Source organism: Xyrauchen texanus, chromosome 43 (assembly GCF_025860055.1).
Source record: "Xyrauchen texanus isolate HMW12.3.18 chromosome 43, RBS_HiC_50CHRs, whole genome shotgun sequence".
In the NCBI taxonomy this organism is placed as follows: Eukaryota; Metazoa; Chordata; class Actinopteri; order Cypriniformes; family Catostomidae; genus Xyrauchen; species Xyrauchen texanus.
The window spans coordinates 4,474,992-4,617,261 of NC_068318.1; the positions used below are offsets into that span (position 1 = coordinate 4,474,992).

The window sequence follows — 142,270 nt, forward strand, 5'->3', positions numbered from 1 at the left end:
ACACACACACATATACACACATACACACACACACACACACATGTTGGTGCGTCTATTCTTGTGAGGACTCCCCATAGACATAATGGTTTTTATACTGTACAAACTATAAATTCTATCCCCTAAACCTAACCCTACCCCTAAACCTAACCCTCACAGAAAACTTCCTGCATTTTTACATTTTCAAACAAATATTGTTTAGTATGTTTTTTAAGTGATTTGAATAATGGGGTCACTAGAAATGTCATTATAAAACACATTTATAGCATAATATCCTTGTAATTACCAGTTTGTAACCTAAAAAATTTATTCGTAAACCACATAAACCTGCCCACACACACACCACACACAAACCACACGCAAACCACACGCAAACCACACACAAACACACACCACACACAAACATGCACCACAGAAACACAAACCACACACACATACACACATACACACCACACACACACACAGAAACACACGCACCACACAAACAGACACACACACACACACAAACACACACATACATACACACAATAGGTAAAGTGAATGGTAACTGAGGCTTTCAGTTTTCTGCCCAGCACCTCATGCAGTGTTCCATATTTGAAAGAAAGTCATATGTGTTTGAAACTACATGAGCGTGAGTAAATAATTTAAACATTTTCACTTTTTGGTGAACTACCCCTCAATTGATTTTTATTTATTTATAATTTTCTCCCCTTTTAGGAATGCCCAATTCCCAATGCACTCTACGTGTTCATGTTGTATTTCTGCTTCTGTATAATCAAACACAATGTAATAATGCAATTTTAACAAAACACCATATATTTTCAGAAAAGTTTCAGATGCTTACAGTATATTTTACACTTGGATAAGATCATTCTCCTTTTCACTCAAATAAGAGACCAAGCAATGATGACATCATCTCATCTGGTCAGTTCTTTTATCTGGTTTCTGAATGGACAAAAGTGTGAAACTGATGAGATACAGTATCACATAACTATACTGAAAGCGATTAGACAGCATTTTCTGAAAATGCCTGCTGTATGGCATTGTGTTCTTCAAAGTCTGTCCTTCTTCGGTGTGTTCTCCAGTCAGCCAGTGAACAGTGGATGTGGTCAAATCAGCCTTTGTTCACTTTGAAATGCACTGGTGCCTCCAAATCAAACAACAACATTTTCCAAGACAATAAAGTAGACCTCTCTCATAATTTAGTTCAGTGGTTCCCAACCTTTTTAGGGTACTGTACCCCCAAAACATTTTATCCTGCCTGAAGTACCCCCACAAGCGCATGTGATCGGTGTGATTTTTAGATTTGGTGTAAATTTTAGGTGATACCTGAATTTACCTGTAAATAATGATATTTTTACTTCCTATAATACTTGTCTTTGTTCAATATTTGTATGACTTTTTCACATCTTCACATGTCCAGACCAATTATACAAAAACAAAGATCACATTTTATATAATAATAATAATAATAATAAATGTATTTTATATAGCGCCTTTAAAAGTTGCTTTTTCAAAAGCTTTACAGGCAAACATAACAACAGAGAAAAATACACACTTTAAATACAAAAATAAACTAATAAAATTAATAATCAAGTAAAAGCAATCCTAAAATAAAATGTTTTGAGAAAAGATTTAAAAATCACTAATGTATTTGAATTCCAAAGCATAGGAAGAAAATGCTTTATCACAGAACGAAACTGTGTCTTGGGAACAACCAAGAGACCAATCTAAGAGGAACGCAGATTACGACATGTAGAAAACTTGTACGTAGTAGCAGCCTACTCAAAATAAGTTTAGACCTGTGTATGACACAAAAGGACTCACCAATCAATGAGAAACTTGACCCTGTCTCTCACTCATAAGCTTGGTCAGTCTTGGGGGCAGTGTGGCAACAGCAGCTATCAGGCTTTTCTCCAAGTTCAGTCTGTTCCTGTGCTTGGACTTAATTACGGCCATGGATGAAAATGTCACTTCACATAAATATGTAGATCCAAATGGCAGGAGTTCATTCAGTGCATGTTTCCCCAAATCAGGATATTCCTTCTCCACATCACACCAGAACTGTGACAGGTTTGTTTCTGAGTACCTCATCTTCAGTCCACGGTCTGAGGACACATCCAGCAGATTTTCCTGTAGTCTGGTAGGAATGTTGTTATCCGTACTTTCAGTCATGAAAGGATTACGGTCCCAGTCAAGTTTGGCAGACTTGCTTTCAATATCAGGGAAGTAGGAGTTGAACTCACTGTTGAGTTTGGATAAATGTGTGCTTACTAATTGCACTATAGAAGCTCTGTCAACATCACCTGCAGAAAGAAACTTGTGTCCCCATCTTCACATTTACTCTCCCACAGTTTGATCTTCTTCATGAATCCACACACTTTGTCATACATGTTTAGGATGTGTGTGTCTTTACCCTGTAAAGTTAAATTCAGGTTGTTCAGTTTGCTAAAAAAATCAGCAAGATATGCAAGGCGGGCTACCCAGTCTGTGTTCTCTAACATAACAACAAGGGGATGTGAGTGTTCTGCCAGAAAAGCGCTTACTTCGTTGCGCAGCTCCAAAAGCCTCTGTAGTGCTTTCCCTTTCGAAAGCCAACGTACATCGGTGTGAAGCAGTAGTCGTTGGTGCTCAGCGCCACTGTTATGACAGAGCCTTTCAAACAGTCTGTGATTCAGAGGCCGCGATTCAACAAAGTTTATCACTTTCACTGCGTCATTCAAAACTTCATGTAACTCAGGACTCATTCTCTTACTGGCCAGTGCCTCTCTGTGGATGATACAGTGATTCCACTGAACGTCGGAGTTTACGTTCTTACAGTTTTTCTCAATCGATTTGGTACATTTCTCCAAACTCGGGTAACTGCTCTCAAAACATTTAACACAGTGATCTGTACACTTCGTAATTGTCCTAAACAGATAATAAATTCTCCTTCATTTCATACAAATTACAAATCAAAAGCATAATTTTCTCAAAACACTGTGCACAAAATTCCCTAATGTTATCACAGCAGTTCATACAGCCAACCAAATCTTTAATATACCAGGAAAAACTTTTGCAGCTTTTTCATTGGTCTTCACAAAGATCACAAGCATTTTTGTACCATTTTCAAAACACAACAAACAAAACTCTATGAATTGTAAAATAGTCAGTTGCACACCTTATGTCCTCAATTAACCCCAAATTGATATCTGATGAGTTAATAATCCACTCAACACAGAAAAAGCCAATTTCCTAATTGTTCACACAGCTGTCTTAATTACAACAACTACAAAAGGGGAAGAGAAGAAGAACAAAGATGAATGAGGAGAAAAGACAATAAAAAGAATGAGCAGTGGAAAAGGAAGAGGTGTAAGAGTGAGAGGTGGTGGACAGGGTAGAGGGAAAAGAAGAGGAGATGGAGAAGGAGCAAGAAGAGCTGAATATGTAGGAGAAAGAAGAGCTGAGGATGTAGGAAGAGGAGAAGAGAGAGGAGTAGAGGGAGAAGAGATGGATAGATTGGAGGGCAATAGTATAGTGGAAAGAGAAAGAGTAGAACATATAAGAAGAGATGGACAGAGAGGAAGAGGAGGGCGAGGTGTAAGGCAAGGTGTAAGAGGAGGGCAAGGTGTAAGAGGAGGGAGGAGAGGTAGAAGGATAGGGTACACGTGTGTTTCAAATGAAATCAGAGCCACACTGATTGACCATGTCATAAATCATGGTCTCTCACTGAGAGAAGCTGGGCAGAGAGTTCAGCCCAATATAAACAGATCCACAGTGGCTTCAATTATCCGCACATTTCAGACGGAAAACCGGTAAGTAACTACATCATTCTACTTCTACAATGATAGTCCATGTAGTCTTGTTTGACATAGGTCTAGATTTCTACAGTAAATGTTCCTGCTTGTCCAAAAAATTTTCAGAATTGAAGTTCGAGAACATTCAGGTGGACGAACAAGACTTCTTTCAATTGAACAAGAGCATGCCATTGTTGACATGACAGAAATTCAATCCGAATGAAGCAAGTATACAAAGTGCCCTTTGAGAGGAACTCCGTTAGAGTGAAGGAGTTGCGATTCAAGTATGTGCAACCCAATTACTGCACTTTTATTGTCAAAACAAAGATATATTTTTTCTGAATTTTAAGTATGTGTCAAACTATTCCATGCTACTGTAAGTGAAAAGATTTAGTCATATCTATGTATACTGCTGCGTCAAAGTGTGAACTCAAACTTCAGCAACAGTTTCACAGTAGTATTGACTGCAATCAATGCCATTACTGTAAAACACTAACTTACTGTATTGTACCTTGTGTTCTTTTTACTCTAGAGAATCTTGGAGTTGGATAGCAGTGCAACTCATTATGAGTACCTGTATATTGATGAAGCAGGCTTCAATCTTCACAAAAAAAGGAGAAGAGGGAGAAATGTGATCGGCCGTCGTGCTACAGTCAATGTCCCTGGACAACGAGGAGGCAACATCACTCTCTGTGCCACAATTTCTACAACTGGTGTTGTGGCACACAATGCTGTCTTGGGACCATACAACACAGCAAGGCTCCTACATTTTTTAAATCTCCTCAATTTAAATCCTCTTTCCGCAGGGTGATCAGGAGCAAATGGTGCGGAATTTTGTAGTTGTTTGGGACAATGTCCAATTCCACCATTCAGCACTAGTGCGAGAGTGGTTTGAGAATCACCCACGTTTCAGGATGGTGTTCCTTCCACCATATTCCCCTTTCCTGAATCCAATTGAGGAATTCTTCTCCTCTTGGAGATGGAAAGTACATGACCGCAACCCTTACAACCAAGTAAGTCTTCTTCAAGCGATGGAAGAGGCCTGTGGAGATATTGGGGCACAAGCATGTCAAGGATGGATACAGCATTCAAGGCGTTTTTTCCCACGATGCATGACTCGTGAAAACATTTGCTGTGATGTTGATGAAATTCTCTGGCCAGATGTAATTGAGAGGCATGATCAATAAATTAATTGATTCAATGAATGCAGTTTTTTTTTTTTAAAACCTATGTACTTATTTGCATTTTTTTTTTTTTTTTTGTGGGGTGACAGCTCATTGTAATACACCTGGACTCATCATTAAAGAACTTAATGAAAAACATGTATTTGCATTTATTTCTTTGTGTATCTTCAGCTGAATTTGTTATCAAATCAACAGAGAACACACTTTTAGTTTTGGTGTTAATATTGAATTTTAATAAATGCATTACTAGAATAAAATGCTGTGTTTCATTGTGCAGTGAATACTTAACTGTTTCGCCAACATAAGAGTGTTTAGTTTGCTGTGTTAACTGTTTTGAGAGCAGTTACCTGAGTTTGGAGAAATGTACCAAATCGATTGAGAAAAACTGTAATCTGCGCGATTAACCCTTTCACCCTCCCAGTCATTGATGCTGCACCATCCGTGCACATAAATACAGGACTTCCAATCCAGATTGTGCTCTGAGAAAAAGGTGTCGATAACGTGAAACACATCTTTACCGGTAGTGCTCCCTGTTAGCTTCTTGCAGAACAGAATGTGCTCGTTAATTTCAGAAATGGCTCTGTATCGCACAAACGCAATCAGCTGCGCTAACCCACTAACATCTGTTGACTCGTCCAACTGCAGCGCGAATGGACCAGAAAGTTTTAACTTTTCCACTACTTGATCGACAATATCACCGGCCATGTCATCAATCCTACGGCACACTGTGTTATTGGACAATGGTACCGTTTTCAGTGCATCAGCTGCTTTCTTATCAATCAGTGAAACCGAAAACGACATACTGTTCATGAAATTGCCGGTACTTTGACTTATCAGCTTTTTTTTTGCTTTTTTCCATGGGTTCACTTGAGCTGCCACTAGCACTGCTGCTGCTTGGAACGGCGGGTTTTTTTAGCCATTGATCCATATCTAGCTAGTGTTCTACTCAAAGCTAGCCTCTCTGCCTGTTGCTATGGTCACTCTACTGCGCGGCCACACAGCGCGCGTCCACGGACAAGCACATTTGGCGGGAAGGACATGGTGACCATATTATAACATGATTATAATGTTATATAATATATATATATATATATATATATATATATATATATATATATATATATATATATATATATATATATATATATATATATATATATATATATATATATTATATAATGTTTTGAGAATAGTCAATGGCTAAAAAAATTGTTTTTGTCTTTTGCGAATCATCCCACGTACCCCCTGGGGACTGCTCACGTACCCCCGGTTGGGAAACACTGATTTAGTTTGTTAAACCCAATACTTTTCACAATGCTGACCCATTATTTCATAAATAAATAATATGTAATATTTAGAATTATCAGATTAATTTCTTAAATAAAATGTACCCTACCTCTGAGAAATGCTTCTCTTCTCCTCGAATGTGTTAATTTAATCAAAAACATGAATAATTAGTAATACTGTAAAAAATATATATATATTTACAGTAATTTAAAATTACATTTCCCCTGTCATGTCAAAGCCAGTGGCAGAGCTAAAGGTTGGCCAAGGGTGGCCGTGGCCACCATGGACCAAAGTCTTTAGTCATTTCTTTGGTAATTCTTTGGCACAATTTAGTTATTTAGATGTGAAATCATCTGTACAAACTTAACGTGTGCACACCTTAACATCGCTGCACCTCTCCCTCATCACCTCTCTGTCATTGTATCCACTCAACCCCCCCACCACAGTCCGATGATATAAAAATGCTGCCCAGGCATTTCTGTGCCACCACAGATTGATCTCTTGCCCCTGCCTGGCCACCCCTTTGAAAAACTCCTTGAAAAACTCCTGGCTCCACCCCTGGCCAAAGCCCTGTTTTCAGCAGTCACGTAACCCTTAAGAAATATATTCTAAGGATTTGCTACTTGAGAAACATTTCTGCTTGTTAGAACAGATGAAACACTACTTCATGAAGTGTGAACATCACAATACAGGGTCTTTTTTCAGTTGCTGAAGTATTGAGTGCACATGCATTTCTAGTTTTGGTTTTGAAAAATGGCCGAAACGTTTCAGTCTATTGTTGTTTTGAGAGGTGAAGTCGATTCCAGGCACTGCCATCTTGACAGAAGAAATCAAACCGGGACAGAGAGGGAAATGGACGGTCAAGAAGCACAACAACAAGAACACAAGCAAATCAGAGTCTCTAGTTTGAGAAACAGACCACTCTCACATGTCTTAAACTGACAGAGTCAATGAGCAGAACATGCAAACAGCGGTTTCACCTGAAACAGTGAAGAGACTCGGAGACACTCGCAAATAAAACAAAGACAATAAAACGTTCAAAAGAACTTGAGTGCTAAACGATCAGAAAATAGTATTATAGATGGATGAATCAAAGTTTGTTTGAAAAGATACGTGAGAAGTGTCTTAAAAATCTGTGACATCTTTTGACAAGCGTTACCGAGAGCGTGGGATGAAACTTGAAGGCGCAGTCCACCCCTTTACATAGTATAATTGTCTTAGTTTTATATAGACAAACATATTAACTATCTAAACATCCTTAAGCAATTGCATAATTAGGCATATTTTCCTCGAATATGTCTGGAATTATCGTTGTTTCTTAGCCCATTGGCCATTTATTTAATACAGTGCTTTAAACATAATTATAGCAAAAGTACTAGTGGTTTTAATCCCTGGGTTCGAGGTTGAGATTCCAGTGACTCCCTGTGCTTCCTGCCATTGATGTGGGTATGTGTGTGTTTGTCCAAGTGTAATGAATAGTTGCTGGAGTGAAGCGGTCATCCGCATGCGCAGTCGTGTTTGAGGGCATATCGATATAGAGGAAAGATTCCAGCAGCTCAACAGACGTTTTCATCAGTTATACAATCATGATGAACTGGGCCATCAGCACCGTCGCTGTCGGGATTGTCACGCTGCTTGTCATTCAGAGGAGGTTTTACCCCTACTTTTGGTACGACTTGATGTATTACGCGAAACTTCGTCGGGTCGGTCGTGCGATGATGGCGCGGATGAAGAGCGGCGTGATCACTTATCTGCAGTGCTTTGAGCTTCAGGCCAGAAGAATCCCGCACAAACCGTTCCTTGTGTGTGAAGAGCAAGTCCTGGCGTACAGAGACGTGGATGTGCGGGCTAACAGATTCGCAAACGTGTTTAAATCTCACTGTGGACTGAAACATGGAGATGTGGTGGCTCTGTTGATGAGCAATGAAGCGGATTTCATCTGTGTTTGGTTCGGACTCTGTAAACTGGGTTGTGAAGTCGCGTTTCTCAACTTTAACATCAAATCTCAGTCACTGCTGCACTGTCTGCAGACCTGTGGTGCCACAGCGCTCGTTATTGCTTCAGGTAAATGATCTATGAGCTAACACATCTACACTGCGAGCGACGCGACGCGACGCGACGCGACACACACGCAACGCTCTGATTATAAAGCGAAATTCTGCACGAGTTTGTTTAATAGAATGGTTCATATCAGTTTTGTACACACTTGACAGAGTTTCTTAGTATCTCATGAAACCCCTTTTTAATGCTTTAACGCTTGATATTAGTTTTGTGGGTAATAATACCTAGTCTGTTGTTTAATCTGTTTATAAGGTGATGTATTATTATTATTATTATTATCATGAAGGAAAAGCACATCCAGCACCGCTTCAGTCCTCAGGATGTTGTGTCTCATGAAGTTGCTTGAGAGAGAATTATCAGAGAGTACAGCTGAAATCTACACACACGAGCTCAAATAGAGCAATGCTTTCATAAAGTTACCATGTTTTGGTCAGTACATAGTTTAGTTATAAAATCTACACATTCAATAATAATAATAATAATAAAAAAACAACAATAATTATAATTCATAATAGGCTAATTCCCATTCTTCCATTTGTGTTATTTAAAGGGGATAGTTCACCCAAAAATTACTCACCCTCATGTCATCCCAGATGTGTATGACTTTCTTTATTCTGCAGAACACAAATTATGATTTTTTTAGAAGAATATTTCAGCTCTGTTGGTCCATACAATGCAAGTGAATGGTGTCCAGAACTCAGAAGGTCCAAAAAGGACATAAAGGAGAAATAAAAGTAATCCATACGACTCCAGTGGTTTAATCCATGTCTTCTGAAGCAATATTATAGGCTTGGGTGAGAAACAGGTCAATATCAATATTTAAATGTAAATCTACACTTTCACATTCAGCCACCTACTGGTTGGGGCTGGTCAAATGTACAGGTTGATAGTAAAAAACATCACTTCTGAATACATGGATTAAACCACTGGAGTCGTGTGGATTACTTTTATTTCTCCTTTATGTCATTTTTGGACCTTCAGAGTTCTGGTCACCATTCACTTGCATTGTATGGTCCAACAGAGCTGAAATATTCTTCTAAAAATCTTCATTTGTGTTCTGCAGAAGAAAGAAAGTCATACACATCTGGGATGGCATGAGAGTGAGTAAATTATGAGAGAATTAACATTTTTGAGTGAACTATCCCTATAATAGTTTAGATGGTTTTACTATGAATTTAAAATGCAGAAAGGTGTAATATTGAGTAATTGTGTTTGAACTAGTCACTGGTACTGTAGTTATTTGTGTCTCTCTAACACTGCTGTCCACACATGCACTCATTTTACTGGCCTACTTCCCATCAAATAACTCTTGAACACACATAAACATGTTTCATCTTGTGAGGACGTCACCCGCCTGTGCCGAGAGACAGAACGCTTTACTCCAGCTCTCCATATTAACGAGACAAGTTTCAGGCAGATTATTGCATGTTACTCTGTTCAAGGATTTTTAAATTTTAAACAGGGAGTTTAGTAAGTGCTTAAAGGGTTAGTTCACCCAAAAATGAAAATTCTCTCATCATTTGCGCACCCTCATGACAACCCAGATGCGTATTACTTTCTTACTTCTGCAGAACACAAATGAAGATTTTTTAGAAGAATATTTCAGGGTGCAAACATTTTGAAGCTCCATAAATCACATAATCAACATAATATTATAGGTGTGGGTGAGAAACAGATCAATATTTAAGTCTCTGTGTGTTTTTGGTGATTTGCATTCTTCGTGCATATCGCCCCCTACAGGGCAGTGAGAAGAATTTATGGTAAAAACAAACTTAAGTATTGATCTGTTTCTCTCCCACACCGATAATATCTTTTGAAAACATGGATTAAAACTCTGGAGTCATATAGAGTAATTTTTGATGATGATTTATGTGAATTTTGGAGCTTCAACATCTTGGCACCTATTCACTTGAATTGTATGGACCTAAAGTGCTTAGATATTCTTCTAAAAAGCTTCTGCAGAAGAAAGAAAGTCATACACATCTGGGATGGCTTGAGAGTGAGTAAATGATGACAGAATTTTCATTTTTGGGTAAACTATCCTTTAAATGATTTGTAAAGGTACATTATTTGTGGTTTGTTCTTATGAAGCACAATCGTTTAACAAGTGGTGCATTATAAGTGTTGAAAATTCTTTGAATGTTGGCTTGACAAGAATGATGTCTGAAAGGAAAACAAATCTTTCAAGTTTAAATGTTATTTAGGCAGTAGGTCATTTGAATGCTTGGACAGGTTGAGGAAATATTTTTATTGGGAAAGCTTGTTACAAATGTGTTGTGGATGGTATCTAGGGCATGGTTAAGGTGTTGTGTGTTGTTAGGGTGTTCTTCTTAGAGGTCGCTTGTGCATTGCTAACCCTTACAAAAATTCTAGAGTTCTTGCAAATTTGCTGAAAACTTGCCACAAATTCACCTCTCATTATTTTCACATGCAAATGAGCTTGGTATGTTTGCCAGAAGTTTGCAGCTCTTCACCGGTAGTGGTGTACCTGCAGCAAACCTGACAATTAAGAATTTGCCGCAACGCTCATTCGCATTTGAAAATAATGAGTGCATGTTTGCGGCAACTCTAGATTTTTTGTAAGGGAAGGTGTTTTGCGTTGTCTAGGTGGTTTCGAAAGCATTTACTCCAGCGCTCTGTGTTTTGGGGTGATCTGGGAGGTTGCTAGGGCATTGTTGGTGTGTCCTGGGATGTTGCCAGGGCATTGTCTGGGGGATTTCTAGGGTATTTCCAAGGTGTTCTGTGTTTTTAGGGCATTGTTAAGGTATTTTATGATGTTAGGCTGTTCTAAAAGGTTGCTAGGGCATTGCTAGGCTATTCTGCATGTGGTTACTAGAGAGCTGGACAAAATTCACGAGTTCACAAACATTCAGAGACAGACTCTGAGTTTTGGTAGAATGTTTTTTTATGTCCACTACAGGGAAGACATAAGTCTGATATAGCAAAAATAAATGATCAATTATCAGTTTATTTAGTTTAGTTTATTCTGCAACAGCAATGCATCTTTTGAAAGAATATAATTTGTATTGGTAGCTGGCCCGAAATTCATTTAAATGTAGGAGTTTTGAAAAAAATTAATGTGAAGCTCTTAAGAATATATTACTATATTATCATTATGATGACAGAAAAAAGTACATATTGTTTTGATAAAGTACATTTGACATTATTTCTGTTGTACATATGAACATAATGTGTATTTTTTGTTTACATATACATTTAAATACACTTTTAATCCTGATGCTACCCAATGACATGAAGTTCCTCCATGTTTGTAGACTTGGTTTCACATGTGGATGACGTTGTACAGACGCTGACAGATAGCGGGGTAGATGTTTGGGTGACGGCAGAGAACTCTTCACTGCAGAACATCAGGACGCTGTTGGATAAGCTGGAATCGGCTTCTGCAGAGAAGCCTGTGATTGATGCTCCTCAGCCAAACCTCATGTCCAACTTCCTGTTCATCTTCACATCTGGCACTACAGGTACATCACACACACTCCATCAGAACAGAGAGAATTAGATATAGACCAATATAGATTTTCTTACAACCAATACTAATGCCAATGTTTGTTATGCTGTATGTCTTATAACAGGTATGCAGAATCGAAGTTTAAAGCTTTTTTTGTTTAAGTTGTTTATTTTTTATCGATGCTTATTTCTGAATTTTTGCACAATGGTAACAAAAATTATTTGACTACAACAATAAACGTTATAGCATTAGCATTAGCATTAGCCTACGAATATTTTAATAATTGTAATATACACTCACCTAAAGGATTATTAGGAACACCTGTTCAATTTCTCATTAATGCAATTATCTAATCAACCAATCACATGGCAGTTGCTTCAATGCATTTAGGGGTGTGGTCCTGGTCAAGACAATCTCCTGAACTCCAAACTGAATGTCAGAATGGGAAAGAAAGGTGATTTAAGCAATTTTGAGCGTGGCATGGTTGTTGGTGCCAGGCGGGCGGTCTGAGTATTTCACAATCTGCTCAGTTACTGGGATTTTCACGCACAACCATTTCTAGGGTTTACAAAGAATGGTGTGAAAGCGGAAAAACATCCAGTATCGCGGCAGTCCTGTGGGCGAAAATGCCTTGTTGATGCTAGAGGTCAGAGGAGAATGGGCCGACTGATTCAAGCTGATAGAAGAGCAACTTTGCCTGAAATAACCACTCGTTACAACCGAGGTATGCAGCAAAGCATTTGTGAAGCCACAACACGCACAACCTTGAGGCGGATGGGCTACAACAGCAGAAGACCCCACCGGGTACCACTCATCTCCACTACAAATAGGAAAAAGAGGCTACAATTTGCAAGAGCTCACCAAAATTGGACAGTTGAAGACTGGAAAAATGTTGCCTGGTCTGATGAGTCTCGATTTCTGTGGAGACATTCAGATGGTAGAGTCAGAATTTGGCGTAAACAGAATGAGAACATGGATCCATCATGCCTTGTTACCACTGTGCAGGCTGGTGGTGGTGGTGTAATGTGTGGGGGATGTTTTCTTGGCACACTTTAGGCCCCTTAGTGCCAATTGGGCATCGTTTAAATGCCACAGCCTACCTGAGCATTGTTTCTGAACATGTCCATCCCTTTATGACCACCATGTACCCATCCTCTGATGGCTACTTCCAGCAGGATAATGCACCATGTCACAAAGCTCGAATCATTTCAAATTGGTTTCTTGAACATGACAATGAGTTCACTGTACTAAAATGGCCCCCACAGTCACCAGATCTCAACCCAATAGAGCTTCTTTGGGATGTAGTGGAATGGGAGATTCGTGCCCTGGATGTACATCCCACAAATCTCCATCAACTGCAAGATGCTATCCTATCAATATGGGCCAACATTTCTAAAGAATGCTTTCAGCACCTTGTTGAATCAATGCCACGTAGAATTAAGGCAGTTCTGAAGGCAAAAGGGGGTCAAACACAGTATTAGTATGGTGTTCCTAATAATCCTTTAGGTGAGTGTAAGTAATACCACATATGTACATATTGGTTATTATTAGTATTGTTTATAAAGCTTTCTAAGAAAAATACAAACTGTAATTACAGCACAATCACAGTCCAGCTGTAATTTAGTTTGGCTGGTGCAACAGCGAGTGCTAAACAATATATTGATTATTTATACTTATTTTCAATATCATTTCTGTTCGCCTTTACAGTCAGTTGTTGATTAAAAAAAACTCAATCCATGTGCACTCAATCAATACTCTTCTGAGATGCTCGCTAACCTGATGCTGTTCTTAAAGAGACAGTTCTGTTTTAGCGCTTATTTTGTATATCAATGTAAATAACCACAGCCCATATAGGGATGTCAATAGATAAAAATTGCAATTAATCAATTATTCTTTTTTTTTCTTTCTTTTTTCCCCCTTTTTCTCCCCAATTTGTAATGGCCAATTCCCAATGCACTCTTAAGTCCTCGTGGTGGTGTAGTGACTCGCCTCAGTCTAGGTGGTGGAGGACGAATCTCAGTTGCCTCCATGTCTGAGACCGTCAATCCGCTTATCTTATCACATGGCTTGTTGACCGTGTTACTACGGAGCCTTAGCGTGTGTGGAGGCTTCACGCTATTCTCCGCGGCTTCCACGCACAACTCGCCACGTGCCCCACCGAGAGCGAGAATCACACATTCGCAACCACAAGGAGATTACCCCATGTGACTCTACCCTCCCTAGCATCCGAGCCAATTTGGTTGCTTAGGAGACCTGGCTGGAGTCACAATAAATGTTTCTTAATTGATCACATATGAGGTATTTTCCCAACCTGTTGATGTTAATTGGAATGCCACCTGCAGTGACAAAGAGAGCTAGCATGAGAAATACCTTGCAAGTGATTGAGTGCTTGAAATGGCCAGCTCCTAGCACTTTTTACTGCAAATAAAGACAGATGTGAAGAGTCTGCAGATTTTTGCCCTTGGGCTGGACTAATTATTTCAATTTTATTAAAGAAACTGTTTTATTCCCACTAATTTATTCTGTTCTATTGGTTCATTCTTTGCACACTTGCAGTATGTTATACTGTTACTGTACATTAACATCTCTGCTGAAACATGTTAACCTCTACTTAACCTGAAGTTATCAGCAAGTGAAGTTAAACTTTAACTTATACTGTGTGTCCCTCTCTATCTCAGGACTGCCCAAAGCAGCTCGCATCAGTCACATTAAAGCAGTGATGTGTATGGCGTTTCTGCGTATGTGCGGAGCACACGCTGATGATCGAGTGTATCTGACACTGCCGCTCTATCACATGTCTGCATCCCTCCTCGGCATTGGTGGTTGTATTGAACTCGGTGCGATCAACTCAACAACTTATGTGTTTTTAAATAGACATTTCACATAAACAATCAGATTCTTACTTTAACTTGTGAAACTTCAGCATGATGCTGTTTTACCTCTCTGTGATATGAAAGACCCCATGAAATCAAAACTGTAGTTTTGTGGCTTGTAGTCTATGTCTAATAGCTTCTAAGGTCATACACAAATCGAATAACATACGTTGATAAAATGATCAGGGAAATGAAAACAGAAATGACATCTAAAAATAGACCAATTTACACATTTGTTGTTTTGACATTTTCTACTGTCACAGATAATGATCATATGTTGTGCAATCTATGATTGATATAGAAATGCCAATGGTGCAAAGACATTCAATTACATTTTGAAATATTACTTAAAATATCAGGGGGTACTTTAAAGGGATAGTTCACCCATAAAATTAAAATCTCTTATCATTTACTTCAGAACACAAACAAAGATGTTTTGAAGAATACTGTATTTCAGCTCTGTAGGTCCATACAATGCAAGTGAATGGTGACCAGAACATTAAAGCTCAAGAACGTACATAAAGGCAGATCAAAAGTAATCCAGATGACTCCAGTGGTTAATCCACATCTTCTGAAGCGACATACTGTATTTTCCGGAAATAAAGTCGCACCGGGTCAAAATTGCGTGGACAGAGGTTGCATTTTTCAGGCACTAGTCCTGGGAGCACCAGCCTGACTTCCCTTCAGACACTCGGATGTCAAACGTGCTCCATGAAGATTACAGTACCTCAGAATTTACAGATCGTATTACAGTGTTTTTTCCCCTTTTTCACCCAATTTGGAATGCTATATTCCCAATGCGCTTTTTTAAGTCCTCGTGGTGGTGTAGTGACTCGCCTCAATTCAGGTGGCGGAGGACGAATCCCAGCTGCCTCCGAGTCTGAGACGTCAACCTGCGCATCTTATCATGTGGCTTGTTGAGCGCATTGACATGGAGATATAACGCATGTGGAGGCTTTACGCCATCCACCGCAGCATCCAAGCACAACTCACCATGCACCCCACTGAGAAAAAAACACATTATAGCGACCACGAGGAGGTTACCCCATGTTACTCTATCCTCCCTAGCAACCGGGCCAATTTGGTTGCTTAAGAGACCTGGCTGAAGTCCCTCAGCACACACTGGGATTCAAACTAGCGAACTCCAGGGGTGGTAACCAGCATCTTTACCACTGAGCTACCCAGGCCCCTGATATTGTATCATCTTATTGATATTGAACTCAGGTGTATATCCACAGTATCTCAAGAGAATCCCACCCCTACCCAATACCACCTGAAACCGACTAGCAGTAGCAAGTAGCAAATCATGTCCATAGTTTCTGCCCCAACTTCCTGCTTCAGTTGGAAATAAGCGATAGGAGAAATGTGCCTCAGGTTTTTTCTGGTAGGCCACTCAGCCTTACAGGCTCCATAAATTGAGGATTAGGATTAAGGTGGGGGTGGGGTTGGGACATCTGCTGCCTGCCAGGAACTAATAGAGGCACATTTGTACAACTGGTTAGAAAATACATTAATACAGGAAAGAAATCTGCTCTCGTCAAGCCATTTCATGGGGTCTTTAAGGAAATGTTGCCTATAACAAAATTAAAACTTGTCTGAAATAAGAGTTTCTCATGTTTATTCATGTCTTTACTAAGGGAATCATAACATAAATGTAATCATAACATGTAGCTTTGAATTTTAGGGGCAACATGTGTTTTGAAGAGGAAGTTCTCTGCCAGTCAGTTTTGGAAGGACTGTGTAAAGTTTGATATCACTGTGTTTCAGTATATCGGAGAACTCTGTCGATATTTGATCCATCAACCTAAGGTACTAATGTTTCCACAGCAAACATATTCTTTCTCAGCTTTACTACACAACACTACATACACAATAGAGTAATAAAGCAAAACCATCATATTAAACACCCGTCTTATCTGTGTTTATTACAGTGTTTCATCAGAGATAAGATTTCATTGTGTTAAAATGGTGTTCATCATTCAAGGTGTCTGTCTCGTCAAACGCTTATGTTTGTTTGTTAACAGACTGAAGAGGAAAAGGCTCATCACGTTCGGCTCGCGGCAGGAAGTGGGCTTAGAGCCGATGTTTGGAGAGAGTTTGTTAGACGTTTCGGGAAAATCCAAATACGTGAAGCTTATGGTTTAACGGAGGCCAGTATTGGCTTCGTCAATTACACGGAAGAAATCGGACCCATCGGGCGAGCAAGTTATCTCAATAAGGTCAGTTATTCATTACAAGGTTTAATAAGGTTTACAGTAAGTAGTATGCAGTCAAATACAAATGAGATGCAGATAAAGTCAGTTATGCAGTGTTCATTGAAACAGAAATCCTGCAGTAAAACCACTGATATGACTGTACTTTCTGATTTCAGCTCAGTTTACCTTTTGAGTTTTTAAAATGTGATCCACAATCATATGAACCTATACGGACTGAGACAGGATTCTGCATTAAAGTGAATAAAGGTGAGATCATTCAAATTTTAATACATTAAAATTTTTTGAATTGTAAAAGAATTTAAAAACTATTTTAATCAGAATACTGCTGTACATTGCTTGCAAACAGATTCCAATAATGTGCTTACAACAGAGAATTGCTGTCAAGAAAATCTACCTTCGGAAAAACTGACATTGACTTAGCATGACAATAGGAAGGCATTTGTTTTGTTGGATAAAATGGATGTGTATACATGTGGACAATTTTAAAGATGAACTGAAAATGACATAAAGAGCAGAACATTTTTATTATGTGATTTAGGTGAAACAGGGTTACTGGTGGCTCCAGTGATGTTCAGCAACCCTTTCCTGGGTTACGCTGGAGATAAAGTCATGTCAGAGATGAAGCTCCTGAGGAACGTCTTTAAGACTGGAGATGTTTACTTCAACACTGGAGATCTGATGCTGCAGGACCACAGAGACTTTGTCTATTTCAAAGACAGAATTGGAGACACGTTCAGGTCCATTCTTCACTGTTTGAAGCCTTATATTTGAAAATATGTGATGTCCATGTGCTGAAGTTTAATGTCTAACGAACATTAACGTTGTGTCACGAGGAATAACAGGGAAGGCTGTATAGGGATGTTAATGGTTAATCGATTAATTGTCGTTAATAATTTCATCGATAAAGCTAATGAGTTTACCAGTATATTCAGTTCGTTCAGTGAAGGGGCGTATTCGTCCAGTGGGATCAACCAATGATATATTCCTTCAAAGCCTGCTCTCGAGTGCTATTGGCTCACGTTAAAGTCAGTCTTTAAAAGCACTAAAACGTAAGACAAATTTTAACATTTACAAAAAGACAAAGACACTTAAACACCATAACCATTTTCACCACAAATGGCAGCTCTTATTTTCCTATATTTTGTCTAATGCTGGGCTTAATTATTACCAAAACAATGAAGTTGTTCAAGAAAAATGGCCCTGAAATGCAATTGTCCTCGTGCTCCATCACCAGACAGATTCACGGTAATCTTCCTGTCGCCTTTGAAGGAATACAATATTAAGGTTGTACAAAGTAAAATTTATTTTTAAAAATGCTATCAAAGTGGATAGCAGGCACAACAACGCTGCTATAACTCTGGCCTAGATTGAATGGCTCACATGTTTGCAACATATTACAACAAATAAAATTAATTTGAATATCTCCTTTATCCCAGTCCACACTACATGCAAATACAATATTTTCAAATGTATCCAATTCGGAGAGTGTTTTCGAAAAGCTCAGTTTTTGCTGGACAAAAATGCCATCTCAGTGTGGACAGAATGCCAAAATGTAGAGAATTGATCATTTAGCTTGAGTTGGTCCCACTTGATTGTGTTTTGGTGTTGGTCTGGGGGGTATTAGAAGTTTCAGAGGGGTCACATGGAAAATATGCAAATTGTGAGATATCACAAAAAAAGAAAGTCGCTTATATGGGCAGTCGTGGGTTGCATTTTTTTGGGCTTATTTCCAGAATGCAATTTTAAAACTTAAAAGTATATTTATTGAAAAGACATTATTTTATATAATGTATATACTATGTGTATGCTTTCTATGCAAAACATTGAAATTAAGAGAAAATGTATTTCCCCTCCCTGAACATAAAAATGCCCCCCAAAAATCTCATCCTAGTACTGGCCTTGGACTGCACTTTTGTTTGATATGAAGAGTATTCCCCAACAGTAGGCAGCAATGTTGATTACACAATTGTTGTGTTTATTGGCTTATTTTCGGTCTATATATATATTTACAAACCTTGAGGAAATTAAGAGAGTTCTTTAGATTTTAGAATTGATTTGAACTGACCTGTCTGTTTTAACGGACTCTGATGAGTGTGAGGACAGTTGGACTAGATAAATTGTTTCATGTCTTTGGTTTATTTCTGAAACTTTAATGAATGCTGATGTCCTGCACTCTGATAATGTTTACTCTGCGAGCACTGGAAACACGAAGCTCACTGAGCAGAGATCATCAGCCCAGGGGTTCAACACGACTTGTGTGTACATCGCTGATCATGTTCATGTGTTTGTTTTCAGATGGAAAGGAGAGAATGTGTCCACTACAGAGGTGTGCGAAGTGTTGGGCTGTCTGGACTTCCTGCAGGATGTCAGTGTTTATGGGGTCACTGTACCAGGTGAATTGAGTTACTCTTGGATTAATACTGAATCAAGTCAAATACGGTAATATTTAGACCTTTTTAAGTTGCATTTTCACTTTTCACCAATGTAAAAACATTCCTAAAAAAGTACTAAATGCATTTGACATTTTTCAAAATAGCGTTACAGATAAGTATAGTAGTTTTAGCTAACGGTGTTATCACATCATTCTTCAGTCTTAACTACACCAGCTGACATCACTGTACACTGAGACAATTGTGAATAATGGCTGATGTTTTTGAGCAGGTTATGAGGGTCGGGCTGGAATGGTGGCTGTGGTGATGAAGGACGGTCATGAGTTGGAAGGGGAGCGACTCTACAGTCATCTGCTTCAAACTCTTCCTCCGTATGCCTGGCCCTGGTTTCTAAGAGTTCAGGTACATTATGGAGCTGATCAAATACTGACTCGTGCTGTTTCATTCAAATCTTCAGAATGATTCTCATATTTTCTCAATGTTAAAGATGTTGTAATGGTTGCTTGACAATTGTCTGCATTCAGTGCTTAGATGTAGACATCAGCACTTGACTTAAACAGTGATTAGTGAGTTTAATAATGAACATGATTTGTTGAGGTGGCTTTGTTTAATGTCCTTTGTTAACGGATAGAAAAGGATCTCGGGATGCACTGGGTATGGATGCCTTAATAGGTCCTCTATGGAAGCGAGCAGTGCATCGCTACTCAACAATTGATTACAGGATTATTATCAATGGTGCTGTTGTGCACATGCCATGTAGAATGTGTTGATTATAATCAGAGCGATCTTTGTCGCCTCACTTCAAGTTCCCCTTCTGTCACCCGCTCGATGTGTCGATGGAGTGACACTAGAGGTCGATCTTGAGAGCCCGAAGCACCCTCGGATCTTTGAGAAAAGGCCAATGAGAAGTTGGCGAATTGGCGAGTTGAATTCGCTCTCATCTCATGTCACAACTCGCCCGTCGTCTCCTCCTCTGGAGGCGGCTCAGGTCACTGCGTGCCACTCACACCTTGGGCAACCTCAACGTTTCAGCATATGCTCTGTCACGGCAGGTAACGCTCAGGTGAGAGTGGAGACTCCACCCTCAGGTTGTCCAGCTGATTTGGAGTCGATTCGGCAAGGCACAGGTTGACCTGTTCGCCTTCCAGGAATCCTCCCACTGCCCGCTCTGGTATTCCTTGACGGGAGCTCCCTGAGGACACAGACGCGCTGGCACACAGCTGGCCCCGAGGGCTGCGCAAATATGCATTCCCCCCAGTGAGCCTACTTGCACAGGTTCTGCTAACTGGTCTACCGCCCGCTGTGGTTAACACGATCATTCAGGCTAGAGCCCCTTCTATAAGGCAGCTCTATTCCCTGAAGTGGTGTATCTTCGCTAAGTGATGTTCTTCCCAGAGTGAAGACCCCCAGAGCTGCGCAGTCGGGTCAGTGCTTTCCTTCCTGCAACAGAAGTTGGATGGGCAGCTGTCCCCTTCCAATCTCAAGGTCTATGTAGCTGCTATAGCAGCACACCACGACGTGGTTCAATGTAAGTCCCTCGGGAAGCACGACCTGATCATCAGGTTCCTGAGAGGCGCTAGGAGGTTGAACCCTCCTAGACCGCTCCTCTTTCCCTCATGGGAACTCTCCATGGTCCTCTCAGGCCTACAGAGAGCCCCCTTCGAGCCCCTCGAGTCAGTTGAGTTAAAATCAGTCTCGCTGAAGACTGCCCTCCTGACCATGCTCACTTCCACCAAGAGGGTCGGGGACCTGCAAGCATTCTCTGTTAGTGATGAGTGCTTAGAGTTCGGTGCGGAAGACTCTCACGCAATCCTGAGAGCCCGGCCGGGCTATGTGCCCAAGGTTCCCACAACCCCCTTCAGGGATCAAGTGGTGAGCCTACAAGCGCTGCCCCCGGAGGAGGCAGACCCAGCCTATTATTAGTGTCCGGTGCATGCTTTGTGCATCTATTTGGATTGCATGCAGAGCTTTAGACGCTCTGAGCAGCTCTTTGTCTGCTTTGGTGGACAGCAGAAAGGGAACGCTGTCTCCAAACATAGGCTTGTCCACTGGATCGTGGACGCCATAGCGCTGGCCTATCTGGTCCAGTCAGTGCCTGCCCCTTTTGGGTTCGAGCACACTCCATGAGAGTTATGGCATCCTCGTTTGTACTGGCCAACGGCACCTCTCTAGCAGTCATATGTAAGGCAGCGGGCTGGGCAACAACCAATACCTTTGCAAGGTTTCACAGTCTCTGGGTTGAGCTGGTCTCATCTCGTGTTCTTTCAGGTGTGAACAGGTAAGCAAGTTTCGTTGCATGGACAGCTGGACATGTGTACTGTTTGTGCATAGCGCCTTTCCCCTCCAAGAAGGTGAAGCCACGTGCTCTTCTCTCCCATGCGTGTTCACAACTTGTGAACCCTGGATGTTCTTTCTCCTAGCTCTCTAACTCTGCAGAGGAATTCGTGGTCAGACCCAGCACTTGTGCTACATGCCCTGGGTAAGTGCTCCACAGGTTTTCTGTTTCCTTGTTAACCTCCTGTGATGTATTTTCCACAGCACGGTCTCCCCCTTCCTTGTGGTAGACCCGCGTCTCCCTTGGTAGAGCCCTCTCTGCCCCAGTCACTGTGTTTTTTAATCTTTCCCCCCTACGAAGGGCAGGACTTACCACCGTGCCTCTCCCATGTACGGGCATTCGGCCCATTTGGTGTATTTGCCACTTTATCCTCCCCTCCTCTCCAGGGCAGGGTGTAGCCTCTGTGGGGTCTTTTCCCCCTGAAAAAATAGGAACGGGAAAGGACGCCTTCCCCGGCTTGTTTTATGAGCAGTGGTGGTGGCATAGTGGGCTAAAGCACATAACTGGTAATCAGAAGGTTGCTGGTTCGAACCCCACAGCCACCACCATTGTGTCACTTAACTTAAGGCACTTAACTCCAGGTTGCTCCGGGGGGATTGTTCCTGTAATAAGTGCACTGTAAGTCGCTTTGGATAAAAGCATCTGCCAAATGCATAAATGTAAATGTAAATGAGCATTATTAGGCCCCAGCTGAAACTATTTTCAATGGAGAGAAATACTTAGAGAGAAAAGGCTGCGGCTGGCACCCCCCTATTTGGTACGTCTCAGGGTTATGGGGAAGCACATGACATCTTGGGGCATCTGGGGAGGCTCCATGCAGCCCGAGTGTATCTGTTCCTACGCTCATAGTAGCTTGCCTACACCTGCATCGGCAGTTCTCGTGACCAGTTCAGTCATTGTGGCGTTTCGTATATGGGACCCTTAGTGTCACTTCATCAACACAATATCGAGCGAGTGACAGAAGGGGAACATCTCAGTTACTGTTGGAACTTCCGTTCCCTGATGGAGGGAATGAGACGTTGTGTCTCTCACGCCACAGACACAACTTTACCGCTGTAATGGTCGGGACCTTGTCTCGGCTCCTCAGTGCAAAACCTGACTGAATCCGCATCCCGATCTCCCTTTTATACCCGTATGTCGGGGGGAGTGGCATGCAAATTCAACTCGCCAATTCGCCAACTTCTCATTGGCCTTTTCTCAAAGATCTGAAGGTTCTTCCGGCTCTCAAGATCGACCCCTAGTGTCACTTCATCGACACAACGTCTCGTTCCCTCCATCAGGGAACGAAGGTTATTATGACAGTAACAGAGACGTTTTCTGTACTATGAAACAGGATTTAATAAGTCCGTGGTAAAAGTGAATTTGAGAGTTTGAGTTGTCCTCTCACCCTTGGGCCTCCTTTTTTTACCTGTTTATTACGCAATTCAATTCAAGTTCATTTGTATAGTGCTCTTCACAGTACAGATCGTTCCAAGGCAGCTTTACAGAGAGTAGTGCCTCACAAAAAGCACAGTGTGAAGGACAACGACTTCTCCAGTGGAATGTTCCAGCTATTCATGTGCTCATTACATTCCCATGTTCTCAACCTCATTGGTGAAACTCGCATTTGTGCAAAGCCGCATGCATTTGCTCGTTCTCTCCTGGCAGCCTTTTCACGTGTATGTTCTGCTGTTTTCTTCGACAGACGTCTTTACACATGACGGACACGTTCAAACAGCAGAAGATCAGACTGGTGCAGGAGGGCTTCAGTCCACATGCTGTTCAGCAGCCACTCTACTTCCTGAACACATCACAGAAGAACTATACCCCCCTCACTGTACCACTATATAAGGACATCATCTCAGGCAAGATCAGACTTTAGATGCATTGTAGGAAATGCAGTGACACAAGTTTAAATGCATCCACATCACAAGACGACACGTCCACTTTTTGCAGTTACTGGAAAACAGCTTTTATTTGTGCATATTACATAACCATGTAAATCTGGATCTGAAAACAAACCAGCAGACAAATTAACTCTTTTTATGTGGCCTTATAAGTGCTGGTGAAATGTTTGAGTGTTTGAGGTGTCTGTCACGTACTGAGCCAAAATAAACTGGAAAGACTGGTTCACTCAATCATGAACTTGCATTCATAGGATGGGAAACAAGATGCAGTGAAAGTGAGTGGTGACTGAGACTAACATTCTGCCTAACACCTCTATTTGTGTTCCTCTGAAGAAAGAAAGTCACAACATGAGGATGAGTAAATTATTAGAGAATTCATTTTTGGGTGAACTTTTCTTTGAAAGTGAGGCTGTTGTAGTAGGAGACAAATAGAAACATTGTAAGATCTTACAAAAAATGAATAGCAACGAATTCAAGGAATAGCTTGCAAACTTCAAATGCAAATATAACTTTCGTTCCTTTTTTGTTATTAACTGTTGCAGTATGACATCACAAAAAATACTTCCGTTTGTTTCAATTGAATATAACAGCAACATTTCATACTGATGTCATCTGTCATAACTGAACTGTTAACTGTAAACCTACGTAATGTCCTCCAGAATGAATGCAGTATCTGTGAGTATTTACAGTTCGGCACATGTCTGGAGTATACGTTTATAAATCTACTACTGGAGGATTTGGACTCACCTCAGAGTCTATGAATGGAGGAATTCAGTGTTCAACCTTTTATTTCAAAGGGTTTAAAAGATGCTTTTAAAATTTAAAGAGTGACAAACATAATTCTTAAGAAAGGCACATTGTGACAGTTCATTTATGTGTTAGTATATACAGTTATTGAGTAAATATATATGCTCTTGCAATCAGACAATACTAGACCTTTTCTGTGCTGTGGAGCAGTATAGGATAATTATTATTTTTGTTTTTATATATATATATATATATATATATATATATATATATATATATATATATATATATATATATATATATATATATATATATTAGTTTTTAGATCTAATACCAACATTTTTTATATGTGTTTCATGTACTGTAGTGCTGGACACTAGAAATATTCATGCTTTGACAATGACAATGTGTGATTGTAATTCCTTTAACGTTAGTATCTCACAATTACATGAACACAAGTTGTAATAAAGATCCAAGTATTCATACTTTCTATGTTTCCACTCATTTTGGACATTTGAGAAACTTTGGATTGGATTATGTTTGCATTTTAATTTCAAATTACATAACAAACATTACAAACAGAACAACCGCACTGCATTAGACAATCGCAAGAAAAAGAATAAGCGGAAAGAAAAAGAACAAGGGAAAAAACCTCAGTCAGAAGGAAAAAAATGTCATAACATTTTAGAGATGTGGCATTCTTGCCATTATTACTGAATTTAAGGGACTGAATAATATGAGAGATTTCAACCAAACAATTAAAACAAATAATAATAATAAAAAAATCTAAAATCTAGTAGACTATGTGTTAAACCACATGGTTCGGGAAAGTGATTTTGTGCCTCTGTGAAATGGTACCACGAGGTGCTGCTCACCCGCATATCGTAAGCTTCTGGTTGGCACGTAGTCTTGAAGTAGTGAATGTAGAGACGGAGGTTGTTCTGTAAGAGAGAATCAATTCCCTGAAACTGAGGCGAGCAACCATTGGCAACCAGTACAGTTCGATGAAGAGGCGTGATGTGTGCTTTCTTGGGCTAGTTGAAGACCAATTGGGTCACTGCAATATGGATCAGCTGCAGAGGTTTGAGTGTACATGCAGGAAGTCCTGTCAGAAGAGCATTGCAGTAGTCCAGTCTAGATAATACTGATTTTCTAATTTTGTGTGATTTGTTTTTCCAAATAAATTCAATAATATTGTTTATATCAACATTAATTTTGTCACTAACAAATAAAGACAATGAGGGATAAACAACGAGACAGGCCTTCAGCTTTAGATAGAAGAGCTCTGCCATAAATTGATAGGTTTATTTATTTATTTGTTTACAAATTGCTAAAAATAGATCTTGTTTTCTTTAATTTGGGGGAAAAGTTGCTGCCATGTCAACATTTCTTTACATAGAAAAATCCCCAAGTACTTAATGCCAGCTTTCACTGCTACTTTTTCCATAAATAAATCTTCAAAATCATAAAGACAAAGTAACTCATACTGATAAATATGGGTTTAGGGAGGAGGATATCTTCCCTGTAACACATAGCATTGAGATTACCTGCATTGACAACAAGCTCAGTCAGATGATGTTGTGACACACCGCCCCAGACCATGACGGACCCTCTGCCTCCAAATCGATCCTGCTCCAGAGTACAAGCCTCAGTGTAAAGCTCTTTCCTTCAATGATAAACGCCAGTCCGACCATCACCCCTGATGAGACAAAACTGCGACTCGTCAGTGAAGAGCACTTTTAGCCAGTCCTGTCCAGCGAAGGTTGGTTTGTGCCCATAGGCAACGTTGTTGCCGGTGATGTCTGGTAAGACTTGCCTTAAAACAGGCCTACAAGCCCTCAGTCCAGCCTCTCTCAGCCTATACAGTTTGATCACTGATGGAGAGATTGTGCGTTCCTGGTGTAACTTGTGCATTTGATGTTGCCATTCTGTACCTGTCCCGCAGGTGTAATATTCGGATATACCGATGCTGGCCACATCTGCAGTCCTCATGCCTCAATGCAGCACGCCTATGTGCAAGTTCACGCAGATGAGCAGGGACCCTGAGCATCTTTCTTTTTGTGTTTTTCAGAGTCAGTAGAAAGGTCTCTTTACAGTCCTAAGTTTTTATAACTGTGACCTTAATTGCCTACCGTCTGTAAGCTGTTAGTTGCTTAACGACCGTTCCTCAGGTGCATGTTCATTAATTGTTTATGGTTCATTGAACAAGCATGAAAAACATAATTTAAACCCTTTACAATAAAGATCTGTAAAGTTATTTGGATTTTTTTCATAATTTAGTAATATATAATGCTTTTCCACCCTGTCTCTGGCCCTCTGACTGATACGCTCGGTTTTTGCCTCAGTGCTTTCTTTTAACTTCAATGCAAATGCCCGCCATTCTGATTGGCTCTTTATCAGGTTTGGGGATTGGAGAAATAAGTCCCTGTTTCATTGTGTGGTTCATGTCAGCTTTTAATCTACAGTGTTTAATCAAACTAATAAGAGGTTGTTTTAAAAAGTCCCCAAAGTGCAAACAAATGTAAACAGATAGGCAATCTTTTTTTCTCATAATTTCAATTTAATATACAGGTGCATCTAAAAAAAAATAATATTGTGGAAACTTTTTTGTTTTGTTTTAATGTTGATGATTACGGCTTACAGCTCATGGAAATCAAAAATCCAGTTTCTCAAAATATTAGAATAAAGAATTTATAATAAAGATTTTTTTCTTTTTTTTCAGAAGAAACCTTCTGAAATGTAGGTTCATTTAAGCACTTAATACTTGGTCGGGGCTCCTTTTGCACGAATTGCTGCATCAATGTGACAATCAGCCTGTGGCACTGCTGAGGTGTTACGGAAGCCGATGTTGCAAAGCCCTCTAAAATGTCCCGGTAGACGGCTGCGTTGACTCTGGACTTAATAAAGCACAGTGGACCAACACCAGCCGATGACATGGCTCTCCAAACCAACACAGACTGTGGAAACTTCACACTGGACTTCAAGCAACGTGGATTCAGCTGGATACGTCTGTGCGTGGTCTTGATGCACTGTCTCCAGCCTCAGTCCACTCCTTGTGAAGCTCCCCCAAGTTCTTGAATCAGCTTTTCTTGACAAATCTCTCAAGGCTGGTCAACTTTCCATGAATATGCTTTGATACAGCACTCTGCGAACAGCCAGCCCTTTCAGCAATGACCTTCTGTGGATTACCCTCCTTGTGGAGAGTGTCAATGAGTGTCTTCTGGACAACTGTGAGGACAGCAGTCTTCCCCATGATTGTGGTTGTGTGTACTGAACCAGACTGAGATGAAAGGCTCAGGAAAACTTTGCAGGTGTTTTGAGTTAATTAGCTGATTAGAACTCTTCTCAGGTCGACATTTCTTTATTATAAATTCTTTATTCTAATATCTTGAGATACTGGATTTTTGATTTCAATGAGCTGTAAGCTGTAATCAAGATTAAAAAAAAAATACCAAAAAATTAAAGGCTTGAAATATTTCACTTTATGTGTAATGAATCTAGAATATGTGAACGTTCCACTTTTTGAAAACAAAATGCACATTTTTTGAGATGCATCTGTATATCAAAATTAAAAAATAAAATCATCCTTAAAATCATAATTTATTCATGGAACCTTTGAATATGCAAAAGAAAATCATTGCATTTTTCTTGTGAAAATTGAGGTGTACATATTTTTGTGAAAAGAATATATAAAATTTGTTTGCATTTTATAATTCGATGTAAAATTAGCAAAGCCAAGTCATGACACATTTACCAATAACACACTTGTAAAGGCTCTTACACTGAAGGCTTATAACCACTAGAGGGCAGTAATTACCAATGTGTAAACATACATGTACATATTTTATCCACAAGTAAATCTAAATGTAGATATTGCACTTTTGTTGAGACAAATCCTGCAATGGACAAACATCTTAAGGGAAACCAATTAATGACAAGCATTGCCATGTTTTTCTTCACAATCCAGTGAACATTACAATAACAAACACAATAGATAAAACCTTCACTCAGTGGACATGTTCAGCAGCCTATCTTCTCAAACAGTTCTTATATTGTGTCAGAAGCCTGACAGGCTGAGGTTGTTTCAACTAAAGCGAGGCTAAGGTTTTATTATTCATGCATTGAGGTTCTTTAACTGTATGATAAATGAATTAGTAGAGAATAAATAATGACTTTAAAACTATTGAGCCATTTTACATTAAATAATAATAACCATATACCAACTGTTAATATTTCATCTGCTTGTCATTCTGCACTCATTGGAGACATATTGCCTTGCCAGTACTGTAGATGTGTTTAAAATCTTAGAGGGATCATTCATCCAATCAAGTCCTCACTTTTATAGTATGGAAAAAAGAGGCAATGAATTGGTAACCTGAAGATCACACACACACACACACACACACCCTGTTCTCCTCCACCTTTGCTTCTCTTCTCTATCCTACTTCTTTACTCTCTGTGAAGGACAATGTGTTTGTTATAGCATTTCATGACTTGTAAGTTACTTCAGGAGATGAAGGACTAAAGTTCACTGGGTTAAATTTCATCTAAAGGGGATTTGAGGTGTTTAGTTGCATCTGTTTGGCTGCCAGGACCTTTAATGGGGAATATATCTTGGATTGATGGTAAAGCTTCTGCTCATAAAGAAGTAGCTCTGAGGCGAGCTAAACAAGAATCTTTCAGAAGGTGAGGCTAATACAACATACATGAACACTAATGCTGCTTTTATTAATATAATGTAAGTTGGTCTGACTGTTATATATCAATGATATGTTGAACATATGTGTTTCTTCAACTCTCTGTGGACTTTAAAAAATAAACACTCTAAAAAACACTGTAATGGTAAGAGATGGGCAAGGAGGGAGGCTGGAATAGGCAGAACAGTCAATGTAAACTTTAATGACAAAACACAACTTAAAACAACATAAAACGAGGATACAGTGGCCGTGTGTGTCTCTCTTACTCTCCGGATCCCCTTTATCTTGCTCTCCCGCTGATCAACTGACTCAGAGCCGACCGCTCACCTTCATGGTCCGGCCATGCCCTCCTCCTCGTCACACTCCTCCCCCGCCAGATTCAGGCGCTGCCAATCTACTCCATCTCTGGAGGGGAGGCGCTGCCCTTCTGGCCGTTCCACCAGCCAGTTGTCCACCCTGCCTCCTGGGAACCTGGGGAAGAGACGAGGGGAGGGGAGAGGGGAGCAGGAGACACACAGAGAGAGAGAGGAGAGAGAGAGAAAACCTTCTCTCCCGTCCCCAGACACGCCGTCTCCCGGTCCTCAATCACTCCTCTGTCCTCTGGCAGACGACAGCCACTCCTCCCCGTTGGATGGCGGCGAGTTCTCCGACCCCTGGTGGATGGAACAGCTAGTTATACTAGCTCTCTAGCTGGCTTCTGACTAGTTTAGATTGCCACACTATTGACACGCATTGCATTGGCTGGTTCATAGCTAGATCATGGCTACCTTAAATGGATAGTTCACCCAAAAATGTAAATTCTCTATTATTCACTCACCCTCATGATGTCCCAGGTGTGTATGACTTTCTCTCTTCACCAGAACACATTTGAAGAAAAACTGAAAATATCTTAGCTCAGTAGGGCCTCAAAAAACACGGGAATGTAGATTTCTCTTTTAAAGCTCCAAAAATCACAGTTTTTGAAAAATAGTTAAGTACTTTTGAACTATAATCCAACATGAGGGTAAGCTTCATGAAAGGATGGAGTCCAAGCAGTCTCTCGTATGACATATTCGCATTGCCATGATACTGACGTTGTCTCACACCCTCCACTCAGTTGAGACATACTGGTTAAGCACAAAAACAACCATTGTGAATAAAGAAACAGATAAATACAGACCTAAACAAAACCAACTAAGTTTCTGTACAGCATTCCTCCTCCTCACTTGTAAACAGCGCTGCTCTTCTGGCTTTGACCCACTGTTTCAAGTGCCGATGCAATTACATCACACATACATCCTGCTGCAGAACGGAAGCATAGTTTTGGGTGAAAAAAAGTACTTGTGTAATAATGTTATTATTATTTGCACCAAATGTGATGTCACTTTAGCAGACATTAACCGCTAGAGTTGTATGGATGACGTTTCTGCTGACTGTCTGTGAGAAATCTCCATTCACTTGCATTTTAAGGACCTACTGACCCAAGATTGTTTAGTGAAAGTACAATTTTTAACTCTAGATATGTTTTTTTACTCTATTTGTAAAATATTGGAAGTGGTTGTTGGTAAGTTTAGAAGAGTACTACTGGGAAGGTATGTCCATTAATACACAATAAATAAAAATCTTAATAGTCTACAAGGCAATTATTGTAATTGGCTACAGGAGGTAGTACAAGGGAGTGCCAAAACTCATTAATTAGCTCCAGAGTTGGAAATTCTCAACAGCGTCTGAGTTGGCACATAGGACTTATGAGGGAGACATCTCACCACCCCATTAGTACAACGGAGGCTTCAATAATGATGTCGAAGATGCCAACTCCAGCAATGCAATGGGCAGAGGACATGGCAGAATCATCAGAAAAGGTGCCATGGCTTCGACAAAGCCACATACGATGGCAGAGTTCGTAGGTGAAGACATATGCAGAGGCCACCGTGGGACCACTGGCAAGGGTGGAAACCACGATGTGTCCTCTGGCGAGGAATGGTGAGGAGGTGTCCATGGCTCCAATGGAACCACAGATGAGGGACGAGGCTCTAACAGGACCACAGATGATAGAGGCAGAGGCCATGGCTCAGGTGACACCACAAGCAAGGGACGAAGTGGAGGCCATGACTCTGGTGGCACCACGGGTGAGTATTAGGTGGATGCCAAGGCTCTTGCAGATCCAGCCCGTTTGCCTACTGGCACCAAGATGCAAACTCAGTGCCCTACTGATACTGGCACTGTACCTCTCTGTAACTCAGTGCCACCAGTTACATATGGCATACTACCTCAGCACAAGCATTCGCCACATATCACCCAGGTTCCCTATTCCTCAGTTTCCTACTTTTGAACCCCCACTTTTGTCCTTCCTTCTTAACCATAGCCAGAAACTCCCTTACTCACCTTCTGCCAATTCCTTCGAAGTCTTTTTTAAAGCTGCTCCTACGATGCCAATGTCTCTAAAAAGGTGCTGCACTGATGTTCCCATAAATCCTTGGCACCCAACCTCCACAGGGTAGGTGGCAGTCCTGCATCCATTTTCCCTGCAGTGTGCAACCAGATCAGCATATTTGAGCTTCTTCCTCTCATAGGCTCTCATTGGGGCCTCACAGAGGGGGCAACTCCCCTCTTTGCCATACCACAGAGACAAATTCCCAGGGCTTGGTGGGGTATTGTAGGTGGATCTTATTAGAAAACTTAGCCTGGCCTGGGGCACCTTCCACAGGTCAGCCCATCCTAATACTCTAAATCAGATGTCCCCTCACATATGGTCTAGTGCCCTTGCTACTGCTGGCTGACTGCCCAAACATTAAACCCTTCCTCTTCCATCCTAGTTACATCCATAACTATAGGATTTTTGGGAGGCTGCTGACACAGTTTGGGAGCCATCCCATATCCAAGGCCTGTTCTTCCTGACTGTTCTTCCTACAATCTGTTGATGCTTGAGTCTAGAAACCACCTTGTTTATGACCTCCTCTGCCTTCCAAGTTCCACCAGTTCGGACTTGGACTTGACTTGCCCTCACTGCTTGGTCTGTTGATTCCCATAGCTCCAAAACAAGCCTGGTCTTTTCCTGCTTGTAGCCCAGAGTGAGTGATTTTAGAGGCAGTTATAAAGCATTTCTTTCAAACAATGCTACATCTGAGAGACAATGTGGCTGGCCTAGCCACTTCCTGATATAACTGTGGCCTTGGTGTCCATGTTTGCCACTGCTGCTCAGATATCTTACACATTTTTAGTGGCCACATCAGGCGATGGTAGTGTGTAAGTTGGTAACACCAAAACTTGAATTTGCCTGGGAGATGACAATTGTCTATCTTATCTAGGCCAAAATATAAACAAAGATTTGTATGAACTGAATGATTAATGTCTGTCTTTAAAGTTCATCCTGGATTAACCGCAGAAGTTCACATAGATGCATTGTCCTTTGTTAGTTGGCTGATGAAGGCTTTTGTTGGCAATTAATAGATAGTCTATGTATTCCATTTTAAGAGTGTAGTACATTATTTGTCCAAGGTTATGCAGGCAGAGATCAGTGAGGTGCATCGCAGTTCAACCGGCAGGTCATTTCGGTGGGGTCCATCCTAAATCCAAGGTTCAGGCAGTGGCATATGAAGTATTCCATATCTTCTGGTTGGAGTTGGCATCAGTTCATCCCCTGAAAGGTACTTTTCCCCCTCAAAGTATATTGTGTTTACAGCCCTGTCTAGCTGTTTCGGTAATTAGATCGGTGTTATGGATTGTGTCCACATGAGGTAGAACATAACTGTATAGGTTAGTTGCCGTCTAGAAAATCTGCCAAGTACAACTTGTTGAAGAACTTGTCAAACGGTTTTTATAACACTGTTTTAGGTAAAAAAATGTGGATATTAGCAGAACCACTGGCACCATATTTCAAATACCAAACAGACTCATGTTGTTCTTCTGTTTCTTCATTTGTTTTCTTACTACAAATGACACCAACTAGCATTACAACCCAGCCCAGTATTGTTGTATTCATCATAAATTAATTTTGCTTAATCATTTTTAAATAAATTACATTTGAAGTAGACAGAGAAAGTTACTTGAACTAAAATTAAAGGACCAACAGACCCAAACAGCTACAATTGTCCAACCATATTTTAAGATTTAAACCAGGGGGCCGGGTGGATCAGTGGTGGGATTGGTTTCTGTGTCGGGGGGGATCTGTTGGTTGTACTCTCTGGCGGTAGTGGAGCGGCTCCCGGACCTAGAGAGTTGTGTATATCTGCAAACACTTTATTGAATGGTATAAAATTTCATAAAGCTGAGATGATATTATTACTACTACTGCTACTATTATTGTTATTATTATTATTGTTACTATTATTATGACTACTACAACTATTATTATTATAACTATGATTGTTTCAAATTATTTTGATATTCATATTTTTTTCCTCTCTCTCTCTCTCTCTCTACATCACCAGAAAAATGTAAATAATGATAATGATTACTATACCACACTAAATGTACCTATTACTTAAACATATTACTGTACCTATATACACTACTATATCTATACATCTATATATTTTGTTCCATTTTTAATTATTATTATTTTATATATATATATATATATATATAGATCTATGTGTGTGTGTGTGTGTGTGTGTGTGTCATTGGTCTCTAGTATAAGCTACTATGTCTTGTTAATTTGTGTGTATTGTTGAATAAAAAACAAAAGAATTAAAGCGTAATCAGATTTTGCTTTGCAGATACTTAATTAATAGAAATAAAGCAAAAACACTTTTCAAGCAAAACATTTGACAATTGTTTTCAGTATTGACACTGTTTGTCAATGTGTAATATCTCATGTTGATTAGTGATGTGCTGAACTACACCTGTGGTTACTCTGCTAGGACACCTGTGTGAACCTGAGGGGAACTGACTTCATACAGCCACTAAAAATCACAACAACTGTTCATCCAAAGTCATTGTGCACAAATCACTCAGAAAAGTTAGTCCTGAGAAAAGATCCACCAGATTTTGTGTAAAAGTGACTTAAGTGTTCAAAATGGTCCAAATACTTATTGGGACCTCTGTATAAAGTTCAGAACAGCTTACGAACCGGACACATTTACCTCAAGTAGAACGTTCAGAGGCTGTAGTGTTCTATTGCAGTGTAATGTGCAGGGTCAGGTTTAGAGTGATTATCTCTGTAACTCGTATCATAGAGTGATGAACTGCTGATCTTCAGTTTGTAGTGCCTGACAGAAGGCTTCCTGTGCGCTGTCTGATCTGGAAGGATCTGTCGTGATTGCTGGTGGTGATGGTTTTTGTGACAGCAGGCAGCAGCTTTAGGACAGGTGCTCTTGGATTCACTTCAGAGACGTGGAGCTGTAATTTCAGTGGTTGATTCACATCCATACTGGACAGAGAGTAAATCTCTCCAGGTCCACAGAGGACTGTCAGTCTTGTGCTGATAGGAGGATCCCTGCTAATAATCCTTGTCCAAGCTGCTCTCCAGCTCTTATAAAAGCGATTGTCTGATTGGAGGGACACACTCGCTTGCCACCACTGCAGAGATTCATACTAATGGAATCTGCAATGGACCTCAGTATCTGCTCATTACACCAGTTGTACGGACACTCCCCCAAAGCTTTTGGGCTGCAGCGCAGTGTGTATTACATTGTACCTCTCCTGAATCACTGCGAGCAATCAGGAGACTCCACTTAGCCCCACTAAAAGTGATTTTAGGGACCGAGGGCAGATCAAACATTTCAGCCTTCCATAGCTCAATTACTTTCATGGTCTGAATATTTTTTTTTTCTCTTCTTTACAGCGAAATCTATAGACCATTTCAATTATGTAAACCATACATTGTATTAGTACACTACTGACCCTTAGGCATTTCTGGTATCATTAACTGATCCTTTAAATAAAAGAGTTCACATTTTCTCAAAGAACATCAACCGTTGACCAAGTTGTTGACACGGAGCATCTACAGGAGAGAGGCAATGAATGTGTACTGTAGTTTATATGCTCACAATTATTTCAGAAATAGAAAATGCTGTGGACAAGGTGTATTTGAATAATTATAACGATACTTTTCTTGTCTCCGTCTTCTGCACCAACTTCTATTCTCCAGCTTCTCTGAGAACTTTGCTGTTCAATACCTCAGATATAGTTTGCTTTTGTGTGACAAATTGCTTATGTTCCACATTTTCAAAGTTGTTTTGGATCAAAGTGTCTGCTAAATGATTAAATGTAATAGTAAATAACTTGCGCAGCTTCATTCATTATAATGGGAGCGATCTATAGTCACCTTTAGATCTCTACTCTAAAAACATACTATTAGTTGGCATAAATTTCATTCAGCTACCAGATATAAGATTTGCGCTCAAGTTATTACCGCTCATATCAAGCAGTCTCGCTTCACTGCAGCAGTTCATGCGTCTATTTGCAATTGCTTTATCTTAGACCTGAACACTTTAATTTCCACTAGTTCCAGGCATCCAATGAGTATCCAGCCAGTGAACAACATTGTCATAAAAAGCCACTATTAAAATATATTGCAAAGTATCGAATCATGTCACGTGTATCACAATATGCATCGTATCGTGAGGTTCCTGGCGATACCAGCCCTACATGAAATGTACCTTGAGTACACAAAAAGGACATTTAAAGGGTGTCTGGAGGAACTCCAGAAGGTTCTGCTAATTTGGCATTGAAGGAGGACTCGATTGTATTTTTCCAGTGTAGGACTAGCTGGAGTAATAAAGGCATTGCAGGGCTCTAGAACTAATTTCCTTCTCAGAGTTAGGTGTTGAGAATGTGTTGATAAATTCTCTTTCTTTGAGGACCAGCTGGCCATTGCACCTCTACCCCAACAGTCTCTGAGATCAGAGGCGCTGCAATAGGGCAGGCAAGGCAGGCAATTGCCTGGGGCCCCGCATTTTGAGGGGGCCCCCGAGGGCCGATCATTTAAACAATCAGAAATGTTCATATTAATATAACACGCAGTGACGCCATAACACCTCCGCGATCCCCTTAGTGGGCCCCCTCTCTCGCAAGGCTGCGTATGCTTTTGCTGCTTCTGGCGCCTTTTTCAAACTGTCGCAGCGCTTACTCGCGTTTCTGTCTTTCTTTTACTGTCTGTACCCGAAAATGCATGAATTTGTGTATTAAAAATGAAGAGGACATATCCATCTGGCAGCCAGAAGCGGAAAAAAAAACAAGATGATGGGGAAGAGAGAAAACATAACTGCGGTAAGTGATGGAGAATGAGATGATGATGATTAACTTAATTGACTTAACATTTACGTTAAGGATAATTAATGACAAACAAATCGTTTCGTCGTTCAATTCACATTTATTTTTCACAGTAGTAACGTTACATATCGTTTTAAAACACCTTTACATAAAATACAATCTTCTCTCTTGGCTCTCAACGAAGGCGGTCGCATTTTCTCACCCTCTCCCTACCCTTATCTTCCCTGCTTTGCTCCTCTCGTCATATCTAGTCTACTGTCTTGTACTTGAGAGACTCTCTCAGCACTGCTCTTCAAACTAAGTCATCATGGATTTGATCAACTGGTCTCTCAACGCAATTGACACCATCTTCTCGACGAGAAGCTTGGGTTCGGGGAACCTGTCTGCCCTGACGGAGCGTTAGCAGCTGGCTACACGATGGGCGCGTGGGAGAGGTGGCGGGTCGTGTGTCTGGCGGCTCTTTCCGTGGAGGGCGTTGAAGATATCTACCTATTCGGTACCATGATAACAGGTCTTCTGCTGATTGGATTAGGCATTGCCCTGGTTTATCGAGGAGTTAAGAAGGCGGTGACAGCTGTCCAAAGCCTCACAAGGCTGCCCGTCATGATTGAAACAGTGGGCAGAGCTGTCTGCACTCAGACTGGGTCTATGAACCAAAATACGGATAACATCATGGAGAAGCTCACAGCTTTGCAAAGGCAAATGGATCGTTTCAGAGACCAAAATGGACCAGGAGAATAGCCGTGTAAATTAGAATGCGGCTACTCTCCTTAAGACCAAACAATCCCAATCTTATCTGTTTCGACCACCCTCAACCAGCACTGGCCTTGGCCAAGGCAGCTGTTGGAACAACAACTCCCCGGAAGAGCACTGCAGTGAGCCACTCTCGCGTTCCTTCCCGACTCCACAGACACCTGGTGATTGTTGACTATGTCTGGGACCTGATCAAGGTTGTCTCCATGGCAACTTGCTGTGTATCGCTATGACAACCCTGCGGGACTGAGGCACCTAGATTAGATGCTGGCATAGCGACTCTCCAGGCCTACACACACATGAACTCTTACACATATATACAGATATGCAATCATCCGCCCGATACCCTATCCCTCGCCTTAGCGCTTTGTACCCCCAGTCTGACAGGCGGGTCTGTGACCAGCGCCGAACATGGCTGCAGGTCCGGATGGCTGCTTGCCTGTGCTGGGCCACCTCCACCCCCAATCCCTCCCCTGTTGCAAGTCTTGTTCATGTTGTAGAGTGTACTGATTATGTGCTAATGTTGCTGAGGTGTTTTTTTTCCCTGTTCCCACACTGTACTTCTTAAGGAGCATAGTCTGGGGGCTGCCTTTTTTTTCTCCTCTCCTCATGTCATGCTGTATTTCTTCTAATTCCCTGTCTTCCTGTCCTGTCTATCCCCTTGTCATATGTATGTTTGTATGGACAGGTCGATGGCCAATTTCACTGGTTTACTATGTGACAATAAAGGACTACTACTACTACTACTACTACATGCAAGTTATCTCGAGTGATCTGTTATCAGAGGTGACTGTTAAGTAATGGTAGCTATTTTAAGAAATGTACAAAACAAATCACACAATCCACGTTGTTAATTTCAGTTTAGTTTCACTTAAGATTAATTACAAGTAACGTTAATATGTTACTGAAAAACTGTTTAGCTAGGGGGTTGCACTTAGCAACAGCATGTAAAGTGTTAGACGGTATTAATGCAGGCTGAAATAGAATACCGTTAAAGGATTAACGTTAGTTCACCTCAAAATGAAACTTTCCTACTAATTTACCCCAATGCCATCCAAGATATCCATGTCTTTTTTTCCTCAGTGGAAGAGAATTTTTTTTTTTTTGAGGAAAACATTTCTGGATTTTCTTCGAATAATGGACTTCAATGACAACCAACGTTTTTAAGTCCAAATCAATGGCATTTAAGTACTTTAATGTTGTAAACAATAAACAATTTATGTTCTGATAGATGTGTTTTGACTACTTTTTGTATGTTGTATAATTATATCTCTAGGTAACAAAGATATATTTACAAAAAAATATTTTAGAAGGGCCTCATTGATTAATTTTGCCTGGGGCCCCCACTCAATGTTGGTTCGCCTCTGTCTGAGATCCCAAAGGCGTTGTGACCCAAAGGTAGCTCGCTTATGTCCTTTAACTCCTCCCATGCAAATTGACACTGTGAAGGGTGGACTCTTCCTCAATGTTGCTGAGGTCAGCAATGAGTGGACTCTCCAAATTCAATCATTTTTTTTTTTTTAAATATACGTAGCGGTTACATACTCCTCAGCTCCTGCCTCAGTTGGTGGATTCCGGCCATGTTTCTACATTTAATCCAAAATAAAGTCAAAGGCATTAATGAGCAATTTTGCAAAGATGTAAAATTGTGCTACACCAAAAGAAACTGACCACAATGAATGGTTTTCATTTCTGTTTATTTTTATATATTGCAGTAAGGATGTACAAAGCATTAATACCCTTAACTGTTAAAATGTTAGAAAAAAGCATACATGTGACAAATAACAGTACAGTATATCAAAATATTACTGTTCCAGAGTGATCAAACAGAACCCCTGTAATGGTTTAGCAGGAAACTCAAACCACTGGTCGACGTTGCATTTCTTCAAAAGGCATACAAAAGAGAGAAATGTGACCAAACAGTGAAACAGAGACCAAAGATGTGAACTTGCAGACTAAGAAAATTACTAAAATAAAAAGTTATACATGCAATTTAAAACTATTTCAAACATAAAAGAAAGAAATGAACTAAAATAAATATTTTTCACCATATGTATTTGCAGTTTTTATTCCACTCCCTTCATTAATGTGGTTAGGATAAAACATATTTACAGGTTAGTATGGAAGTACAGTGTGGACTATAGTTAGAGGTTGGGGAACATTGATGTTGACCGTGTGTTAATGTTATTCAACACATTTTTACAGTGGAGTGAAATGTACTTTGCAGAATGAGAAATGTTGTGTCAAAAAAAAAAAAACCTGCTTCGTCTTACACTGAAAGCAACATTGGAACTGTTGAGAGGCACCTTTCAAGAACCTCATGGTATGGAAACCTACGTCTGCAGTGCAGCAAGATGCATCTATACATCAATGAGTAATGACCACTTACCAACACACATTATATGGGTATGACTGACTGACTGGCTCTCCTGTTTTTCTATATCTATATAAATATACAAGTATCTTAATAATTCAAGATGTCAGGTACATGTTGATTTGGTGATTTTGTCAATATTAGGTTGAACAGAGTGCTATACAGCCACACAAACACACAACAGATCATCAGAAGCTTCACCAACCATCCACTTGAATAGAAAAAGTACATGCGGCGCGCACAGACATTTAAGTACTTTTAAATACTCATTTATATTGAGAACTATAAATATGAATATAGTCATTCTAACACAGTCACATGGAATATTTCTCAGGTGCACAATTTGAGGGATATGAATCGCAAGAATCTTAACTACACAAAATCTGCAATTGCACAACACACAGCCTGCAAATAATCACAAATAAAAGTGTTGGAAAGAAAAGCGTAACGGAACATTGGATCTGAACACTTCGTATTTAGCTGCAGTGAATGTGATGGAGATTATTACTGACCAACACTTAAAGTTTAAACTAAGGCATGGCCTGCATAATGAACATCTGGTCACATCCAGCTTTACAATCAGAAGAAGAATGAACCAAACGACATTCAGAAACAGGACAATCTGAAATCAGTTCTCTTGATGGCCTTCTACACAGAATCAAATCTGAGCGACAACAATAGAAATGAACCATCTGCATTTAGATTACATGATTTCACCTGCATAGAGGAACGAATCGGTCTCATTCAAAGAACTTGACATGACACTACAAGACATCCCGTGAGCTCCGTTTAAGGCCTTTATCTGCAGAAAAGCACTGGCCAGTGAAGACAGAATAAAAGCACAGGGAAGCCCCAAGTTGAACTCAACCGTGGATGTAAAACAGGTTACAGTAACAGTCCAACCTTGATGTATGAGATGTTGTGCTTTAAAAGCCTCTTTAGGGGATACTAACAATATGTTGTTGACATTCACTGTTGGATATATGTCAAGGTACAAACGTACAATTCTGGACTGCTTAAATAAAACTTCATCCAAAAATGGGGGAGTTTGCAGCGATTAAGACAAATGGGTTGATGGCCAAGATTAAATTCTAGTTTAGGCATCCGTTCATCAATCAATCTCTAATCAATCTCTCTGCATTTACTCGCTAATCAATCAACTAGCCAGTATGGCTTAAAAGACGCCAAGTAAGAAAATAATCATTACTTCAACTGTTAAGGCAAAGGTCTTCACTGTAGCTGAATCCATTTGTTTGTGGAATCAAATTCCAGAGGTTTGATCATATTTGGTTCATCGTTACTCATCGATTTTAACAAATATGACGCCTCACTTCCTGTAAGACCGAATTCATAAGCGTCTCTTATCAAAACCACATGCTGTTCAACTGCACGCAAGGAAAAAACTAATATAGTTTGAAGTTCTGACTTTGATTTATATTTGACTACTTCAAAGATGATTGTAATCACCTCTAGTTTCAGCTGATCATTGAAACGAGAACATGGAGGGACACTGCGCTAAAATAACTAATTCAATGCTAAAAAGGAAGACGTAAAACTCAGAGGAAAAAGGCACAAACCATAAAAAAAAAAAAAGTACTCAATGAAACATCAGAACACCCTGTGATAAAATCAAAGGAGAGTACATTTAAAACCCAATAAAAAAAAAAAAACAAGCAATCTAAATCTACTTGATTATAAATCACCAGTCAGGGCAAACGTTTAAGAGTTAAATGTGATTGCACAGGAAGGCACATCAACAAGGCTATAAAAGTGTTGCAAAGATTTGTGTTTTTCTTCAAAGTGAGGAAAGAAGAAATGAGGTGATTATTGCTTCATCAAGAGCAAATTAAAAGAGGAAAAAACGCACAACTCAAAAAGTTGTGACAGTCATAAGAAATGATAACAATGATAACGACAATCAGTGTAACAACGTGTGCTCGAAACCTTTGAGCCAAAGACAAAAGAAACCAGCCGACGTTGATCTTTCTCTCGTCTCGACCTCCGCGGATGAGGAAGGACCGTATGTTTGTTTCAGCTTGCTTTCAGTTGGTCGTGTTGCAGCTACAAAAGCGTCCGTGTCCGCATCACTAACATCATCATTATCATCGTCGTCAGTCATTGGTGCTGGACTTGTAAAGTGTGCTCGTTCATGTGCGTGTTAATGTGTCTGTGCGGTTCGGGCCGTGAGCTCTTTAAGAGTAGAATGTGAGCACACTCTGATGGTTTCCACGCACTAAGAGGATGGGCGGCAGGTCTTTGGATAGAGTGTCCAGCCAGGCCATATACAGAGCGCTGGATACGGCCCCTTTCCTGGCCAGCGGCATGCTCCTGTTACATGAGGGGAAAAAAACAAACATTAGTCATGAGTAATGGTGTAATTCTCACGAAACTGAAGAAAATGACTTGGTCCTATTTTACTCCAAAAATAGTTTTTTTTTTACAGTGACATTTCCCATTACCAAATTGTGGAAAAAATAAAAGTTTCTCATATATATATATATATATATATATATATATAAAAACATAATATACAAACGTTCAAAATCTAAATAAATAAGCTAAATACCAGTACAAGGAGAAAAGGTTAAACATGTCTAAAAGTGTGTGTGGGGATGTTTCTGACTTACATGACAATGAGGTTAGCAGTGCTCGAGTGCTCCATCAACAGCTCATTCAGTCTGATCTGACGATTACTCTGAATAAACACAAACCAGTTCGAATGATCAGGACGACTGAAGACACTTGATTTACAACGAAACATTTACACATCATTTCAGCTAATCGTATTGCTTGATTTCATCCATTTAGCAAGTCATTTCAATACGGTTTCTGGCCCACAGTCACAATATAAAACAAAAAGTTCTAAATAAATCAATACAAATAAAAGATTAAAAGGGGTCATGTCATGAGGACTCAAATTTCCCTTGTTGACAGATAAGAGGTCTTTCTACTATAAAAACATACTGTAAATTTCAGAACTCAAAACTTAATCCACAATGCAATAAAATGGTTTATTGAAACCAGGCTGACAAAACGCTCCGTTCTCTACTTCCATGACTTCCCATTAATTCATGACTGCCTTTTACAGCAAGAACATCAATGAAAAATGATTGCACCCTTGGCCCCGCCCACTGGGGGTCTCAGTTTGTAAAGTGAGAGAGCAAGGGCATAGGCCTACTGCTGCCTCACGATTCCTTATTTTTGTATACAAGCATGCATTACACATTAATTTATGACTGTTTTCATATCTCTGGCAACACTTTTAAAAGACCGTTTCGAACTCTGAAAGACGCAGTTTCATCAGCTGCTGTCTCTTGTTGTTTTGTGCATAAACTGCTCAACAAATTGTTCTTTCGCCCATCTGCACTATTTTAAATTGTTGGTGTATGTAAACACACTAGATGGACATCTTTGACCGTTTTGATGCATTTCCAGCCATGTGAATTTCAGTACAGGATGATACTGGAAACTGGATGTGTGTCTTCATTGTGCTTTGGACTAGGTATGTGCATCATGTGGATGTGTCTTCAGCGCATTTCAGTGTGGTTTGCATGTTTTATCGACTGATATCAGCGTGGATTGCTTGTGAACGGTCATAAATGATTCAAGCTTTGCCAAGGAATTGTCAGTTAAAAACACTATTGGACAGTCAAAAACGTAAGTAAACAGTTCCATTCATAAATATTTCAAATGTCATGACTGTTTGATAGTTTATGGTGCTGACTCCTACGTAGTCTACACCGGGCGTGTTTGTTGACGAGACATAACAGCTTGAGGCGGTTTACACAGGGCAAGTCGACACAAAACTTTCTAAACCGTTAATTTGTGTTGTTGGCAGTAGCAGCAGTGCAAAATGGAATGGGTCATCCGTTTACTTTAGCGCTACAATGAACATTTCAAATGGTAGACAGAATCAATGATTGTAATGGGTTCTATTGCTGGCAAATCAAAGTGCCTCTCGTGTCTGGTGTAGACAGGGTGTGAGTGTTAACAATTGTGCTTCAGATAAATATTTTAATATATTTGGATGCAATGTGTTGGATCTCTGTTATGCGTAATCCATTTTATAATACTGTGGGGTTGTTCCGATTGGGTTTCAAATATGGCTGTATTTGAGGGGTTGAACGATGTTAGCCAATTAAAACAGTGGGCGTTTACATTGACATTTCAGACAGAGGGACCGAAACAGGGTTATGACTGTTTTGGTGAAAATAAAACTTCATTATCAGTGGACCTCAGGGAAGATAATAAAACTATAATTTACAAAAACAGCATTTCATGACCTCTTTAAATATACTCTCATAACCATTCAACCAACTGGCATAAGGCCACATCCACTCCAATACCCTTTTGTTTGAAAACATGTTCTTTTACACGCCTCATACACAATGTAATGGCGTTTCCCTCCAATGGAAAAGGAGCACTTAGAAAACACTTTCCATACTTCAAGGAATAGATCACCTAAAAATGAGGAGTCTAATCATTTACGCACCCTTTTGCTGGCTCAAACACTTATGGCTGTCTTTCTTCTGCAGAACACAAATGAAGATATTTTGATGGAGTTATGACGCTAATATATCCATACTAGGGCTGGGCGATATATTGACATATCATGGCCACATTATAAAGTGTTAACCGACAAGAGATTTTGCTATATTGTGTATATCAAGACATGTAAATATCTTAATATACACTATCAGCAGGCAGGGCTTCACACGAGAGTGAGGGTGCTTTCACACTTGGTTCAATTGCTTGGACCAAACCAGAGTTTGTTTTCTCCCCTTCCCTGCGTATCCCAGACCACCTTTTCAGTTGACTCTGGTGTGGTTTGCGGGTGCACGCCAGAGTTCGGAAAACGGTATTCACGCCACTCAAACGAACCGAACTTTGATGTCGTTCGACCTCGGGTGCGCACCAAAAGTGCTAGTGTGAAGTTAAAGAATGTGGCAATAAACATTTAATTGAAATTCAGCAAATTACACTACATTCATCTTGAGTTGAATTCTACTTAAGTATTTATTTTATTTTTTTACCATAAAGCACTATGAAGGGAATCAAACAGCTAGACAGCCCAACGGTCTCAACACACTGATGTGCAACACAGCTACAACACTGTTATACTTCAAAATACAAGGTTTTTAAACTAAACATTATCATCTTTACTAAAGTTCTGTTCAAATGCTAGTCAATATTCATATATTGCTTATAGAGATGACTCAAATCATTATGTGTTAAGAGAATCTGTCATAATGTGAAATGTATTATTAAAACCAAGTACCCAAAAATAGCCATTCAAATATGATTTTCCATCTTTATATACTTCATGATATTAAATGGTTCATATCATGACAAAAGATTTTGGTTATATCGAGCTTGAAGGTGTTGAAGCCCATTGACTTGCATTGTATGGATATAAACATCATATCTCCATCAAATCATCTTCGTTTACGATCTGCACGAAAAAGAAAGTCATGAGTTTGAGACCGTATAAGGTGAGTAAATGATGAGAATGATCATTTTTGGATGAATTATTCCTTAACAGATTAGTGTGTACATGGTCAAAATCAGTTGTCAGAAAAGTCCACAATTCTTGGAACCACACTTCAGTAACCATGTACGGTCCACTGCCGTACCAGACACCGTAATAGCTCCTTGCAGCCAAAGTTGTTCCCGTTTATGTGGTGTAATATATACTGTGCTTTGTGTGCATACTAAATGTCACAGCATCTCTGCTATAATCGATCAGCCGGATCTTATTATGCAACACTTTGCTCAACAGTTGTCACTGTTAAATGTGCTTTATATATAACTGTGACGTAATGTGGGGTAATTTTGGAGACCTTTGCTTTGTACAGCTCCAGCTCATTGTCTGTAATCCTCCATGGTTCTTCACTCTTCAGCTTCTCAGCAGCTTCCTGCTCCATGTCATCTTCTCTCAGTTTGTACGGCTCGATCATTTCAGCAAACTCCGTCACACTGTCAACCACAAACACACGCAAGTATGACAAGATTGAAAACTATCAAATCACTTAAAATCCTGCGAACAAAGAACTCCGAATTCTAAAGAATTGGCCAAACAATAAATACAAACTGTCAAATTCACGCTTACTCATGTTTCTTAAAACCTGTGTGCTCCAAAATGTGTGAGAGTACAAACCAGATACATGAGCTACTGCAAAAAGCAATATTTACAGAGAATAATGACAATTTCAGTCTCCTCACACAAAGCTATTGTATGACTTCAGAACTGTGTTTCTCAAACTCATTATGCTATGAATTATATAAAACCAGCAATTCATTGAATTTTTATCATATAATACTTCTTACAAAATACATTTGGATACTTTTACTGTTGATTGTCATCATTTTGGAGGAAAGTCATACAAGTTTGGAACAACATGCAGATAAGTAAATGATGACAGAATTTACCCACAAAAATATGAAATGTCTTTAATGATTTAGTTACAGTAAGTATTATGTAGATCACAATAAATAGAAAGAAAAAAAACATGGAATCCACAAAATATACTTACTATATAAATATAATACAATACATTTAAATCAAATATACATAAAATATGTCTATGATTTTCCTGTTCGGTGCTCGTAGTTAGTTAATGATGCATTATGAGATGACAGTGTGGTGTGGTTCATACCCTTCTGATTTGGGCTTTGTGTTGATGTCACCCAACACAGTAATGTCCGAGAAATCGATCCTGAACTTACTGAGCAAAGTTGCCATTCTAAAAGACACAGAACAACTCATTACATAACGCATTTATCACACAACCTTAAACGCACATAATATCTGCCTCCTTGTGATGTGCATCATATCATTTCCCATCATATCAGCTCAATTATCTTCATGGGAGTGTGGAGCAGTTTAGTTATATTTATATTTAATTCTAGAAGTTCTACACACGATCACGACTGCAGTATGTCATGCAATCAATGTACATTATGTCAACTAGTAAATGCACTAAAATAAAATGAAAATCAAAGTACATGTGTGCCAGAGACAAGAATCTCTAAAAGTTTCCATGTAGATTCCATTATGCTCTCCTGCAGGAACACGACTCTAATTATAGCGAACAAAAGCTCCACAGCAGCTGCAGGAGACAATTGAAACATTTGTCTCACACAAAACCTGCATGTGCTTTCATAGAAACACAGAGTGATGCAGAACGAGACATGGAATACTAATATTCACAGCCTGTGTTACAATCATCTGTGTTCGGTGAACGCTCTACAAGGATGTCTTTTTAAATAGAAGTCTGTGTCAGCCATGATTCTAATATGATATGAATTTAAAGGCATTGTATTATTATAAATTATTCATTGTAAGCAAGTAAAGGTACACACGCTCTGCGGTCATGGTCGATTCTGTTGATCTTTCCACCGATGAACACGCGGATCTTACAGTCCTTCCATTTCTTCTTGTTGTTGATCAGATACGGGATCAGTAAAGTCAGACCTGACACAGAAGATTTAGAATTATTTACAAGACAAAACTTGCAGCAGAGCAAAAAGTACAGATAAATGTAGCATTTCCTCAAGAAAAAAGCAGTGCTTGCAAAGCAGTAGAATACAGTTCAGGTTTTGGGTAAGGTCAGGTTTAGTCTGCAGAGTTGCTTTACAGTGGTCATGACATACATCATGTCTCTTGTCTTCTGTTGGCTGCATATGAGAAACAACTTATCTACTGCAACACCATATTTACAGAGTAAAGGCAAATATAGAGCCTAATAAAAATGTTGTATGCAAATACATGTAAGAAAGAAGACCAGTCAGAAGTATGCAAATATTACAATGATATTGCTGTTGAATACATTTGAAATGCTGAACATTCTATAAATGGAAGTCAGCAGGTGTCAAAGAACACTCATACTGGAGCACACCAATGCTCTGGGAAGAGCAGATAAAGATCTAGGAGCAGAACATGGACGAATAATAAAATATCATCTGCTTAAAGCAGAAGCTTATATGCCACACCTCCCGCCACCACCCCTGGAAAACCATCCTCCTTTCTTTCTTTTTTTTTTTTTTTGAGGGCAACCTGCAGGGCGCCCCTATCCAGAGAGAAATAATCTGAAATTAATCCATTTGTTTGTACTGCTGATACCGGGTGTCTATGAAGTAACTTAATACAACCAATAAGTCTTCCTGAACTCATACATTTCCAAAATTGTAAAAAGATAATCCCATTATACCATATCAAATGCCTTTTCAGCATCAAGTGAGATGGCAGTGACCGGATTCTGATCATTCACTACTGACCACATGATATTGATGAAACGTCTAATGTTATCAGAAGAGATCTGGCCCCGAATAAACCCCACCTGATCTATATAAATGAGAGATGTCATAACTTAATCAGTTAGCAATTTCTTTTTAACAATATTTTACGAATCATGCTTGCGTCATGGTTGGGGGAAGCTTTCCATTCTTTATATGTTCTGTATAAACTTCTAGAAAACGTGGAACCAGTTCTGTGGCATAAGATCTAAAAAACTCACTGACTTGTAGGCAAGGCCTTAATAACCTCATCAAGCTCCTCCAAGCTCATCTCAGAATCAAGATAATTTTTTTACTCAGCCGTCAGAAACAATGTTTCTGGAATTTTGTCCCATTCCTCCAGAAAGAACTGCTGTAACTGTGTCAGGTTTGTAGCAATCCCAAATCTTGCCCGCACACGATTTTTCAGTTCTGCTCACAAACTATCGGATTGAGTTCAGGGCTTTGTGATGGCCACTCCAATATAGAGGTCGACCGATATATAAGTTTTGCCGATTAATCGGCACCGTTAAGGATTTCTGGAACTATCGGTTATCTGCAAAAATCCACACTGATAATTCATTGTGTCCAGTGCTGGAGTGGCCGGGAAGGGCCTCTAGAGGTGAAATAAAAACTATCACTGATGTCTTGTAGTGGTTGCTTTGACACGTGAGGAACACTACATGGAGCTGAACATTTCAGATTTAAACACAAACAACTGAAAGGTATGTATACAGTAGATATTGTCATATCATTATAAAGTAATTCATTTCTTGAATAGATGCTGCATTAATAGAGAACAGTATGTTAGAGGAGCAGGCTGAGAGGACGCTAACATTAAAGCTAACCTCAAGCAGTTAGAACAATGTGACAAAAAAATCATGTAAGTCCTACCCAAATGTTTAAATAAAATGTATTACCATCTATTTGCATTAGTTTATATCAAGTCACGTTTATGCTAAGTTGTATATTTAAAGGTAGTGAGAGTTTTGAGAAAAATATCTTCATGCGTATATACAAATTAGAAATCCACCAGCCAAGAAAGTCATTTTTATCCTCACAGTAACACAGATTTTTGTCATTTTGCTTAAATAGTCAAGTGATCGGTGTGTGATGCATTTCTTTGAGAATTTAAACCAACGTAACCTTTAATAAAAAGCACACGACATTGTAATTTACTAGTTTGCCTTAGTTTCACATTAAAGACCGGCCCCTCACGAGAAGTGATCAGACACTTGAAGACGTGTGATAGCTCGGTGAATCACAAAAGGCTGTTTAATAAGTAAATATATAAAATGCACGCGCAGCTCCAGCGTGTCAGTGAATGGCGCTGCTCTGTTTACACACACACACACACAGCTATTTTTAGCCTTCACACTGTGAGCAATATTGGAGCGCAACTCATGAACAACATCTCAGATGTAGATGCTCAATAGTTCAGTTCACTTATAATATGCATTTAGAACGGCACCGGAGGTGCATTTGACCAGAATTGGAATAAGAAGGGAATTAAACTACTGTGAACTTGCCTACAAACAGACACACTTACAGGACGTCCTGGAGAGTTTGGTTAGAATGTGAAAATAAAAGCGTGAGGATTTAAAAAGTGCATGACTTAAATATATTACTGTTCTATTTAAAATTACAATTCTAACTATTTATTATTATTATGGTCATTAGTATTTGTTTACAATTTATAATAATATTTAAGTTGAGTGGGTTCCAAAAACTAACGGTGTGAAAAGTGAGCTGATATCTTACAACTAAATTAACAAAAAAGAGATCAGAATCCTTTAAAGTCCAGATACAATTTGCTGCTACTTTATCCAGTATACTAGTTAATAATAAAGTGTTTCTTAATAAGCTATACATTTATATTGAAATAAAGTGTAGTTAGAGGTTTGTGTTTTACATATTAAAGAGTACTCCCAATTAGTTCCACACAATAATGTAAAGATATTCTAAACTGATTATGCAAAAAAACAACACTGATATCGGATTGGGAGGGAAAAAGTGGTATCAGTGCATCTCTACTGTAAATGTTGTTTTTTCATTCAGTATCAATTTTAAAAACTATCGGTCGATTAATCAGTTATCAGCTTGTCTTCCTAACTTCGTTATCGGCAAAAATCCTATATTAGTCGACCTGTACTCCAGTACCTTGACTTTGTTGACCTTAAGCCATTTTGCAACAACTTTGGAGGTATTCTTGTGGTCATTGTCCATTTGGAAGACCCATTTGTGACCGACCTTTAACTTCATGGCTGATGTCTTGAGATGTTGCTTCAAAATATCCACATCATTTTCTTTCTTCATGATGCCATCTATTTTGTGAAGTGTACCAGTCCCCCTCCTGCAGCAAAGCACCCCCACAACATGATGCTGCCATCACTAGGCTTCACGGTTGGGATGGTGTTCTTTGACTTGCAAGTCTCTCCCTTTTTCCTCCAAACATAACAATGGTCATTATGGCCAAACGGTTACATTTTTGTTTCATCAGACCAGAGGACATTTCTCCAAAAAGTAAGATCTTTTTCCCGATGTGTACTTGCAAACTGTAGTCTGGCTTTTTATGGTGGTTTTGGGGAAGTGGCTTCTTTGCTGAGCAGCCTTTCAGATTATGCCATTACAGAACTCTGTGGCAGGGCGGAGGGCGAGGCCGGGTCGTGATCCTATGCACCCGGTCCCGTATTAGGCTAATCAAGCCTCCGAGGTATAAAGGTCGACTGCGGGGTGTCGTGCGGGAGAGAGACATCGTTAGCGGACATGTCCGTCATGTGTGCGTTTATGTGGTCTTTTGAGTTGATCATTAAAACTATTATTTATATTGAAAAGCCGGTTCTCGCCTCCTCCTTCCCGGGCTTCGGCACCAGTGTAAAGGTATTAATGGAAAGGAGGAGGCCAGAACCGGCTTTTCAATATAAATAATAGGCCCCGCCCTCCGCCCTAACACAGACTCGTTTTACTGTGGATATAGATAATTCTATCTAACAGTCTACCTGTTTCCTCCAGCACCTGCATAAGGTCCTCTGGTGCGAAAAGTGAAAATGAATCCCAGTACAACAGCAAACTACATTCATCTCTAGGAGACAGAATGTGTCTCCTTCCTGAGCGGTATGATGGCTGTGTGGTCATCATGGGGTGGCAGCATCATGTTGTGGGGCATGATAGATGGCATCATGAGGAAGGAAAATGATGTGGATATATTAAAGCTTGGTCGCAAATGGGTCTTCAAAATGGACAATGACCCAAGCATACCTTCAAAGTTGTGGCAAAATGATTTAAGGACAACAAAGTCAAGGTATTAGAGTGGCCATCACAAAGCCCTGACCTCAATCTGACCTCAACATTTGTGGGCAGAACTGAAAAAGCGTGTGCGAGCAAGGAGGTCTACAAACCTGACTCAGTTACACCAGTTCTGTCTGGAGTAATGGGTCAAAATTCCAGCAACTTATTGTGAGAAGCTTGTGGAAGGCTACCTAAAACATTTGGGCAATGCTACCAAATACTAACAAAGTGGATGTAAACTTCTGACCCACTGGGAATGTGATGAAAGAAATAAAAGCTGAAATAAATAATTCTCTCTACTATTATTCTGACATTTTTACATTCAATAAAGTAATGATCATAACTGACCTAAGACAGGGAATGTTTTCTATGATTATGACTTGTGAAAATTCAACTGTATGAAAAACCAACTCACCTCCATCATCAAAGAGCCACCACACGTCTACTGTCCCCTTCCCCTGCTTCCTCTGGAACAGCTGACTGGCATCTAACAGCTGCTGATCAGCCACATTCAGAGGAACTGTCGGGCTGGTTTTATCTGAAACACACATAATACATCAGTATTGATGTATTGTTGATGTATCAATACAGATTACATATATATATGTTGAAATATCATCAGCATAATTCATAAGCAGACAGAGGAAGGATAGGATTGAAGAGAGATCTTCAGTGAAACGAGTAACGTTCCTGCAAAAGACACACAGAGTATTAGAGCACAGACAGAAACTCTCAGAGACCTGATGACATCATCAGAGCTGAAATCACAGTAACACACATGTAGACATGAAGGTCAGAGGTCAAACCAGCAGAAAACAGCCACGAGGGAAAAGCATCTCTTCCTAACGTCAAAGAGAAGTAAAAGAGAATATGTGCATGCAGCCTGAGACAGGAGGAGCAAATAGAGAGAATACGTGAGACAGAGAGAGAAATGTCCTGCCTTTCTTCAACAGCGGCTGTGTGTACGCTTTGCTGTCCTCATCCTCATCTGGATCATGTTTAAACATAAGAGAAGGGGAGGAGGGAGAAAAACAAATGAGTGTTAAAGTGACGTTGCAATGAGAAACATGTGCGTCAGTGAGACACAATGAGACGTCTGTTCTGCTGCATCAGATTACATGAGCTGAGAGAGGCCTCCTTAAGCAGAAACACCATCATTAAGGATGTGCAAAATTACGTATTTAAAAAAATATAGTCAGCACGTTATTGGAGTTGACCAGTTATTGTCAACTAGTTGATCACTTTGGAAAGCTCAGGGGCCACAAAACCGGATCCATGTAGCCTCGAGGGCCACACTCTTAATTTTCATATGAATACATCGATCAGCCACAACATTAAAACCACCATAATATTGTGTAGGTCTCCCTCGTGCTGCCAAAACAGTGCCAACCCACATCTCAGAATAATATTCAGATATGATTTTCTTCTCCACACAATTGTACAGAGTGGTTATCTGAGTTACTGTAGACTTTGTCAGTTCGAACCAGTCTGGCCATTCTCTGTTGATCTCTCTCATCAACAAGTCGTTTCCGTCTGACACTCACTGGATGTTTTTTGTTTTTGGCACCATTCTGAGTAAATTCTAGAGACTGTGTGTGTGTGTGTGTGTGTGTGTGTGTGTGTGTGTGGAAATCCCAGGAGATCAACAGTTACAGAAATACTCAAAACAGGCTGTCTGGCACCAACAATCATCCATGCGATTATCTAATCAGCCATTCAGTGCAGTGCATAAAATCATGCAGATACGGGTCAGGAGCTTCAGTTAATATTCACATCAACCATTAGAATGGGGAAAATGGGATCTCAGTGATTTGGAGCATGGTATGATTGTTGGTGCCAGATGGGCTGGTTTGAGGATTTCTGCAACTGCTGATCTCCTGGGATCTCTGAATGCTATTCTGAGATGTAGGTTGGTGCGGTTTTGTTGGCACGAGGGGGACCTACACAATATTAGGCAGGTCGTTTTAATGTTGTGGCTGATCGGTGTGTGTGTGTGTGTGTGTACACACACAGTATATAGTAGCACTGATCTAAGTGAACTATAAATACTGTATTTTCCGGAAATAAAAAGTTAAAACTACATTAATATGAGAATAAAAAAAAAAAGAAAACACAAGTCGCATCAGATACGACAATAGCCAGAGGCTGCATGTGGCAAGCATCAGGAAAAGTCACTCCGTGAAGATTAAATCTTTAAGATATATGCTTTTATCAAAATTCCAATATTATGTCTAAAATCTATGTTAAGGCTAGTTTCAAACAGGAGCATCAAGGGCTAAATGATTTTTTGAAATAACATCAAAATATGAAGCGATGCTCTTTATTGTTACACTGCAAATGTCATTTGGAAAAGACCCTCAGAGCTCAAGATTAGCATTGTATTCAGTATAAATATGACATTATCAACAGCCCCAAAATCCAACTGAAGCTTCACAGTGTGATCAGAAACAATGTGCAGTTGCAGGAAAATGTACTTTGAAAAAGGCTTCAACAGAAGAACATACAACTTCTGGAGTGGTCCTGAGCTCAACTTGATTGAGATGCTTTAGCATGACCTCAAGAGAGCCTTTTTCACCAGACATGCCCAGAATATTGCTACACTGAAGGGGTTTTGAAAAGAAGAATGGTGCAAAACTTCTTCTGACCGTTGTGCAGTTTTAATCCCCAATTACAGTTTGATAATTGGAGATCGCTGCTGTTTAAAGGGGTGCAACCAGTTATTACCATAAGGGTTCACATACTTTGCGGTCCTAATTTGGAAGCACTCTTTATTAACTGCAAGCCTTTCTATTCACTGCGGGAGTTTTCCTTGTTTATTTTCCTCCACACGTGTGCGTGAATGCAGCGCTGCAACAGCTGATCAGATCACACGGAAAAACAATACCCGGACTTATTCACTTATTATTCTCGGCAAATTTAACAAAGCCTACCTCACCGTGAACTGCCAAAATACAGACAGCACATTACATGCCCTACCAGGGACAGAAATATACTGGAGCACTGTCCATGTCCACGGCAGACTTCTACAGATGAAACGAAATTTAGCTCTGCCAAAATTCAGAGACTAGGTAAAAGTCAAAGAGACAGAGAACGGATTAAAACCAGAGTGAACATTTACAAGGTGGAGGACTTTGAGGGAATTTTTGAGGTTTGATTCTTAATGTCTTGCTTTTCGACAGGTAAGCTACACTTTGGTATTGCCACACAAGTTAGCTCATTACTGTCGTTCTACTTGTAATACTGATACATGGAATAGTTACCAAGAACTATCCTTGTGCTGGATCCCCCACAAGGGTGTTGGCAGCATCATGCTGCGAGGCTGTTTTCCAGTGGCAGGGACTGGGGGACTAGTCAAATTGAAGGAAATCTGAACGCAGCTAAATACAGTGATATCCTTAATGAAAACCTGGTCCAGAGTTCTCAGGACCTCAAACTGGGCCGACGGTTCACCTTCCAACAGGACAAATGACACGAAGCACACAGCCAAGACAATGCAAGAGTGGCTACGGGGCAACTATGTGAATGTCCTTGAGTGACCCAGCCAGAGCCAGGACCTGAACCTAATCAAACATCTCTGAAGGGAAAATGCTGTCCACCATTGGTCCCCATCATACCTGACAGAGCTTGAGAGGATCTGCAGAGAAGAATGGCAGAACATCCCCAACTCTAGGTCTGCAAAGCTTGTCGCATCATACCCAAATAAACTTGAGGCTGTAATCCTTGCCAAAGTTAAATGTCTTAGTCAAGTTATCAAAAATATTGTTTTTGCTTTGTCATTATGGGATATGGAGTGGAGATTAATGTGAAAAAAGTAATTTAAAGCATTTTAGAATAAGAATCCAACTTAACAAAATGTGACAAATTAAGGGGTTGGAATTCTTTGATTTCACAGTATATCCATAATTTACTATTTTAATTTGCCATTCATAATGCTTACAACTCTTTTCTGAAGGATTTTATGAAATCCCCATTGTAAAAATAAATGGCTAAAAAAGTGTGAGGACTGTTTCGCTCTATAAACTATAATTAAAATTCTCTGAACCTGCCTGAATGAATGCATCAAACTGTCTTTTTTTGCAAAGTGAATTTTCTGGAAAAGCTTCTTTCTTGAACTCATGTTACATGGAATTTGGTGCACATCATTTAAAGATACTCAACGCATTAAAAGAATATTTTTTCAAACACAAGTCAGTTTTTCTTGTGTGGCCCATATGGACCTTTATCTTGTGAGTGCATTGGCCAAAATTAACTTCACAAATTCTGCTCCTAGGAGGCACATTAACAAAAAAAAAAATGCAGAATTGTATGATCAAAGAACTTGGAATTTGTCACTATCAAAAAGCAGCTGCATCTACAGAATCAGTAAGATCCTTTTTCAAATATGGCAAGATTTTATGGTCTTCAAGGAGCATGTTGTTTCACTGATATTTTGTGAGCGTTCCGAGAGCTCTCTAATGTCAGATGGTGCTGTGAGAGAGGAGATTTCATTCTTCAGTCATTTACATGACTGTAAACATGACAAGCCACACAAACACTCACTCCTTTCCCAGACGAGATGCAAACTGTGTTTGTCATGTTGAATTGGGTGGACAATACATGCAAGGAATCACTAGTGGGTGAGATGTGAAATGTGTTTGATATGAGCTCGGCCCCAATGTCTGATGGAAGATCAGAGGGTCACCAAATAACTTCCGTGAAATCAGCTGTGCATCAAATCACAGACCTGCATCTTCATTTTGATCATTGATGATAATTCATGTTTCAAGGTGAAGTTGGAAATTTTTTCAATGTTAAAATACTTTATTGTATCCCATCTTAAGACAGTTGTAGGTTGATATCCTAGTAAAATGTAAATCACTGTGATTCTGTCACCCTTTCAAAACATTCCTGTTTGTTTGGGTCACCCATCAACCCAACATTTGGGATGGGGCAATCTGTTTGGTGAGCAATGGACAACAGGTTAGAGAAACTTTTTTAAAATGCAGTGATTGTTTTTGAATTTGTGATGCCAGTGACAGTGAAATGACACTTCAACTTTAAAGGGAATATACTTCACTCAATAACTCCACTTTTAAGAACACAATGTAGTCTGATTAACATTCTGAGAAACCAAACAATCATGTAAAAGTGGCAAACCTTTCTGGACCGCTGGACTGTTCTGAACACTTGTGGCCTTCGAGGAGGGTTTGGATGAGTCTCCATCTGAGTCTTTACTCATGTCCACGGAGACCACCACGTCCTTCATACCCGAAGAATCATCTGAAAGACAACGGAAAGTTTTAGCCAGTAAAGTTCAGCAGGTCAATGTAAACTAAAATTCAGTGTGAACAACTCTCCCTGGTTACATGAGCAATTTCCTTCAGCGCTATCACACACACACACACACACACACACACACACACGCAGTGTTTTAAACACTTTACTTTTCCTCTCAATATAGGACTCTGATGTGGTTCGTGGCTTTTGAAATGCCCATTACATGTTCTCCTGTGGCTGTAATGAAGTAGATTCTATCAAGCACAATACCTTGTCCTTGTATGTGAGAAATATCCAGCCCCTCTCTGAGCCGGAGAATGACGACACCGTACTGAAAATCAAAGGCATCGCTACAGACACACAAATAAACATCTGTTAATGTCTCACACATCCATTTACATTAAAACCATTTGCTCATAAACATTGACTAGACATTCTTTATCTGCACATACACAAATAAAATAACCATTAAATCAATCTACAGCTTTTGGGTGAATGTCTAGGTCACATTTCAGAAAACTGAATATGTTGTATTATTATAATACAATGTACTTTTTTATTAAACACTTTTAAATTAAAGTCATATTAATTCTGTTACATTACAGTAATGAGAACTGGTGGTGTTTCACTCAGTGCCACAATTAAAAAAAAACACTGCAGGTTTCTTAGATGATACTGGGATGTAATGTAACCTGGACATGCACTTTACAGGTGTCATGAGTCACAACTATTTTCTCGCTCTTTTAGCAAACACAACAATATAACAATGACAGATTCTACAACATGTTTTGGACTCTATCAACTGGACTCTCATGTGACACATAACCCGGTTTCAGTCAAACAAATCAATCAAACTCATGTACAAAAGATGATCTTTATGTCCGTGTATTAGCATTAGTGACGCAGACTGACTGTAAAACAAGAAACTCACTGGATGACGTTGATGTAGGTCTCTACGTCCTTTATATCTCCAGTGCGCCAGCTGTTTTTGAAGCCAAGCACTAAAGTGTTGGGTCTCAACCTGCCCAGACCAGCAGCCTGTAACACACGCACACACACATCCACACACCCACGAACAATCTTTCCGAAATTCTTTCACAGTTGGCCAAAGGTCTATTAAGACCCACCCTGATCAGTGTGACAAATAAAACAAGTTCAAACCATACAGTTCTGTGGCAGAACGAGAACATAAGTATATACAGTTGGTATGAACACCCCTTGAGTGGAGAAAAGAAAACAATGTTTTGTGAGTCAGACAAATAATTCCCCAAAAACAACATGTTTTTTACTACACACCTGAAGTAAGAACTGTGTTCCTTGACGGAGGTCTTCAGCCACGACAGGGGAGTAAAAGGCTTTGGAGTTGTTGTTGAGGAGCCATCGCTGGTAGCGCAACGTATCACTGTTCAGCTCTTTGAAGTTGGGCCTGCGGGAACTCTGTGAACCATTACAGAACATTAAACAAAGAAGATAATGAACTAATTATTCTTCTGCACATTCACGGAGTGTAGCTCTCAAATGACTCGTCCAAACATCTCTCCATGGGACTTTAAACAGAACTCTATAATCACCGTCCACACAGATTTCATGGAAATTTCAATCTTCCAAGTAAATGTTCCAGTAACCCAGAGAAACAAGAAATGATTGTTCCACACAAACGGCTCGACTTACATGCTCTGCACAATGTTCTACTTTCTCCTAACTGAACAACCATGACAGAAATGTTCCAAAATCAACATATTGGTTTGCCCTGGAATACCAATCAGATTTTAGACTTGGGCATAGGGCTGAGGTCAGAACACCCAACATCGTTTTTCTGATTTGAGCTTCTGGTTCCTGTGAGGGGTTTAGCATGACAATGCTGGTCCAAACAAGCAAAGGACATTGTGCCAGGAACATCCTCATGGGTCTTATATCGTTTAACCAATGCATTTCAATGAATTTAACAGTCATTAGGAATTACTGGAAAATGTCAAAGGAATTTTACTTTCTTTTATTATATGAAGGTCAAAATAAACTAAATTGCAAACTTTTCTAAAAGTGCCTGAAGTTGAAGAAAAATCCATACGTTATATATAATTCAAATAAATATGAACCTATGGATGTGGGACCCATATTCTACACGGAGCGTCTATTTGCACCCTGGTGTAAATAGCATCTGCCACACAGTGCAGCTATTTGCACCCCAATAGTCTGTTGAAACCACAGGATATGTCAAACCAAACAACAGATGTCGGTCGATGCAGTGGCGTGAGTAAAGGCGTTGTGTGAATGTGTACTGTTGTCCTAGTGACCGCCATTCGAATGCGTGACTTGTCCCACTCTCCCCCCCCCCCCATCCGATTTCCTGATTCCACTGTTATATTTCCTTTAACACTACATAAAAGAAATACAAATGTATATTAAATGTTGATTTGGTCACGGTGAATGTCGAGGAGTGCAGAGTAGGGTTTGATCTGGAAGCGGGGTCTGTCGATAAAACTCGTTCCCACGGCTCGCCGCCACTTGTGTGTGTAGATCGCATCACTGAATTACTTCTATTGTAGTAGCCGTGTTGTTGTTTTTTTAGCAGAAACCATAGTTTTAATACAATTAACAATGGTGTTACAACAGTAATATGGTGGTAATATAGTAACCATGGTTAATTACAACAAAATACTGTAGTAAAACCAAGGTTATTTTTTCTAAGGTAAGGTTACGTTTAGGTGTAGATGTTAATGTAGTGAATTTGTGGGACTCACATAAACACACGGCAGTGATGCCCATACTGTATATTTGTATTTAAATATGGGTCAAATAATATCTGCCACTATTTGCACGGGTGTAAATCCTATATTTTATAGTCTCTCTTAGCCCATGACTGTGGAAACCCTGAATCCAATTCAAATGATAACATATATGAGACGTTAAACCAGGATGAGTTCAGATACTCACGATGCGCACGTGACCGCACACCATCAGACCCACATTCTTGGTGAAGGCGTGAACCAGATGCAGAATCGCTGGACGTGAGTTTGGAGCTCCAGTCATCACCAAACACTGTGGCCTACATGAAAACACACACACACACACACACACACATGGTTCAAAGCTTCAAATCCTCAAGACTTTTTAAAAGTGTCCAGTGGAAGACATGCCAGTAACTGTGACAGCAGCGCAGATTCACATGACCTCTGAGGTCAACTCTCCAATCAGGAACAGATTACGTTCAGATTAGAGAAACTTCAAAGCAAAAATGTTCGGAGTAGAGGATTATAGGGAGAGCGGAGCGTTTGATTTGGGAGATTTTGTCAGAAACATGAGAACACTGATCCAGTTGATCTGGAGTGAGTCTGAATGAAAATCAGATTACAGTCTGTACACATTAAAACACCATATTTAGCACCCTCATCTGCTGTCAATCACAAGTACTTTTACATTTTATAGGTCAAAGACAAAAAACGACAGTCAGAAAATGACATCTTGAGCACAAACTATGATAAAAAAAATAAATATCACCTTTTTCCTATTTTTCTTTCTTTGCTCAATCAATCCTATTCTAATTTTTACATTAATATCTGTTCACCATAATTATACATTTCAAAAATATTTTACACACACACACACACACACACACACACACACACACACACACACACACACACACACACACACACACACACACCTATGAATTAGACTTTATTGTATTCTCAGGATGGTCACACTACCCACAAAGCATTTTTGTGGTTCTCTCTGTGAATGTTTTTGTCTCATTAAACAGTAGCTGAACTGGAGGAGGATTACACCAAACTCTGTTTCAACATGTTGTCAGAGATCAGATATCTACAGTCCCTTTAATAATACTCTTCTTCAATTATACAGAATGGGAAAGGTTAAATTAATTCACTCACAAAAACATACATGTGAAACAGTATAAAAGTAATAGAGACATGTACAGTTAACAGCTTCTCTGGAGATGATCATTCATTCTATTCATGTCTGACAGAGGTGTATTACCTGTATGTTTTTATATGATCTGCTACACCGCAGAGCTGCAAACTGTGTGTCAGAGCCTGATGATATGTCAAAGCTTGAGTGGACGAGCCCCAGTTCACATCTGAAACACAATGAATGAATCCTTTAAGTATGTGTGATCACATCCGAGCATCAAGACAAAGAGCTGAACCTGCACAACAATGCCACGTGTCACAGGTCATTTCACCTGGTTTCTTGTAGCTCACGTAGATGTAGAGCGACAGGACGATGACGTTGGTCAGGAGTGCCGCCCACCAGTTGATAACAAACATAACAACACAGCACAAGATGGCCCCGGCCAGAGAAACCCACATGTTGTAGTACTTGAAGCTTGGCCTCCATCCTGCCAACAAACATACAGAAGAACACTTACACAACCCTAGTGAATACTGCACAACTGTGGGTATAACACAGAACAGACCAGAGCTAGAGCTGGGTGAAATTTCTAATATTTACAATATATTTATTCTTATTTTGTTTGGTGCTATAAAATGAACCAACAGCATGAATATCGTAATGATTTAAATCATCAGGTTTCCTAAATACCTCGGCAGTATGCTAATGTTGCACATACACCTCGTGTTACGACTGATGAGTGTGAGGGCATCAAGACAGCAATGTTCAATAGCAGATCTCGTGTAAATGCCATTTCTGTAAATCAGTTCAATCTGTCGTGTCTAATTGCAATTCCTCTGACTCCATGATCAGAAACAGCTCCATGTGGCAGTTCCCTTACGATTCAGTGCATTTGACATTGTGTCACCAAGCTGATACTATAGGGTGTCCTTCTACACAACCTAGTTGAAACCTTTCTACAATAATGATAGCATTGTCTATGGTGTTTAAGCCCCGCCCTTTTAGGCATGAAGCTGACGGCACAAATCCAGATGCGCAAACACCATTCCTCCAAATTTTCAAGACAGCGATTCATTTCTCGTCCAGAAGCCTTCTTCTACTTCGACCTACATGAGTCAGCGGGAGCTCTCCTTCATTGTTCCAGCGAACATTTTCTCTGACTCGCCGCTTCACGTTTCACTGGTGAACGGGCCGCTTCAGCATCTAGATTCCCCCACAGCACTTCGGCTGGAGTTTTGTATCCTTTTAAGCTATTGTTGATATTGTGTGTATATACAGTTGAAGTCAGAAGTTTACGTACACCATAGCCAAATACTTTTAAACAGTTTTTCACAATTCCTGACATTTAATCATAGAAAACATTCCCTGTCGTAAGTCAGTTACGATCACTACTTTATTTTAAGAATCTGAAATGTCAGAATAATTGTATAGAGAAGAACTGATTTCAGCTTTAATTTCTTTTATCACATTCCCAGTGGGTCAAAAGTTTACATACAATGTTAGTGTTTGGTAGCATTTCTCTTAAATTGTTTAACTTGGGACAAATGTTTTGGGTAGTCTTCCACAAGTTTCTGTAATTTTGGCCCATTCCTCCAGACAGACCTGGAGTCAGGTTTGTAGGCCTCCTAAAATCGCACAACACATAATGTATGTATTGGAAGTGTGCACCCACCAATTCAGATTCTTTTTGTGTGCTATGGAGGACTCATGAAAGGAATGTCCATCTCCAAGCAAAGAGTTTCACACCGAATCGTTGATGGGACTGCCCTGGCTTATGAGTCCCAGGGTGCAAATTGCCCAATTGGTGTTAAAGTACACTCAACTTCACGAACGAACTGTGTGTCCTTACAAGACATATGTTTTGCAGCAGAATGGTCTTCTCAAAACACACTCAAGGTTTTGAGTGTCTAGGTTTTACAATCTTGAAGTACCATCTCTCTCAAAGCAAGTCATCTCTGTCTAGAGCGCTTGCCATTTCATTGGCCAAACATTTACTTATGCCCCTCTTTTTTAAGTATGGGCTCCCTGTCTTTTTACACAACCGCCTGCATTCAGAATGTTGTATTTCCCAAAAGTCACAGTCACTTTCATTACAAAAAACTTCCTTCCCTACTGGGTTCAAGAAGGGGTTAATTCATACTATACAACCATAGTTCATATATTATATATGTTGCAGTGTTCTTTTGAGAAATTGTTTCTGCTTATTGTTCTTGGTGTTGAAAAATGTAATGAAATATTGATCACAAAAAAATAGTAGTATTGTCAAGGCAACGGTTCAAATTACATGATGTTGTAGTGTATTTGGGTGAATTTGGGGCCCTTAACATGCCTAAAAACTTGTAGCGCCCCCTTGAACATGGGCATGTAAGTGGGACCCCTTTAGCACCCCCTATTTTAACCTACAGTCAGCAAACTTGGTACATACTGTATATTGTTCTCATTAAGCTGGATAACTTTCATAATTCCAGTCATTAGCTCCGTCCAACAGGAAGACGACCATTTAGAATATTTTGAAAATTGCAGGCTCTGAACTTTTAAATACTGCTAAGGGATTCATGTGACTGTCACCAAATTTAGGCAATATAATGCCAAGACATTGAAGATACCAAATTGCGGTCTGATTTTTGATATATTGAATGGTGTTTTCATGGCGAGGCAATACATTAAATTGTAAAAATTGTGAAGGAGTGTCTCATATCTTCTGCAGGCATTGTGTGATGTAGGTCACAAATTAGCTGTATGCTTGGTAATGTGGGCTGATCACATGGATGTGTCTATTGTGGCTCACGGTCATAGCGTCTCCAACTGGCAGCAGGAAGTGTGGCACTATTTCGATATCTTACATGACATTATCATAGCCACAAGTCAAATAACAAAATTCTTTTTGGACTGCTCAAGGGTATTCCAACACTTGACATAATTACACACATTTATTTCATTTGCCACACACATCAAAGTTGTTAACAATTATGTCTGAGCAGAAGGTAAGTCATGGTGTCTTTAGTCGACCAAATGCATGTCCATCATTTCCGAAAGCCACCAGGTGTAAATGGACCCATCATCTCTCCCTGCATCACCTCAGTCTAATGATGGACTACACTCTTGAAATGGAATACATCGACTCTCAATTAACTGCCAATAAACTCTTCATCAGCCAAGTAACAAAGGACAATTGCATCTGTGTGAACTTCTGCAGTTAATCCAGGATGGACTTCAAAGACATTAGTCATTAATCTTGGAGTTTTAACTCTTTGTTTAAACACTGTCCATTAACACTTACTTATTTTACTAATTTCAAACCACGTCTTGCACTGCACACAAATAAGTAATATTGCATTATATTCATGATGTTAGCCAGAGGGGAACTGGCCCACACAGTGAGTCTGGTTTCTCCAAAGGTGATTTTTCTCTGTGAGTTTTGTGTTCCTTACCACAGTTGCTTCTGGCTTGCTCACTTGGGTTATGAATACAATTATTATTACTATTTTGTTTAAAATTACAATTGTATTTATGATTAATTTGTATTGGTATTTTTCCACCTGTTGTCGTAGAGTGATTTTTAAGTCACTGCAAAATGGACGGGTGGAAGAAGTTGAAAGGAGTAAAATATTTGGATTTCGTATTTTGATTTTATTTTCATTTTGTTTGAAGTGTAATTTAGAAATATTTTTGTTTCAATTTTATCATGTTTCAAGAAATGAATTGAATTGTTTAAAATCAAAATCACTGCTAATACTTGCATGATTTGTGTCAGTTGATGGAAATGATTAATAATACTCACATTCCCTGTAATTTAACAAAGCACACATCCATCCTCTATGCATATAAAAAAGGAGCATGTCACAGAATTACACCCGACAATCAAGGACGCATTTTAATGCACAAAAGAAAGTCATTTTCAGTTCATTGGATAGTCCATTTACACTACCAACATCGTATGAATGCTGTTTTTGTTTATATTGCTGGTGCTTGACAGAGAATGGACTATATAACAGGATGCAGATGGTGGAATAAGTGGAGAAAACCTTTAAATTAAATCACACTTGTGACAGCCCATTAGCGTTATGTGTGAGCAATTTCACCAAACCCCCCTGCGCCTAGACTTAGCGCATGATTGCACGAAAATACCAAAATGTATAATCATACCCACTGTCTTTGCATTTATAAATCAGCATAGCGCTGCACTTAGCACTCTTAAAATAGTGCTATGAATGACTTGTGTTGTGAATACGCCGTTTCCTTAATTTCGGTACACGGAACGGAATGCCTTAAACGGTCTAAACGTGAGGAATTCACAACAGTCACATGTAACAGTAGCTCATCCTTCAGTAGATTTGTTAAATGTTATAATATCAGGTGATGATATGACACGTTTAAATAATTTTAAGTAGTTCATCCATATTTCTAAATATTTAAATATTTGGTTAAAGTTTGGTTATGGTTTGATATTTTGCACTAAATCATCAACTTAAATGTTATTTTTGTAGACAAAAATGATATGCCAGAATGAATTATTGACTAAATTTAAAAAGGACATGGTCATAGAGAAAAAACTGAAATATAATTTAAGCAACATCACCCAGCTCTAAACAGGGCAACTAAACAGTTTAGATAAACGTTGGGATGAAAGCAACAATAGTTCTTTGTTATTGAATGTGCCAACTGTGCCATTCCGCTGCATTACGTTACTGTGTGCGACACAAACAATGGCACACGACACCCGACAACTGATATCTGCTGGTGAAAGACGGGAGTCTCTAAAGCTCCATCTTTGGTCATCATCACAAGCACATGAGTTCTGTGCAAGACATTTCATACCAGGTCATTAAATATAACAGAGCTTCTCGACGTTCTAGAGCTTTAAAACACAAATCAGTTACATCGACAGACAATGAGTTTATAAAAGCATGAGAACACAACTAAATTAAATGCGTTAGCACCAGTTAGGATACATAAGAGAGGTTTCTTTAACACAGAACACGTACTAGAGCAGTGGTTCTCAAAGTGTGGGGCATGCCTCGTGGAGGGGGGGGCGCGGAAGACTGACCCGTTCTCAAATCACTCGCAAAAGATTTTGTTGTTTCAAAGGAGGGCATGACCAAATACATTTGAGAACCTCTGTCCTAGAGTAACAGGAGTTTAGTGGAGTCACGGTTACCTTGTAATGTTACAAAACCACATGACATAAAGGGTACAGAAGAGTATCTGTCAGAGATCTCAGTGTGAGAGAAACTACTCGTACCCTTGATGTTCATGCAGTCCTGTGTGTACAGACTCTATATGAAGTGACAGAAGTAATCATATCTACCTGCACGTCTCCTAGAGCTTTGGAATCGAGGGAAAAACATAAACCTTTTTACACAAACAATACAGAAATGTGTCAATATCACAACAACAACAACAAGATGCCATTCAGTAACATTTAGATGTCCAGTGCTGTTTGAGGCCGCACATGACACTAATACTTCACAAACTACTGGAAGAGGATCCAGAATCATGGTGAGAAAGAGGAAACAATCTAGATTTTTACATGAACTGTAGTGTCGACTGCATTCATCAAAATCAAAAGTTTAGCTTGTAAAGGTTACATGTTAAGCCAATTTATTATCTCTCCTTAACGGATAAGAAATGTCATTTTCCCAACATCTACATACCAAGATTTGGTTTCTACCACCTCACACGAGTGATTCAGGCTAAATCTGCAACTCTGTTACTCCATCTGTGTGGGTGGATTTTTTAGAAATACGATTAACTGTCCCTTTTCACTCTTCCTGGTTTTGGATCGCAGAAGTAAATACTGCAGGGTGAACTGTGATAGTGGTGAATGGCAAATCTAATCTCTGCTTCCCCATTTGCTCCAACATTTAAAGAAAAAGCCACTTTTGTATTTGGACAACTTTACAAAATGAAAATGTGCGACATCAGAAGAGAGAAGATGCCAAATTGTCTGCCGCCCTCTCAGCAGATGTATCAAACCGCATCGCATCTGCAGTAACTTGTTTTTTTATCTTTTTTTTCAATATAATTCCAGGGTAATATAATAAAGTTTAATGTTTTAAAATACACAATTTTCAAATTGCAAAACTAAAGATTGCTAGATTAGGATGCTAAATAAAGTGGAAATGCATCACTACAGTCTGTGAAAGGGGTCTGTTGTGTTTACTGGTGTGGGCGATAAGCAAAAACAGTCATACGTGACGCTCTTGAAATGTGTGGTTGATAATGTATTTCACAATACACACAATTTTATGGAAACAAGATTCAAAGATTATGGAGGTTCTTTTTTTATTTAAAATAATTTCCAATGTATTAGTAGACATTTTACACATAAAAATATATATATTTTTTTTATTATTAGTCTTGTGCATTGTAATTTAATCGCTTTATCAGTACCAACTTTTTTAAATAATATTAATAATATAGGCTATATTTAATCTCCTCTGCATCATTTTTTAATCCAAGCAACAAATCAGCTTATCTCTTTAGTTGAACAGAATTGTTTGCTTGATTCTATTAAACATTTATAATAATAATAAACAAAATTAAATAAATTCTCTGTTGCACATTAGTTTTGATTGTGTCGGATAATCATTTCAACTGTAATCTCGGATTAAAACACGCATTCTGTACCATGCGGCAGTATTTGGCATGACCACTGATAAAGCGGATACTTGAAAATGTTGACCCGTTACGCATTTCTAGCGGTTTATGGTTTTAAACCAGTATTTCGCCCACCACTAGCATTTATTTAAAATGTGTTGCTTAAAAATAGAACAACACATAAATAAACATACCTCTTTTCAATTTAAGCACCTTCAGAACAAACTGACTTATTTGTGGAAAGTGGCAGAAATGAAAATATAATAAATCACATAACTAAAAACTCAACTTAAATGTGTCACATGTTCAAGTCTGACCCCAGGGGTGTTATGAAGCATACTGACACTAACATTTGATGTGTGTGTGTGGACATGATACAGCCTGTGTTATTTCATCACAGCCGACATGTTCAGTCAAGAGCTCAAGATAATGACGCTGAACTCTGATAGGACACTTAAAACACTGAACAGTATCTTACCAGGGGAGTTCGCCAGTGAAGCGTGAAACACAGAGAAATTGATGAGAGCATATGATGCCAGGAAGAAGTTTGAAATGATCGGGGCGATGATGTTCAACTCCGCTGGAGACATGAAAACATAAACATTTGTCAGTGAGGGCCTCTCCAAAACAACACAATTTGATAAGTTGATTTCTGCCTACCAATCAGAATGAAGGCCAGAGCGATGCCAAACGTGAGGAAATACCCACGTAGCGGCTCGTTGTTTTTGCCGTAGCCCTTGGCAAAGCCCGCGATTCCAGGGTAGATGTTGTCTTTGCATAAAGCCTGAGGAGAAGACACATTCAAATCGGCAAACCAGCAGGACCTGTTTGAGACATCTACTGATTTTTCACACGCTGGAGCGAAACACAAAGTGGTCTGAATGATTGACTGAGATGTTGACGCACCGTTCACTCGTGAGGAACTCTCTCATACAGACACTGACCTGGAATACTTTAGGAGCGCTGACGAGTGATGCCAGGGCAGAGGAGAGGGTGGCAGAGAAGATGCCCGCAGTGATAAGAGGACTGAAGCCAGACACCACACTCATCACCTTCAACACAAACACACTTGATTACAGTGCTTGTGCTCACACAATGAAACATCTGCAGTTAAATCAGCCACATCACTAAACACAGACTCGATCATTTCAGACTTACATATGCCGTTTATTTTAGTTTTTATAAACTTTAAAAAAATTTAAGATTAACGTTTAAAAATCTCCCATTGACTTTAGGTTGATAGAATGTTTAGCATTCTACAGTACCACCGTTGTAACAAGTGCATACTAATTTGTGATTGGTCTTCTTTCCATTATCTACTTGCATACTGAATTGTGAAAGGCTTTAAGATTGTTCACATCATACAGGATGTAAAAAATGTGAGATGAATCGCAGGCGTATCATTAAGCGACACGAATAAGAATAGTAGAGGGAATTATTTATTTCAGATTTGATTTCTTTCATCACATTCCCAGTGGGTCAGAAGTTTACATCCACTTTGATAGTATTTGGTAGCATTACCTTTAAATTGTTTAACTTGTGGCCTTCCACAAGCTTCTCACAAGATGTTGCTGGAATTTTGACCCATTACTCCAGACAGAACTGGTGTAACAGAGTCAGGTTTGTAGACCTCCTTGCTCACACATGCTTTTTCAGTTCTACCCACAAATCCAGATTATCAGGGCTTTGTGATGGCCACTCCAAAAAGTACATTTCGTCTCCATGTGCACTTTCAAATTGTAGTCTTAATTTTTTATGGCAGTTTTGGAGCAGTGACTTCTTCATTGCTGAGCAGCCTTTCAGGTTATGTCAATATAGGACTTGTTTTACTGTGGATATAGATACTTGTCTACCTGTTTCCTCCAGCATCTTCACAAGGTCCTTTGCTGTTGTTCTGGGATTCATTTGAACTTTTCGCAAAAAACTATGTTAATATCTAGGGAGACAGAATGTGCCTCCTTCCTGAGCTGTATGATGGCTGCATGTCACATGGTGTTTATACTTGCATACTATTGTTGGCACAGATGAACGTGGTATCTTCAGGTTTTTGGAAATTGCTCCAAAGGATGAACCAGACTTGTGGAGGTCCACATTTAAAAAAATGTTTTTTGAGGTCTTGGCTTATTTGTTTTGGTTTCCCGATGATGTCAAGCAAAGAGGCACTGAGTTTGAAGATAGGCCTTAAAATACATCCACAGGTACACCTCCAATTCAGTACACTTCCTATCAGAAGCTAATTGGCTTATAGTCTTAAGCTTTACATAATTTTCTGGAATTTTCCAAGCTGCTAAAAGGCAGTTAACTTAATGCATGTAAACTTCTGACCCACTGGAATTGCTATAGAGTCAATTAAAAGTGAAATAATCTGTCAGTAAAAAATTGTTAGAAAAATTACCTGTGTCTTGCACCAAGGAGATGTCCTAAACGACTTGCCAAAACTATAGTTTGCTAATATGAAATCTGTGGAGTGGTTAAAAAATTTGTTTTAAATGTAGTGTATGTAAACTTCTGACTTCAACTGTACTTCTGTTATAGACATTGGTTTAAAATCACTGCATAATGCACACACAATGACTGTTAAGACTAATGTTGTCGACTGGAATTATACTGAATACACATTATTGCAATGAGAAAAATCACTGCAACAATTCGCATTTGGTGTGAAAGGGCCTTTAGAAAGAAGACCTCTCACAATTCAGAACACAAATGATGTAGGAAAGAAGACCAATATGAATATCACTGAATTGTGATTAGGTTCATTGAGGAACAAGGTTGTCCGAGGTGCTAAAAATGAGAACTTAAAAAATTAATAAAACTAGTTTAAAACACACGTCAAGTTTGTAGAAGTCCATACTGGTTTCACAACTTTCTGAAAAACATTTATAGAATTTTCAACAAAAAATAAATAAATAAATTTGATGGGGTTTAAATATGTAAAAAGACATAACCATCAAGTAAACCGTACTTGATTAAATACTTCCCTTGCAATTTGAATACACAAGTGTACACAACTCTTGTTTTCTCAGAGTAACTCCATATGACATGAACATAATGTGCCTTTTCAAAATCATATTTTAAAATAAAAGTTCACTTTAAAAAAATAAATAAAAATAAGATTACTCTGCACTTCTCAAGCCAACATTTCTTTATTGAAGTATTTCAGCTTCTAATGAGACTTTTACCATCTCCAAATGGTTACGTTATATCACACATTTGACTTTAAGCTCCAGAAAAAAAACCATCAAAATGACTATGAACTCAACTGAAAACAGGTTCATCATAGGTGTATTCCAGTCATTGTTTTGTGTAAAATTAATTTGGTATTTTTTTTTATAATTTAATAGATCCAACAAAAAAATTATTTAAAAAGGTGTTACGTCATTTTACGTTAGTCCACTTTCTCTTGCCTTTATTTACCCGTTACCATTAATCTTACCATGTCTGTATACATCACATTGTTGATTCTCACATATAACCAACAGAAAACTGTGTGTGTCCAGAGTGTCATTTACTAAAAGCTTAAACTCACTTCACATTGCATCCACACAGACAACACAGTATATAACCTACAGAACTAAGAGGATCATTTGTGCTGTTGCTGATGTACCTGGAAATCGTGGTGGAGGCCGTACTTGCAGGGTGACGGTGCTCCCTCGACCGTAGGTCTACAGGAAGTGAAGTCATAGCCGAACTTACAGGCTGCATCAGTGCAGTTAATGGTTGCGCTCAAAGTACTGTTTCTATCAATACCTGAAGCATCTCTCACAATACACGCACCTGCGACAAATACAGCAATGCATCACAAACTACCTGAACACCGAACAGCAGAATGATGAGCAGTTCATTCATACAGCATTTACCTGAAGAGATGGCCACACCCATGTACACCACACCTGTGATGAGGATCGCCAGCATAGTTCCTCGCGGGATAGCCATTTGAGGGTCCTTAGGCAAATTAAAAGAGGACGTTTATGGAGACTGTGATTAAGAATATGTGAAGAGTGCTGAGGAAAAGACAGCAAACTCACGGCTAGATCTCCCGAGATGTTTGCTCCAGCCAGAATGCCTGTAGCCGCTGGGAAGAAGATGGAGAACACAGAGAAGAACGTTTCCCCACGAAAGTCCGGACCAAAGTTATCAGCCAAGATGCCCGCTGAATGACAAGATATCATTATAATATAAAACAGATTTCAGATTGTATGAACTTCTACAAGTTTCCAACCTTTTTGACCAATACAATTCTAAGACTTATTCATGATCTTTTCAGGTGTTTGTGATTACCGGATACAGATTTATAAACAAAAAGACAGATTTCTGAGACTTTTGACTTTTTGAATCAATGACCCAAAAAACAAATCGTTCACACATTAGAATATGGCTTGCGAGCAAATCTGAGGGGCCATTCACATAAAACACGCTCTTCAATCACTCTGCTGTATTGTTCAGCTGTTTTTCTATGTAAACCTGCTAGATGGATGTCTTTGGCCATTGCGCCGCACCTCGCTGTTTTCCAGCATCTTGCGTAGGAGTGCCATGCTTTATTTAGATGGCGTATCAGATTGAAAAGATCAGTAACTTTTACAAAACTCATCTTGATACACCTGTGTTGTGTTCTATTCAATGAGCAGCATCTAGCTTTTTTTAGCATAAGAATGTGTTTGGTCTGAATGGCCCCTTACCATACACAAGACCAATATCTAGCTGATGAGATATTTTGAGTAGAGAAAACTACAAAAATGTACATTCATGCATCAGTGGTTCTCAACTGGTTTTCCTACAGGACACAGATTTGTACAAGAGGTGACCAAACACAGTACCAAAATAATTTGGCACACAAAAGAAACAATTGATCTTAAAATTGAAGTACACGTTCACACCATCATAGCCGAAGAAGCCATACTTCTCCTTGGACTCTACAGGGATGAAGGCTCCAATGAAGTAGTTGAATATGGCCGTGACCAAAATGACCAAGAGGAATATCTGAGCCTGAAAAATACAAGAGCGTGTTGACAAATCATGAAATCAAAAAAGGACAGTACTGACTAATGTTCACAGAGAACCGAATGTGTAATAAATCTCTTGCCTTTGCTTCCCACTCCATCCCTGCCACCGAAATACCCAGCAGCAGAATGACAGTAATAGTGCCGATGATACGTACATCATTAATGGGATCCAACATCAACGCACCAGCCGCCTATAAACAAACATCAACACACTTACAACACATACTCCAGCATACATATTAGCATTCATTAGCAGTCATAATCTTCACTAATTAATAATTCATTAATTATAATTACTGTATTAATGAGAATGGGATTGGGTTTCTTACATTGAGCAGCTCCACAACAGTTTCAGCGAAACCCACGACATACATGGCCACCGCCACAGCATTAGCAAAGGCAAAAATCAGCCCAATAGAGCCTCCAAACTCTGGACCTAAACTTCGGGATATCAAGTAATATGCTCCACCTGGGAAAAAAGACATTAAATACAAAAATTTTACATTAAATTTAAGGTTTATTTATTGTTGCTTTTCCATTGCTTTGAGCCCCAAACTATTATGCAATTGACACACAATCAATGAACAAATTCACTTCAATTTGTCAGCAAGTCTTGCACTTTGACCCACATTATGAGTCTGCTGAATGTGAAGTGCAGTGTTACATTTATTACTTTATTTTATTTGCACACTTAAAACTTACACACCCATCATTCACAAAGTTATTATACGTGACTCACAAAAATCCTGTGCATTTTCCCTCATTACTGCATCTTCAGAGAATTCTGAATAAAATGAATTGTTTAAATATAAAGATAAATTGTGAATATTTCATGCTAACTGGACAATGGTTGTCTCGAATGAGAAACATTCTGGTGTAATGTTGTATATTTAGAAGAGGAGTGGGCCTAGTACTGAACCCTGCAGTACACCAGCGGTTCATATGATAACGGTTTATGCTACCAATGAGAGTTTAGTACTCTTGGCCTCATTTGACACATTTTACCATGTTTATATCCATTCTGCAGAATGTCATATATTTTTCTCTGCAATCAGTGCAGAAAATGTGAATAAAGATCACAATGTGTGTTTAGCACATGAGCACAGACTTGAATGAGCATTTAAACATGTTGAGTCTTATTTGGGAAAGTGGGGGATGAAATTATTTGCTGGAATTCCAGGAAAGATTAGGCCTAATCTCACAGATTAACCACTGCACACATCACTGATTGAAAACAGGGGCACATACAGGCTGAAATTCATTTACAACATCTCTCACGTGTATCTAAACTATCATACACACTACAGACAGTCTAGTTCTACATACGATTGATGCTTACAATTTAAGATATTTCCAAAATATATGTCCAGATGAGTGTGAGAAACTAGTTCTGCAAATTATCTAAAAAGGGGACAAACTAAATATCCATGACTACCTCAAACAAACCCAATCCTACACACACAAAACCTCCTGTGATTGGTTTAATGAAAACTAACACCTCCTAGGGTGCTCATGGAAAACAAATATCGATTTCACTTTCACACAAACCAAACACAGAAAATTATCAAGAGTTATGGTCCCGACTCTCTTATGAAGCTCTGAAGAGAAGCACCACGATCCATTTCTGACCTTCAGACTTGGAACGGCCCTCACAGACACCCGAGAGAAAAACACTCCTATGAATTTCCACACAAGCTGTGAGAACTACGAGTGACACGCAGAGAGCTTTTCTGCCTCTCAGTTTAATGACGAGCGTTCACACATGTCCTCACACATTCACTCAGATAAGACCGTTACAGTAGAAATCATTTGAGCTGCTGTGATCCAGAACATCAGCCAGTAGATCCGAGACATGAACATGCTGCCAAATATCTGTCCTAAAGAGCCCAAAACTTCAAGACACAGTCAAAACTATCCAAATGTGAGGAAGTGCATTCTACAGAATGTAACGTACTGAAACTTGGATACTTTTGCTCTATAACAAAACTGATCTGTTACTGAGTCTTACAGCAACATACAAACTAATGGTGTCCTTCAAATGGATTTTAAACAAAAGAAAATTACATGACATTTGTATTCAAGTGTGTCTAAATTACTGGCAGAAATGCAACATTGAGTCAAAGCATGTGTTGTAGAGTCAACTGAACTACAACAATAGGATAATTATTTACTGATCATGATTAAGTGGACAGACATGTTGTCAGGTTTATTAGACTCTATAGGTGTCATTCTGCAAAATGTATTCCCCATTATTACATGGCAAACTGGAATTTTGGATTCTGATTGGTCAATGGCGCCATCTAGTTGTCTGATATTTAATCAGTAACAACTGCAGCTCCATATAACAGACCGCTCATCCGGGTACTGTGAGCAGTCTCTCCTACTTCACATAGCACTCTGCAATCTCTACATTACTCTTATAAAATAAACTTAAATCAATGTTTCATGTGCATTTATTTATTTGGCATTATAAATAGTCTTGTAATAAGATGCATAGTGAGCAGTCGGCAGTTCATTAATAACAAAATAAACAAAAACAAAACTCAGAAGCAAACCAGAGGTTTCTTCTTAAATGACAATTTCAATGTAAATCAATATTTTATGTCCATGCATTTATTTATTTGGTTAGTAGCCATTGTAATTAGCAGGAGAAATGTACAGTCAGCTGATTGTGTCGCAAAATAAACCCCTTCAGGTTGAAACAAATGTCTCCACTTTGCATCTGGGTCCTGATCACCCTGTTGGGGTTTATTGTGTGATAACAATTGGCTGACTGTACTCAACATCTATGTAAATAATATAATCTCAAAGAATAACCGATTCCTTCCTGATGCCAACATGTTATTACAGGTATTGTTGTATCTCAGCATTCAACCCAAAAACCAACTTGTGTCATGCAATTTATTCACTCTTAAAGACATTGCTTGTATGAAATGTACTTTAAAATCACCTTCTCAAAATGGAAAAAGGCACCATTTCACAGAATAACGCATGGACAACTAGTGACTGAATCTCATTTCACTACAATTTACAGAAACACAATCCACTGGCATGCCATGAAAACAACAGGAGAGAAGATGAGAAGCAGCTGTGCTTGAAAGTTTTATTGATAAGGACGAAGGAAAAGCAAGAAAGCAACATTAAAGTGGTCCAAAAACAACTTAATTTTTATCACATATATCATCATCGATCAGCCACAACATTAAAACCTTTTGCCTAATATTGTGTAGGTCCCCTTCGTGCCGCCAAAACAGCGCCAACCCGCATCAGAATAGCATTCTGATATGATATTCTTCTCACCACAATTGTACAGAGCGGTTATCAGAGTTCAAACCAGTGGCTCCTGGGATTTTCACACACACAACAGTCTCTAGAATTTACTCAGAATGGTGCCAAAAACAAAAAACATCCAGTGAGCGGCAGTTCTGCAGACGGAAACGACTTGTTGATGAGAGAGGTCAACAGAGAATGGCCAGACTGGTTTGAACTGACAAAGTCTACAGTAACTCAGATAACCGCTCTGTACAATTGTGTGGAGAACAATATCATCTTCTGATGCGGGTTGGCACTGTAGTGGCAGCACGAAGGAGACCTGCACAATATTAGACAGGTGGTTTTAATGTTGTGGCTGATTGGTGTAAATATGAACTTGAGGGAAGTGTGTCATTTAAGCATCACTAACGGCACCACTTATATGAGGCCCGACTGGGTGGCTCAACCAATAGCATGAGTTTGGTGTGGGGCTTTTGGTTTTACTGACCAATGGAGGACTGGGGAGAGTTTAAAACTTGCTTGAAAATGAGTCATTACTTTTGTAATTCAGTTGGGTTCATCAAATACAGTTTTACTTTGAGGCAGTATTTGTCCCCTGGATTTGATTTTCAGGGGCATTTTTTACCTTTGAGGACATATATCTTTTCTAACCATTTAAAATCTAATCAGGGTCTCATCCATTAATGTGAAATTCTCAACTCAGACTTTATTATTTCTTACCTTAAAAATAAACCATCAACTCATATTTATGCCATTATTTGTATGAATAGGACTATAATAGAATATTAAGGACTATATCAGATGTTACAAATTCAAACACAGAATTCATTACTAGGGCATTATTTTACCCCCACATTGTGAAATTCGGGGGCATATTAGTTCTTTTTGGTAGTGTTTTAGTCTCGAGCCGCCCTTAAGTTTGGACCCTGCTAAAAATGGTTGTCTGAATCATACAAAAAACAGCATGCATACAGTGGCATCATTTCTACCTCCTCGTACAAAGCCGTTGGTTGCGATGGCAGAGGTCGAGCAGCCCGTGATGGAGGTCACAACAGTTGCCATTAAAACGATTAAACAGGAATACGCTGTGGACATATAAACATGAGCATCATCACTTGCTCGTCTTCAGAAAAACAGTCTGGTATCACATGTATATATTCAGAGTTCTCACAGTGCTGTTGCTAAATGAGCTCGTGTTTGAGAGTTGAGCGTCACATTCAGCGTGTGCCTGATACATGACAGTGGCTCGATGGAAAACGTAAGAGCTCATTCACACGGCCACCAAATCAAACCTACCGATTCCTGCCTGTCCCACGATCCATGTCATGCGTATGAAGAGCATCACACCCCATATGTTTAACATGCAGCGCACCTGCACAGAGGAACATGACAGAAACATTGAGAACCAAAGCCATTTGTCAAACCACATTCACTGGACACCAATGAGCACAGGACAGGAACCCATCCACATTTAAAGGAATGTTCCAGGTTTTTTCGCTCCATCCACAACATTGGTGGCATGATGCCATTACCACAGAGTAACTACTTTTCTAGGCGGTTACATTTTACAGATGTAATTCCTGTGGGCGGAGTTAGTTTCATGTGAACTGTCTAGCATTGTATCATGTAGCTCTGCTCAATTAATTGAAAAAGAAATTGAGATTATATTTACAGCTGCCACAATTAACTAACTGATGATTATAGCATTAAAGTTTACTCCTGTTGCGTCAGAGGTATCCATTTACAACGGTTTTTGCAGCTGTTCAGAATTCTAGTCCTTACCACAAAAATGTATTTTGACTCGTCCCTCCTTTTCTTTAAAAAAAAAAGCAAAAATCTGTGTTCCAGTGAAACACTTACAATGTACAGTAATCAACATTATACCACAAATACTGTCGATTGAGCTGAACTTGTATTGAACACAGAATATTCCTATAATACATAAGCTTTACGTTTCAAATCTGAGTTTGAAGCAAAAAGCATAGTGGTAATTTGGAATTATTTTGGATTCGTTAAATGCACTCCAAAAATCTGAATTTATCCACAGCATTGGAGGCATGAAAAAAATAGAACATTCCCATTATAACCTGTTGATCAATGTGTGTAAATTAATTTAATAATTAAATTACAGGATAGTTCTGTCATACAATGAAATAGGCCAATGTAAAGTTGATTTACTGATGTATAAAACAGCAATAAATAATTCCGCTTGTTTTGGAGCTGTAGCTTATATCAAGTATATAGCATGAAGTTGAACAAAAAGGGTTGGAAGTTAAGGCAATATTTAATTTATCTTCTATTAAACAACCTCAATAAACTGATTACAGTCTAAAATTAAAATAAACCAACAATTCGATTTTCTGCAGAATTATGCAGCTCTAGTAGCACGTGCCATGTGAAAGTCACAGGATTTACCGGCTTTATTGCAAATATGTCGTCATGATGTTTAATGTTGAAGTCTTATGCTTTCATTTTAAGTGTGTACTTCAAGCTCGTGCAACCCCACGTCCACATATGTTGGCTTTGCTGTACACAACGCATACATTTCAATGAATTAAACCCCACTGAATACAGTTCACAACACTACACGGTCAATTAATGGTTAAACGTCTGGTGCACCACTTCATGTGAAAGAACATCATGCCAAATCAAAAGTGCCCCTGGCAAGAACCCTTTTTGGATTGAAACCTGTTTGGTTGTAAAGAGCAGCGTCTCTAGTTGTGATTGATATGCCGCTTTAAATCATTCATAATGGGTTTCACACATTAGCGTGCTGACAAACGTGATGTCCACATATGTGGAAAATGGGACCTTATTCCATCAAAACTCCAAAAAACATCTTCGTTATATTGAATAACATTATTTTGAACATTCTGTGGGTCATTTAGTTTAATATTTAATTTAAATATAAATTGTTATATTTATTATGTTATCAGTGAACAATAAGGTTCTATTCATTCACATTAGTAAATTCATTCCAGTATATTTATTGTGCATTTTCACACTGAGAATAAATGTATTCAAGAAAAAGCTGAAACATTTTGCTTTCAGAGGTTTTATATGAGTTAGGATGAAAATAAGGTGCATTTCTAACTGTTCTGAGACCAGTGCAGAGAGACAGCACACTGGAGGTTAAGTCATTCACTAAATAGTAATGATGCACTAATACAACTTTTCCTCTTATTATTTTTGGCATAATCAGTTTCGAATATCTTTACATTATTGTGTGGAACTAACACAAACCTCTAACTAAACCTCTAGCTTATTAAGAAACACTTTATTGTTAACTAGTATATTGGATAATGTAGCAGCAAATGCAAAAAAAATGTTTGCTAAATTTTTTTAACTTGTATAAAGGATTCAGATCTCTTTTTTGTTAATTTAGTTGTAAGATATCAGCTCACTTTTCATTCACACAGTTGTTTTTTTGGAACCCATTCAACTTAAATATTATTAGCGTTTGCAAACAAATGCTAAAACCTTCAGTATCAGAGCCGATACAGATCCAGGTATCAGATCGGTGCATCCCTACTAAAGAGGGAGCAAGGGTGCATCCTATATCTTTCTGTGCAGCTAAGTGCATTCATTCCGATCAAAAGTTCAGGCTGCAGATGATTGGCAGATATTTAACAATGATAATCAGTTCATAGATTCAGAATTTTATAACACAAACTTTTATTTTAACATGGTTGGCTGTGATTGGATGATGCTGGCCATTATTTTTAATAAGAATGATTAATTCAGCTATATAGAAAATCAGCTGTAATGTTTGCAACGTCTCAAAACATGAATTACCAACACTCCTGGAAACAAACTATTTGATGAAAAAAATCTAACTTTTTATAGCTTGGTATTATTTTTAATTTCCCAACTTATTCCCACTGTCCACATATGTGGACCAAAAAAAAAATGTAGGGAAACTTTTTCCTCTAGAATTTGTCATTTATTTTTTTGCTTGTTTATTAGGTGCTATAAGTTACAAAAGAAAAAAGGGAACTGGAAAATGCACACAGCTCAGGTCTCCAGAGATTAATGTTTATTGCCTTCCTGACAGATTTCCATAACAAACGTATTACTGGTACCCTGATGTTTAATTATTTTCTGTGGTGTTCAACATGGACACAAACGCACTGAACTGAACTCATACTGAACCCAGAACATCCCTTTAAACACACATCGCCGTTCGAAAGCAATGCTTTCAAACATTGATTGAATTCCTGCCGTGGTTTGAAAGACACTTTGGATGAACATGGAATGAAGGACTGAATGAATCAACTTTCATCTCTTTCAGAACATGCTGTCTTGTAGACCGTATGAGAAGCTGCTTGGTGTCACACATTCAATAGACTGGGAAGGTGAGCGTGAGGACAACTTTAAGAAAGAGGAAGACGTGTCAAAATATTGAGCAGGACACAAGAAGCAGAGCTCGACTGTGAACCATAAAGCTTCAATTCCATGGAAATGAACCTGCTCGTGTGTGTGTGTGTGTGTGTGTGTGTGTGTGTGTGTGTGTGTGGAAACTGTTCACGCATTTGAGTAGAGCCACGTCTTGTCGAGAGTTTCAGCATATTAAACATTACAACCACATGATAATTTGACATTCAGTCTCTAATAGGAGCTCTCTACGAGCAGGAGAACATGACGAACTAATAAAAGAGCAATTATCACTGACAACAGAGAATTCACATTCATGGTCAACATTACATTCATATCATCAGCTGCTGATTTTCACCGCATTGTGCAAAAAATGACTCTGAAGTGAGTAAGGCTTTGTTCAGACTGCCACTAAAAATCTGATTTATTGCATATCCAGATTGTATCCAGATGAGTTTTTAAAGTCTGGACAGCAAAAAAACCCCACATGAAATCTGATTTATCAGAATCCGGTTCAAACCACTTCGTGAGGTGTTTCAAATGCAATTGAAATTTTTTTCAGATGCCTCTCAGTCCGGACGCTCTGGCCGCTCAATTTGGATTTCAAATGGTCTTTAGCATCACTCTTAACGTGACACACAACGATGACGTCAAAAATGGGTGACTGCAGCACAGAACATCCCATATTTACCAGGAGTTCTGCACTGCGTCTGGACAGGGTGCCTATTTGAAAAGATCTGATTTGCCTGCAGTCTGAACATAGCCCAAATGTCTCCTTTTTTCAGTACGTTATGTTTTAATGTTTGTCAGTAGGATCATCTTTACATCTCAACTCTGTTGCCATGATTGTGTAGTAACCTCTTTATGAAAACTGGATGTTTGTAGAAATCAGCACAAGTTTAATAGATTAATGCATAAGGTCAACTCTGTTCCCTTTCTGAAGACATGGATGAGAAGTTCGGTTATATCAAAATGGAATCAATATCAGTATATGTTGTCCCACATATTCATACATGAAGACCTGGATTATCAAACAGTAGTGAATTTCTACAGTATTGTGCTGCTGCTGGTATTTTCCGTGTTGAATGTCTCACCAGCACGCCTTTAATCCAGCCGAACTTCACGACTCCTTTCGATTCAGACGCCTCTTTGGCAGCGGCCTCCTCAGCAGGTGTCAACTCCTCACCGTTAGCGAAACCATCTTCAAACGGCTCCTACAATCACACATTAATACAGAAAACTAAATTAACTGGAAACAAAAGAGTTGTGGACCAAAATTGGTCATCATCAAATAAGATGTTGCATTGTGATACTGTCATGACAATTAAGCACATTTAATTATTGAAAAGCAAAACAACAATATTTGACCACTAACAATAAAAGTCCACTAACATGTGCAATTGTGATTTTTTGGCCTCAGTGCTGTTGCATAAATAGAAAGCATTCCCTAGACTTTAGAGCAAATTTGTTAAACCACCCCTTCATCTTTACATGGCACAGTTATTTGTCCTTGTATTTGTTAAAAAGGTCAAACACAGGAAGTGTCCCTCCTCTGCAGAAACAATGACATGACGAACACAGACGACCCCACCAAAAAAAAAAACCTATTACAGCTGCGGGGTGCAAATGACCCAGCCTACACACACACACACACACACACACACACACACACGCACACACACGCACACACACGCACACACACGCACACACACGCACACACGTAAATGTGCAGTTGTTGTTTTTGGTGTTTATCAGCTTCAAGGGCTATGTCATAAATACAGCAAAAAGATTAAATGCATTAAACCATTAAAGAAAAAAAATCAAAATCATTCTATAGAAGATTCTTTAACTGTATTTGCGTTCAAAATCCTAAAAGTTTCCAGGTGACCCTGAACTCAACATGTCCATCAAAATATGATCTAAAAAGAAACATTGCCTAATTACATTAAAATCAGAAAAGACTAAAGAATATATGTTTCTCAGTCAAATATAACAATAACAACATTTTGGTGGTTCCTCACCCTCCAATAAAACCCATGTGTCAGTCTAGTATGACCCAAGCGAAACCTTGTGTGCACCACTTGATCATGTCATGTCCATTTCAAAGAATGAACGACTCTTTTGCCAACCACAGGATTCATTTCAAATTATTTGTTATGGTCACGTTCTTCCCATTCCGCTTGCCATTTCTTTAATATGTAAGAGTTCAACAAGACCTTGAGGTCTGAAGGTGGAATCTGGCACATTCTTATTTTTCTTCAGCAGCAATATCTGCTTGTTCATTGTCAAAAAGACCACTATGGCCAGGAATCCAATAAATGTGCAGTTGTTGGTATGGAAAAAGCAAAGAGGCACTCAATAGAAATGTGTAAGTGCCGCGGGCCGATATTGACCGCGGCTCAATGTCAGCATAGACCGCAGAGGACAAACGCACAGAATGAAAATCTCATAATCTCCAGCAATGATGAAATCACATCAGATGATCAGATGAAGCGTTCGGAGGTCTCCTGTCCTCACCTGCTCATTTCTTCAGGAGATTCTCTCCAGCTGAAGTTCAAGTGAAGCTCGCATCCTCTTCCGTGTCCTTCAGCTAATGAGCGAGTGTTGATGGATTCATATAGATCACACGGAGTGGAGTTTATTGATGACCGATGGCTTTAGGACAAACTGTATTACCGCATGACTTCAAACCACTATTATTTTTCCCATCAAATTACAAAATCACCACGACTTTTAATCTGAAATGAATAGCGTTGAAAGATGCAACTTGAACTTGAAATTTAGAGAAAACATAGGATTTATCTTGAAACAGATGTGCATCAAAAGTCATGTGAATGCATAATTCGATCAGAGAACATCATTAGTATCATGGCACAGCATCTGAAATGTTGCCCTTTTATTTGTTTACAATTACCCTATGGAACATAAGATAACTGCCGCTAAACACTAAATTGAACAGCGGTATGTTATTCCCACATAGACCCCGTTCATCTGCGAGATGTCTGTTTAAGAGCGTTTCATCTGGATAGTATCACATTCTAATTAACATCTGCTAAAAATCTTAAAATCAGATTTACATACTTTCTAAATCATAAACGTCTCAAAGATATCTGCTTAATGTCTTACTGACTTTCGAGTAGGGATGCACGAGACTAGTCGACTAAACGGTTCTGATGCTCCTAGTCGACACTGGAATTACTATTCAGTAAATATTTCCCCCATTAAACCGATCATCATTTTTACACATTTATGTTTGGCTTTATAGTTTTACAGAGGCTGCACTTAAATTATAATATTAATGTTACATATTTTAAATATTATTAATAAAACAAAGTTTTTTTTTCCACTAACGAACTTAGCTTTCCTCTCTCTTTGCTTCTTTCCTCTCTCACTTGTGGCGTGCGCAATAAAATTCTCTCTCGCTAGACAAGCAAACTCAGCAAAGTAGCTATGAAAATCACTTCGGTGGTGGTGCGGGAATCTGTTTTCCAAACGTTTGAAAGTCCCTATGGATGTTTTCACATTTGAGTCTTTAAATCTGTGCATGCTTGAAAAAGTCTGCACAGCAGAAAAATAACAAGCGCAGGATAGCCGCCTCAGGTGAGTCAAGTCCCATCTTTCACCAGACCATGTCGACGTGTTCCTTTTGCTCATCAGAAAATGTATTGAGTAAGTAGCCTAGAAAATGACTATTTTCAAAAGAGGTGCTGACTGCTTAACAAGTTAAACTATCAGTTATTCTGTTTGCACGTTTTATTTAGAATACATTCGGTTTATTGTAGGCTACATCACAGGCCTATTTTTCCATTTTTACATCATAATTGATGTTGGTTAATGATCTTAACAGAACAGCTGTCATATTAGATCAATGGCTAATGCATGACCGCATGTCGTGAAATAAGCATCTTCTCGTAGATTTGGCTTAACCAAACTTTTAATTATTTTTATTGGTCCTGCACTATTCATTCAGTTGTTTTCAGTAAACAGTAAAACTTTCTAAAACAGTTTTAACAGACAAAAAGTCCTTCGCTATTTCTCATTAGGGGACACACACCCTTCAGCTCAGAAACAAACTGATGTACATATGAACATTAATCATGTTTTTAATGTATTATGTATATATCTTAATACCATTTTGGAAATATGTAATTAACTTAAAGTCACTGATAATTAAAGTCACTGACCAATTAACATAATACATTTGTAATTCAGTTACACCCAACACTGGAAATGTGATGAGAGAAAAAGACTGGACGCTGTGAAATAACAGAAAGACAAAAACACCAAGAGCTGCTCTACTCTTTAACCCTTTCATCATTCTACAAACAAACTTCTTCCTGTTCTGATTTTCTCTGTTTGGTGTGATAACAGCTGCTTTAATATACACTAAACACATCCCAGTCCACCTGTGTTCAGTCAAACGTTCATTGTAATGAGCCAGGATGACAATATTCACAGTTCAGTTCAATGAATTCATTTTTTTTCTTCAAATGCCGGTGTGTGTTGACAATATAAAAGCAGGTGATAACAGGATCTCAGCACACAGAGGAGATTCATAAATTAGAAACGAGCATGGACCATTGGCATGTGGTAAGGGCAGCGGGTCAAAGTGTCACATGACCCGTCTGTCAGCGTGAGTGTACCTGCACTACAGAAGATCAGCAGCGAGCGCGTGGGGTTCAGATGGCGACGAGCGGCAGATGAACATGCCACTTTGTGTGCAAGAGCTTTTCAACAACTCGCCATTACAGAGACATGTGAAACTACACTGCAGAAAACAATGTTCTCTTCTACAAACCTGCACAATCTCTAACTTCCATTTACTACAAGAGTAACATAACCAGATTGTGACGAGGAGGGGGGCGTGGTCGGCCAGCACAGTCAACTAATCAGCAGGAGAGTGATAAAGGGGAGACGGAGATTCCAGTTTGGGAGAGAGAGAGAGAGAGAGAGAGAGACAGACATATGCGGCCACTGCGTGTGTGTGTGTGTGTGTGTGTGTGTGTGTGTCTATGTTGTTTTAAGTTGAGTTTATGTCATTAAAGTTTACGTTGACTGTTCTGCCGGTTCCCACCTCCTCCTTGCTCATCCCTTATCCGTTACACAAATTCACAAAATCATTTAAAAAGTGTGAAGAATAATGCTGGTCGTCTCACTAACAGCACTGATTTATGAATCACTGGTGCCAGAGTGCAGCAAACTGAAATCACTAGCATCATTATTACCATTCATATTGATGTGAAAAAACCCAAGTATTAAACTTCAAGCTGCATGATTTGAGACGAGTTGCACACTGAGGAGAGGTGTGCCCTTAAGAGATCAGATATAAAATGTTATCTTGCACAAAATTAAATAGCTCAAATAATTCCAAAGCATTTAAGATTCGTTTTTGAGAAACATGAACAGTGTAGAGTTTATCCTCATTTGATGCTCAACATTTTTTATATATATTCTTTGTGATTTCAGATAATGAAATGAACTCGGCACCAGTCACACATCACAAAAGAACTTTTAAATTATCTTCCGTGGGAATGTGGGATGCACTGAACCTCTAGTGAGCTGATAGATCAATATGAAAAGGCGTTCAAACTATTTCCCATATTTCTGTGTAATATTCAATAAGGAAAAAATGTAGGGTGGGACTTTTATCCATGGGGAATTGACTGGATGGGGTTACTTTCACTCAAACACACAAGAACAAATTAACTTTGAGCAATTCTCCCCCGCAGCCTTCGCTTATGTAAACGGAGACGATCTCGTGTGCACGCCAAATTTAAATCCAAATTAAAAATCGGTCAATTAAGACTGACATTTCAGCCTGTTCATCACATAACGCTATTGTATGGCTTCAGAAGGCTTAATGCATGGGTAATGTGGATGACTTCTGCTGCTTTTATGTGCTTTTGGAGCTTGACATCCCAAAAATCCCGATTCTCTCATCCCTCATCCTTGTGAGTTGAGGGCGAGTAATAATGCATTTTGGGTGAACTATATTTTTGTAACACAGATGGTACTAAGAAAATAACAGAACGATGAAGCCCTAGTGACAAAATATTTATTCAGATTATTTTAAACGAAGACAGTCCTTTTGTTATTATTATTTTTAAAGACGTTATTTTTTATTTCATTTTTAAATCAGATTATGGGGTGGGGAGAATTTTTTTTTTTTTTTTCTAGTTTCAAAGGGGGGCTTGACCAAAAAAAAAACCACTTGTGAAGTGTATCTAAATGACAGGGGATTTGAAATAAAATGGATTAATGATGACAGCAGAAAAGAAACATGTTTTTCTTTGAAATAATTAATAATTTACAGTAAGAACAGAAAAGCGTATTGAGAAAATCCACTTTGACTCAATGTTGCGTTTCTTTCACTTCGGGCACTTAGAGTGGAATCTGTTCATTTTAATGAAAATCAACAGCTGCAATATTATTCTTCTTTTTTGATAATAAGTCACATTAAATCTGGCTCAGAAACTTTTACCCAGTCTTCATGTATTTTGGTCTTTTACATCTAGATTTGACTGATTTAGTCTTGTCCCAGACCTTCAATATTAAATTATGAAAATACATAATAAAAATATGATTTATCGCATGTTTAAAAACCATGACAGAGTTTAACATGGACAATATCAATATGTGTGTGAAAATGATGCCTAACAATGCCAAAAATTACGACTGTCGCACAGTTGTGGCGTCATTTCCACAAAACAATTTCACCCGTCATAAAGTGCATGCTTGAGATGAAATATGAGAAAACAAAAATCAAGGCAAATATCACTTGAGCAGATTATTTTTATCAATCAAGCTGTAATTGTCAAATTATGCAATAAAAAAAGTGTGAAAATATGATTCAATTGTATTTAGGATACATCAAATGTTATGAAATTAGCCTGAAATAAGAAAAATTAAAAATTTAATTTCAATCAGCATCATTTTGAAATGACACTGGTGGGAATTTTCATGACTTGAAAATGACAAATCTCCAGTGATGAATGTACAGACACTGCAGACAAATTAAAGAAACTAGTGAGGGTGTGAAACATTTTTAACGATACTTTGGCGTCTAGCAGTCCACAGTGTTGAAAGTGCCTGAAGCTGAAGAAACACAATTCTTTTAAAACATCAATCTTACAATCTCCTCCAAGTGTACTTCAGCAAGGTCATGTGTTTGCACTATTCTGCTGGTTCTTGAAATGGAGAGAGATTATGGTGAGCTTATCCTGAACTTGTACTGATTTCCATCTGTTTGCCAACATCCGATTGGTACAGTCATAATGAACAATGCAAACACTGTGCAGGCACTCACACTTCATACAGCACCACTTAAGAACATTATAATGCCATTTTCCTGGCAGCCAATGTTCACTCCATGATACCATGACTGAGTCATTTAAACTTAACCCAGAGCACAACAGCAGTGCTGCGGGTTCACATACAGCTACTTAATGATGGCCGTGATTGGGAGGATATGGGAAACAGTTTCCTTTAGGATGCCATTGAAATCAGTTTAACCTGGTATCCGATACGCTCCCAAATAGGATGGTGCGTGGCCGTGAAGTCTGGGCCAGCGGCGGGGAACCTGGGCACTTACAGGACTGGTGCCCCGCGATGGATGTGGAGAGACTGGTCTGGATTCCAGATGCGCCACAGGCCTCCTTTGATCGAGCAGGAGCGTATCGGATACCAGGTTAAACTGATTTTAGTGGTCATTACCGAAATACAGGAAATGCATGACCAAGGGCATCCTAAAGGAACACTCCAAAAAATATTTTAGCCTATTTTTAAGATGTATCCATTTCAATTTAATAACAAATGTCCATTAATTTAATTGAATAGTCTTTAATAGTGATTAATAAAACTTGCATTTTTTAAGATTTATACATTTTATTTAGTTAAAGATTAGGCAATTAGGCTATGGTGGTTCTAGAGAGGGAGGAGCTCGGACTGGAGGTGAACTTAAAAACCACCAGGTTGCAAGGAGAATTCTCTTACAAGTTCTCATCTCTTCCTGGACATACAAATGGGAGTATGTGATGATGCGGGCGTGGCGGAGCAAACATCTGAAGAGAGCGAGGCTGGGAGAGAGGGAACTGTAAGGATTGACACCTGTGGGAAATTATCTCTAACAGCTGTTGGTGTTTGCAGTGAGAGCTGAGAGGGATAAAAGTGACAGAGGGGAGAGAGAGCTACGCTTCAAACACTCGAGTGTGTGTGTGCGCTGAAAAGCCACGTTATTTATTACAAATGAATGGCTTCATTGAGAAAAGAATAAGCAGAGTCACGCTTGCTTCCGACAGATACACTGAATTGTTACAATCACTTTTGGTGTGAAAAAGATAAATATTTAATTTATCTTTTTTTAAAATCATAAAATCATACTTCTGGCCAGCAGCGGTAAGTGCATGTAACATAATCTCACTGAAATACGTGAGAGACTGCGTGATCTCCACCCTCTCATGAAGCTTAACGTAGTGTCGAATTATAGTAAAAAAGTACTACTTTTGGGGGCTGCCATATTATGATCACATACCCAGCTGAATCCTACACGCTTAATCTCAGTAACTGTCTTACTATTGGATACTTTCACTCTTGGATTAAATTAATCACGTCTGACTGTGAACAGTGAATTACTACAGTCAGTGACATCTGAAAAAGAAAACTATTGCCGTTGACGACTGTCATTGTGGACCAAGATGAAAACCGAAAAACGACAACTTAAAATTACAGATCCTTCACTCTATGATTAGAATACATTTATACTGCTAATGTATTATAATAAATCCAGCCAAGAGCAGCAAGTGGTTTTCTTATTGTTTGATTAATATTAATGACAGGTCTATTTTCATACTTTGTCCAACTGTATACTTTAACTTTAGACATCATTTACTGTCTATACATTAATACCTCAGTAAGACACACAAGCACACACACATAAGCCGTCTGACAGTCGAACAGTGTAAGGGGGTACAGAAATGAGGAAATACAGGGATCTTTCTCCATATTTGTGCAGTTTCTCTCTCTGTGGTTGTCTTGCGATTGACAGGATGAGAACACCCCTCACATAAAGATATACATCAATCTTGGGATTTTAAGAATTGGTATTGCGATCAATTTAATGCAATCAAAAAAAAAGATTGCAATTAATTGGAATAATTTTTTTTACCCAGCCCTACGTAATAAGCTTCGTAAATTATTTCAGTTTGTTATGGAATGCCACACAGTTGAACGTTGGAGTTCCACCATCAGAACAGGGGATGTACACTAAGGATGGTTATCAAATAATTTTGTACACAGTTTACATAACATGGTTTTTCCTGCAAAGCAAAATTTATGACAGTGCAGAAAGCAAGATAAATAAGCGCTAAATATGCTTCTCATGCGGTAAGCGGATGAGCGCAGGGTGACTGAAGACTGGGCTTCACTTGAGTGACTCAATTACTGCCCTCTGGAGTAAACAGGTGGTACTACAAGCTTTTTCTCAGGAATATTCCTTATTACAATTGCATAGCAATTAATTGCTTTAATTTAACGAGTTTGCTTTCCATAAAATGGGCTCTGCCAGTGTTCAGAGATTTAAGACACATACTGACATATTTGTCTGATCAGCTTCAGAGTTTCTCGTACCGCTTCACATTTTCTTTACAAAATTAAAACAGTTAGCACAACATAAAAACGGTTAGCACAACTAACCCAATAAGTAGAATAAAAATATTGCAATTATTGCCACTTTGCCCAAAGTGCAGATGTCATCATCTCTTATTCAACACCTCGATGACACACAACCACAGGTAACTCCTGGCCTCTTCACACATGCGCTCTTGACGTGCACATCCACTGATGTCATTTACCAGTGATTAAATCTTCTAGCACTTCTTTATGATAGCAAAGGCTTAACTGTGAGTGTTGTCACCTCGTGGACCCACTAATTAGTGCGCATACTGCACATTCAGAGAACACGTGTTTAGACAAAAAAAATGGGTCCATAAGCATTCAGTGCTCTAGCACTTTGCTAATAATGACATTTGTGTTAATCGTCATGTATGCAGACACCTAGCGTTCTTGTCAGACCAAAGTAAACATTGGGCTAAACAACACACCTTCATGCAATATGAAGTGCCAAGACAATTGTTTAAGCGTAAGTGCTTGGCTCAGAACAGAAGGGTTGGTCTGATAGATGCATGTATGTACGTGCATAACCCTGAGCAAAGCTCTAGTCAGACCAGTGTATCGGCACTGAAGAAGTCACATAACAGAACCCTCACGGCTGCTTCAGTCTTCAGCAGACGGTGTAGGCCCTGTGGAACATCAGACAAAAGGTCAGATCATCTTGATGTGTGACGTGAGAGCAACTGGTCTGCAGCTGAACAATGTAAGAAGTCTTCCAGCATTGAGGGATCCCTTAATTAAACTAGTTAATTTGTGGCACGTTGACTGCCAGTTTCTTGTTACTGGAAATACGGTCCGCAGAGATCATTCAACAGACTCATTTTACAAAGTTATGCTGGAGTATGACAACATGAAGTTGAGATTACATGACTGGATTTCAAGTGTACACCCACTGTTGGCAGAAACTACTTCAATGTGGCCTTCATTCAAGAATAAGGATTCTTTGCCAGATTAACCTTTGGTTTTAATGGCCCATTCATGTTTTTTTAAGCAACTTTAATACACCTTTAATAGAAAACAGATGCTTTTTTAAAGTTTTGGCAATTTATACTTTGAGAAATCTTGCCGTGGGTAACTATGAGCTGTTGTATCCAAACAATTTCTATTTACAATACTTCCAATAATGATCCTTTGGAGTTGTATTTACCACAGAGACCATGTAGAGGATATACTGTATTCCCTGTCTCTGTCTGAAACGCATCACAAGGACTTTTTCATACAGATACTGATGTCTTTGTTCACATTTGCAGCTGTAATTCAATGAACCTGGAGTTTTAACATTGAACACACTGGCGCCACACTGCTTTAATATGGTGACAGCACTTGGGTCTGCACTGTAAAAGGACTAATATTAAGGCTGGGTATTGATGTGGATTTCACAAGTTCTCAATTCAATTGTGGGACTCAAATTCGGATCATTTGGGTATTTGGCAGTTGATTGGATTATATTAAATGCATGTGGAAATGTGGGTGGAATGAGCCATGACAGGAGGATAGTTTTCACTTCTTCTGGCACAGATGTAAGACACCGCTCATAGCACACTCGCTAACGGTACATTCAGGAACACACACTTTATATCATACACTCCTCGAAGGGCAGCGTAACTAAACTAAAATTTGGTAAACTAGACAAAATTTACCAAATCTCTTTAATAAAATGTTATTTCAGTTAAAATGTCGAGTTTGATTACATATTATAGAAATTCTCTCTCAGCTAATGGTGTTAATTATACAGAGGGCCTTCTTATTTGCTACATTAAGAAAATATTAATTTTACAACTTGCAACATTAGTTTTACATAATGGCACATCTTCACTTTTAAATTGTTTTACAAATTCTATGTATTCCATCAGTTATATAAGATGGAAATTGCATAAAGTATACTGTATATTTTTTACATGCATACTTTGTACTTTTTACAAGTATTTAAATACATATGCAGAACAAGAGCTAAAAGGGTTCTGTCTCTTTAAGAATAGCATCAGCAAGCAAGTCACAGAAGTGTTTTGGTAGAGCACATATTAACAAAAGTGGAGTCACACAGCATCTTTACTGTATCCTTGTGCATGATGAGATATATATATATATATATATATATACACACACACACACACACACACACACACACGCGTGCACACACTGGATTAATCGCATATGCAAATATTTGCTGAGAAAGCCCCTCATATAACAATAATTCAATATATAATGATGAAATAATTATACATAGTTCTTTAAATATATAAAAAATAAAAATATATTCAGATAAATAAAATGCATTACATTCTTGTAGCAGTAGTGTTAATCATTGATAAGACAATACAAAAGCTGCTTTAGAATACAATGTATTGTTTAATACCATATTATTGATCATAAGTCAATCATTGTCACACAGTTCACAGTAATCCATTTCACAAGTGAATTTGTCAATCAGTTGGAGATTTATTATGAGGGCTTGTTTAAGAGCCTGTCAATCTACACCTGTGTCAGACATGCTTGTGTAGCGTCTCGGGTGTGTTGCGTCATAAACATAACAAGTTAAATATAGTTTAATACTTGGAACACATCTTGAGATCTCTTAGTTCGGATTTGCGTCCATCAAGTGTTTTGAACGCAAGAACGTAACAAATGTTTGTGTTGTGCTTAGGGTTGCAGCGGGCCGAGGACAGCAGGCAATGCCATGGTTCTCCCATTGAAGATATTTCGGCGGCCGCCCCAGTGATCGACTATTTAGGACTGCTGACGTAGAGTTAATGATAATCTCACAAACAGCTAAAGCAGACATGGGCAACATACGGCCCGTGAGCTGGATCAGGCCCTCCACATGGTTTAATGTGGCCCGCGTCTCATTTATAGTAGAAGCGTTTTTTTCATTGGATTATTCAGTTAACTTGCATTGAGACCTAACGCGTCTCCACAAGCATTTAACATGCTCAGGGTTGCCAGATAAGAGACGCAACACCCCCAGTTTGAGATTTATACTTGCGCAAATGTGCAGGATGTTTGGTGCTACTTTGCAGGTAAACCTTCTCAGTGATTAAATGAAATATAAAAGTAGATCTCTGCATCATTGACGTGCGAGCAAAAGCAAGCCAGAGATGAATATTATGTAAATGTATTTTTTATTTGTTCAATTTAGAAAGGTTCAAGTCCCATCACACCTGTATGTTAATCTAACTCTTGCAGTAATCGTGTATCATAGTCATGCAGCCTGTGTTCAGTTGTGTGCTGAAAGTCAAACCATCGAGGAGACCTGAGTCATGACCCTTTTAGCATGTAAACGGTAATGTTTTAGAAAAAGTTTTTTCTTTTTGAGTTTTTTTAATGCCTGATAGAAAAGCATCTATCTTTGTAGAGCAATACAATACTTTAGGCAATTGCAGAATAGTCCCATTAGACACAGATACACTTTAGAAAATTGAGTACACAACTATTTCTGAGCTTAAATGATACAAAAACCAAATCAATGCAGAACATTGTATCTCAAAAGGAATGTACTAGTTAAAGCCCGATTTGGCCCCTTTACCAAAATAGCTAAAATATGAATAATTACACCCATCACCTTTACAAAATTGTTTCACGATTTTACATGAGTAAAAGTAACTACAAGTAACAATATTTTGACAAAATGTTATAGTTTCATATGAAATAATCTAAAAGGTAGAATCTATTAGACCTCATTTTATATCAACAGTGGAAGTTGTAGTTAAAGTTTCAAAATGTGTTTCAGCTAGTATTTATTTTTCATAAATACATTAATTTATTATCATTTAAGACTAGCACACTGACCTAACCATGATAATGAGGAGCCTTTCCTGTAATATGTGTATAAATGTGTAATATTAGGTAACAAATGGGATAATAATGGGCCCATATAAGTAGTTTCTGTAGATTTTAACAGAGTCAACAAAAATAATGTCACGATGCATGTTCTTGTACTGGAAAACCATGAACAAACTATGCAACATACAAGGAAATGCAACCCAGGATACATTAAATACAGGTTATGTTTAATCTATGGCAGGTCGAAACTTGATGTCCAATGTAAAATCTGTCCTGAGGCAAAACCAGTTGAGAAGCACTGAGATAAAGGGACAGACAGGAGCAGTCTGGCCTCGCTGTCACGCACCTACAGTATATGTTAACTGTTAATAATCATAGGACATTACTTTTAAAGCTCACACAGCTGATGTCATTTTTCATTTAACATGCTATGCTAACATATAAACTAACATGTTTTAGTTTTATAACATAACATGTTATAGTTTCATGATATTTTCATCATGTTTATAATAATTCTGTTAGCTTTCTTATTTTTTCTATTTATTTATTTACAAAAAGGAAGACTTTTTTTTACACATATGTACCAAGAGTGGACACGCATCATTCTTAAAAGTCTAACACATACTTCAATAAAATAAATGGTTTCAAGTTTCATTTATAATAAAGTGTTTACTCAAAAATAAATAGATAAATAAAATAACCCTTCTGTATTCACTGATAATAGTAATTGTGTAATATCGTATACAGTGATATTTTCTGAGATAGTTATCATACCGTGAAAATCTCATACCGTTGCAACCATAGTCGTGCTGCTGCTGGATGATTGTTTTCTTCACTGTATAAACTGTGTGTTGCCACACAGCTGAAGTTTCACTTACTGCCCTCTGGAGTAAACAGGTGGTACTACAAGCCTGAATTTCTCAGGAATCTTCCTTATTAATGGAGTTCATTTTCTTAACGCATTTTTTATAAAATTAAATTGCACGGAATTAACGCGTTAAATCGACAGCCCCAATATATATATTTTAGGGCTCTCTCCTGATATTAGACCAAAGGTTAGTCGATGAAAAGAGTCTGTTGACCAAGATTTGATCGGTCGCAGAAAGAACTCGCATAAAAACGACCGGTGTTACCGCTGGTTGGACGCTAGATGGTACAATAGGGTTGCATAGAGTAAAAGATTAGGGCTAGGTATTAATATAGATTTCCCAATTACGATTCACAAGCTCTCGATTCGATTCAATATTGATTCCCATGGGTTTATTTCAGTTAGACGGTCCCTTTTGCTTAAATATAAAAGAAATTATCTCCCAGCTAATGCTGTTAATTTATACAGAAGACCTTTTAACTAGGTTCATAAGAAAAATATTAATTATATTTGATTACTTTTTCATAATTTGCCACATTTTGGCTTTTTAAAAATGAACATATAAATGTATTCAGTTAAGATATTATTTTTCAAATATAATTTTTGTTGCATATTTATTATATCATTGCATAATTTGTCCTATTTACAAGTATTTATAATAATTTGTTGAACACATGCTAAAACCAGTATGGTCTCTTTAACAAAAAATAGCATTTACTTGAGCACATGTTAACTAGAGAGGACGCAAATGGCCTTACCTCATCTTTGTGATGCATGAACAGAATTAAATGTTTTTTTTTATCAACATTTGACTGTAAAAAACAGAAAGGCTATTAAGAGAGACATTATTCAGTGGAGCCTGGGTAGCTCAGCGAGTAAAGACGCTGAATACCACCCTGGAGTTGCGAGTATGAATCCAGGGTGTGCTGAGTGACTCCAGCCAGGTCTTCTAAGCAACCAATTTGGCCCAGTTGCTAGGGAGGGTAGAGTCACATGGGGTAACCTCCTTGTGGTCTCTAATGTGTGGTTCTTGCTCTCGGTGGGGCACTAGGGGAGTTGCGCGTGGATGCTGCGGAGAATAGCATGAAGCCTCCACACACGCTACGTCTCCGCGGTAACGCGCTCAACAACCCATGCGATAAGATGCACAGACTGACAGACTCAGACCTGGAGGCAACTGAGGTTCGTCCTCCGCCACCATGAGGACATAGTGCATTGGGAATTGGGCATTCCAAATTAGGGAGAAGAGGAGAAAATAAAACAAAACATTATTCAATGACAAATGGGTTGAGTGGATCTCGTCCTTGAACACACATTACAAGGAACAACTTTTACTCTCAACACGCTGTGAAAGGATCTCGAGCTGTACACTTCACAGCTAAACTACACCATTACTGGTGCGTGAAATGTAAACATTTACCAGCCAGTTGCCAAATATATTCACTTTAGTCGCATAACATGAAATTTGGTTGCAAATATGCTCATTGTAGTGGAGGGTTGCGCTTTGAGTGAAAGATCAATCTTGGGATTTAAGAATCGATATCAAGATCGTTCAAATGAAGATCACTCTGCATTGGAAAAACACAATAATTACACACCCCTTTAAAAGATCATTCTTGGCCAAGCAAACATCCACACCTCGTGATCAGTCAGTACAGTTTTTCACTTTACTCTGACCTTTGACATGAGTGCACAACAGCTTCAGGTATGTGAATGACGGCTTTCAACATGAGACATTCTTAAAGGATTGCTACATGTTTCCAAAGTTATCTGTGACAAACAGTTCATGGACGTATTCTGAAATACGTTCCAAAAGTTTGAGATATCAGCAGTGCTGTTTTAAGGGAGGGGTGCTGATGGACCAGTCGAAACGTAAATAACATCATTAACACTGGTAAATAGGGGCCACATTTTACCCATGCGACTCTAAAAATGCATCATGGAAAAAAACAAAACAGCACATTTCCAATGAAGCTCTGGTGAATGGGTGCTTTGTTGCCGTTTCATTACAGTATAAATGGCACATCTCCTCTGTGCCTGACATGGGAACGAGCCAGAGCGTGCTTTAAACAGGAAGTGAGCACTTCAACCCCCCTCCTCACAGCTTCAGGCCAGGATTTGGTAAACAGTATCTCAGAATAGTTCACCTTCAGGAGAGGTAAAGAGTGAATCTTGTGTTTTCTTGCACTGTCCTATCTTTCAAATTAATGCCACTTGCTTTGATATTCTGTGATCTAATGCGTTGATATTTTTAATGTGGCTGAGATGACCAAGTACTTTTGAGTCACCGTACATCACAGTACAAAGCAGTTTGGTCTTATATGCACTTGAGATCTGGCCACATGTGTTGTGGGAAATAAGTGTACTTCCTGTCCTTGTTTATTTATCAAGCTACTAGAACACACATTCTGGGAAAAATCAGCCAGTTTAACGAGTGAGTTGAGGGGGCACATGTGGTTTATTCATTTGTGTGACATTACAGTAGATCACCGCACATCATCCACATACGGCAAAACAGCACAGTATACAGTAACGCTCAACTTTCAAACACCACATTGTTGTTTTTTTGAAAGAATTTGATGCTTCACCTTAGATGCATTAAATGTTGCAAAAATCATTAAGGTTTGAAATATACGGAGCCCCTGAAGTGACCTGTGCAAAAAAAAAAATAAACATCACAGAGACTTTTGCGTGCGCACGCAGCATTTACTCAAAGATACTGAGAGCATGGATGCGCATGAGTATCTTTGAGTAAATGAATGATGGCAATGACGTAATTGGAAAAGAGCTATACACACACCAGAAACTGTAAAGCGTGCGCACGCGAAAGTCTCTGTGATGTTTATTTTTTTTGCACAGGTCACTTCAGGGGCTCCGTAGAAATAACGGTTAGGCTAGGGTTAAGAGTTATGGGTAACCTAGCCCAAACATTTTTAACTATTATAAAACTTAATTTCCCATCACTTCAAAGCTTCAAGTCATTAGGACAGTCTAAGAAAATTGTCACGTAACCCTTAAGAAATATATTCTAAGGATTTGCTACTTGAGAAACATTTCTGCTTGTTAGAACAGATGAAACACTACTTCATGAAGTGTGAACATCACAATACAGGGTCTTTTTTCAGTTGCTGAAGTATTGAGTGCACATGCATTTCTAGTTTTGGTTTTGAAAAATGGCCGAAACGTTTCAGTCTATTGTTGTTTTGAGAGGTGAAGTCGATTCCAGGCACTGCCATCTTGACAGAAGAAATCAAACCGGGACAGAGAGGGAAATGGACGGTCAAGAAGCACAACAACAAGAACACAAGCAAATCAGAGTCTCTAGTTTGAGAAACAGACCACTCTCACATGTCTTAAACTGACAGAGTCAATGAGCAGAACATGCAAACAGCGGTTTCACCTGAAACAGTGAAGAGACTTGGAGACACTCGCAAATAAAACAAAGACAATAAAACGTTCAAAAGAACTTGAGTGCTAAACGATCAGAAAATAGTATTATAGATGGATGAATCAAAGTTTGTTTGAAAAGATACGTGAGAAGTGTCTTAAAAATCTGTGACATCTTTTGACAAGCGTTACAGAGAGCGTGGGATGAAACTTGGTGTTGTGGCTACATCTGGAGGATTCATATTCATTTATATTTGGAATGTCCAATTAAGTCCTCGTGGTGGCGTAGTGACTCAGTTGCCTCAGAGTCCAAGACCTTTAATCCGCACATCTTATCACATGGTTTGTGGAGCGCGCTATCGCGGAGACCTAGTTAATGTGGAGGCTTCACGCTATTTTCCGTGGCATCCACACAAGTCAAGTCAATTTTATTTGCATAGCACCTTTCACAACACACATCGTTTCAAAGCAGCTTTACAGAATATCAGCATTAACAGATGATAAAACTGTAATGTCTATAAAGTCGATTAATCATCATTGTGTAATTTAGATAAAATAAGATTTTTTAATAGTGTTTAAAAATAATTAAATGATAATTGTATTAATAACCCCAGTGAGCAAGCTGTAGGCGACAGTGGCAAGGAACACAAAACTCCATAAGATGTAGATTAATGGAGAAAAATAACCTTGGGAGACACCAGACTCACTGTGGGGGCCAGTTCCCCTCTGGCTACAAAGCTCACCATGCGCCCCACCAAGAGAGAGAACCACATTATAACGACCACGAGGATGTTAACCAAACATGAATCTACCCACCCAAGCAACTGGGTCAATTGGTTGCTTAGGAAGCCTGACTGGAGTCACTCAGCACACCCTGAATTCGAACTTGCTACTCCAGGTGTGGTAGTCAGCATCATTACTTGCTGAGCTACACAGGCCCCTTATGTGGAGGATTCATGAGTGAACAAAGTTTGATACATTTATTGAAACAGAAATAGTCATTTGTAAACATTATAAAAGATTTTACTGTAATTCTTGACACATTTAAAACACTTTTGGCTTGCTTTCAAACACATAAATTCTTTACAGTACACTAGTGTAAAGCGAAACTGTCTTGAAGACAGAGAGGGTGTTTTCTGACACTTGAAGAACGGATGGTTGAAATGTTGACAAAAGGTTACAATCTGAAAAATGTGCAAACTGGTTAGTTTTCATCAGTTGGAATGAGTAGAGACAACTATACCCATTTCTCAACAACTCCACATTAGCAAACAAGACAGACCAGAACAACAGACTGACACATGCAAGACTAGGTAATGTACTCATTTATTCAAATATAATGCACCAAACTACTATAAATCAACAGTTCAATGTCAAATCATTAAATATATCAAAAGATGAAACAAGAGTAGTGTTGTCAAAAGTACCTGTACTTCAGTAACAAGTGGGTACTAGAATAAAAAGATGTAATGATACCAGTGTTCCTGCAGTATCAGTAGTACCGAGCACAGACTTAATCAATCCCAGCACACTGTCTGTATGACACATGACTGCTTTCAAATGCTCATGTGCTTATTTGAGCGAGTGCTCGGTTACTCCTTTTACACTGAAATACACAATTAATCAAACACATTTTTTTATATGTGTGATTATTAAATCGCGAAAGGCTGCAATCTAAGTCTGCATCCGAGCTGTGTGCTTTAAATGTGTGAAGAAGACAGTTAATACACTGGAAAGGCCACAGACATTTGAGAATCATTTGCACTGTATGAGATGACAAAGCAGAGCACTAATCCACTGTGAACCACGCAGCAGATGTAAACTATGAGTTATATAAATATAATCACAGCATTTGCCCTTTAATGATCTCACTGGGTCATGTAGCGAACTGTTTATCCAAAGAAGTTAAACTTCCGTCTAAAACACATGGCAAAATAAAAGCACGATTCATAATAAAAGTTAGATGCCTAAAATTTAAGAAATTGCAACAGAAATATATTGCAACTGTATGGTAAAATGTAACCCTCACTGTAGTAATATTATTAGTTTTAATCATAATCAAAATAAAGCTGTACATCACAAGCAAGAGTGCTGTTGTACTGAATAAACTGCAAAGCTATGTTCAAAAGAATTGTTCTTTGTGTTTACTTGTTAAAAGTTTTTAAAAGTTAAAAAAAAAAAATATTTGATCAGACACCATTTTGATGATGAAATTAAACTTTAAAACATGGAATTCTGGAAAATTTAAAGGAAAAAAGGATTTGCGGAAAAATAGTACAGATTTCAGTAGGGACCTGCTTAAAAACTAACAAGTGTTAGAAACACTTTAAGGGGGGCCTGGGTAGCCAGCGCGTGCTGAGGGACTCCAGCCAGGTGTCCTAAGCAACCAAATTGGCCCGGTTGCTAGGGAGGGTCGAGTCACATGGGGTAACCTCCTCGTGGATGCTATAATGTAGTTCTTGCTCTCGGTGGGGCGTTGTGCGTGGATGCCACGGAGAACAGCATGAAGTCTCCACACGCACCATGTCTACGTGGTAACACGCTCAAGCCATGTGATAAGATGCGCGGCTTGACGGTCTCAGATGCGGAGGCAACTGAGATTTGTCCTCCGCCACCTGGATTGAGGAGTCACTACGCCACCACGAGGACTTCGAGTGCATTGGAATACCAAATTGGCGAGAAAAGGGGGAGAAAATCTATTTAAATTTAATAGGCTAAAGAAGTGTGTTCAATAGCACATTATCATATTAGCGAATTTTTTCTGCGAAATTGCCACAGAGAATCATAAAATTTCACTGGTATCGGTACAGACTACTGAAATTTTGGTACCGTAACGGCACTGTTGTGTAGTGTTGTTTACACATTTTTCTCAATTATTTTATTTATGCCTTTTTGTACAATATTCACCAAATAATAAATAGACTACATCAATTAAAACTTATTAGCATTAGCCTATGACTACTTAATATTATAATAGTAATAGCAATAGTGTACATATTCTGTACATTTAGTCTGCAAAACAACTTAACAAATCTAATAGTCCATTTTTAAACTACTTGTGTCCTAAAAGGTTAAGGTATTGTTTATACAGCTGCAAGACAGTCCACTAGTTCAAAAATATGAACCTTATGAAACTAGTGTGACAATGGTCATTAACAATGATTTACACAAGCTTTACATAAGAAAATACACATACAAAAACTTAGACATGACTCACTATTCAAAGCATAGGGTGCAATAAACTAGTCTCCGTACGATTATGACTGTAAATATTAAAACTCTTCAGAATAAGGTGTAAAGACAGGCTGAATGATGCTGCTGGTGGTTGAGCGTGTAAATGTGAATGAACGAGTGTATGAGCTCATCTCATAACAAACAGCTCATTGTTGCTGACGTCCAATCACAACTGAAATTGAGGAGGTTTGAAAAGCCCCCAGCAGGCCAGAGTGGCCCATCTCAGCTCATTCACCACACCAGAACTCATTCACAACAGAAAACACATGAAGTATTACGTTTCTGCTAGAGAGCTCGTAAAAGCATGTGTGAAACAATGTTCAGGAGAAATGCAGAAAGAGATTTAAAAATAGCAAAATCTCTAATGCATTCACTGCAATCATATGAACAACACTAATGTACAGTGTGTGCAACAAGTTATAGAAACATTAGACAATACTCAAACAGTCCTTTAAACCAATGAGTTTCCATGACTTTTACAATCGTTTTGGACACACACACACACACACTTTTATTTTATAAAAAGATTGCATTGACAAAAGAAATGTCTAGCCAAATAAATATTTTAGAGCAGAGCATAAACCGAAAAGCTAATGTTCTGAATTAGGGATTAGCATTTCCATTTTTCTTACATAAAATAAAATAATCTCCCAGCTAATACTGTTCATTACACAGGGAACCTTTTAACTAGGTCCTTTATGAAAATGATCATTTCACTAATTATATTTTATTAGTTACTCATCATTTTGGTCCCATTTGAGCTTTTAACAAATGAACAAAAACACATTTACATTGAAAACGTGCTGGTACTGTCTCTTTAAGAAAACCAGCAGTTCTGTAAAGAGTGTCTATAAATGAGCGCATGTGAGAGACACGAATGGTTATATCTCATCTGTGCTATGCGTGGTTAGAACTAAACGTTTCTTGTTGTTTTTAAATCAATAACTCAAAAAATCAATCTTCTCTCAACATACAGTGAAAGGATCTCGCTGCTGAACTTCTTCACCACTATACTACTCAAATCACTGCCGAGAGCAATCATGAACATTTACCAGACAGCGGAGACATTTTTAGTTGCATAGTGCAAAATTTGGTCTCATATGAAAGTGATTTTCTCCCATTGTAGGAGAGGATTGTACTTAAGAATAAAAGATCAATCTCGTGACTAAGAATTGAGATCAAAATCGTTCAAATGAACGATTCCCATTCTGGAATCAGTCCTATTCTGGTGTTTAAATTCATGACTTTAAGGATTGCCCACCCAAAAATGTTAATAGTCTCATTATTTACTCACCCTCATGTAGTTTTAAACTCATATGACTTTCTATCGATATTTTGGAGATCTGGTGTGTTTATATCCATACAATGCAATTCAATGGGGTCCAAAACTGTCAAGATCCAAAAATGACAAAGGCAGCATATAGGAAAAACTCAAGTGGTTTAATCAATGTCTTCTGAAGGGATAGGATCAGTTTTTGTTGAGAATCAGACCAAAACCCATCGAAAGAAGTGTTGACCTGCATTGTATTCTGCACAAGAAAGTAAGTCATGAGTTTGAGATGACATAAAGGGGAGTAAATGATGTGGGAATTTCTCATTTTTAGGTGAACTATACCTTTCAGGATCTTTTGGGGGTTTCAGTTGCATTAGTTACACGTCACATCAAAAGTCTGGCAAGTAAAAACTAAAAATGTACAAGTCAATGGTGATTATTTCTCCAGTGTGTCTGTAGAGGAAAGCCACACTGCAGTTCATGTGGATTGGCGGCAGGTGCTTGTGCTGGTGTTGATGAAGCCAGAGGTGTGACATCACTGATGATGTCGCCTACAGTGACAGCCAACAAATGGACTGCGTCACCACATATGACAGACACCATACAGAGAGACAGAGTGTGTTTGCCACTTTCACAGCCACATACATGTTTACTTCTCAGGTCATACCATGACATCTGTGCTTGGTTATATACGACACCTGACCCTACATCAACATGACTGACTTTAGGAATATTTGAATCTTTGAGGATGTCCCCAAAGAGAGGATTCCCCGCAAAAAGTCTGAGTAAAACATGAAACAAAGCGCACCGCACATTTGTTAACGTAAACACTGACAGTAAACGTATGTCCAGTTGGAATCTTCTCTTCATTACGTGTCTATATGACAGCTGAACATTCACCATGTACTCAGGGGACGGGTGTCACCATGGCGACGAGAAACAGCAGGTGCGGTCCGGGTATGAGCTAGCTTTCTTCTGTTGAGTTGTGTTACAAATGCACAGCTCATCCAGTGCACTAAACAACGGATACACAGAGATGATCTCACAATGAAAACACCTCACTGACAGTGAAACCAAAGTCACAAATGTTGATACACACTCTGCTCTGGACCGGTCTCGATGTGAAATACATTCTGTGCTGTATGCTTGTGCCCTTGAAGGGCACAGCAGGAAGTGGATGCCACTCGAAGGGTCGTTCCAAAGGAGGGCAATCATCTGAAACCTTTCACAAAAGGGCCCTTTCACACGGTCTTTAGCGAAGGGTACATTTATACAGTGATGCCATGCTGCCTTCCAGAGTGCCCACTTCATGGGCTCTGCCCTACCAAGTGAGTAAAATCACATGCTGTCTGCTGTATCACACACACACACACACACACACACACACACACACACACACACACACACACACACACACACACACACACACACACACACACACACACACACACACACACACACACACACACACACACACACACACACACACACACACACAAAGTTTAAACTACACAGAGATGACACTATTCTGAAAGTCCGCTGTCATTGTCTGTTGCGTTGTCTGTCTATCTGTGTGTGCATCAGTATTTCCGCTCTGTCTCACCACAGTAAATAAATGAGCTCGGTCAGTGTTTCCTCATTGCTGGTCAATGTCACGTGGCCGCATGCAGTGCTCATGGAGCTATGGTCACACAAAGCACACGTGCAGCGCTGGACATGGTCAGTGTTCCTCAAGAGAGACAAAACAGAAGAATTCAGTGAGAGTGACACAAACACAGGACTGCATCTGTTAAACCTTATGTGTTCGTTTGATTGGCTCACACATCAGCATCTGTTTCACTCCAGCAGCCAATAAAACACTTTCCATTCACTCAGGATTCTGTGGTACAGTAGTTTCCTCTGCATAACTTTAATAGGAAAAAAGTTTCGATCTGAATGCCTGACGACTTGATTTGCGTCAGCTTGCGCAACAAAATGGCCTTTCAGAACAAAAACTCAATACAGAAGTGATAGAACCTATAAAACACAATTACTGGCCACTTTTCATGAAATGAATCTCGAGTTCTGAGACAGGTGGTCAGATTATCTGGATGCAATTCCAGTAGATAAATTGACAATCATCAAATGGCCAAACATACTGTAAATAACTTGAAGATGACAGCAATTTTACGCTCAAGTGTAACAATATAGACCGCTGCACAGATGCATTTATAGAAGCACAGAACACTTTGAGTTACAGATAGTTGCTACATGCACTCCAAAAATTACACAAACGTCTGCATGTGATCTGTTACAATCATGTGTGATAGTAATGCAGAACATGCAGGAAACTAACAGCGCAACATCTGCGATCACCACAAACACACTTCAATTAACCCTACAATGCAAATGTGGGTCCAAAAGCACGAATAAGTATTAAAATATATAAATAAGCCTAAATAAGTTTCGTTTTATTATTGTTCTATGATGTCTTTTAATGCATTTTCAGTTTTAAATTCATGCTTTTAAAAGACTGTTCAAGGGGTGTTTATGATTTGTTTTCTCCTCATTCAAGGAGAACAACATGTCTTTGTAGGAGTCCAAGTCAAATTTCCCTTTGGGGACAGTAAAGTGCATTTCACTTCCAAAAGCAAAACTACAGACGTGGCCTTGTGTCAGGATATCAAGTATCCTGACACAAGGCCATGATAAATTCCAACACAACACTAGATTCTGACATGTTCCGCTCGCCAATGTTGGCGCTGGCACAACGACTTCCTCAGTTTTGACACGGTGTTCTAGGTGGTTGTTAATATGTTGTGGGTGAACAATGAAAGTCTATGGATGCTTTCAGGTGTAAATAGTACTTGTCAGGGCTCCAGACACACACAAAAAAAAAAAAAAACTTATGAGCCAAATGGCTGGCTGTTTTTGTCGCTGGCTTGTTTTTTGCTCGATTTAGATTGCTGTTCAGAAAGATAGACAGCCAAAGAAAAGAAACACTGTTGATAACCCATTAACTGCAGGTTTAATATACAGTATGTATAGTTCAGAAGATAAGTTTGGATTCCCCTTTTGTCTCATAAATGTTCACGTCGCTTTTATAATTAATACAAATACAAGAGATAAAAGATTTATTAAATGTAATACTGCTCTTCAGAATCTACATTAAAGATATTTACATATAGCCATGTGTTGTGTTCTTGAGCATCATTGAATGTTTTCACCTTGTGTAATAGTTGTGCATGAGTCCCTCAGTTGTCCTAAGTGTCAAAAGCTCGAGACAGACAGACAGACAGACACACACACACACACACACACACACACACACACACACACACACACACACACACACACACACACACACACACACACACACACACACACACACACACACACACACACACACACACACACACACACACACACACACACACACACACCTTTTAATTATAAAGAAGCCTAAGCTACTCGGGGACTCTTATTTTGAAATGTCTGCACTCCCTGTTGTGAGCTCACTGACGGCTCATTTGCTGAGAAAGTGACTCAGATTCAAACTACTAACCTGAGGTCCTGAGTTCAAACCCTCAGTTCTTTTCAGGTGATTCATGAAAAAGATCCAATTCAAGAGTAATTTGTTCACCACTCTCTCGTGCTGGGTTTGTTGTTGTGTGCGGTGCAGCGAGCTCATCAAAACAGAACGGGTGAAAAGAGGCACAAGGCACTGGTGCACACTCTGTATTAAATAACTCACAAGATGATATCTGTTGAAACCACGTATGAACACACACAACCTGACTTTCACCAATGCCTACTAGATTTTAAATTAGTCTTAATCAATTATTATTTTACTTTTATGCATTTGTATTTGCGACCATTTTGGTCGTAATCTGGAGCCTTGAATGTGATCTGTTAGTAAGTAATAGCGCCCGACTGGTTTATCTGTCAGCCTTTCACAGATATATTGTATCGGCATATTCATTTTCTGATATTCACAGATATTACAACTTTTTTCAGAACATACAATGCAGAAAACAGTGCTTGGTGATTTACAATTGGTGTCATAATGTAGTTTGTCCAGCACAGCGTGCTTCGACTTCATTGTTATCAGAGCTGAGCTGATGGTGGTCTCCTGACTGTGCGGAATTAAGTGGCGTTTTCTCTGTAAATTGCTAACTAGTTTTTAAAATACATACTCGAAAGTTAATACACTGAAACTACATTTCCATCCAAGGATATTTTGCAAAAGAAGTTTTAGCACATCAAAATAAAGCTGATAGAAATGCAAAGTTTTGTTAAAATGACTCAAATGTCGACAATATTTTTCCGTTTAACTCAAGCGCATAAACTCTATGCCGATACAACAAATGTCGCGAAAAACATGTTTGGAAACACTTTTTGCCGATAAAATTGGCATTAACACAAAAATGTAGTGTCACATGACAAAGTTTGCCCCAATCATTAGCCTGTGTTAATCATGACGACAGTACTGAAAGCCAATTTATAGTATCCGATTATGGATTGAGCTTTATGGTATATAGAGCCGATCTGCAAACGTGACACTTCCAGGAGTGCCAACATAAATATTTCACGCACGTTGAACAAATGAATAGCCACTGTTTGCCATTAATTTCAATTGCAGTATCGATCCATTTATTTATTAAAGTTGCTTTTCCACACATTCAAAACAATAGACAGCAGTCACAGAATTAGCCCCCAGTACAAAAAAAAACATAATTTCGGTGCATAAATATGTTTTAAATTAAGAATAAATACACATAATATATATATATATATATATATATAAAATAAAGCACACTGAAGCTTTTTTTGGAACACTTGCAGCCCAATTCTATAAAATTATTGTTTAGTCTACTTTTGAAAAAAAATCCCCTGTATTAAATAAAATAAATTACCTAACAAATAAAAGCTTTAAATTAAAATGTAGAACCAAACGAGAAAAAAATACAAAATTATGACCTATATATGACTTTTCTTTTCTCAAACTTAAATTAGATTTACCTTGTTCTGTAGATGAATAAAGTCGGCTGAATGACGTTCTCAGAAAGTTCTGCACTTTTATCAATACTATAATCAGAACTAGTTCACTTTCAGAAAACGAGCTTTTGGACATTTTAAAACGTTTAAATATTTTAAACCTAACCATCTTTATCTCGGATCGCATTTAATACTTCTTCAGAAAATACATTTGCATTTTGAAGCTAAAATAAGTTCTTGATCAGTTGGTCATTAGAAGTTGCTGGAGAAATATGCAGAACATAATGCAGTTGTGATGGCGATGCTTTTGATTAGATGATTGTTCAAAACATTGAATATCAGGAATGTATCACATGTAAACCCTGATATTACACCGCATCATTTTGTTTTCTTTAATAGCTGTGCACACCGCATACACATATCCATTGATGGTCCTTATACTGAGAGAGAAAGTTTCCTCCACTACTTTTGCCGGCAGGTTGCCAGCTTGAACCGGTCCATGACGATCCACTTTCGGTTCGGATCCGGTGCCAACCTGCGATAGGACGGTAATATTGGTCCTGATGTTGCACATATCAGAAGAGCAACTGCTCCCTTTTGATTACAATTCCTCCTCTGATTGCATTTATTTGTGAAATTAAAATGATAGTAATCTGGCTAATTAAGGAATTGTCTCAATAATCTCCCCATTCTACCAAAACTTCAGAGGAAAAGAATTAGGGACATCTGGGAGGCGAATTAGCAATAAACACACATTTCTAATAAGACGCTGATCCTCGCTCGTTCATGAATTGAATGAGGAAATGGGGTGTACTCATTCAGTGGGTCAAACCAATTATATGCTCCTTTACAGCCCAAACTTCAATGCTATTGGCTCGCGATAAACACTTGGGAAAAACCACCAAAGCGCTTCAGACATGTGAAGTGTAGCGGCTGCAGCCATTTTAAAATTTTTTGCTCTGATTGCAAAGTCAAAGATTTTCAGGGGGCTAAAGCCCTCCAAAGTAGGGTCTAGTAACGCCCATGCTGCAGGGCAAATCAAGCCCAGTCTTTAACACACAACAGTTCATTGTACATTTTTATACATATCAAAATATGAAATCCAGAAATCATTCAACTACACGTGTTGAGAAACCAGAAGCTCTGTAACTTGGCTTAAATGAGTGGAAATTACTGTTTGTGCATCATAAATCAAGAGGCTTTTCTTAAACATGCCATCAAAGATTGTTCGAAACCAATTCAACTATGTGAACCACCAGCTCATAACAGCCTGTACAGAGAACTAGTGTTATAGCAACTTCAAAATGAACTCTTGATGCAGGTAAAATATGAAGTGTATCAGTCTCAACAGTTGTCTTCACTGCAAGAGAGAAAGCCAACAAAAATCACACACTCACACACACACACACACACACACACACACACACACACACGGCAGATTTGGGTCTTGTGTAAGAATGCAAACAGGTCTGTGTGTTTTCACAACACTGAACTACAAGTACAATGATACAGTGAAGTGTGTGATGGCTTTCCCTCACATCAGATACATAAACACCTGTCAATCTCAGCGCACAGGTCAGAGGTCATCATGACCGTCTGTGCTGACTCTGTGAGGTGTTATCAAGCATAGATGTTAAGTATGTCTTCACAATTCAATAATCGGTTCATGTAAAGTGTTTTGGCTCACTGTCACACAGTCACTGCCAGTGGTGAGAGATGACGTAACTCGTCATATACCTGCCGCAGGTGGCATCAGATGGTACTTGTATGATACTTTGTAACGGTTAATGTGGGCAGTAGCAGAGCGCAACGTGTGTGTCGTGTGTTGCTCGTACCTTGTCGAGCTCGTCGTGCAGTTCGGACAGGGTGGGTCTGATGAGTTTCTCGCCCAGAGGTGCGGCGGTCTGCCGGTAGAAGTCGATGTTGGGCACCGCGTCGATGGTGTTGTGACCGAAGGTGCGGAGGTAGTATGTGTTAGTGTGGGTGTCGTAGTGATGGTGCTGCTGGCCGCCAGTGGACGAGTGCAGGCTTCCCTCGCTCATCACCGTGTCCCCGTTCTGCGCGATCTCAGCCGGCGCCGCGTCCGGACTAGAGGCCGCGAAGTTCACCACCCGAAACCGGCCTTTGGCTTCATCTCCACCGGCGCCGGGGTCGTGCCCGTCCCCGGCGGACTCGGACACCAGATCCACCTGAAAGCGGCTCTGGCTCGGCGTGGGACCGGCGGCTTTGAGCGCGTCAGGTTCGGCTGGAGGGAGCAGCTCGCTCTGGGTGGCGGCGGCATCGGGCGGAGGTGACGCCGACATGACAAGTGAAGAGACCTTCTGAAATGGATACTGCGGATGGGTCAGACTGGAATCGCCTGGACACTGATGCTACGGGAAGACCGAAAAAACGCGCCGCGCTTCCCTCCAAAGCCGCAGCGCGACGGCAAATGGAGAACAACCGCGCGTTCGGATCACAATTCCTCGCAAGTGTGAGCTCTGACGCTCTCTTGACTCGTTTAACTCACAGGAACTCTAAAGATCCGGATGATCTCCGTGAATGGCGGTTTTCTGGGATGATTTGAGCCGTGATGCTGCCGCGACCTTGCCGCAACGCCTCCTCTCGTCTCCGCGAGGCTAGCTGCTTTATACGCGCACTGCAGCAGGAGAGCGATGCGGGGCGACATCGCGAGAGGAGGCGAGATTCTCGCTCCATCTCTCTGATCAGGGGTGGAGACACACACACACACACACACACACACGCGCGCAGGCAAATGAGAACTTGAGTTACATCCAAATTAGGATGATTCTTACTGTTAAGCGATTCTCATCCTTGTATCCTGGCACAATACGAAACCTTTTTTCTTTGTTATAAAAACAACACACTATGGACACTAATAATCTTTTTAGTTGATCAAATTTAAATTAGTTTTTACACACCTTTACGTCAGTGAATGTTTCTCAGGGACGGTTTATTTTTGAAGGTCAGTTTCTGTATAGACAAACTTTAAAGGGTTAGTTCAGCCAAAAATGAAAATTCTCTCATCATTTCCTCACCCTCATGTCATCCCAGATGTGTATGACTTTCTTTCTTCTGCAGAACACAAATGAAGATTTTTAGAAGAATATTTCAGCTCTGTTGGTCCATACAATGCAAGTGAATGGTGACCAGAAATGTGAAGAGATTTCACATTAAGGAGACATAAAATTAATCCATACGACTCCAGTGGTTTAATCCATGTCTTCAGAAGAGATATGATAGATGTGGGTGAGAAATAGATCAATATTTAAGTCATATTTTACTATAAATCTCCACTTTCACTTTCACATTTTTCTTCTTGAGTTTTTGGTGATTCAGATTCTTTGTCCATATCACCCCCTACTGGGCAGGGAGAAGAATTTCAAGCAAAAAAGGACATAAATATTGATCTGTTTCTCTCCCACTCCTATAATATCACTTCTGAAGACATGGATTAAAACATTGGAGTCAAATTGATTACTTTTATGTTTCCTATATGTGCTTTTAGAGTTTCAAAGTGCTGGTCACACACAAATCGTACACATCTGGGATGGCATGAGTGTGAGTAAATGAGAGAATTGTCATTTTGGGGTGAAATATCCATTTAAACAGCAAAACAATGCATGATTGAAAATGTAAAACTTAACAAACAAAAACATCAAACCATTGTTTTGATAGATATTGTCATTATTGAAATGTGTCAAATTGTGTAAAATTGCAACATATAGAACACGTGGCAAATTACTCCAACTTGACACTTGTCCTAAGAAAACCATTCAGCCTTTAAGTTCAAATCTACCTTCACCCAGCAGCTATTACATATTTTTCACCAACATCCTAATTTAAGATTGTTCTGAACTAGTTATTTCAATTTACCAATATAAAAATCCACTGCAAGTGAAAACACAATATTTAGCAATAAAACCTTTGACTCTGAGGTACTACTGTAAGATATGACACTTCAGGAAAAACCCATCAGGCCTTCAGCACTTCCTGTTTGAGGCTGTCTGTGTCTGTACTACCTGAAATCTCCTGTAGAGCTCTGCCGACCCCTAGCTCATGTTCCCACAACAAATACTCATCCGTGTGTGTGTTATTGTGTTTGTGCATGTGTTTTTGTGAGTGTTTGTGTGTTTTCTGTGTGTGAGTGTGTGTATGTATGTATGTATGTATATGTGTATGTGTGTGTGTGTGTGTGTGTGTGTGTGTGTGTGTGTGTGTGTGAGTGTGTGTGTGTGTGTGTGTGTGTGTGTGTGTGTGTGTGTGTGTGTGTGTGTGTGTGTGTGTGTGTTTGTACATGTGTGTATGCTTGTGTGTGTGTTTTTTTGTCTTTGTACGTTGTATGTTTTTTTCTCCCTTTTTCTCCCCAATTTGGAATGCCCAATTCCCAATGTGCTCTAAGTCCTCGTGGTGGCGTAGTGCCTCAATCCGGGTGGCGGAGGACGAATCTCAGTTGCCTCCATGTCTGAGACGTCAATCCGCATCTTATCACGTGGATTGCACCATGGAGACAGCGTGTGTGGAGGCTTCACACTATTCTCTGCTGCATCAAAGCACATCTCAGAAAAAAGCCACAACGAGAGCGAGAATCACACATTATAGCGACCACGAGGAGATTACCCCATGTGACTCTACCCTCCCTAGCAACCGGGCCAATTTGGTTGCTTAGAAGACCTGGCTGGAGTCACTCAGCGCACCCTGGAATCAAACTCACCACTCCGGGGGTGGTAGTCAGCCAATATAGTCAATACTCGCTGAGCTAACCAGGCCCCCTTGTAGTTTGTATGTTTTCTGCAGGACTCTCTTAAATGATGATTCTGAACAAATCATGTTGAGATAAAGCTGAAGTATGTAACCTTTTCTATGTTAAAATACTTTCTTCAATCCCAGCTTAATATGCTGAGACAACTGTGAGTAATTGTGTAAGTCAGCAAGTAACTAGTGTCCTCCTTCATTCCATATTCTTACTTTAGGCAGAGTACAGTAGCTGAGCACGGGTCGAGGGATGCACACTTTGAACTACAGTGTTCTCTGAGGGGTGACAGCACTGATGTGGAATTTACAAGCCCTCGTTTGGTTCACAGCCCGCTGTTAAAGTTCCCATTCAGATGCAAATGCTGGCAGGGGTTTCAAGCTAATCAATAAAACTCGTGGACTGAAGTGATTAGGGAAATGTTACGCTTGTTACAGTGTTGTTTTGTACTGCAAAGCTGAAGTCCAAAACTGTGCTACATGCTATAGGGGTTTTCCCTTCATTTTATTTTAAACATATAAAAAAATGATATATTGTAATAAAATTATGTTAGTAATTATATAAGATTTAATAGATGTTATTTTGTTTACACAATAGCCAAAATCCAAAAAATTAGGTGTGACACTGTAAACTCACCTGTAGGGATGATATAGTGTTTTTTAAAGGGATAGTACATCCAAAAATGAAAATTCTGTTATTATTTACTCATCCTAATGTCGCTCCAAACCCGTATGACTTTCTTCTACAGAACACAAACAAAGAGTTGTATGAATTCCCTTAATGCTGCCTTTATGTCCTTTTTGGAGCTTGAAAATGTTGGACCCCATTGACTTGCATTGTATGTATATAAACACATCAGATCTCCATCAAAATATCTTTATTTGTGTTCCACAGAATAAAGTGACATGGCGTAAGGGTGAGTAAATGATGAGAGAATGATCATTTCTGGCTGATCTACTCCTTTCAGTTTCCTGGTTCTCGTGTAGTGATGCTGCTGAATATTTGTGATCTATATAGTGTTTAATTGCCTCATAAAAGGCCTGTAAGTGTCTAAATCTTTTTTGATTTCATGAGTTTTCCTCGCCACCATTCATGTTTCAAGATGTGGAGAGAGGACTTGAGAGGTGGTCAGTTATGTCAAAGGCATTAGTGAAAAGCTGAGGTATTGTCACAAGGTATAATGAGAGACCATGTCCACCAACTTACAGGCTTGAGATGTTTGATGGGTTTTTATTTGGTGCTGTTTGAATCCTGAAGTGAAGAAAGAATGTATACTGTACACACACACACACACACACACACACACACACACACACACACACACACACACACACACACACACACACACACACACCACACACACACACACACATGTTGTGTTTCCATGTTTTATGGGGACTTTCCATAGACATAATGGTTTTTATACTGTACAAACTTTATATTCTATCCCTAAACCTAACCCTACCCTAAACCTAACCCTCACAGAAAACTTTCTGCATTTTTACATTTTCAAAAAACATAATTTAGTATGATTTATAAGCTGTTTTCCTCATGGGGACTGACAAAATGTCCCCACAAGGTCAAACATTTTGGGTTTTACTATCCTTATGGGGACATTTGGTCCCCACAAAGTGATAAATACACGCTCACACACACACACACACACACACACACACACACACACACACACACAAAAAGCTAATGAGAAGACACATTTAGAACATTTAGAGAAGAACAAGGAAAAATAAAAGTACAACACATTTGGTTGCTATGGAGACACTCAGATTGTGACACAAATATTGTAATAAATAAATTGTACACATTTATAACATTTAAAACACCTGACCTGATTTCAAACATCTGGTTAAAATTGAGCTGACTCTAGTCTGATGTATGCTGGTGTGGTTTCATTGTGTTTACTTTTATTATTATAAAATATTATTATATTTAAATTTTAGATTGGAGGACTGAATTCACAAAATTATTATAATTTAAGACTTGTTTGAAACCAACATAAAAAACAAGAGAACACACATTTATATAATGGGACTTTTGACTCAAAATCGAATAGTTTCTGCCTTTAGAGAAAACTAGAATCCTCCAGAACGTTTGGATTGGACCCTTCATATGCCCGGCATGTGGCGCTCATACACTGCCAGTTTGTGACTGCAGCTTGACCCTGTTGTGTTCTTTATTATTACTTGAAGCAGTTTGTGTTACAGTTGTCAAGAGAAAAATTATTATAACAAAGATTGAGTTTGGAAAAAAAAATGGATTATTGTATACCTTCTGATATTTGTACTAGCTCACAATAGAGATTTTTAATTTATAAATATCAAAACAAAAGTAGGGTCAGCTAGTTTGCATTTGAAAGTATATATTACATGGAACAATTAAATCAATTAATACATGTGTGCAGATAATTATTTCTTCAGATAGTGTGTCTGCAGTGAATGATAATAAGACAACATGTGAGAGTCAGTGCAGCTGCCCAGAATGAACTCCACAATTCATAATATCAAGAGAGAGAGAGAGAGAGAGAGAGAGAGAGAGCGCGTCATGTGTCAAATTAGTAAGTCATTTTTATTTATACAGCGCTTTTCACAACAAACATCATTTCAAAGCAGCTTTACAGAAGATCTTGCGTTAACAGAAAATGAAAACGGTAATATATATAAAGTCTTTGAGTGATCATTGTGTAGTTTCATTAAATATGATTGTAAATTGTGTAAAAAAATTAAATAACAATTGTATTCATAACCCAAGTGAGCAAGCCAGAAGCAACTGTGGTAAGGAACACAAAACTCACAGAGAAAAATCACCTTTGGAGAAACCAGACTCACTATGTGGGCCAGTTCCCCTCTGGCTAACATCATGAATATAATGCAATATTACTTATTTGTGTGCAGTGCAAGACGTGGTTTGAAATTAGTAAAATAAGTAAGTGTTAATGGACAGTGTTTAAACAAAGAGTTAAAACTCCAAGATTAATGACTAATGTCTTTGAAGTCCATCCTGGATTAACTGCAGAAGTTCACACAGATGCAATTGTCCTTTGTTACTTGGCTGATGAAGGCTTTTGTTGCCAATTAAAGTATAGTTTATGTATTCCATTATAAGAGTGTAGTCCATCAGTAGACAAAGGTTATGCAGGCAGAGATCAGTGAGGTGCATCGCAGTTCAACCGGCAGGTCATTTCGGTGAGGTCCATCCTAAGTCCGAGGTTCAGGCAGTGGCATATGAAGTATCCAATGTCTTCCAGTTGGAGTTGGCATCAGTTCATCCTCTGAAGTGATGTCTGGCTAGCACCAGCTGTAGTTTGTCGTCATCACTCAGCAACATGTAGCAGTGGAGTCTGACACCAAGCAGGAACAGAGCTGGATCTGGCCTAATAAATAGTAAGTAAAATAGTGAGTTAATGGATAAATTAGGTGTATACTTGGCTAAATAGATGAGTCTTTAGTCTAGACTTAAACTGAGTGAGTCTGTCTGTGTCCCAACCATGTTAGAGAGACTATTCCATAGTTTAAGAGCTAAGTATGAAAAGGATCTACCTACTTTTGTGGAGGCTGATATTAACAGACCAGAATTTTTCAATCATAATGAATGTGAATATAGTGATCACTAGAAAGTCACTTATGTAGTGCGGAGCTAGATCATTCAAAGCTTTGTATGAGGTTCAATTTATTTTTAATTAAAATTAATGACGATAAAATGGGGCTAATATGATCATATTTCTTGGTTCCAGTCAGCACTCTGGCAGCTGCATTTTGAAACAATTGAAGTTTATTTATTGAATGTTGAAAAATGTATTGAAGTTATTTATTTACTGCTAGATTGAACTTCCAAAACATCCTCTTAGTAATGGATAATAAAATCTACTATTGAGCACATGAACACATGAATTAGTTTTTTCGGCATCAGCAACAGAGAGCATGTACTGTATCGTAACTTAACAATATTGTGGAAGAGTGTGGTAGAATGGAAGAATCCTGTTCAACAAACATTGGAAATTTGGTGTGACAAATATAACACCTAAGTTCTTCGATGTAGAAGATGATGTAAAAGTACATACATCGAGAGTAAATTTATATTGTATTGGCTTATTTTTAGAGGTTTTTGGTCCAATAATTAGTACCATTAGTACCATTAATTGTGAAATTTCGCTGGGTTTCAAGGAAATATAAAGTTGGGTATCGTCAGCATAACAGTGGAAACTTATTCAATGATTCCTGATAATGTCTCCCAGGGGAAGCATATATAAGGAGAAAAGCAGAGGCCCTAGAACTGACCCCTGTGGCACTCAATACTAAACGTTTGTTTGATTTGAAAATTCCTTGTTTAAGCAGACAAAGTGGTAGAGGTCTACTAAATAGGACCTAAACCATGCCAACCAAGTTCAAAAATGGCAACATAATTTGCTCAAGCCTGTTCAAGAGAATGTCGTGATATATGGTGTCGAAGGCAGCACTAAAACAGAGGCACACAAACTGGGGCTTTGGCCTGCCAAGCCATGCCTGACAAGAGGACAAAAACTGAAAAAAATGGGGGCCTGGGTAGCTCAGCAATTAAAGACACTGACTACCACACCTGGAGTAGCAAGTTCGAATTCAGGGCAAGTGACTCCAGGCAGGCTTTTTGGTCAGTTTGCTAGGGTGGGTAGAGTCACATTAGGTTAACCTCCTCATGGTCGCTATAATGTGGTACTAGCTCTCAATGTGGCACATGGTGATTTGTGCATGGATGCTGCAGAGCGAGCCTTCACACGCTATGTCTCCGCGGTAACATGCTCAACAAGCCACGTGATAATAAAAGAGATTCATCCTCCACCACCCGGATTGAGGTGAGTCACTATGCCACCATGAGGACTTAGAGTGCATTGGGAATTAGGCATTCCAAATTGGGGAGAAAAGGGGATGGATCTAATCTAATCTATATATATAAAATATACCATTGACGCATCTTCATTTTTTGATATTAACAATTTTATTGATTCCATATAACATAAAAAAAAAAAAAAATAACAGAATATGTGGAATCACATTATATAATTTACAACCCTTTACCCCGAATATTACCCTAAAATGTTAAAAATGTTTACAGTGTTCAGTGACTAAAATGTCAATATGACTAAATGTTACTAAAATATGACTAAAATGCCCAGACATTGTCAACTAAAACTTCAGCTGCCAGGTCATTAGGAGTGTATTAATGCAAAGCCTACCTTTATGTGTTTTTAACGTCACTAAAACCGTTTTTAATCAGTATGGGACCACCTCCGCCTCATTTTGAGCCAGGAAAAACTCTGTATATATATACATACATAAAAATATACATTCAAAAACAAAAAGGCTACAACACACACATTTAAAACAACACGTCTCCCTCCACTTCCACTCCCCGAGAGCCTTCTAAAAGGTTAAATAGCTGCCCCATTTCTTAATGAACAAATCTATGTTGCCTAGCCTTCTATATGACTCTTCAAATGCTGCCACCCTGGCCTTCTCCCCGTACCACTCATGAAATTAGGGTGCTCCAGCTGACTTCCATCCTCTAAGTGTAACCTGTCTGCCATCATAACACCGAACAGGATCCAATTCTTCATGTACTTATCCCCTACCTCAATGATCGCCCTATCACCTAAAATACAGAGTCTGGGGCAAAAGGAGATATGAGTACCTAATACGTCACCCATAAAACTCTGGACCCTCAACCAGAATTATTGTATCTTAACACAACACCAAAAAACATGGGCTGTGTCCACGCCTTCTGATTGGCATCATTAGCCAGGGTGTGTATTTAAGAACCAGCCTATACAATTTAGAGGGGGTCCAATAGAATCTATGTACAATCTTAAATTGCATAAGGTGCACCCTTGCATCTCTAGATGTAGACGATATTTTTTAGAATCCTAGCCCACACTCCATCCTCCAATACCAATTTAAATCTTTCTCTCATAATCTCTTGAGCGAAGTTAAATCTCCGTCCCCCAGACTCTGAATTAGCAGGGAGTAATACACTGTGGCCTCATGACCTTTTCCAAACGCCGTAATCACCACTTCCAGAGTATCTGTCTCTTTAGGGGGGTGTATACTACCCCCAAAAATAGTACAGAGCAAGTGGTACAGCTGTAAATACATAAAGAACTGAGATCTGTGAATCCTAAAATGTTGAACCATATTATCAAAAGATCTCAGCCATCCAATCTCATATAGGTCACTGACTGTAGTAACCCCCCTCACAATTCACTCTGACCAGCAGAAAGGGGACTTATTAATATATCATTTTGGATTCTGCCATATGCTCAAGGCAACATTTAAAACAATGTCAGAATTAAACATTCTAGACACTTTTGTTCAAACCGAGTGCAAATGCGGGATAACGGGGTGAAATGTAATGAAGCCCACCTGTCCACATTGCTCAAAAACCTTTTTGTTAAAGGGTCAAAATGAACTAACTAAATCACATAATTTTGCTGGGAATAATAAATGCCCTGTTTAGACCACTGGAAGGCTGAAAAGCCGTTACTGGGCAGCACGCTGTCAGAGCCGGAGCTTCGGATTTAGACCAATTGATTATAAAAGGAATTCATATTTTTGTGGAGGCAAGTCATAGATCTAATGGGGTAGGAGACAAATTTGCGTAAAGCAAAAGCTTATGTGCCACACTTTCCGCCATCACCCCTGGAAAATAATCCTCCTTTCTTATCATGGCTGCTTGCCTTCCAAAGCAAGACAGAACAATAATGAGGAAAGAGGGCAATGAAATTAATCCATTTGTTTGTACTGCCGCTAACGGGTGTCTATAAAGTAACTTAATCCATCCAATTAAATTATTCCAGAGCCCGTATATTTCCAAAATCTTAAAAAGTTAATCCCATTCTACAATATCAAACACATTTTCAGCGTCAAGTGAGATGGCAGTGACCGGAGTCTGATCATTTGCCACTGACCACATGATATTGATGAAACGCCTAATGTTATCAGAAGAGCTGCAGCCCTGAATAAACCCCACCTGATCTATATGTATAAGAGATGTTATAACTTTACTTAATCGGTTAGCTAAAATTCTTTACAATATTTTACATCTAAATGAATCAGGGAAGTTGGACGGTAAATCTTACATTCGCTTGGATCTTTGTCCTTTTTAAGAATCAGACTAATCCTGGCTTGTGTCATGGTGTAATGTTTAATGTGTATATTCATGTATTTCATATCTTTTATTTTGTAAAGTTTACTTCCTGTTCCTGGTCATGTGATGTACTCTTTCCCCTCCATGTTCATGTGTCTTGTTTTCATTGGTTTATTTGTTGATTATCTTGTTTAGAGTCCTGTTTGTTCATTGGTTTATGTTCTCCCATGTCCATGTATTTAAACCCTCATGTTTTCCATTGACCTTTGTCAAGTATTGAATGTGTGTTTGGTAACATGTTTTTCTAAGTCAAGTCAAGTTTATGTCTAGTCATAGTTTATAGACAAGTTCATGTTTATGTTTATGATTCACGTTTATAGTTAGGGTTTTTGGATTTCAAGTTTATTAATAAATTGTACTTGTGGTCTTCACTTCATCGACTTCGTCATTGTCAGCACTGCCAGCAACGTTACAGAAATACTTGACCGAATAATGAACCCAGCAATTCAGCTCCTGTGCCTACGTCAGGGGAATCGTCCCCTGGAGGACTAAGTGGAGGACTGCGCTCTGGCCTGCAGGGTGGACTTTAATGAGGTAGCCCTCAAGGATATTTTCCAGGCAGGTGTGAGTGAGCCAATTTCCTCCCTAATGTCTGGCCGTCGGAATATTTATGGTCTGGCTCATTATATCGACCTAGTCCTGCAGATGATTGGTTCTACGTTCACTGTAGGGGAGGGGGATGCCGAGCTTAGTGTCCCACGTCATGGTCGACAAGCCAGCGTCCCACGTCATGGTCGACAAGCCAGCATCCCATGTCATGGTCGACGAGGCAGCATCCCACATCATTGCAGCCAATCCAGAGTTTTACATCATGGCCACCGAGCCAGAGTTCCATGACATGGCCGCTCACGTCATGGCCACCAAGCCAGAGTTCCACGTCATGGCCGCCAAGCCAGAGTTCCTCGTCATGGCCACCGAACCAGAGTTCCATGTCATGGCTGCGAAGCCAGAGTTCCTCGTCATGGTCGCTGAGTTAGCGCCATCTTTTGCTCCAGATCCTGAATCTGCTCCATGCCATGTCACAGCAACGCCTCAGCCTGCTCCATACCATGTGACAGTAAAGCCTCAGCCTGCTCAATGCCATGTCACAGCAATGCCTCAGCCTGCTCAATGCCATGTCACAGCAATGCCTCAGCCTGCTCTATGCCATGCCACAGCAACGCCTCAGCCTGCTCTATGCCATGCCACAGCAACGCCTCAGCCTGCTCCATGCCATGCCACAGCAACGCCTCAGCCTGCTCTATGCCATGCCACAGCAACGCCTCAGCCTGCTCTATGCCATGCCACAGCAACGCCTCAGCCTGCTCTATGCCATGCCACAGCAACGCCTCAGCCTGCTCTATGCCATGCCACAGCAACGCCTCAGCCTGCTCCATGCCATGTCACAGCAATACCTCAGCCTGCTCCATGCCATGTCACATCAATTCCTCAGCCTCTTTATGCCTTGTCACAGCAACGCCTCAGCCTGCTCCATGCCATGTCACAACAACGCCTCAGCCTGCTCTATGCCATGTCACAGCAACGCCTCAGCATGCACCATGCCTCTGTTACAGCAATGCCACAGCCTGCTCCATGCAACGTCACAGCCAAGCTTGAGCCTGCTCCATGCCACGTCACAGCCACGCCTAAGTCTGCTCCACGCCTTGTCATAGCCTCATCAGAGCAGTTGGACCTGGAGATGGTTCCCGCAATTAGTTCTCCTGAGCAGGCAAGGGGAACTTTCAACTCTCCAACCCCACTTGGACCCTCCGAACCCTGGACTCCGCCTTGTCCTGTCGGTCCCTCAACATTGCCAAGGCTCTGCGCTCCCTCGGCTTCACTGCAGTCCTTCAGCCTGTCAGCTTTGCTGGGGTCACTTGTCCCTCTGGCTCCTCCACAGTCTGTTGGTCACCTGGCTCCACCTTGGCTCTCTTCACTGCAGTCCTTCAGCCTGTCAGCTTTGCCGGGGTCTCTCGTCTCTCCGATCCACCAGCTCCACCGGGGACCTCCTTCCCTATGGCTCTGCCTTGGTCCTCAGTCCTATCAGCTCAACCTCAGTTTTCTGATACCCCAGCTCCGCCTTGCTCCTCTGAGCCTCCAGCACCACCTTTGTCCTCCCTGCATTCGACTCCACACTGGCCCTTCGAGTCTTTGGCTACTCTCTAGGTACCAAGTTCCAAGGTGTTGTCCTTGAAGTCTCTCACAGCCCCACCTTCCATGGCTCTGCCCCTCGAGTCTCTCAGAGCCCCACCTCCCATGGACTCAGCCCTGGTCCCATGCCCCACGCCCTGTCATGCCAGGCCACACCCCATGCCTCAAGACCCCCCAGCACCCTATAGAACTTTGGGATTTATGTCATGTTTTATGTGTTTGTTCATGTTTTGGGGCATCAGGAGCCACCCCTAGTGAGGGGATATATAATGTTTAATGTGTGTGTTCATGTATTTCATGTCTTTTATTTTGTAAAGTTTAGATCCTGGTCATGTAATGTAATGTTTCCCTTCATGTTCATGTGTCTTGTTTTCATTGGTTTATTGGTTGATTATCTTGTTTAGAGTTTTGTTTGTTCATTGGTTTATGTTCTCCCATGTCCATGTATTTAAACCATCATGTTTTCCATTGACCTTTGTCAAGTATTGAATGTGTATGTTTGGTAACATCTTATCCTAAGTCTAAGTCAAGTCAAGTTTATGTCTAGTCATAGCTTATAGTCAAGTTCATGTTTATTTTTCACATTTATAGTTAGGGTTTTTAGATTTCATGTTTATTAATATCCTGACTTTATCAGCTCAAATTTTCCCAATTTGGAAAAACTTTTGAAAAATAAGAACCAGTTTCATGTCTCTCATTAGTGGTCAATGATATTGCAAACACTGAATGGTTGTATTATGCACTGATGTACTATAAAGCTGTGAAAAATAAAATTGCATTAGTTAGCAGATTGCAGAGTAATCTTATATATATATATATATATATATATATATTCTGAAATCATAATAAAGGGGAATTGGGGAAACATTTATATTTTAATATATTATAGTTATGATATAATAATGCATAATTTACTTTTGGCCCATGAACCTCAATCAAACTAGATTTTTGGCCCTTCGTAGGAAAAAGTTTGGGCACCTCTGATCTAAAAGCACTAGAAGAGAAATGCAGCCGCAATCAGATGATAGGAGCAAGTCATTCATATCTCTGATAAGTGAATTCTCTGTACTGTAGTGGGGCCTAAATTGTTCATATATTCAATTTCGCTGTAGAAATGAACAGTTTTGAAGACCCTACCTTTTCCTTTTTTAGTATTTTCAATAAATATGAGATTTGAAATCGGTGTATAATTAGCCAATCCTCCAGGATCAAGTAATGGCTTCTTAAGCAGTTTGATTACTGCCATTTTAACGTTTCTTGGGACATGTCCTAACGATAGCGAGGAGCAGTTTTTCCCGCACCACTATTCAGGTTTGGCGCTCCACCTGAACCTCCAGCACCACAGCAAAGAAGAAACTCAAGCTTGCGGTCTGAATTGAATGTGATGAGATAAAATTAGCGCATGCCATGAAATAACCCAAAAACAACATGTCTTTCTATTGCATTGTGTAGGGCTGAACGATCCACTGAAATAAAATTGAAGTTAAGATATGACTTTGTGTGAATATTAAACTGCAAAGGGCTGTGATGTGATTTAATCAAACAGTCTGCAGGTGATGCTCGTGCACAGCTCTGTACGAGTGATCACTCGTGAGGCAGTTCTGTCTGCTCCAAAAATGTTATCTCTTGCAAAGTATAACATGCGTGTTTCGTTGGTGTTGGTTTGGTAACTGATATATTTACTGATATATTTATAGCACTCCAAATTCACTTTCATTGTTCATTAAGTTCCTATATAAATCTTAAACCAGTGTTTCCCATCTGCTGCCGGGGAACACTAGTGTACCGTGATGAAAGATTGTCAGGTGTGCCGTGGAAAATTATCAAATTCCATTAAATAAATAAATGCATGAAAAATTTATAAAATAATAATTTAAGGGATCCAAACTATTTTATCTTTTCTGATAAAAGTAATGCTCAGCAGCATTAAATAAGCTACTGTAAATAAGCTACTGTAGGAAAATGATCCCGTAGATCTGCTTTGTGTTTATAATTCTATACTGAACTCAGGAGATTTGTACTCATGCAAGTTTTAATAAAGGAGAAGGACGTTATTGAAACTCACTATTATTGGAATATTATTGTTGTCTTTTTGGATGAAAAATAATGCTCAGACTGAAGGAAGATTCTAGATCTGCTTTGTTCTTTTAATGCTTAAACACTATAAACGACTCAAAATGATTCACTGACTCACTCACAGCACATAAGACGCTCATTTGTCGCCACCTAGTGACATTTCCAGCAGGGGTCACTGAACTAATCACTTAGTTAATAAAATGTAACAAATCTGTGAAACAGAAGCAAACCTCACCAACAGAGCCGGCCCAAGGCATAAGCGAACTAAGCGGCTGCTTGTGGCCACCAGGGGGCCCCCAAGAGTACATTAATGTTTTTTTTTTTTTTTTTTTTTGTGATTATACTGTCAATGGACAATGTTAATTATACAAAAACGCAATATTAAATGCAATATTATGTTAACGGGCTACAGGATGCAAGCACATTCAGACAGCAAAACAGCAATGTCACAAAAAAGGACATATCCTCTGGTGCAGAGAACAGGAAAAAGAAGAAAACAGAGGAAGAGAAAAAAACAGCACAATAAAGGTATGTTAAGTAGCTAGGCTAAGTTATGAGCTAACATTAGCTGGCTAGTTAGTTAACATAGCCTATGTAGCATATCTTCTTTTTTAGGAAAGTTTGATTAATCATTTGTAAATAGCCTTGACATCTTAATATATTAGTACAACATATTACTTAGCAAGTTTTAGATTAAAGTGTTTGTCTTCTGTGTAAAAATAACTTTCCTGGGTATATATTTTTGTAATAAAAATAAGCTTCTGTTCCATAAACTTTGTACTGATAACAACTTAACATTATTTACATTAGTCTACCATTTTGGGGACTTTGCTATTATATTCCAATATCATTATGCCTCAGTTAGCTAGTTATAGATTAAGAGTTGTTGTTTTAGGAGTACAGATGGCTTGCTACTGTGTATAATAATTTCTGTTGAGAAAATAACATATTTTGTCAAATATTCTGTCAAATATGTACTCTTATGAAACTTCCCTAGGAGCACTGTTGAAATATTTTGGACGTGGGGCACAACCAACGCCACCTGCCCCAAGTTCCAGTGCTACAGCTGATGATGATTTTTCAACAATCCCAGATCATTATATTTATATGGATAAACCATGCCTTTGTTTTTGACAGACAGTTGCATTACCTTCTAATATGACATCTAACATAGCTATCTTTTATTATTATTATTTTCATCTTTCATCAGGTCCATCCTCTGCATGCGAGGAGCACTTCCCAGCACGTGCATCCACTGATGTGGTCATCTATCCTGTCTGACTCAGAAAGGACTGATCTGGTAAGCAGAGGGCCACTGCCTATAAAGGAAAACTTCACATTCCCTGAAAAACCTGATGGCCGAAGCTTCCACTACACCTACAGAAAGTCAATTAATGGGGAAAAAATGTAAGTGGAGCTGGCTCACTTATTCAAAAAGAAATGATACTGTCTACAGCTTCTGCTGCTAATTGTTCTCTATGAAGTCCACAAAACTGGTAACAGAGGATCAACAGGATTGGGTAAATATAGGTGTGCTACTGTTACATTTAAAACCGTAGAAGGGTAAAATCATGCCAGGCAGACATTGGTATGTTGTAAGCAACACAGCTACAACTAATACAATTGATAAGGGGTGTGTTAGATTTATAGTGTGCGAATAATCAAGCATTGACAATATTCTATCATATTGGCGGCACCGAGGGGGCCCCCAAATCAAATTCTGCTTAGGGCCCCATAAAGGCTTGGGCCGGCCCTGCTCACCAAAATACTCTTTATTCTGCAGCAAATTCTGCACAATTGTAAAGTTGAATAAACTTGAATCACTAAAATAGCAGGAATTGGTGCTTTTAGCTTATTCTTTACAAAAATATCCCCAGAAAAAATGTTTGTTGACCAGTGATTGTCTTACCTTTTCACCCCTTCATGAGTTTGTATCCCTGTAAATTATTGTGACATTGCAAGAACAAATCTACAAATTAGAAAAGAAACAAATTTGTTGTTTTATTCATGACCCATTTAACACTCTCCACCTCTGACCTCACACAGTGTAGCCGACCTCTGTGAAGTGTTTTTTATTTTTTTGCATAGCCGAATTTCAAACATTACAAGTAAACATGCTACGAAGAACAACAGAAAACATGGACAAAGTTCTTGAAAAGGAAAAATATTGATGATGGTTAACCTGTGTGAGATAGTGGTGTAGCATAGAATTTATTAGTTGTAAAAAGTGTGCCATGGCAGAACATTTTGGGAAACACTGGCTTAAACAACACATTTACACCAGGTTTTTGTGGACAGAAGAGGAAGTGAGATAATCTTGAAGGTTTAACCAGACCTCATAGCAATGCCGCTGTAAAACAGTTAAAGGATGGGCAAGGAGGAGGCGAGAACCGGCTTGTCAATATAAATCATAATTGAATGAAAACTCAAACCAAAAACACATAAACACACACATGACGGACATGTCCGTAATTCTCTCTCTCTCGAACAATCGTCACCGGCCGCCTTTATCCCTCGCGCGCCTCATCAGGCCGATTGGGGACCGGGCGCGCGATATTCCGACCCGGCCCCGCCCCCCTCCGCTCCACATTCCTCCCGGCGTTATCTCAGGCCGGGGTGCCACCGGCATGACGTACACCCCCCCTATCCCTTGGGCGGGGTGTATCTCACGTCCCGCGTGGTCATCCCCGCCTTCCTCGCCCTGGGAGGAGACAGGAGGGGAAAAACAACAACAAAATAGGCGAGGGAAAAGGCAAACACGGTGCGAAAGGGACAGAGAGAGGAGAGAGAGAAAAAGCTCACTCACCGGTTCTCTGATGTACCCTCGCGTGGTCCTCGAACACTCCTCCACACTCAGGCGGACGACAGCCGCTCCAACCCCGGGCGAACCGGAGTGAAACCTTCGACCCCCAGGGGGTAGAACGCGCCTCCGCTTTTCTGGCGGCAAATGGGGACCCTCCTCCGTCCCTGGCAGCGGCTCTACCGCTCCGGGCGGTCAGACAGTTTCTTCCCTCCTCCCCTCGGGGACGGCGGTCTTCCCTCGACCCCTCCGCGTCTCTGGGGACGGCAGGGCACTCCTCCGCCCCTGGCAGCGGCTCCCTCGCTCCAGGCAGTCGGGGTATCCCGTCCCCACTTGCCCCGCGGACGACGGCCGTTCCCCGCATCCGGGCAGTCGGGCTACTCCGTCACCCGGCAGATGGCAGCGGTGCTCCCCAGGGTGGACGGCAGTGTCGAGGACTCTGCGACGGGCATCCCTCCTCCCTCCTGGGTTTCGGCACCAATGTAAAACAGTTAAAGGATGGGCAAGGAGGAGGCGAGAACCGGCTTGTCAATATAAATCATAATTTAATGAAAACTCAAACCAAAAACACATAAACACACACATGACGGACATGCCCGTAATTCTCTCTCTCTCAAACAATCATCACCGGCCGCCTTTATCCCTCGCGTGCCTCATCAGGCTGATTGGGGACCAGGCGCACGATATTCCGACCCGGCGCCGCCCCCCTCCGCTCCACAGCCGCGTACAAGTTTATCAAGTTATTAGAGAAATATTACATGGGTAAAATAATATTAATATTGTTATTAGTTATTATTATACAATTGTAGCCCTAATATGTTTCTGTAATTTATTAATGTAGTAATAATAACCATTATTATTATTACTATTTTTAATATTATCAGGTTTCTGTTTCAGAAATTCTGCATGGATTGGGGTATTGTGCAAATTATTTAATGAATCAAGCATGTTCCACATTCGCACGGCACACCTAGTCATGCTTGCCGCCGTGAGCATTGGGCTGGAACCCTCCTTCCTCCCCGCAGCCTCGCTCGTCCGCTCTCAATACCCTCGGCGGCAAGGCAGCCCACGGGTACTTGGAGGTCCCCAAGATGGACAGAGCAGTTGCAATCCACCTATACCCAGAAAACGGCGCCACCTGGTGGGATCGCCCGATGCTCCCCTCCAAAGCCTGTAAGATGAAGTCGTCACTGACCGCCAAAGCCTAGAGCGCTATCGGACAGGCTGCCTCTGCCCTGCATGCCATGGCCCTCCTTCAGGTTCACCAGGCCAAGGCACTCAAAGATCTGCACCTGGGTAGTCCTGACCCCAACGTGTTGCAGGAACTGCGCTCTGTGACCTCGCCCTCCGGGCCACAAAGTTCACAGCGCGGAAACTCGGGACCACCCTTGTGGTCCTGCAAAGTCACTTATGGCTGATACTGGTCGAGATGTGAGAGGTAGACAAAGACCACTTTCTCAACGCCCCCATCTCCTACCGACGACTTCGCCCAGCAGTTCTCGGCGGTGAAGAAACAGACGGTGGGCATTTCCCACATAATACCCGGCACCGTTCCAGCGCGGGCCATGCTCAGTCTGCTCGCAGAGGGCATCCTCCTGTGACATCCAAACGCCAGGCAGCTCCGCCACAACCTGGGCCCAGCTCTCAGCCTCAGTGTTCAGCGCCCCGCAGGAAGCGCACGTCCCCCATCTCTCGAATGTCCTCGAGGACCTGGAAGGCTCTAAGCATTCCTGAGACGGATGACCCAGGGAACGAGACGTTTGCTCCGGCGCTGGTAATCAGACCACTCCATCCCCCAGTGGAGGGCCGGGAGGAGAACCCTTGTTTGAAGTTATTTCCTTTGCCACACCCCCTTCGGACTGCGGTACACACATTCTCAATAAAAGAGCGATTTCCTAATTTTCTGGGTCATCCGGCCCGCAAATGCCATTCTCACGGCAACCCTGAGCCACACTCCGGCAGTCCCGGCACCCCAGACGCGGAACCCTTGTCTCCGAACCCACGACTGCTGACACCGACCCTTCCTACGGTTTGCGTTCGACATTTCCCTGTCCCCTCGCATCTTCACGAAGGTTGCAGAGGCAGCCCTTGCACCGCTAAGGAAGTGGGCATCCGCATACTCACCTACCTCGACGTCTGGTTTATCCTAGCCCACTCTCGAGAGTCACTGTGCACACAGGGACCAGGTGCTCAGGCACCTCAGCCATATAGGGCTTCAGGACAACTGGGAAAAGAGCAAGCTTGGCCCGGTTCAGAGCATCTCTTTTCTCGGCATGGAGTTAGACTACTCAATGACAGCAAACCTCACCAACGAGCTCACGCAGTCAGTGCTGAAATGCCTCACCTTATTCAAGCCAGGCACAGCGGCTCCTCTAAAAAAATTCCAGAGGGTCCTGGGGCATATGGCATCCTCTGTGGCAGTCGCGCCACTGGGGTTGATGCATATGAGACTGCTTCAGCAATGGCTTCAGACTCGACTCGAGTCCCGAGATGGGCATGGGTTCATCACCCTCGCCTACCGCCAGACTTTCTAACCCTGGACAGACTTCTGTTTTCTGTGGACAGGAGTCCCCCTACAGCAGGTGTCCAAATGCGTTCTGGTCACCACAGATGCCTCCAAACAGGGTTGGGGCACTGTGTGCAATGGGCATGCAGCCGCCGGCTCCTGGATGGGTCCCCGGCTGGGTTGGCACATTAATTGCATAGAGTTGCTGGCTGTAATCCTTGACCTGCATAGCTTTCTCCCGCTTCTTCGAGGAAAGCACATCTTGATTCACTCAGACAGCACCACCAAGATAGCGAACATAAATTGTCATGGCGGCGTGCACTCTCGCCACATGTCGCAACTCGCCTGCCATATCCTCATTTGGAGCCAGCAGCGAGGTCATTGCACGCCACTCATATCCTGGGCAACCGAGACAGGGCACACTCAGCGGAGAGTGGAGGCTCCACCCCCAGGTGGTCCAGCTGATTTGGGAGCAGTTCAGCACAGCACAGGTAGATGCCTGTTCACTTCATGGGATCTCTCCGTGGTCCTTTCAGGCCTTCAAAGACCCCCCTTCGAGCTGCTAGAATCAGTCGAGCTCAAAGCTCTCTCCTTGAAGACAGCCCTCCTGATCTCGCTCGCTTCCACCAAAAGGGTTGGGGACCTGCAAGCATTCTCTGTCAGCGACACTTGCCTGGAGTTCGGTCCGGCAGACACCCATGTCGTCCTAAGACCGCGACCGGACTATGTGCCCAAGGTTACTACAACCCCCTTCAGGAACCCAGCAGTGAACCTGCAAGCAAAGCTGTCCAGGGAGGAGGCAGATCCAGCCTTTCCGTTGCTGTTTCCGGTGCATGCTTTGCATACCTATGTGGAACGTAGGCAGAGCTTTAGATGTTCTGAGCAGCTCTTTGTCTGCTTTGGTGGACAGCGGAAAGGGAACATCTCCAAACAGAGGCTTTCCCACTGGGTTGTTGACACCATCGCTTTGGCCTATCACACACATTCGACAAGAAGTGTGACATCCTCGTGGGCACTGGCCAACGGAACCTCCCTAGCAGACATTTGCAGAGCAGCGAGCTGGGCAACACCCAGTACCTTCACGAGATTTTACAATCTCGGTGTTGAGTCGGTCTCGTCCCATGTTCTCTCAGGTCCAAGCACGTAGAACTCGGGAATGCAGAACGTCTGACCGGATGTTCCCCTTGCACATAGTGCCTTTCCCCTCCACTGAGGTGATCACGTGCGCTATTTTTGCCCTGGAGAGTCCAATAAACTCACGCTCCCTGGATGTTCTTCCTCCCTAGCCCTCTGGTCCGCGAATTCAGCAGAGGAATTCCCCGACCAGACCCACTACGGGTACTAAAATTACTCCACAGGATGGACTAATCCCCCTATGTGTATTTTCCGCGGTACGGCCCCCCTACTGGTGGACCCGCGTCTCCCTTGGGCAGTCCCCGCTGCCCCTCAGTCGCCGTGTTTGTAGCAACACCTTCCTCGCAGCAGGTAGGATCTACCACTGTGCCATTTCCACATGTGGCCTGAAAACCCATGTGACATATTTTGCCACACTTTACCTCCCCCCAGCCTGGGCAGGTGGTGGTCTCCATGGGGTATTTTCCTCCTGAAAGAATAGGAGTTGGAAAAGAACGCCTTCCCCGATGCATGGCCCCAGCCGCTTTTAACTCTATGCGAGAAACATAGAGAGAGAAAAGGCGTGGGTGGCGCGGCCTGCTCCCATGCATGGCATGTCGTTTTGTTCCCTCCCGGGATGCCAGGAACCTAAAAAGTTTATGATGATTTTTATGGGGCATTGGGGAAGGGTACGTGCAGTCTGACGCTGCCTGTTTCTTTAATAGGGACACCTAGTGTCGCTTCATTTGACACAATGTCGACTGAGCGACAGGCAGGGAACGTCTAGGTTACTGTTGTAACCTCCATTCTCAGATGGAGGGAACGAGACATTGTGTCCCCCCGGACACGACGCTGAACCGAGCCACTGTAACAAAAGATCAGCCGAAACTTATTCTCGGCTCATCAGAGCAAAACCTGAATGAACAGATGCACGATTCCCTCCTTTTATACCCGTATGTCCAGGGGAGGGACATGCAAATTCTGTCTGCCAAATTCTCATTGGCCTTTTCTCAAGTTCAGTGGTTAACGAAGCCTTCAAGATAGACCCCTAGTGTCACTTCATTCGACACAATGTCGAGTGAGCAACAGACGGGGAATGCTTTGTATCTTCGCAGAGTAGTTGTTGACAACAAAAGTTGTAAGATTATTACATTTAGTTCTGTTGAGCCATATCAACAGTATTATCATTTCTGATCATAAGATTTGATGCTTTTATATAGTTTTTCTCCCCAAAAAATATAAATCAGAACTATTGTTGTTAAAGACCAAACATCTTTCTGTTCTGAACATTTTAAGGTATTTTACAGCATCAACTTACAATCTACTGAAGATACTTCACCTCTGCGGGAGACATCCAAAGCACATTCAAGGGGCCTAATCATATTTTATTCTGCTTAAAAAAGTTACTTGCGGAGGTGCTTCCGGCACCGAATGGAGTATTTTTTATAGCTCTCCACAAGTCTGTCATATTGTCTGTTAAAATATCTTGTAGCTGCTTAAATATCACAAGTTATTAATTCTGAACATCCTGAGCAATGCCGTCAAAACATAAGAAAACTGAAAAATCGAATACTGAGGAGCCAGGAGCTACAGATAAAGTCCATGAGTTGTCGCCGGCTAAGGCTAATCAAGCTAACGTTAGCGTTGAAGCAACAGTGCCGACGAACACAGACATTATGGAAGCAATAGCGAAACTGAGCAGCACCTTTGACAGAAAGTTCGATGTCCTTTCATCTACTTTATCTGCGGTGAATGTATCACTTGCTAATATTTCCACCAGAGTAGCAGCAACTGAAGAGGCAGCAAAAGTTCACAAGGCCCGCATCGAATCACTGGAGAAATTATGTGCACACCTGGAGACCGAATGTGAAAAGCTTAAGGAAAAGTCCTGTGACTTAGAATCAAGATCTCGACGACAAAACGTTCGAATTATCGGCATAAAGGAAGGTGCTGAAAATGGCAAACCTACTGATTTTGTGACAAATCTTCTGGCTCAGGTGTTGGGTGAGGAGAACTTTGTCCGACCAATGCAGATTGACAGGGCACACCGCTCGCCACAACCCATAAGAGAAGGCCGCTCTCGGGCATTCACTGTACGACTTCATCATTATCAAGTGAAAGAACGCATTCTGCGCCTGGCAAGATCGATACCTCTGCAATACGATGGAAAAGCGATGCATATCTTTCCAGATCTCGCCGCTGACATCTTGAAACAGAGACAGAAGTTTGACAACATACGAAAGAAATGCAGGCAGCATGAAGTGAGATGCGGATTTCATTTCCCTTCTAAGTTCATCGTGACCGTGAGGGATAAAGAAACGAAAACTTTTGATTCATCCGAGTCGGCCGAAGTATATCTACGGGGCGCGGTGGAAAACTGGTGAAATTGCAATGTTGGACAGCGGAGTCAGAAGAGACTTGTGCTTAAATAATTTCAATAATTGATATATTGAAAAGACTACAAGGTATCGTTTTTGTTGTTTTTTGTAAGATGAGTGGTGGGTTATATTAATGGAAGAATGCCAGGTGGCATCGAGGGTGAGTTGACAGATGCAAATGTTATTTTCTCAGGGGTGGGCATCCATAATGTTTGTGTGGGAATGGGATGCAGTAGTGGGTGGGGGGTGGGTTGGGAGGGGGGATCTGCTTTAATTCACAAGGTTCGTAATGTTCAATTTCATGGGAAGGTTACATTTTTTAAGTTGGAATGTTTAATGCACAGTTTTTATTTAAGGTGTTCAGGCAAAACACGTTTTATTTCATATACTGAGTAACAGAGTGAGAACTCGCGGTAGCGGGACACTGAATTTATTAAGTTGGAATGTGCGTGGAATTAATAGTCCAGCTAAAAGAGGAAAGGTTTTTGCGCATCTTAAGAAATTGGATGCGGAGATAGTTTTTCTTCAAGAAACTCATATCAAAAGTACAGAGAAGTTTAGCATTAAGCCTCCATGGATGTCTCAGGTCTACCAGTCAAATTTCTCTACAAAAACTAGAGGAGTAGCAATTATCATTAAGAAATCGGTCCCCTTTATACATAAGCAAACAATTAGGGATAGGAATGGCAGGTACTTAGTTGTGTGTGGGGAGATAAATTCATTACCCATCACTTTAGTGAATGTATATGGTCCTAAATTCGATGACCCTTCATTTTTTGAAAATGTCTTTAAAATCATACCTGACTTTATGCATTCACGAGTCATCATAGCAGGTGATTACAATTGCGTGTTAAATGCTAGGTTAGACACCCATCCCCGCCGAACCATAACAAATAATTCGGCTGGTGTACTAAGCAATTACATGCAAAAGTTAAATCTAATCGATAGCTGGAGAGCTTTGTATCCCACGGATCATGACTTTTCATTCTACTCCTCAGTCCATAAAACATACTCAAGAATTGACTTTTTCCTAATAGATTCAAGATTGTTGCAATATGTAGTTTCAACTCAATATCATAATAGATTATTATCAGACCATGCCCCTGTTTCTCTTAATTTAAATATACAATTTAGTAGAGGAAATTATGCCTGGAAATTTGATAATATGTTATTAAATGATGTCAAATTTTGTGAATATATTTCTAACAAGTTTACATTATTTTTAGAAAACAACGATAAAGGAGATGTATCTGACTCGGTCCTGTGGGAGGCAATGAAGGCAGTTATCAGAGGTGATATTATAGCATATCAAACCGCAAAGAATAGAGAGAATAGAGTCAAATTGAATAATATTGACACACAAATAACAAATTTAGAGATGGAATACAGATCAACCAGTTGTGAAACTATACTTAAGAAAATAGTTGCGCTGCGAAGCAAATATAACTCGATTCTTTCTAAGAATATTTCAAGACAACTCATGTATATTAGGCAAAGGCAGTTTGAAATAGGTGATAAACCCCAAAAACGACTTGCACGCCAATTAAAGCATTCTCAGGCAACTCGTGCAATACATAAAATAAAGTCAGATAATGGGAAGATAATTGTTGATCCTAAGGAAATTAATTGTTGCTTTGCTGATTTCTATAGAGAAGTCTATGAATCAAAATGTGAAACAAGCTCGGAAGTAAAAGAAGAATTTTTTTCTGATTTGGACCTTCCTATTCTTAGCACTGAAGCAAAACAATTTTTAGACAAAGAAATCACACTGGAAGAAATAAATGACGTAATATCACAGTTACCTAATAATAAATCGGCTGGACCTGATGGCTTTAGTGCTGAATTCTTTAAAAAATTCAGGAATAATCTTGTACCTATAATCCAAAGATTGATTAAAAATACAAAAACACAATGTAAATTTCTGCCAACAATGTACCGTGAGAGTATAGTATTAATTCCAAAACCAGGACGGAATAAACTGCAGATGTCTTCCTATCGACCGATTTCTCTTATTCCCATTGAATCTAAGATTATAAGCAAAATTCTTGCGAATAGGCTGAAAAAGTACATTTGTTCAATAATTTATCAGGACCAGACTGGTTTTATGCCCAATAGGCATATATATTTTAATTTGAGACGGCTGTTTAACATAATTTATAACAAAAAAAACGTAAAGACGTGTAATTTCACTAGACGCTCAATGAGCCTTTGACCAATTAGAGTGGAAATATATGATTGCTGTTCTAAAGAAATTTGGATTCGGTTCAGAATTTGTTAAATGGATTGAAATGATTTATGCGCATCCAGTAGCTTCTGTTATTACTAACCAAGACGTTTCAAATTAATTTCAGTTATCTCGTGGCACACGACAGGGATGCCCCCTATCCCCTTTTTTGTTTGCCATATCGATGGAACCATTGGCAGCAAGGATCAGGCAACATCTTAACATAGCGCCTATAATGATCAAGGGCAGACCCCAACATCTTTCGCTGTATGCGGACGATATTCTATTGTACATTTCTAACCCTGAAATGTCTATTCCACCATTACTTAAGCTTATTGAAAAATTTGGCAGTCTTTCCGGATTCACGATAAATTGGGAAAAAAGTGAATTAATGCCAGTCTCTGACGATCTAGATAAAACATTTTTAGCCAGTACCAAATTTCAAATTGCAAACAACTCCTTTAAATATTTGGGTGTGTTGATCACTAAAAACCCTGAAATGTTATTAAAATTGAATTGGAAAAAGAAAATTGATCAGCTTAAAGATAATATAATTTTTTGGAAGACACTCCCCATGTCCATGGTAGGCAGGATAAACGCTATAAAAATGGTTGTACTTCCAAGATTTTTGTATGTATTTCAATGTATTCCTTTCTTTATTCCCCTTTATCATTTTAAACAGCTAGAATCTATTATAACCAGCTTCATATGGGCCAACAAGACTGCTAGGATTAACAAGAAACATCTAAATAAACTTAAGGATCAAGGAGGGTTTGGGCTTCCCAATTTTAAATATTATTATTGGGCAGCTAATTTATGTACTTTAGCATGGTGGAGGAAATTCGGATTGGTGGAGTTAGGTGACAAGCCAGAGTGGTTAGCAATTGAAGAAGCTTGTTGTAATAAGACTTCATTAACGGCTCTGCTTAATAGTCCCATTCAAATTTATGCCAAAAGTATCAACGGAAACATAGTTATTTCTAACTTAATTAAAATGTGGAAACAAATTAAGGTATATTTGAAAATTCCAGGTATATATATTTGGACACTCCAATTTGTAATAATCATGCTTTTCCTCCGGGGTTACATGATAAGCTCTTTTTTCAATAGAAACACATGGGTATAGTAACAATTCAGGATCTTTATAGAGAAGGTACATTTAGCTCTTTTGAACAACAAAACAAAACTATGCTCTTGTTTCTGCACACTTCTTCCGTTATTTGCAAGTTAGAGACTTTGTCAGAAAGCACATTCCAAACTTTGAAGTTTTGAATTTGAATCCCACCTTAGAGAGAATTGTTAATGTACATCCTGGTATGAGTGGTAGTGTGTCAAACCTTTACAAATTACTGCTAGAAAATGTGGACAGAAACACAGAGAAAATAAAACATGACTGGAAGGAGGAAATTGGTTTTAACGTTCATGAAAACATGTGGGATGCATGCTTAAGAAACATACTTACATGTTCTGTGAATGCTAGACACAATTTGATTCAGTTCAAGGTAATTCATAGGCTTCATTATTCTAAGTCAAAACTTCATAAAATATGTCCCACGATTTCTCCACTATGTAATAAGTGTAAAATGTCAGAAGGCACACTGTTTCATTCTTTATGGTCATGTAGTAAAATTCAGCCATTTTGGGAATGTATATTTACATTTATTTCTGAAGCAAATTCTATTGATTTGGAGCCTGAGCCTTGCACTGGACTTTTAGGAGCAGACAATGCTTTTTGTAATAAATATGAGACACAGGCCATTTCGCTGTGTATGATGTTGGCAAAAGGCTTATTTTACAAATGTGGAAAGCAGATTCTGTCTCCACTTTTGAGATGTGGGCTAGGGAACTGGGAAATATGTTGTACTTGGAAGAACTGAGATTTATATTAAAAGACAAATTATCCATTTTCATTAAGATTTGGGAACCAATAAGAAAATTCTTACAGATGGACTGAACAAACTTTGTGTTATTTTAATTTCTGTTGTTGCCATTCACTAGGATAAAAGATTGTGTATGTTCATTCTTTGCCCATTTACAAAATGTTTTTGTTTGAAGAGCACTTGAAGACACCTTCTACAATCATTGCAATTGTTACAATGTGGGTAATCAGAAGAAGGCAGACTGCAGGTAGGATCCAAACGCGGCTTTTATTGTGACAATAAAAATAACAAAACACGGGAACAAAACAAAGGTCCACAATGGGAAAACAGAGACATAACCTTGGAAGGACACGGGGAGATAAACAAAGGGAACAGGAACCACGAACGAGAGGGTAGACACAGGGAACTCGGGCTGGAAACAGGGAGCTAACAATAACATCCATACACAAACAACGACTGACAGAGACTGAACAAACAGACAGGGTTTAAATACAAGAATGTGGGACAAAGGGGCCAATGAACAAACAGGACTCAAACAAGATAACAAGGTGATCGACAGAAACCAAAGGCCAACAAATGAGGGCAGGTGCAAACAATGAACGAAAGCTAACAAGGAGACAGTGGAGCTACAAAAGGGCCAAAAGTGAAAACTAAGGAGTACAAAAGTGACAAAAATGGTAAACAAAAGGGCAACGGTGGAACAAGACAGGGTATACATAACAGCAATATTGTGGGGGGAGGGGGGAGGGATGTTCTAATTTAAAAGCTGTAAGTACCTAGCTCAATGTAGCATGTACAATGGTACTGCTTAGAAAGTATATTTTATTTTACTCCTGTATAGTTACTGTTTTGGTGGCATTGTGCATGTGGATTGTCTTCATGAAAATGAAAATAAAGGGATGAAAAAAAAAAGAAAAAAAAAAGTTACTTGCTCAGGATGTAGAGCGGACATTGAGATTTGTGAAACAGTTCTTCTTTGAAACTTCCATGAGCATGGGGATAAACCAAAAAGAGGAGTGACTCTTGGTCAATATCTATAGCTGATGTAAAAGGCAACACAACTTATGATACCATGACAATTAACAACTTATCCAGAGATTTTTATATTAAACTATGCCCATCACAAATCCTGCATTTCCGCTCGAGATTTGTTTATTTGGGTATTTTTGTGAGTTCTGAGTTTAAACAGTTATATGGAGATAACTTCATCCCCCTCTGTTTGCCAAAATAAGGTAATACTTAAACCCATTAGCTGTTTTGAAGAAAGAGGATCACCTCTGCTCTTTCATCAGTTTTCTGATATGCCTTCAGGAATCGTTGATGCTGTCTTTACATCTTTGATTCTAAAAGGTATTAAAAGTTGATCTGATCTATTCAATGACATGTCTTTCAAGAATTGACTGAGCAGTTTCATTTGTTAAGCCAAGACTTTTTTCAATATCTACAAACTAGGAATTAAATTACGAAACATACCATCCTTATCAATGAAAACATATCTACAAGAGAAAAAAAATCTACACCAGGGAAACTGTGAATATGTTTATTTTATAGTGCTATAAAAATGCTATACTGTTTACAATTATACAAAGGATGCATATTTCTCCAAAAAGAAAGTAATAAAATGAAATACAATATAAGCAAAAGAGCTGCCTATTTTAGGTATATCCAATACAGTTTAAACCACTTCAAGGGGAAAAAGACTGTATAATATTCCTAATTTTGCAGTTAGGAAAAATATCTTAATGCAGTGGATTAGAGATAAGACTCCAACCATAATTGGATGGCACAATTTGAAGGATCATGCCACAGGGAAAGCTAGACCAATTTTAAAAAATATGGGAACATTACATGAATACTCTGGAACCCAATCTGTCAATCATATCAGTCAAGGGTTTTCCTACTTATTCTGGCTCCAGCTGAAATCTGTTTCTTCCCCACTGCATTAAATAGCATTTAATCATTTTGTGGATAATTGTATATAAATTGATCTGATTCTTGCTGCTAAGTTATAGCCCACATTGTTTCCCCTTTTCATTTCTTTTGATTGTTCATTTGCTTATTCTGATTTTGTTGTTGCACTGCTTGACTATTGTCTTGTTGTGCTTTATTATGGTTGTGCTTTGTTTAAATGGGGAAAATAAAAGTTTTAACACGTCACACTGCAGGACATGGAAGCTTAAGCAGTAGTTATCGCAGAGAGACTCCTAGAAGCTCAATGCCTTACAATAAATTCAGGTATTTCATCCAATCATAATCCAGCCTCTGCTTCGCAAGCTCCAACTGTTGTTCATCTCTTGTTATGTTACTGTTTGTTTTCACCCCCCTTCACCCTATCCCCTCCAGTTTGGGTCCCGTCCTGAAAGGGGGTAAGCTCCTCTCCACTTCCCCATCGCTTTCTGGCAGGACCTGATGGTTCGAGTGATAAATCTGAGAGCTGAACCATGGGCTTGTGCCAAAGGAAATTATTCTGTTAATACTTATCAATTCTCATTGAGATGAGGTAAAATGTCAATTACCTATTAAAATAACGTGTCAATTCTGAATCATCTTGTGTTTGAGGATACTGATGCTTTACTGACAGCAAGACGTGTTTCATAGGTTTTTATTATTTTATGAATATTTTATAACAGTATGAAGGTCTAAATACAACTTCCCATAGATTTGAGGCCCCACATGCCTTGATTTCAACCATTGACCCATTTCAAGAGATAAAACTCTATCCAGAGAAACACATTAACTCCAACCACAATACTTCAGTCTTTAACACCTCTTCTACACCAGATGCGAGTGTCACGTCAGAAGCAAATTACACTCAAAACAATATTTCAGCTTATTTCGACACTATTTTGGCTCATCCATCTTTAACAAAATGACATTATTTACCAAAGATCATGTGTGAATTTCTTTGCCATGAATTATATTCTTTATATAGTAAATCATTTTTGACCGTTACATCAATGCCAGCTCGTGATGTTTTCTCTGTGGTCTACTAATTTAAACACATTAAGTTTGTAACCACATGTATACGCCGTTTTAAAGTTAACAATATCATTATAATAATAACTACTATTTACTTCATTTCCTGAAGAAAATGTGAGTGGTGATTGCCGTGGCAAAATTCATCACAACAATGTCCCACCAAGTGGCCAAATTTGAAAGAGGCCATCCCCACATCAGTAAGATATTCTGGTGCAGAGATATTGGTGTTGTTCTACAGTTGCTAGGGATTTCCACCTGGTTTCTAGGCAGTTGCCAGGGTAATAACAAAAATCTATTTCAAGTCAAATGAGTCAGCCGAAAGTCTCTATGATGTTCTGGTGCAGAAATTTGTGTTTTGTGGTTGCTAGGTTGACCCCATCTGGTTGCTAGGCAGTTGCCAGGGTGATACTAACAAAGCTCCTTGCTAGCCTGAGTCAAATGAGCCAACCCGGAATTCTCTACGATGTTCTGGTGCAGAGATGTGTGTTTTGCTCCTTGTTTGCTAGAGTGAAAACATTTGGTTGCTAGGCAATTACCAGGGAGATACTGAAAAGTCTGCTTGCTGGCCTGAGTCATACGAGCCAACAATAATGTCTCTACAACAATTTGATCAAGAGATAGCCATTTGTTAAAATTTGAATGGAAGTCTATGGGTTTTGGTTGCTGTATATGGTTGCTAGTTTGTAATGTGATATTCAAAGACTGCCTGCAAACCTGAATAAAACAAGCCAACCCTGAAGTCTATATGACTTTCTGACTCGGAAATATGATCAGACTAATTTCTTACCAATGTTAATTCAATGGGATTTTTTTGGGCAGTTTTTTGCCACCCCAGGGGTACATTTTACCCAATCGCTTAGGAAAGTAATTGCACACCTCTACTCAATAAGCCGGTTAATTTGACACCTCATTCAAGGGTGTACAACAAACGGTGCTTTGCAAGCATCACTAATTATTTAATAGTTAAATATTTATAACAAAAAGTAGGATACAGGTTATTTTCCCATTTAACCACTACTGAAGTCTTCTCGAGCTCACAGCTGATTAGTCCGTGCATTCTGCACATCGTTTTAAATGTTAATTTGGATGTTTTCAGTGTAGACAGCCTAAAGCCACTGCGATACATCTGGTGTAGACAACATATAGAAATGAGCAGCTATCATCACAAAAGTCTTGAGTGATTGTTGATCATTATCATGACACGTACATACTAATGTTCTTTGATAAGTGCTCTTCAGCTTTCATTGGCTCGTTCAGTCACAGTCACAGCTGGTAAAATACATTAGTGCAACAAAAATACACAATCAATATGATGTACAATTAAAATGAATCATAGCGGGAACATGAGAGGAATTCATATTATTATTATCATGATCACCTTTTAAAAGTGGATTTTCTTCTAGATTACACATCCCCTCACAGCTGCTTCACATGCTAAGGCTTATAAAACTCAGCCCATTAATATAAAGACAGATAAGATTGTTTCTGATGCTAAGGCTGAACACCCACAAATGTACATAAATGTGTGCATGTGAATCACTTAAAGCCGAACGCTGAATGACAGCATTACCCCCGCTTATCTAATAGATCTAATTGTGATTTCACATCATCTAAAGATCTCTAAAAATGCTTGTGAGAGCAAAAGCACTGCAGTCATGAAGCATGTAAACTCTGACAGTGGCTGATTACAGTGCGCGTTATAAGGCTTTTATGACAGAAGCATAACAAGTGTTTATGAAGTGCTTCTAAACGGTCTTAGAAAGAGACTCTCTTAAAGATTTGTACTTGGCAGTTATCAACAGCACAGATATAAAAGAGTTCTACCCTGTAGAGATGCACTCAAGTCCCTATACTAATAAAGAGCTTTCATTCCATCTATCCTTGTCATAAAACATTCCACACCATTTCATTGACACAACGCCTCATACATGTTGATGGCATTGTGTGTGTGTGTGTGTGTGTGTGTGTGTAATACACATGTATGTTATTCACCTCTACATGCTTGTGGTTGAGCTGCTCATATGCATGTTTATCATATGTTATATTACTCTGCACAGTGTCATGTGACTTCATGATGATGTTTGGTACTCGATTACAAAGATGATACTGTTTTGCTAAAGTCGGTTTATTGTATATGTATATTGCATGTGTGTTGCTGTTATTTGTTTTAAAAGTTTTGTGTGTTATAATGGGTCTCATTCACTAACAGTGCGTAAAACCTGTTTGCAAACATTTTCACACCATCAATAAATTCAACAAACTGAAACCACACTACTCTCATGGTGTGTGTTAAAAGAATAGTTCTCCCAAAAATCACTTATTCACTTACCCTGATGTCAACCCAAATGTGTATGACTGTCTTTCTTCAGATAGAGCTAGATAGAGCTCTGTCAGGTCCTTATAATGCAAGTAAATTGATGCCAGCACTTTTTCGGTCCAACTGTCAAATTTAGGCAGCATAAAATTAATCCACATTACCCAGTCGATCAATGAATGTCTTTTAAAGTGAATATTTTATGGCTGTCAATCAAATTAATGACATGATATGCTGATTAATTAATTGAACAAATCACAATTACTCAGGTATATCAACATTGGCACAGATTATTAAATCTGTAATAATGAAAATAATTATTCATATTTATATTATAAATATAATTCAGATAATTAAAGACATTACATTATTGTAGCAGATGTGTAAAACATTGATTAGATGTTAATTAAATGTTTCATTTATTTCCAAATGAACAAAAGCTTTTTACTGGCCTAGAGCCAATCCATGCTGTTTCTTATGCCAGAGCTGGTGTTCACACAGAGAAACTGAAAAGCGTTCTCAGTACAGTCTGACTGCTTTTCCACTGACATGGGAGCCGAACAATGATCTAACTGACCATATTACTACATAACCAGCCAAAAAATCAACTGTGCACATCAATGCAGATGAATGAGAAACTAGAGAGTGAAATATCACAGTTTAAGAATAAAGAACACTTACTTGTGCTGTGCATCCCAAGAAACCTCTAAATACTGCCTGCATTAAACAGATGAATAAATTCCAGCAAGTTACCTCACATCCAGCTCCCACGTCCCATTCAGAAGTGATCATTCCTATGCCCTATTCCCTTCGAAGACAATCGCCCTCCACTGTGAGAGCTTCAGAACGCTGAAGGGGATAACTCACTTTTTAAGTCATTCCTATTGGACATTCTGTTTGGAATTTTAGCATCGGTATCAACCTCAATGAGACGTCATGATTCTAAAAACGAATTTGGTTTAGAAGTAAATAATCTTATAGATGCTCTTGAAGCTAATATATATGGACTAAAAGCAGCAAAAGGGTTCAAACAAATTTGTGAATCCAGCACAAATTTAGTTTGAGAACTTTTCTTCGCTTTTATTAGCGAATGAGACCCACCGTTATAACGAGACTTTTCCACTGCACGGTACAACTCGACTCAACTCGTCTCTGTTCGCTTTTTGGGGGTTTCCACTGTGGATAGTACCTGGTACTGATACTTCTTTTAGTACCACCTCGGTCGAGGTTTCAAGCGAGCCGAGCCGATACAAAATGTGATGTCAAAATCCTGCAGATCATTTGCAGGGAGCATCAACACTACCAGCGTCACTGGATTTCCAACACGTGACATCAACTCGCTAGTTTAAAGTTAGCAACAGCGATAACAGTATAATTTGTTCACGCGACTTTCGAATTGTCAAAAAATAAATGACTGTGCGCAAAACCACCCCGTGGTCAGTAAACGAGGTGCAGACGTTCCATTCGTTAGCAATGAGCGAAATGAAAAAGTCTCTCAGGAAGTGTCTCAGCTGTTGGCCGCACGTGGCTACCACCGGACCTACCAACAGTGTAGAGAAAAGTT

General features: G+C 39.5%; 2 protein-coding genes across 2 annotated transcripts; one reads left to right on the plus strand and one right to left on the minus strand.

Moving 5' to 3' along the window:
* Positions 1-7,766: 7,766 nt before the first annotated feature.
* LOC127636182 (long-chain fatty acid transport protein 6) lies at positions 7,767-24,692 on the plus strand. The gene is made up of 10 exons (XM_052116608.1): positions 7,767-8,308; positions 11,581-11,787; positions 14,453-14,611; positions 16,332-16,456; positions 16,672-16,866; positions 17,019-17,109; positions 17,402-17,600; positions 19,159-19,256; positions 19,525-19,655; positions 23,273-24,692. Exons 1-10 carry the CDS (start codon positions 7,831-7,833, stop codon positions 23,447-23,449), a joined length of 1,860 nt encoding a protein of 619 aa, XP_051972568.1. The 5' UTR covers positions 7,767-7,830; the 3' UTR covers positions 23,450-24,692.
* A 13,857-nt stretch (positions 24,693-38,549) lies between these two features.
* Positions 38,550-109,029, minus strand: slc12a2 (solute carrier family 12 member 2). The gene is made up of 27 exons (XM_052115636.1): positions 108,198-109,029; positions 80,272-80,391; positions 76,100-76,175; positions 75,793-75,888; positions 71,860-71,999; positions 71,611-71,721; positions 71,405-71,513; positions 70,556-70,680; positions 70,388-70,472; positions 70,135-70,304; positions 67,472-67,579; positions 67,188-67,311; positions 67,006-67,107; positions 60,259-60,414; positions 60,054-60,153; positions 58,992-59,103; positions 57,354-57,494; positions 56,989-57,095; positions 56,328-56,407; positions 55,938-56,060; positions 51,742-51,789; positions 51,217-51,339; positions 46,602-46,713; positions 45,896-45,982; positions 45,080-45,215; positions 41,867-41,934; positions 38,550-41,567 (listed from the first exon to the last, which is right to left on the minus strand). Exons 1-27 carry the CDS (start codon positions 108,663-108,665, stop codon positions 41,432-41,434), a joined length of 3,363 nt encoding a protein of 1,120 aa, XP_051971596.1. The 5' UTR covers positions 108,666-109,029; the 3' UTR covers positions 38,550-41,431.
* Between the last annotated feature and the right edge of the window lie 33,241 nt (positions 109,030-142,270).

Excerpts from the sequence above, each read along its gene's own strand:
- slc12a2 (XM_052115636.1), bottom strand. The coding sequence starts at position 108,665 with ATGTCGGCGTCACCTCCGCCCGATGCCGCCGCCACCCAGAGCGAGCTG. Across the intron at positions 75,889-76,099 it reads CGTGGGACAGGCAGGAATCG|CGTATTCCTGTTTAATCGTT; the intron begins GTAGGTTTGATT and ends ATATGTCCACAG. Across the intron at positions 51,790-55,937 it reads CAGTCCAGCGGTCCAGAAAG|ATGAGGATGAGGACAGCAAA; the intron begins GTTTGCCACTTT and ends AACATGATCCAG.
- LOC127636182 (XM_052116608.1), top strand. The coding sequence starts at position 7,831 with ATGATGAACTGGGCCATCAGCACCGTCGCTGTCGGGATTGTCACGCTG. Across the intron at positions 17,601-19,158 it reads AGAATTGGAGACACGTTCAG|ATGGAAAGGAGAGAATGTGT; the intron begins GTCCATTCTTCA and ends GTTTGTTTTCAG. Across the intron at positions 19,257-19,524 it reads TTATGGGGTCACTGTACCAG|GTTATGAGGGTCGGGCTGGA; the intron begins GTGAATTGAGTT and ends GTTTTTGAGCAG.